At 54.9% G+C, this 139,412-nt stretch overlaps 4 protein-coding genes, 1 long non-coding RNA gene and 1 other non-coding gene across 9 annotated transcripts in view; 5 read left to right on the top strand and 1 right to left on the bottom strand.

Annotated features, from left to right (window-relative positions):
* CRHR2 (corticotropin releasing hormone receptor 2) overlaps positions 1-32,296 on the top strand; it is a 37,004-nt gene extending 4,708 nt beyond the window's left edge. The window contains exons 2-13 of one of the 2 annotated variants that reach the window (XM_029077242.2): positions 6,058-6,154; positions 12,079-12,198; positions 24,163-24,248; positions 25,009-25,115; positions 25,876-25,993; positions 27,678-27,831; positions 28,874-28,934; positions 29,035-29,107; positions 29,451-29,536; positions 29,857-29,992; positions 30,582-30,623; positions 31,192-32,296. In XM_029077242.2, coding sequence (XP_028933075.1) covers positions 6,058-6,154; positions 12,079-12,198; positions 24,163-24,248; positions 25,009-25,115; positions 25,876-25,993; positions 27,678-27,831; positions 28,874-28,934; positions 29,035-29,107; positions 29,451-29,536; positions 29,857-29,992; positions 30,582-30,623; positions 31,192-31,332 — 1,221 coding nt within the window. In that variant the 3' untranslated portion in view covers positions 31,333-32,296. Of the gene's footprint in view, positions 1-6,057; positions 6,155-11,758; positions 11,943-12,078; positions 12,199-24,162; positions 24,249-25,008; positions 25,116-25,875; positions 25,994-27,677; positions 27,832-28,873; positions 28,935-29,034; positions 29,108-29,450; positions 29,537-29,856; positions 29,993-30,581; positions 30,624-31,191 lie in introns of those variants that run through there. The other variant, XM_029077243.2, reaches the window with a different exon arrangement.
* A 6,767-nt stretch (positions 32,297-39,063) lies between these two features.
* On the top strand, positions 39,064-40,481 carry LOC114816261. The gene is made up of 2 exons (XR_003764024.2): positions 39,064-39,218; positions 40,216-40,481. It is a non-coding gene; the product is annotated as an uncharacterized LOC114816261 (long non-coding RNA).
* Positions 40,482-44,108: 3,627 nt separating this feature from the next.
* On the bottom strand, positions 44,109-55,369 carry GARS1 (glycyl-tRNA synthetase 1). The gene is made up of 17 exons (XM_029078205.1): positions 55,307-55,369; positions 52,474-52,575; positions 52,047-52,149; positions 51,810-51,951; positions 50,380-50,468; positions 49,890-49,966; positions 49,066-49,211; positions 48,822-48,971; positions 48,507-48,669; positions 47,255-47,419; positions 46,992-47,099; positions 46,063-46,208; positions 45,463-45,548; positions 45,179-45,288; positions 44,983-45,076; positions 44,529-44,719; positions 44,109-44,412 (listed from the first exon to the last, which is right to left on the bottom strand). The coding sequence occupies exons 1-17, from the start codon at positions 55,367-55,369 to the stop codon at positions 44,287-44,289; spliced, it is 2,061 nt and encodes a 686-aa protein (XP_028934038.1). The 3' UTR covers positions 44,109-44,286.
* Positions 55,370-76,688: 21,319 nt separating this feature from the next.
* On the top strand, positions 76,689-114,343 carry CTDSPL (CTD small phosphatase like). Of its 2 annotated transcripts, none has more exons than XM_029077744.2 (8): positions 76,689-76,995; positions 106,146-106,300; positions 106,905-106,937; positions 107,267-107,368; positions 108,806-108,862; positions 110,412-110,504; positions 111,302-111,487; positions 112,148-114,343. In XM_029077744.2, exons 1-8 carry the CDS (start codon positions 76,917-76,919, stop codon positions 112,271-112,273), a joined length of 831 nt encoding a protein of 276 aa, XP_028933577.1. In that variant the 5' UTR covers positions 76,689-76,916; the 3' UTR covers positions 112,274-114,343. The 2 variants fall into 2 exon arrangements, with proteins under 2 accessions (XP_028933577.1, XP_007663830.1); XM_007665640.4 differs by lacking the exon at positions 76,689-76,995 and adding an exon at positions 105,144-105,470.
* Positions 109,063-109,123, top strand: MIR26-2 (microRNA mir-26-2). Its single transcript, NR_127408.1, has one exon. It is a non-coding gene; the product is annotated as a microRNA mir-26-2 (primary transcript).
* Positions 114,344-120,217: 5,874 nt separating the features above from the next.
* On the top strand, positions 120,218-139,057 carry VILL (villin like). 2 transcript variants are annotated; one of them, XM_029078439.2, is made up of 20 exons: positions 120,218-120,318; positions 124,434-124,515; positions 124,891-124,965; positions 126,671-126,867; positions 127,820-127,931; positions 128,686-128,796; positions 129,870-130,069; positions 130,171-130,249; positions 130,524-130,622; positions 130,854-131,007; positions 131,180-131,280; positions 131,484-131,621; positions 131,713-131,871; positions 131,972-132,151; positions 132,752-132,897; positions 134,625-134,769; positions 135,940-136,128; positions 137,766-137,834; positions 137,948-138,133; positions 138,582-139,057. In XM_029078439.2, exons 2-20 carry the CDS (start codon positions 124,447-124,449, stop codon positions 138,693-138,695), a joined length of 2,523 nt encoding a protein of 840 aa, XP_028934272.1. In that variant the 5' UTR covers positions 120,218-120,318; positions 124,434-124,446; the 3' UTR covers positions 138,696-139,057. The 2 variants fall into 2 exon arrangements, with proteins under 2 accessions (XP_028934272.1, XP_028934273.1); XM_029078440.1 differs by lacking the exon at positions 120,218-120,318 and adding an exon at positions 121,235-121,343.
* Positions 139,058-139,412: the final 355 nt, after the last annotated feature.

The following is a 139,412-nucleotide window of genomic DNA, read 5'->3' as shown; positions in this document are numbered from 1 at the left end:
AGGCCACACCACCATTTTTGTCACCATGCCTGGCATCCTCACGCGCTGCGGGACACTCTGTAGTTTTGGGTTCTGAACTCTCCATTGTCTAGGGGTTCCGAGAGTGGGTCAGATGGAGGGGAATCAGGGGAATGGGCAGCACTTTGGCCCAACCCACCCCTGGCTCCTGCTGGGAGAGTAGGGAGAGCCAGGACAGCTGGAGAACTGTGTCTGTGTGGAGGGCTCGGGAGGAGGGGAGCGCGGAAGGAAGGGGGATTAGAGTTTGTTCTTTGCCACAGGGTGGGGGGAGGAGCCACTACCAGGGACCAGGGTGACCTTGGCAGGAGCCGGAAAGCCGGCCACTGGGAGAAGGAACTGGAGGTATTTCTGTTGGCTTCCCGAGGTCCCTCCAGCCAAGAGTGAGGGTCTAAATAAAGAGCAGCCGAGAGAGCAGGAGAGAGGGAGGGGAGCAGAAGGGGAGGGGGGAAGAGGGCAGTGGCAGAGGAAAAGGCGGAGGGGGGGTAGGGAGGAGAGAAGGAGAGAGCAGGAAAAGGGAGGGGGGCTGGTCAGTTCCTTCTGGACCGTAGAAAGGGGGTTGGTGTTCAGAAGGGCAATGAGCACGTGATTCCTCATGTGCTTAGTACAGTACTGGACACACAGTAAATACTCAGTAAATACCACTGACTGATTGACTGAATTCTCTCAGCATCATCTTGTACCTGTCAGAGATAGGACAGGCCTGGTCCAGACTGGCCAGAGGCTAACCCCTGGGGTGCGGCTCTGGGTCTGATGCTATTATTAGTAGTAGTGGTAATATTAGTATTGTATTTGTTAAGCTCTAAGTACCAAGCACGCAACTAAACCCTAGGGTAGAGAAAAGTTAATCAGGTTGTGCACAGTCTCTGTCGCACATAAGCTTCGCAGGAGAGAGAACAGGCTTTGAATCCGTATTTTACAGATAAGGAAACTGAGTTAGAAAAAAGTACAAGGTCACTTAGGCCAGTGGCAGACCTGGGATTAGAATGCAGATCCTCTGACTCCCAGGTTTGGGCTCTTTCCACTAGACCATGTTGCTTCTCTATTTGATGTTTACTGATCTGGAGGGAGGAAACAGACCAGTGGACCTGCCCCTTCCTTCCCAGAACTGGCCAGCGCCCACAGCCACAATTCCCACCTAAGGTACTAGTGACCTCTCATACTTAGAGAAGCAGCATGGTCTAGTGAAGCAGTGTGGCTCAGTGGAAAGAGCACGGGCTGGGGAGTCAGAAGTCATGGGTTCAAATGCCCGCTCCGCCGCTTGTCAGCTGTGTGACTTTGGGCAAGTCACTTCACTTCTCTGTGCCTCAGTTACCTCATCTGTAAAATGGGCAGTAAGACTGCGAGTCCCACGTGGGACAACCTGATCACCTTGTATCCTCTCCTGTGCTTAGAACAGTGCTTTGCACATAGTTAGCACTTAACAAATGCCATTATTATTGTTATTATCATTAGTGGATAGAGCATGAACCTGGGAGTCAGAAAGACATGGGTTCTAATCCTGGCTTCACCACTTACCTGCTGTGGGACCTTGGACAAGTCGCTTGACTTCTCTGTACCTCAGTTACCTCATCTTGAAAATGAGGATAAAGGCTGTTCATTCATTCATTCAATAGTATTTATTGAGCGCTTACTATGTGCAGAGCACTGTACTAAGCGCTTGGGATGAACAAGTCGGCAACAGATAGAGACAGTCCCTCCTGTTTGACGGGCTTACAGTCTAATGGGGCTGTGAGCCCCATGTGGGACGGGGATTGTGTATAACTTGATCAGCTTGTAACTACCCCAGCTCTTAGTACAGTGTGTGGTACATAGTAAGCACTTAATACAACAATTATTATTATTATTATTATTGTGCTATTTGTTAATAGCTTACAATGTTACAATCGGAGAAGCAGCGTGGCTCAGTGGAAAGAGCATGGGCTTTGGAGTCAGGGCTCATGAGTTCGAATCCCAGCTCTGCCACTTGTCGGCTGTGTGACTGTGGGCAAGTCACTTAACTTCTCTGTGCCTCAGTTCCCTCATCTGTAAAATGGGGATTAAGACTGTGAGTCCCACGTGGGACAACCTGATTCCCCTATGTCTACCCCAGCGCTTAGAACAGTGCTCGGCACATAGTAAGCGCTTAACAAATACCAACATTATTAATGTGCCAGGTGCTGTACTAAGCGCTGGGGTGGATACAAGCAAATTGGGTTGGACACAGTCCCTGTTCTACAGTGGGCTCGCAGTCTCAATCCCCCTTCTATAGATGAGGCAACTGAGGTACAGAGATGTTAAGTGACCTGCTCGAGATCACACAGCAGACAAGTGGTGGAGCTGGGATGAGAACACAATGCTTTCTGACTCCCAGGTTGGTGCTCTGTCCCCTTTTCCATGCTTCTAGGCCTGCCTCTGGAACTGCAGAGCTTAGAAAACACTTAGTAAATGTTATTGTTGTTGTTATTATTATTACCACCGTGAATCTAACCCAGCTGAAGGCGAGTGGGAGCGGGAAAAGGCCCCCGCGAATGCCCGGGCGGGCAGATGTGCCCTCGGGCGAGTATTCCCAGGGCTCTGCCTGCAAGGGTGAGTTAGGCGGGGGCGGGGCCGCCTCCCCGTGCGCAGGCGCGGCTCCGGGCGGTGGGGGGGGGGGTGATTTGCGGGAGCCGCTGGGAGGCACGAGCGGAGAGGCGGGTGTTTCCATGGCAACCGCAGGGCTCGCGACGGGGCGCGCGGCGATCTTAGCGCCCTTCCCCCCACCTTGCCGGCTCCGCCCCCTGCCGGCCGAGCCGGGTACAGCCACGAGCGGACGCTCTGCCCTCCCCCCTCCTCCACCCTCTGGAAACTGGACCCCACGACTGAACTTCTCCAAGTTCACTCAGTCAATCAATCGAAAAGAAGTACTTATTGAGCTCTTACTGTGTGCTGAGCACTGCACTAACTCCACTAAATTGTAATAATAATAATAATGTTGGTATTTTCAGAACACTGTTCTAAGCAATGGGGGAGATACAGGGTAATTAAGTTGTCTCACAGTCTTCATCCCCATGTTACAAATGAGGGAACTAAGGCACAAAGAAGTGAAGTGACTTGCCCACAGTCACACAGCTGCCAAGTGGCCGATCTGGATTCGAACCCATGACCTCTCACTCTCAAGCCCGTGCTCTTTCCACTGAGCCACGCTGCTTCTCAATCACTGGGTTACAGTGCTCTGCACAGAGTAAGTGTTCAGTAAATATGATCAGTCAATCAGTTGTATTAATTCATTGGATTGACTGAGGCACAGAGAAGTTAAGTGACTTACCCAACATCTAACAAAGTAGTCAGAGAAGCAGCGTGGCTCAGTGGAAAGAGCATGGTCTTGGGAGTCAGAGGTCATGGGTTCGAATCCAGATTGGCCACTTGGCAGCTGTGTGACTGTGGGCAAGTCACTTCACTTCTCTGGGCCTCAGTTACCTCATCTGTAAAATGGGGGTTAAGACTGTGAGCCTCACGTGGGACAACCTGATTATCCTGTAAATCTACCCCAGCACTTAGAACAGTGCTCTGCACATAGTGGGCGCTTAACAAATACCAACATTATTATTATTGTTATCACACACAGTCCCTCTAGACTATGAGCTTGTTGTGGGCAGGGAATGTCACTGTTCATTGCTGTATTGTACTCTCCCAAGCGCTTAGTACAGTGCTTTGCACACAGTAAGCACTCTATAAATATGACTGAATGAATGAATTGGCAGACCTGGGATTAGAACCCAAGTCCTCTGACTCCCAGCTGCAGCCTCCTTCCATTCAGCCACAAAGGGCAGGGTCAGCCCAGCTAGAAACCTCCAGGAGGTAGGTGTCCCCTTGAGAGCAGGGACTGTGGTTGTTAATTCTGGCGTGCCCTCCTAAGCGCCCAGCACATTATCCGGCACCTAGCAAGCTCTCAGTCCGTGCCAGTGATGGGGACGATGGTCAGGATGGACAGGTGTGGTTGGTGGACAGAGGGCCAGACAGGTGGAAAGTGAGACAGGATGTCAAAAACTGGAGTTTGGGACGACCAATGGGTGAACAGGAACCAGCGGAAGACCCGTGCCCAGGAGAGACTGGTAAATGTCTGCCCAGGCCGGGCAGGGTCTGAGAACTAGAACTAATAATCATAATAATCAGCCTGGTAATCACACCTTGAAGTGGTTTAATGTTTTTAATTTCCCAAAGCCTCTTCACATCGATGATCTCATTTTCTCCTCACAGCATCTCTGGGAGAGAGGGATTATTCTCCCCCTTGGATGGGCCCAGAGAGATTTAATAATAATAATTATAAGAATAATTGTGGTGTTGGTTATGTGTTTACTAGTTGCCAAGCGCTGTACTAAACCCCAGGGTTGACACACTAATCGAGTCGGACACAGTCCCTGTCCCACATGGGACTTCCAGTCTAAGGGGGAGGAGGAAAGAGGAAGGGGAATTGGTATTTAATCCTCATTTTGCAGAGAAGGAAACTGCAGCCCCGAGAGGCTTAGTGATTTACCCGAGGTCACACAGCAGGCTAGTGGCAGTATGGACTCACAACTGTGTTTCCCGACTCCAAGTCCCATGTTCTTTCCACTGTGTCCTGTTGCCTCCCTGTCCTGTGACTCATGATCTTGGGCAGAAGAACAGGGGGAAGGGCAAAGGACTCCCCCACCCCCGGAGTTGTGCAGTGGAGGAGGAATGGTTGGCTGGACGGGCCTGCGTGTGCCCCCAGGGCCGCAGGCAAACCACACAGTCTGGGAAAATGGGGCCAACGTGACATTCGGCCCCTTTCAGTTTGCGAACACCTCATGTAACCAAAGAGCAAATATTTTAAGTGGTCAGAAAACGTGGCCCAGGTCTAGCAGGGAAATACAGCCCTTCCACCTTCTGGCCACGTACTAAGAGGGACAGATCTGTGGGGTGGGGATTGGGGGAACAGTTTCACGTTGGGAAGGCTGAAAAGGGAGCATGGGGTGTAAGAGCAGGGGAAAGTGAGAAGGAGTCCCACTTGGTAGGGATCATGCTGGGCCCCAGAGGGCACCAAGACCCCTGAGTCACGGGGTCGCCAAGTTAGGCCTCCTCCCAGTGCAGCATCTGGTCAGCATCTGGTCCCCCGACCCCTTCATCTCCTCCTCTTCGGCCTCGCCTCTGAAAACCCGTCCCAGGACCCAGAGAGTCTCCTCTCAGTGTTGTGATTCCCTGCCATGCCTGGAAGATACCAGGGGTCATCGCAGGCTAAGAATCCCAATTCATCAGCAAAAATCTGGCAGTATCCCAGCAGCTTCTCCACTGCCAGGGCTGCTTCTGGCTGGCTTTGTGACCTTCAGCAAGGCACTTAACATCTCTGGGCCCCAGTCGTGGCTAAAGGGGAGAAGACTTGATAGGAAGGGGATGGGGAGAAGAGAGATGCTGGGGAATATGTGGGAAAAACTCTACCAGTCACACTCCTAAAATTGAATTTTTTTTTGCTTGTTTGCTTGTGTGCTTTTTTATGGTATTTAAGTGCTTTCTATGTGCCAGGCACTGTACTAAGCAATGGGGTAGATACAAAGAAGCAGTGTGGCTCAGTGGAAAGAGCCCGGGCTTGGGTGTCAGAGATCATGGGTTCAAATTCCAGCTCAGCCACTTAATGACTTTGGGCAAGTCACTTCACTTCTCTGGGCCTCAGTTACCCCATCTGTAAAATGGGGATTAAGACTGTGAGCCTCATCTGGGACAACCTGATCACCTTGTAGAACAGTGCTTTACACATAGTAAGCACTTAACAAATGCCATTATTATTATTATTATGAGTTAATTAGGTTGAACACAGTCTGTGTCCCACAGGGGAGTCACAGCCTCAAACCCCCATTTTACATGAGCGGTAACTGCAGACAGGTTAAGAGACTTGCCCAAGGCCACACAGCAGACAAGTGGAGGAACTGGGATTAGAAATGTTGCTACTCATTTGCTGTGTGTGAAGCGAGAATTCTGATGGAATGATTTCTGTATGTGTCTGTGTGTGTGTGTGTCTTTCTCTCTGTGTCTCTGTCTCTGTGGCTCTCCTTTCTCACGTGTCTACAGTTCCCTGGGCAGTGTGAGGCAGTGGAGGAGCTGCCCCTGCTGTCGGTGCTCCTGGAGCGGCACTGCCGAGCACTGTCCTCCCCGGCTGACGTCTCAGGTACGGCCCGGCCCCTCCCGTCATCCGGCCCAGAGACGGGCTGGGCGGCCGGCTGGGGGTTCCGCAAATGGGACGTTGGCTTTGCTGGACCCCATCTGTGCTCTGGGGTGACCGGATTCCCCTTCGGGCCTAGCAGCCTGGGATGTATGTGTGGTCACAGGATCACCACCACCGGCATCATCACCACTCCCACCATCACCAGCACCGCCGGCACCACTGTCACTGTCACTACCACCACCACCTTCACCATCGTTACTTCTACCACCAACACTGCCGCAACCACCTCTGTACTCACCCTCATCACTGTCACCACTTTCACCATCACCCCCGTCACCGCCACCCTCCCCATCACCACCGCCCCAGTCATCACCACTACCACCATCATCAATAACTACAGCATTTACAGTACTGAACACTATAGTGGGCTCCTACTGTGGGCAGAGCATAGTACTGGACACCTACTCTGTGCAGAGCACTAAACTGGGTGCTTGGGGACACAGACCCAGACCTCAAAGAGTTTACAATCTAACAGGGGTCTCTGACTGGACTGGCCCTATGCTTTTCCTGGGTCCCGGGACCCCTTCTACGGCTCCCTGTCCCACCCTCTTCTCCCCAGGGGCAGGAGAGGTTCTGGACCCCCAAAGATGGGCTGCCACTCGCACTCGCCATTCTCTTCGAGCCTGGGCTGCTTTAGAGATATTCTATTCTCTCCGGGGTCGCAACCACTCAGTAATAACACCAGTAATTTCTCCAGCCCCTCCCCTGACTCTTTTTTAAGGTGATCCGCTAGCCCCTCCCCACCTCCTGGGACTGTCCCCCCAAAGAGGAGATTTACAGGTCCCATTCAGTAGGGAAAGAGGGCTACCCTTCCCAAACTACCCACTGCCAGGAATTTGGGCCTCAGCCCTGGACAGTAACCCATGCTGCCTCTTTCAGGAGTTGGAGCTCCTCTGGCTAGGGATGTTGATAATCAATAATAATAGTAATAATAATAGTAACTGTGGTATTTGTAAAGCACTTTCTCTTTGCCGAGCACTGTACTAAAATCCAGGGTAGGTGCAATATAATTGGATCAAACACAATCCCTGTCCCACATTGGGCTCATAGCCTAAGGGAGAGGGATAATAGGTGTTTCATCCCCATTTTTTAAATGAGAAAACAGAGGCACAGGGAAGTGACTTACCCAAGGTCACCCAGCAGCCAAGTGGTGGAGCTGGGATTGGTTCTCAGATCTCCTAACTCCCCGTCACATTCTCTTTCCACTAGGCCAGGCTCCTTTCTTTTTTCAAGGGTATTTGTTAAGCACTGGCTGTGTGCCAAGCACTGTACTAAACACTAGAGTAGTTAGAACCTAATCAGGTTGAACACAGTCCATGTCCCACATGGCGCTCAAAGTTTTAATCCCCATTAAGTGACTTTAATCCCCCTAAAGTGACTTGCCCAAGATCACACAGCAGACAGTGGTGAAGCTGGGATTAGAAGCCAGGTCCTTCTGTCTTCCAGGCTCAGGCTCTATCCCTTAGGCCATGCTGCTTCTCTGCTGCAAACCAGTCCTTTGGACCCCTCTCCCCAGTCAGGGTGAGGCAAGACTGGTCTGGGCAGAGGAATCTCTCCTCCAGTATTTCTAATCTTTTCCAGAACTGCCATGTTCGCCCTCCTCCTCCATTAACTGAGTTCTTCCAGGTCTATAGAGCCCTTTTTTCCCCTCAGATCACAGAGCAGGAGAGCACAGGGGTGGAGGGGAAGGGTTAAAGCCCTAGGTAATGTCAGCACTCTCTCTCTGTTGCCAAATTGTACATTCCAAGCGCTTAGTACAGTGCTGTGCACACAATAAGCACTCAATAAATACAATTGAATGAATGAATAAATGCACTAGGGCTAGAGCATTTGCATTGGATGCGTCTAAAACCTCAACACACTTGGGAGTCAGAGGTCATGGGTTCTAATCCCTGCTCCGGCACTTGTCAGCTGTGTGACTTGGGGCAAGTCACTTAACTTCTCAGTGCCTCAGTTACCTCATCTGTAAAATGGGGATTAAGAATGTGAGTCCCACATGGGACAAACTTGTTTCTCCCCCAGCACTTAGAACAGTGCTTGGCACATAGTAAGCACTTAACAAACAAATGCCATCATTATTATGCTCCTAACCCTTTCAGAGCCACCCCAGGCAATTCTTCGGGGTGGGGATGACCCACCCATTCACAGAAGACCCATCCACAGTCCTCAAGGACCGTCCTCCCTGAGTGACTGTGGATATTTACTGAGGGTCATCCTTCCTCTGATCTCTCTCTGGGTGGCTGGGGGTCCTCCCAGATGACTGTTGACATTGTCTGAGGTGGGAGCTGGGCCTTGGCCCCCATTTACCAACAGTCCAGATTTAATGGAGTTGGGCAGAGGTGCTGGCTGTTCTGATTCTCTTTCTGTGTCTATCTCTGTCTCTCTGTCTCTGTATCTCTCTTCCTGCCCCCACACCACACACCCTCATCCGTTCTGACTTTCTGACCTTTCCCATCCTGTCTCCATCTTTGCCCAGCTTCTCTTCCACCTCTGTCTCATCACTGTCCAGCCCATCTAGAGTGTCCAGAGGGCAGAGCCGGGGCCAGGTACTCAGGGGTCCCTGCTAACCAGCTAAGCCAGACTCTAACTATGAGAAGCAGTGTGGCCTAGAGCTTAGGAAACATGGGCCTGAGAGTCAGGGGCCTTGGGTGCTAATCCTGGCTCTGCCACTTGCCTGCTGTGTGACCTTGGGCATATCATTTAACTGCTCAAGACCTCAGATTCTTAACCTATAAAAAAGGAATTAAATACCTTTACTCCCTCCTCCTTAGCCTGTGAGCCCCAAGTGGAACAGAGACTCTGTCCATCCTGATTATTTTGTTTCTAAACCAGATTAGTACAGTTCTTGGCACATAGTAATAATGTTGGTATTTGTTAAGCGCTTACTATGTGCAGAGCACTGTTCTAAGCGCTGGGGTAGATACAGGGTCATCAGGTTGTCCCACGTGAGGCTCACAGTTAATCCCCATTTGACAGATGTGGTAACTGAGGCACAGAGAAGTGAAGTGACTTGCCCATAGTCACACAGCTGACAAGTGGCAGAGCTGGGATTCAATAGTAAGTACTTGCTGCCAAAGTAATAATGACAGTGATGATCACCAATGATATCCAGGGTTTAGAACAGTGCTTGGCACATAGTAAGTGCTTAGCAAATACCATAATTATTATTATTTACTGAGTGCTTGCTGCATGCAGAGCACTGTAATAAGTGCTCAGGAGAGTTCAGTACAACAGAGCTGGGAGACATGTCCCCTGCCCACATTGAGCTTACAGTCTAAAGGGATTAGTATTAGTATTAGTATTATTATTATTAACTTCCTGTATTAGTGAATGAGTGATTGTGCTTGTGTATGTGTGTGTGTGTGTGTGTGTGTGTGTGTGTGTGTGTCTCCCATATCTCCCCATCAGACTGGCAGCCCCTTGAGGGCAGGGATGGTGTCTCCTCCTCCCAGTTCTGCATTCCCATCAAACTGGTAGCCCCTAGACTGTAAACTCGTTGTGGGTGGGGAACATATCTGCCAATTCTGCTATATTGTCTTCTCCCAAGTGTTTAGCACAGTGCTCTGCATATAGTAAGCGCTCAATAAATACCATTGTTAAGGGCAGGGAATGTGTCTCCTCCTCCCCAGGGCTCTTCTCCCACATCCAGACTGATTTCAAAAGATGAAATTCATTAAGATGTGGTTTACCCCGCCAGACCCACCAAACCCAGGGGACTCTGGTGGTCTCTGATAAATGCTGCGTGACTGGCCAAATTTAAATTAAAGCAAACTTAGGTGTCCAGGAAGAGATCTGGGGGGTGCAGGGAGGAAGAGGAAAGGAGATTAGGCTCAGATAATAATTATGGTATTTTTTAAGTGCTTCCTATGTGCTGGTTAGTGTACTCAGAAGCAGATAGAGAAGCAGGAAGGCTTAGTGGAAAGAGCCCAGGCTTGGGAATCAGAGGTCGAAGTTCTAATCCCAACTTCACCACTTGACAGTTGTGTGACTTTGGGCAAGTCACATTACTTCTCTGTGCCTTAGTGACCTCATCTGTAAAATGGGGATTTAGACTGTGAGCCCCACGTGGGACAACCTGATGACCGTGTATCTCCCCCAGCGCTTAGAAAAGTGTTTGGCACATAGTAAGCGCTTCACAAATACCAACATTATTACAAGGTAATTGGGTTGGACACAGTACCTGTCCTGCATAGGGCTTACAGTCTATCTCCCCACTTTCTGGATGAGGTAACTGAGGCCCAGAGAAGTGAAGTGCCTTGTCCAAGGTCACACAGCAGGCAAGTAACAGGGTCAGGATTAGAACCCATGTCCTTCTGACTCCCAGGCCCATGCCTTATCCACTAGGCCATGCTGCTTCTCCAACCCAGGACCCCCAGGCCTGTGGCTTTCTGTGCCCCCACCCCCACTGGTGACTGCAATGCATGGCTACAGAGGGGACCTCCCCTCCTCTCTGCCCTTCTCAGTTGAGGGAGATAGGGGAGGGATGCCCTGTCAGACAGACCTGGAGGCTATGGTGGGCAGGGAGCATGTCTACCACATCTGATGTATTATACTCTCCCAAGCGCTTAGTACGGTGTTCTGCACACAGTAAGCACTCAACAGATACCACTGATGATGATACCCCTCAAATAATCGACCGGGGTATTAATAGAACGTCCCCTAATGTAGAACACTATACTAGCATCTTAGAAGACACAACAGAAGCAAGACATGAGTTCTAATCCTGCTTTCCCACTTGCTTGCAATGTAACCTCTGAGAGTTACTTAACTTCTCCGTACCTGTTTTCTTATCTGAAAAACGGAATTAGACTCTCCCTCAGTGACCCAATACAGACCATCCAAGTGCCCTGACTCTCCCCTTCCCCTCAAGAACCCAGCCACACTCTTCAATCTCTCCTTGAAGGCAGTGCTCTGTAGACAGTAAGCACTGAATAAATACGCCTGATTGATTATTGATTGAAGGAATCTTTTGCAAGTGCCCGTTACAGGTAGGCTCCCAGTGCGGCACTCTGCGCAGAATACAACACCCGGTACCCAGTAAACGCTGGGCTGGGGATGAGGATGACACTGATAGGGAAATTTCAACAACCAGCACGGGACCCCTTCCTGCCCACCCCCTCCCTTAATTGTGTCCCCCCTCCTGTCCTCCCTGCTCCCTCCCTCTCTATTTTACCTCTCCCTCCTCCCTTCTCTCGGCTCATCCTCTCCTTTTTCCCCGGTCCCCTTCGGTCTCTCCCCTCACCCGCCCTCCCAGGCTCCGTTCATTGGTTCCCGCCGCCCTCCTCCTCCCCTCCCCGCCGGTCCCCCACCCCCCACCCCCCGGCTCTTTAAAGCCGGTCGAAAGATCCGTTCTCTGGTCCATCCTTCCCTACTCCTCCACGGGCGGCTCACGCCGAGGCCGGGAGGCCAGGGAGGCCGCGGCCCGGGGGTCGAGGCCCATCTAGGGGAGCGGAGGGGCAAGTGGGGGTGGGTGGGAGGGGGCTCCTCCTTTTCCCCCCCTCCCCATCCGGGATGGAGAAGTAGTCCGGGGTGGGAGCCGGAGGGAGCAGGGCGGCCGCGGGAGAGAGAGCCGGAGCCGGGAGGGAATCGGCCTCCCTCCCTCCCTGACCACCCCGGGCCATGGATTCCTCGCCCGCGGGGTCCGAGCTGCTGCAGGTCCTGCTCGCCCAACTGGACGTCAACTGCAGCCTGCTGCACCTGCTCGGGGACGGCGCCCTCCTGGGCCCCGACGGTAGGCGGCGCTCCCGAGCCAAGCGCCAGCGCCCCCCCGCGGCCCCGCTCTCCGCTCGACGCCTGATTTCTTTTCCCTCCTTCCTCCCTTCCCCGGGGCTCCGGGCTCAGCCGCCCGCTTTCTCCCGCTGTTCCAGACCCCGCCTGCAACGCCAGCACCGACCAGATCGGAACCTGCTGGCCCCGGACCCCGGCCGGTCAGCGCGTGGAGAGGCCGTGTCCCGAGGTCTTCAACGGCATCAAGTACATCACCACCCGTGAGTGACCCCCTCCCCCGACCCCTCCGCCTCTTGTCCCGGGACCCCTCGCCCGGCCTCTACCCTGGCCACCCTACGGGACCCCACAGGTCGCTTGGGGGCTTGGGGCGCTGACTGGGGGAAACTGGGGGTAACCGCGTCCCTCCCCGCGACAGACTAAGGGAACACCCCGGAAGACCCTGGTGTGCATGTCTGTACACACACATAAACACACATGCACACACCCCCGCGGCAGGGATAATAATAATAGTATTTTGTCAAGTGCTTACTTTGTGTAGAGCACTGTACTAAGTGCTGGGGTGGACACAATCATATCGGTCCCTGCCCCACGTGGGGTTCGCAGTCTTCATCCCCATTTTACAGATGAAGTAACTGAGGCACAGAGAAGTTGAGTGATTTAATAATGGTATTTGTTAAGCGCTTACTATGTGCAGAGCACTGTTCTAAGCGCTGGGGTAATAGATACAAGTTAATCAGATTGTCCCACGTGGGGCTCACATTTTTTAATCCCCATTTTTGCAGGTAAGGTAACTGAGGCACAGAGAAGTTAAGTGCAGAGAAGTGGCGGAGCCGGGATTAGAACCCACGACCTCTGACTCCCAAGCCCAGGCTTTTTCCATTAAGCCACACTGCTTTGCCCAAGGCCACACAGCCAAGTGGTGAAACGGGATTAGAACCCATGACTTCGTGACTCTCAGGCCTGTGCTCTGTCCTCTTTGCCACGCTGCCTCCCATGATGGGCGGGTCTAAAGTCCCATGGGCAGAAAGAGCTGGCGGTTCTGATTGCAGACCCTGAAGATCCGTGGGGATTAAATCCCATGACAGTACCCCGACCAGCATCCCCTTCCCCAGGAGAAGTGGAGCACCTCGTAGGGTGCAGTAGGGCAAGTGTCCCTAGGTGTCATGGCGTGACTGGGCCGTCACAGGCAGCTACACACAGTGTGGGGCCTGAGACAGGGGTGGCTGAGCTTGGAGAGGGCAGAGAGACGCAGGAATGCCCTGGGCCCCTGCCCTAGCCAGCACATCGCCAGCCTCCATCCTGCCCTATTACCCCGATGGTCTCTGCCCAGGTGGTCCTGGGGAGGCAGAGGGTGGGAATACATCTGTGTCTCCCCCCAGCCTGCGTCCCCAGGAGCAGCCTTGACCCACGACCCCTCCCTCCTGACCCCTTGTCTAATGTAGCATTGGCCATCACCTCCTGGCTTCCCACCACCATCCGCCATGCCCAGAGGGAATAAGAATAATAATAATTATGGTATCGGTTAAGCGTTGGGGTAGATACCAGACAATTGGGTTGGACACAGTCCCTGTCCCAAATAGGGCTCACAGTCTTAATCCCCATTTTACAGATGAGAGAACTGAGGCATGGAGAAGTGAAGAGTCTTGCTCAAGGCCACACAGCAGACAAGTGGCAGAACCGGGATTAGAACCCATGACTTTCTAATTCCCGGGCCTGGGCTCTATCCACTAGGCCATGCTGCTTCTTCAGGAAATGGTCTAGGCCCCCAACTCTGGGACCCCCCAAGAACCTCTTTAATAGGGCCAGCAAAGCAGAGTCAAGTGCTCTGTACACATAAATACAATGTATTCATGTATCGATCCTCCGCCGGGATCCCAGTGAATACTTTGTGCTCCAGGTTTAAGGTCCTGGGACCAGGCATTTCTAGGAATCCCTGTCCCTGGTGGTTCCTGGCAGGCCAGGTTACTATTATTATGGTGTTTGTTAAGCCCTTACTGTAGGTCAAGCTTGGGTAGATATAAGATAATCAGGTTAGACACAGTCCCTGTCCCACATGGAGCTCCTAGTCTAAGTAAGAGAGAAACGGGCATTGAATCCCCATTTTACAGATGAGGCACAGAGAAGTTAAAGTGACTTGCCCAATGTTACACAGACAAGTGGCAGAGTCAGGATTAGAACCCAGGTCCTCTGACTCCCAGGCCCAGACTCTTTCTACTAGGCCATGTTGCTCCTCCTCCATCAGCCAGGACTAGAGTAACTCTTCTGGGGACCCAGAATTATTACCTTGTGGGACCTCAAGATGCAAGTCTTGGTTCTAATTTCAAACAAAATGATCCCAATTCTGGCAACGAGGCTCTTAGCACTAGACTTAACTTGCCTTTTAATTAACATAAAGCCATTCCGTGGCTTCATTTCAGTTTTAAAACATGTAGAAAACAGTTTCAATTTTAAAATAGCCCATTTCTTACACCAGAACAGCAGTTATAAATACTCCAAGCCATAGATCATACTTTTTTATGTATATGATTATGGATTTATGGCTACAGCCCCTAAAGACCCTTGGTTAATTTGATGCGCGGACCAAAAGGGCAGGGGTAGGGTTAGAGACTGAATGACAAGGAGAAGAGTCAGGGATGGAAAGAGGACCTTCAGAGTTGTCGAATGGTCCATGCTGGGTCGCTGGAGGAGAGCCAGGGTTGGAGAGGGGAGAGTCAGGGTGGTCGAATGGTCCATGCTGGGTCACTGGAGAGAGAGTCAGAGATGGAGAGTGGAGAGTCGGGGGTGTTGGATGGTCCATGCTCGGGCATTGGAGGAGAGCCAGGGATGGAGAGGGGAGAGTCAGAGTTGTCAAATGATCCAGGCTGGGTCACTTTGAGAGGGGTTAGTCAGGGATGGAGAGTGGAGAATCAGGGGTGTTGGATGGTCCTTGCTTGGTGACTGGGGAGAGTCGGCATGGAAATGGGAGTCAGGGGTGTTGGATGGTCCATGGCGGGGGAGTCAGGGATGGAGAGGGGAGAGTCGGAAAGGTTGGGTGGTTTGTGCTGGGTCGCTGGGAAGAATCAGTGATGGAGAGGAAAAGTGAGAGGTGTTACATGGCCTGCCCCTAACCATAATGGTGGGGTCCAAGGCAGGGAGGGTGCTGGGCCCGCAGTTTGTCCTACCATCCTGGTGCCCCATCAGAGACGGAGCCTCAGCCTGGCCAAGCAGGGAGCTGACCAGGACCCGCCGAGTGGGAGGGGGGAACTGACCCCCAGAGTGTCGCTATTACTGTTATCACATTGCATTTAAGCCATTATTTTGTGCAAATGTTGTTCTAAACCCCGGATGAGGCTTTGTGAATGCGAATTCATATCGGATTCACAGTGGGCAGGGAGAAAGGGGCTACAGTCCCGGCCCCTGTCTGGCCGCCTAACTACCTTCCTGTCCGTCTGTTCACTCTCTCTCACCTTGCTGCCTTTGCATCGTCTCTGCATAATCTCTCATCTAACGGTATCATCGATCGCTCTGTCTATCAGCTGTATGAATATCCGTCTGGTTTATCTGTCTGTCTGTGTGCCCAGCTGTATCTCTAGAGATTTATTCATGACCTGCATATTTATCTGCCATCTCTCTTCCTACCTAATTTTGTCATCTCCGTGTCTGTTGCAGTCTTCCCATCTGTCTCTTTTTTTTAATGGTATTTATGAAGTTTATGAAGCATTTATTGGATTCCAAACACTATGCTAAGCCATGAGGTGGATACAGGAGGATCAGATCTCATATACTTCTACCCTTCTCCCCATCCCCCGGATCTAGGTCACAGAATGAGGGAGGGAGAACAGGGATTTTATCCCCATTGTACAGAGTTGGAAACAAGCCCATATATATAACAATAATAATAATAATAGTAATTGGCAGTATCTATTAGGTTCCCAATACATGTCAAGCACTTGGGAAGAGACAAGATAATGAGGTCAGAGACAACCCCTGTCTCACACAAGAAGAAGAGGCATGGTCTAATAGATAAAGCATGAGGCTTTGGAGTCAGAAGGACCTGAGTTCTAATCTCAGCTCCTCCACTTGTCTGCTGTGTTACCTACCCAAGGTCTGCTTAACAGATATCATAAAACAAAACAAAACAAAAAAAAGCTCACAGTCTAAGGGGAAAGGAGAAAAAATATTTAATCCCCATTTCACAGAGATGGAGACTAGGAGACTATTATTATTACTGTATTTGTTAAGTACTTACTATGCATCAAGCACTGGGGTAGAGGCAAGATAATCGATTCCAACAAAGTCCCTGTACCCCTCCAGAACTCACAGTCTAGGAGGGAGGAAGAAGAGGGATCTTATCCCCATTTTACAGAGGTGGAAACTGAGGCCCATAAAATAATAATTTTGCATTTAAGTGCTTACTATGTGTCACAGACTGGGGTTAGAAGCAAGATAGTCAGCTCAAACACAATTTGTGTCCCACACAAGATTCCCAGTCTAAGGAGGGAGGGAGAACAGGTATTTAATCCCCATTTTACATAAGAGGGAACTGAGAAACCGAGGATGTTAATGTAAATGACTTGCCCAGGGTCTCCCAGCAGGCAAGTGATGGAGCCGGGCTTAAGGGGCATCCTGCAGGGAAGTGGCAGGTCCGGACTAAACCGTGCTGCTTCCCTGTCTGCCTGTCTCTCTGTTTCTCTCTTTCTCCCTCTCTCTTTTCTCTCTTGTGTTTCTTGCTCATTCTGTCTCCATCCTATAAGCAAGTAAAGTTTTGGAGGAGATGTGGGGTGGGATAGGGAACCTCTAAAGGGCCCGACAGGGGACACTGACTGTGTTTGGCGGGGGAGGGGAGAAGGGTGCCAGACTCCCAGGAATTTTCTGAGTTGCTGCGAAGACCTCAACCCCAGCCCCAGCCGTTTCCTCCTCTATACAATGGGGAGAAGATTCCTCTTTTCCTCCCTCCTAGACTGTGAGTCCTGGAGGGGTACCGGGACTTTGTTGAAATTGATTTATCTTGTCTCTATCCCAGTGTTTGACATGTAGTAAGTACTTAAATACAGTAATTATTATTATTATTATTCTCTCCTCAGTTTCCATCTCTGTGCAATGGGGGTTAAATATTTTTTCTCAGCAGCAACAGCACTGGCCTCCCTTCTCCGAGGCTCACGTCCCCAAGTGCGGCTGGAGCTAGATGGGATGGGGCAAGGGGAATTGGGGGGAGCGAGCAAGGCAGTGGCATCATGTCTCTTACTCCCTCTGTCTCTTCCCTCCTTGATCTTCATGGAGGGCTTCATGTAGGCGGCTACTGCCGACATTTGGAGGCTCAGTTGGACACAGCGTCCTGGGCCGGCCGGACGGGCCGGGAGTCTGGGCTGGGGGGCAGATGAGAGCACCCCCTCCCCAAGAAGTGATGGCACGGCTCTCAGATGGCATCAGTCCTCCACCCTCCAGACAAGACGAAGCCATGGTCGACACCAACAGATCGGGGCTATATGGGAAGCAGCATGGAGTAGTGGACAGAGCCCGGGCCTGGGAATCAGAAGGTCATGAGTTCTAATGCCGGCTCAGTTACCTGCCTGCTGGGTGACCTTTGGAAGGTCACTTTACTTCTCTGTGCCTCAGTTACCTCGTCTGTAAAATGGGGATTGAGACTGAGAGCCCCTAGTGAGACAGGGACCGGGTCCAACTCGATTTGGTTGTATCCCCTCCACCCAGTGCTTAGTAAAGTGTCTGGCACATAGTAAGCCATTAACAAATACTACAATTATTATTACTTGGGACGTGGGCTCCTCGCCTCACTGCCAGGCCGGCCTGCGGCAACACCAAACAGAACCCCCCACGTCCTGCCCCCCGCCCCCGCCGCGAGCCCCGGAGGGAGTGGTGGAGTAGGATGGCTGCGACCGCACGGAGGGGTCCTGGGGGGCGGGGGGCCATGGGGAAAGGGGAACTGTCGGGGAGGGGGGTGCCAGGAGGAAGGGGGCACTCAGGGAAGCAGCGTGGTCTAATGGCAAGAGTACGGGCTTAGGAATCAGAGGCTGTGGGTTCTAATTCCGGCTCTGCCACTTGTCTGTTATGTGACGCTGTGTAAATCAGTTAACTTCTCTGTGCTTCAGTTACCTCATCTGTAAAATGGGGATTAAGAGTGTGAGCCCCATGTAGGACAATCTGATTATCCTGTATCTACCCCAGTGTTTAGAACAGTGCTTAGTAAATACTTTCATTATTATTATTATTACCCAGGGGAGGGAGGACCATGGTGGGGGAATGTCGGGGAGGAGGGGACCTTGGGGGAGGGGGGCCGTGGGGAAGGAAGAGTCATGAGGAGTGAGAGACCATGGGGGGGGGGGTCTTAGGCGAGGAGGGGGTGCGAGGAAGAGGGGATGTGGCAGGGCAAGGGTCTAGGGGAGGAGGGTTTTTCTGCACATAAGGTCAGATAACTGGTTAGACTTCCAGCCCTGCTCCTGGACTGCTGTGGAACCTTGGACAAATGGCTTACCCCAACAGGGCCATAGTTTCCCCTCCTGTTCAATGGATTTAATAGTCCCTGCCTCTCCCTGCCACCCCCTCCCCGCACTCCTCCAATACCCGCAGTGGGGATCAAGTGGAACAATGAAAGCCCAAAGCCGATACATCGCAGAAGTTTTTGAGGCTCTGAGATAACCAGACACCACCCCTTCCCCATCTTTCTTGTTCTGCAAAGCGCAGGGCCCGTTGCGCAGCCCGCAGGCTGCTCATCCTGGCCACCCCTCTGACCCCGGGCCTGCCTCCTCCAGGCCCTGGGGCCTCACCCAGGACTAACCCAAGGGGTATCCAGCTCGCCCAGGGAGAGGATCAGGGAGAAGGCCGCAGTCAGGAAGAGGTTGGCAGCACATGGTGACGCCCCAGGAGTAGGGGACCCAGGAGCGCGAGGGAGGCTGTGGAGTCCCTGCTAGCACAGTGTCCATTGGAAACACAGGCGGCCCTCTGTCTTGGGAGGGATAGTGCCCATGAGACCAGAGGCAGGGGACTGGACCCGATGCCCAGCAGCATGGCATAGTGGATAGAGCACTGGCCTAGAAGGCAGAAGGATCTGGGTTTGAATCCCAGCCTTCCATTTGTCTGTTGTGTGATCTTGTGCAAATCACTTCACTTCTAACCCCAGCTCCGCCGCTAGTCTTCTGTGTGACCGTGGGCAAGTCGCTTTGCTTCTCTGTGCCTCAATTACTTCATCTGTAAAATGGGGATTGAGACTGTGAAGCCCATGTGGGACAGGGACTGTGTTCAACCCGATTTGCTTGTATCCGCCCCAGAGTTTAGTACAGTGCTTGTACAGTTTTGTACAGTACAAATACCATAATTATTCTTACTATTATTTTCTGAGCCTCAGTTACGTGATCTGTAAAATGAGGATTGAGACTATGAGCCCCAAGTGGGACAGGGACTGTGATAGACTTGTATCTACCCCTGCATTTAGTACAGTGCCTGACATATAGTAAGCTCTTAAATACTAGTATCGGTATTATTATCAGTCAATCATGATATTTACTGAGCACCTACTGAGTACAGGGCACTCTACTAAGCATTTAGAAAAGAACAATACAGTAGAGTTGGTAGATGTAATGGAGTTCAAATGGAAGGGAGACAGACACTGAAATAAATTTCAGCTGGGAGAAATAGTAAAGTCTAAGGACAAGGACATAAGTGATCTGAGGCTGGGGTGAGTATCAAAATGCATAAGGGGTACACAGTAAGGGCATATAGTAGACGCCGAAGGGAGGACAGGGAGGGGAATTGAGGGTTCGTCAGGGAAGGGCTGGTTTCATTATGTGGGGCTCATTTATTTATTCATTCAATCATATTTATTGAGTGCTTACTGTGTGCAGAGCACTCTACTGTTTGTAAAGTACAAAACAGCAATAAAGAGAGACAGTCCCTGCCCGCAAAGGGCTCACAGTCTGGGGCCGGGGCAGGGAGATAGACCTAGCCATCAATACAAATAACAGGTATCAATATAAATATATATTTATATTTATACATTTATTCATATACACATAAGTACTATGGGGGCGAGGAGGGGGGAAGAGCAAAGGGAACGAGTCATGGTGAGACAGAAGGGAGTAGGAACTGAGGAAAAGTGGGGCTTAGTCTGGGAAGACCTCTTCGAGGAGGTGGGCCTTCAGTTAGGGCTTTGAAAGGGGGGGAGGGTGATTGGCTGGAGGATTTGAGGAAGGATGGTGTTCTGGGCCAGAGGTAGTACGTGGGCCAGGGTCGGCAGCCAGACAGGCGAGATGGAGCCCCACTGAGAAGGTTAGCGGCACCAGAGGAGCCCAGTGTATGGGCTGGGTTGGAAAAGGCGAGAATGGAGGTGAGGTAGGAGGGGTCGGGATGGAGAGCTTTAAAACCAATAGTGAAGAGTTCTGGTTTGACCAGACCTTAACCCCAACCTCGGGCCTGCTGCGATGGCCCTGAAAGCACGCGCTGAGTGTCGGCCCAGCCTCTGCCGCAAGGAGTGCTGAGCTCGATCGATGAGATGGATTCCGCTCGCCCCGGATGTCAAACTCTAAAAATAACGTGCTCATCCCCTCCTCTTCTCCTGCCCCTCCTCTCACCGTTTGTCTCCCCCTTCTCCCTCCCCCTTCTTTTCCCTTTCTCCCCCTTCCCCATCTCTTCTTCTTTCCCTTCCCCGCGGCCTCGGGTTTCTCTGGGAAGCAGGCACAGCACTGCCTCTGGGATCCCCCACCTCCACGCCCCACAGAGACCCAACCTGGCACCTGTGTTCCTCTCTGTAGGGTTCAAGTTATCATTCCCGTTTTGTGGCCTGGGATGCACCCCCTTCCTCTCCTGCAGCGGGGCGAGGACAGGGAGGGACGGGGGATCAGAAGCCAATAGGGAAGCCCCCGGAGTCTGGGAGGGTGCGATTTTGATTAGAGAGGGTGAACCCCCGGCCCATAAACACATCCCCGGATTGACCCATTAGAAGCAGCATGGCCTAGTGGCAAGAGCCCAGGCTTTGGAGCCAGAGGACTGGGTTCTACTCCCAGCTCCGCCAGTTGTCTGCTGTGCGATCTTGGGTAAGTCAGTTAACTTCTCTGTGCCTCAGTTCTCTCATCTGGAAAATGGAGATTAAGATTGTGCACCCCAATGTGCAACAGGGACAGTGTCCGACCTGATTACCTTGTATTTACCCCAGCACTTAGTACAGTGCTTTGCACATAGGAAGCACTTAACAAATACTATAATTATTATATTGTTATTAAGGGGGAGGTGTAAGGGGAGGTGCGGTTTAGGGGTACGCGGCTCAGAGCTGCAGGGATTCTGGGGCTCTGACCAGCGACAGGTGAGTGAGAGGTGTGCGAAGGAGGGACGGCGGCAGTGTCGTCCCCTGCTGCTCCGTTGTGCTTTATTGCTGTATTGTACTTTCCCAAGCACTTAGTACAGTGCTGTGCACACAGTAAGCGCTCAATAAATACGATTGAATAAATGAATGAATGTGCTGAGGAGCTGGAGCAGCGTCCGTGAGAGCGAGCCTGGAGGTAGGAGAAATGCAGGGGGCGCTGAGGCCGGCAGGGGGCGCTGGGGCGTCGGGAGCGCGCGGGGCGGTCGAGCGCCCCCGAGAGGCGGAGGCGGGAACCGCGGCGGCCCTGCCCCATTCATTCATTCAATCGTATTTATTGAGCGCCCACTGTGTGCAGAGCACTGGACTAAGCGCTTGGAAAGCCCAATTCGGCAACAGAGACAGTCCGTCCCCAACAACGGGCTGACAGTCTAGAAGATGTCCCGACGGCCGCAGAGACCCCGTTGATGGCGGCGCAGAGGTGGTCGCGCCAGGGTCGCCTCCCACCGCCCCTTCCGCCCCCTCCCCCGCTGGGCAGCTAGGACGGGCCCAGGACCTCGAATAGAAGCAGCGTGACTTAATGGAAAGAGCCCGGGCTTGGGAGTCAGAGGTCATGGGTTCGAATCCCGGCTCCGCCACCTGTCAGCTGGGTGACGTTGGGTAAGTCACTTCTCTGGGCCTCAGTGACCTCCTCTGTAAAATGGGGATAAAGACTGTGAGCCCTATGTGGGACAACCTGATGACCTTGTATCTCCCCCAGCGCTTAGAAGAGTGCATGGCACATAGTAAGCGCTTAACAAGTACCAATATTATTATTATTATTATTATTAATAGGGCCCCTCGGGGGTCCCAGGTTGGAGACCCTTGCAGTCAGAGCGCAGGCCCCCCTGGATGACCTGCATGTCGGCCTCGGCCCGCAGCAGCCCGGTCCCTTCCCCCCCGGGCATCCCTGAGCCCGGGCAATGCCAACAGACCTCTCGACCTCCCCCAACCCCTCCCCCGCCCCCAGCCCCACTAGGAGGATGGCAAATCCGTCGGGGTCCGGGATCCCCGCACCACTGCGAGCGTTGACCCCCGCAGAGGAGGAGCGGGAGAGTGGGAGTGATAAGCGCCGCTTCCGGAAATAGCAGCGGGCACGCCTGGCCCGGTGCCCGCTTGGCACCATGGAGATGCGGTTGCTAAGGGAGGGAGAAGGGGGGCACGTGGTTTCCAGGGAAAGGGGGGCGCCCCTCCTGGACCGCCCCCTCCTGAGGGCGAGGTTGCAGGGTGCGGCCTGAGAGGGTGCATCTCTGCTGGGAGGGAAGGAATGGAGCAGAGAAACTGGAGCCCAGAGAGGTTGAGTGTGCTCTCCAAGGTCACACAGCATGGATTGAACCGTGGGCTGGAGGCTGAGGGGAGCGACCAAGGGGGAAGGGAAGGAGCAGGCGGCTCCTCCCTTGGCCCGCATCGGGGCTTTGCCGCCACCTGATCGGGCCAGGTGCTTCTGGAGGGCGTTCATAGGATGACGTTCAATCGAATTTATTGAGCTCTTACTATGTGCAGAGCACTGGACTAAGCGCTTGGAATGTACAACTCGGCAACAGAGACAATCCCTGCCCAATGACGGGCTCACAGTCTAAACGGGGGACACAGCAAAGCAAAACAGGACAAAACAAAAACAAGTAGAATCGAGGGGATGTACACCTCTTTAAGAAAATAAATAGGGTAATAAATAATGTATACAAATGAGCACAGTGCTGAGGGGAGGCCAAGGGGGAGGAGCAGGAGGGGGAGCAGAGGGAAAAGGGGGCTCAATCTGGGAAGGCCTCTTGGAGGAGGTGAGCTCTCAGTAGGGCTTTGAAGAGGAAAAATATGAAACGCTTCACAAATTTGCGTGTCAAGGGAAGATGGAGAGTGTGGCTTCATGGAAACAGCACGGGCTTGAGAGTCAGAGGTTGTGGGTTCTCATCCTGTCTCTGCCAGTTGTCTGCTGTGTGACCTTGGGTAAGTCACTTAACCTCTCTGTGCCTCAGTTACCTCATCTGTAAAAATGGGGATTAAGACTGTGAACCCTGCGTGGGACAACGTGATAACCTTGTATCTACCCCGGGGTTTAGAACAGTGCCTGACACATAGTAAGCGCTTAACAAAATACCTCCATTATTATTATTAAAGTAAGCGTTTAACAAATAAACCAAAAATGAAAAAAGCAATTCCGGGTTAGCTTTGCCTCTCCGGCCCATTCCCCTGACCATCGTGGTGACTTTGTTCTGTCCCTCTTCAGTTCTGCCCTGAGCCATGGCGGTGGCCCGAGTATCAAACACTGCTCTAAGTGCTGGGTAGATACAGGTTAATTGGGCTGGACACAGTCCTTGTCCCGCATGCGGCTCATAGTCTAAGTAGGAGGGATAACAGGGAAACTGAGGCACCGAGAAGTGAAGCGGCTTTGCCTAGCAGAAGAGCGTGGCTTAGTGGAAACGACATGGGTTTGGATTTAGAGGAAGAGGGTTCTAATCCTGGTTCTGCCACTTGTCTGCTCTATGACCTCTGTGCCTCAGTTACCCCATCTGTAAAATGGGGATTGAGACTGTGAGCACCACGTGGGACATCCTGATTATCTTGTATCTACAACAGTGCTTGGCACATAGTAAGTGCCTAACAAATACCATCATTATTATTATTATTATAAATAAAATTAAGGATGTGTACATAAGTGCTGTGGGGTGTGAGGAGGGGGGATGAATAAAGGGAGCACAGTCAGGGTGACACAAAAGGGAGTGGGAGAAGAGGACTTAGAGAAGGCCACCTACTGGCTATTGGCCACTGGCCACCTTCTGCCGACCGAGCACTGAACTGAGCGCTTGGAGGACATTTGGAGAAAGTTAGACCCCAGCTTGTCCTCAGGGAGTTCCGAGCCTAACGGTGTGACGGGGATGGCAGCTTTGCGGTGTTTCCACAGGCAATGTGTACCGGGAATGTCTCGAGAACGGCACTTGGGCCCCCCGGATCAACTACTCCCTGTGCGAGCCGATCCTCAGCGATAAGGTCAGTCGCCCCCCACCCCCAGGGGTCACCCCAAGGCCAAAGGGACGGACACTGGCCTGGGGGTCGTGAGAAAGCTGGATTCAAATCCCAGTTCTGTCCCTGCCCTGCAGAGCTACCTCACTCGAGTCCCTCACCCTCTCTGGACCTCAGTTTCCTCCTCTATGCAAGGTGGAGAAGAGTGAGGCGGGGACCAGGCTTCAACCTGGATAATTCCAGGTTTTTTAAATCTTCTCCCAGGCTACACGGTCGGGGGGGGGGGGCACTCCATTGCCTGCACCCCTAACGCCAGGGCGGCTTAGTTCGGACAGACTCTTCCTGGCTGCCCCTGGAAGTTTTTCATTCATTCATTCATTCAATCGTATTTATTGAGTGCTTACTATGTGCAGAGCACTGTACTAAATGCTTGGGAAAGTACAATACAGCAATAAAGAGTGACAATCCCTGCCCACAACGAGTCTGGGGGAAGGTGGGGAGATAGACATCAGTACAAATAAACAGACATCAATATAAATAAAATGAGAGATATATAGGTAAGTGCTGTGGGGTGGGAAGAGGGGTGAAGAGCAAAGGGCGCAGGTCAGGGCGACGCAGAAGGGAGTGGGAGATTAGGAAAAATGGGTTTAGTCTAGGAAGGCCTCGTGGGGGAGATGGGCCTTCTGGCGGGTGGATGGAGGTGGAGAATATGCGGCGTTGGGAGAGGTCGTGAGCCTGGGGGTTCCCCGGACCGGCTGGGAGCCCGCAGCATCGGCTTCCTCCACAGAGGAAGTACAACGTCCACTACAAGGTCGCCCTCATCATCAATTACCTGGGCCACTGCGTGTCCGTGGGGGCTCTGATCGCCGCCTTTGCCCTGTTCCTGTGCCTGCGGTGAGTGTCTACGCTGGGTGGGACCCTGGGGGAGGCCGTGACCCCCATCCCTCGTTCCCTTGGCCCAGCCATTGCCTGCGGGAATGGGGCGGTATGAGCACCGGGCTGGGACCCCTCCAGCAAAAGTGGAGAGGGAGGGCGCCCCCCACCATTCATTCATTCATTCATTCATTCATTCATTCAATCCTATTTATTGAGTGCTTACGTGTGCAGAGCACTGTACTCCCACCCAGTCCCCCCTCCTTCCCCGCACGGGGGTGGGGCTCGGGAGGATCTCCGCGCCCTGGGAATGGAAGCGCGACTGGGGGGCTGGTCCCGGTCCAATGCTGGGCAAGGTCTATGACCCTGACCTAGCTGCAGTCCACTCCCAGCCTCGACCTCCGTCCCCACCGTCCTACCCACCCACCGACCCCCCTCGGGATGCGGCCCCACACACACGGGGACGGAGCGGGACACGCAGGCGGCAAAGGCTTCGGGACGAGCTGCGGGCCTGCAAGCCGGAGTTCAGGTCACGAGGTGTCCGTTCCTCTGAGAAGAGAAATGGGGGACACACCCCCACACCAAAGCTTACTTCTCCCTCTCCCTCCTGCAGACAAGGGGAATCTGGACCTTGATGGTGGCGGGTTCAAATCCAGCACAGAAAAGGGGGGCGGTCGCATGCCCTCCAGGTCCTTGGGGCTGGGTCAGCGGGGAGAAGGGAAATTGAGGTGGGTGAGGGACCCTGTGCTGACCCCGGCCTCACCCCCCCTTCCCCCTCCAGGAGCATCAGGTGTCTCCGCAATGTCATTCACTGGAACCTGATCACCACATTCATCCTGCGCAACGCCACGTGGTTCCTGCTGCAGCTGATCGACCACCGCGTGCACGAGAGCAACGAGGTTGGGGGGGTCTCCTCCCCCGGAGCCAGGGGTCCCCTCCCCCGGCCATCTCTACCTGATGTCCGGCCGGTGCCCCAGATTCGACATATACCCCACCCCACATCTTCCCTGCCAGCCCCAACCCCTCTCCTCTTCCCCATGTCTGTCCACAACCCCTCCGTCCTCCCTGCCCCATTTTTGAGTGGTCTGCTACTCCTCGATCAATCAATTGTATTTATTGAACTCTACGTGCAGAGCACTGTACTAAGCGCTTGGAAGAGTACAATACAGCAGAGTTGGTAGTTGGTTCCCTGCCCATATTGATCTGACAGTCTAGAAGGGGAGACTGCCGTTAGTACGCCTAAATATTTCTTGATGGTATTTGTTAAGCACTTACTTTGTGTCAGGCACTTATTTTTTGATTCACTGTCCTTCCAAGTACACATGTAGCCTGTGTCTCAATCCTTTGGGCTTCCCAGTCCCACCCCTTCCCTTCCTCAAAAATGACAAACAAACAAATGAAGGAATAAGTGGTTCAGCCAATCACCCTATGCTGGCTAGATCAGCGGGCTCACAGTCTTAAACCCCCATTTTACGATGAGGTAACTGAGGCACAGAGAAATTAAGTGATTTACTACATAGCAAACAAGTAGCGGAGCTAGGATTAGAACCCAGAAGCAGCTTGGCTCAGTGGAAAGAGCACAGCCTTGGGAGTCAGAGGTCATGGGTTCGAATCCCGGCTCTGCCACTTGTCAGCTGGGTGACTTTGGGCAAGTCACTTCACTTCCCTCATCTGTAAAATGGGGATTAAGACTGTGAGCCTCACGTGGGACAACCTGATTACCCTGTATCTATCCCAGTGCTTAGAAGAGTGCTCTGCACATAGTAAGCGCTTAACAAATACCAGCATTATTATGGGAGGCAGCGTGGCTCAGTGGAAAGAGCCTGGGCTTGGGAGTCAGAGGTGTTGGGTTCTAATCCCAGCTCTGCCGCTTGCCAGCTGTGTGACTTTGGGCAAGTCACTTAACTTTTCTGTACCTCTGTTATGTCATCTGTAAAATGGGGATTAAAACTGTGAGCCCCACGAGGGACAACCTGATCACCTTGTAACCCCCGGCGCTTAGAACAGTGATTTGTACATAGTAAGCACTTAACAAATACCACCTTTTTTTTTTGACTCCCTGGCCCATGCTCTATCCACTAGACCACGCTGCCTCCTCGCTAACCTCCCAGCCTCCAGCCTCTCCCCTCATCAGGGCACAATTCCCTGTGCACCTGGCTCATCTCCCTTCAGAGCCACTCTGTCTACCCTTTCTCACAGTCCCCAGGGTGAAGCACCCCAACCTTATCCCACAGAATCTCCTTTATGGGGGCTCCAAGGCCCACTGTCAGCCATGCCACTGGGCCCGCCACCCACTTTGCATTCACCAAAGACCCTCCTCCCATCTCCCCGGACTCAGAGACAACCCCCACGTGCCTGCAGTCATCCTCTCCCTAAGACCAGGGTCCCCTCAACACCACACACACAACCTGGCGAGGACCAGCCGAGAAGATTCGATCGCCTCTGGCCTGCTGCCTGACTTGCATGGGGCCCGTGGCTTCATTTCTCATGCCGGATGCAGGAAATCAGTGGTGTGGTGGGAAGCTAGTCTGTCTGTGGGTCTGTCTGGGTCACTGATCTCCCCATCCCCCCGTGTTCCCCCAGCTCTGGTGCTGCTGTCTCACCACCGTCTTCAACTACTTTGTGGTGACCAATTTCTTCTGGATGTTTGTGGAAGGCTGCTACCTGCACACTGCCATCGTCATGACCTACTCCACCGACAAGCTCAAGAAGTGGATTTTCCTCTTCATAGGCTGGTGTGAGTGCCACACACACATACACACACTGTTCTGGGCACTTGGGGAGGGGCAGAAGGAGGTAGAGACATGGTCTCTGCCCCCAGAGGACTGCCAGTCTGATAAGGAGACAGGAGACAGAGCAAGCGAAAGGGAGAAAGAGAGAGAGAAGCAGTGTGGCTTAGTGGAAAGATCAAGGGCTTGGGAGTCGGGAATTTATTTATGGTATTTGTTAAGTGTTGACTATGTGCCAGGAACTGTACTCTGTGCTGGGATAGATGCAAACCACCCACAGTTCACAGTCCGTATACCACACGGGGCTCCCAGTATTGGTCCCCATTTTACAGATGAGGTAGCTGAGGCACAGAGAAGTTAAATGACTTGTCCAAGGTCATGGAGCAGATGAGTAACAGAGCTGAGATTAGAACTGGGGTCCTTCTGACTCCCAGGTGCATGCTGTATCCACTAGACATCACTGCTTCTCTTGAGGGGACTTGGGTTCTAATCCTGGTTTTATTACTTGCCAGCTGTGTGATCTGGGAAAAGTCACTTAACTTCTCTGTGCTTTGGTTCCCTCATCTGTAAAATGCAGATGAAATACCAATTGTCCCTCCCCCTTAAGCTCTGAGCTTCACGTGGAACAGTACCTGGAAGAATCTGATGATCTCATAATTGCCTCAGAGCTTAGTACAGGGCTTGGCACATAGTAAATGCTTAATAAGTATTGTTATTATACTATACCTACACACAGTGCTTGGCACTGGGAGGAGGAGGAAGACAGAGAGAGGAGGAAGAATGCCCTTAGGGTCAAGTGGAGAACGAAAAATCAGACCAGACCCAGTCCCATCTCTCATGTGGCTCACAGACTGAATAAGAGGGAGAGTGGGCACCTCATCCCCATTGAATGGAGGAGGACAGTGAGAGTCAGAGAGGTTGACTGATTTACCTGAGGTCCCCCAGCAGACAGGGGACAGAGCTGTGACTCGAGCCCAGGACTCCTGACCCCGTGCCCCTGGCCAGGGTTCATCCTGGGCCCTGGGTGACTCGGGGTGCCTCTCCCTGCAGGTCTGCCGCTGCCCATCATCATAGCCTGGGCCGTCAGCAAGCGCCTCTACGAGGATGAGCAGTGAGTGCCTGGAACAGGGGCAGTCCGGAGTGGCAGGGGCCTGGACAGGAGGGGCTCCGCAAGGCACGGACCCTCCCCCTAACCCCCTCTCTCCTCGCAGGTGCTGGTTCGGGAAGGAGCCAGGGAAGTATGTCGACTACATCTACCAAGGCCCCGTCATCCTGGTTCTCCTTGTGCGTCCCTGGTCTGATCACCGGCCTTGCTGACCTCCCTCCGGTCCCAGGGCCCCACAGATGGGAACCCGTGGGCTGGGGGGGGCAACACCCCCACAGCCAGAGACCAGGAACAATGGCCCTGTTGCCCCTATAGTCAAAACCCAAGGACCCCGACCCCATTTCCCCCACCCCCCATCTGGATCCTGGGGACACCGGCTCCATTTCCCCTACAGCTGGGACTTGTGATGATCAGAATTTTCAATGCATCTTTGAGTCACCAAACCCCACTTTTCACTGTCTCCCTCCCTTTTTCTCTCTGAATCTCACTCTCTGTCACTGTCTCGCTGTTGTCTCCTCCCAGATCAATTTCATCTTTCTATTCAATATAGTGAGGATCTTGATGACGAAGCTGAGAGCTTCCACCGCGTCTGAGACTATCCAGTACCGGTCAGTTAGCCGCCCCCCCCCCTCTCCCCATTCCCCTGCCCACCCTGACTCTGAGGGCTTGATCGCTGGCCGGGCCGGTGTGCCCGGGGACCGGACCCTCTGCCCCCACCCCCTGAGGGAGGTCACGTGGCAACGGGAGCCGAGCCTACCTCTCCCTGGCCACAAGGTGCCATTTTGTAGGTGGGCCCGGCTGGCCCCTGCATGCCCCCACCCTGGGCCTCACATGTGGCAGGTGCAGTCTGTCCGCCAGACCCCATCCCAACTCCCCCTCTCCGAGGGCCCAGGCATCCCACCCCTCCAGCTTCCCCCCGCCTCAACAGGAAAGCTGTGAAGGCCACACTGGTGCTCCTGCCGCTGCTCGGCATCACCTACATGCTGTTCTTCGTCAACCCCGGCGACGATGATGTGTCTCAGATCGTCTTCATCTATTTCAATTCCTTCCTGCAGTCGTTCCAGGTGGGTTGGGGGAGCTCACTGCTGCCCACTCCCTCCCCCCATGACAGTCCCCCACCAGCACCCCAGCCTGGCCACAGGAGGGAAGGGGAAGACTATGGGCCTCAGTCCACAAGCAATCTCTGCACATGCCCCTCCAGGCTGCAGGGTCTGTGGGGCATTGCCCCTGGGGTGCTAGATCCAGGCCTGAGCATGTGCAGAGATGCCTCTGTGGCTGTACAGGCTGACAAGAGCCCGGGGAGGCTCAGTCAGAGGGATTGAGTCAGCTGGCCAGGACCTCTGCCCAGGTCTATGTGGGGTGTCCCATGACAAACACACACACACACACACTCACATCTCTCTTTCTCCATTCCTCTTCCAAACCATCTGGAAGTGCCTGGTGGGAGGAGACAGGGCGGGGACAGACCAGATCCCCACTCCCTGGTAGAAGCATTTTGGGGGGAACCCTCTGGCTGCTCTCACAAGGACATGGGGCTGGGCTTTGGTCTGGGAGCGGCAGGGATGGGGAGGAAAGGGGAAGGTCGATCCAGTCCACCGCTGCTGTGCTGACCCAGCAAACATCCCCGCTGACGTGGCTCTTGTCTTTTCCCAGGGATTCTTCGTGTCCGTCTTCTACTGCTTCCTGAATGGGGAGGTATGTGCGGGGCCTCCTTGCCACCAACCCCTCCCCACTTCCCTTTCTGGAAAGCCCACCCCTGGAGCCCAGGGCATCCACAGAGTCTGGTGGCTGGCCTCACGGAAACCAAGGACGGGGCTTATGGAAAGCAGGAGGTGGGGATCACAGAAACGAGGCAGCGGGCTCTCTACCTCCTGTGGCCTCAGCTCCTCCCTAGCCCAGATGCGTTGACAGCTGATCTGGCTCAGAGGGGCTTGGGCAGTGGATGAAATGGGACCGAATGGGTCTGGCCCCCAACCCCGCGCCTGCCCTGAGGCCAAATGCAGAGCTGACCAGGAATGAGAGGGGGAGCAGTGCTCTCAGAGACTCTGCAGCTTCCCACACCCCACCTCTTCCCCGACCTTGCCCTCCCCCACCCCCCACTCTCACCCCACTTCCCCATGCTCATCCCGATCCCCACCCTCACCTTACCCTCAGTGATCACCCCAGGCCTTAACACTCACCCCAACCCCCGTGCTCTCCCCCGACCGGAGGCTCTTCCTGTCTGTTCCCCTCCGCGGTCATCAGATCCCTCTCTCCCCTTCAGGTCCGCTCGGCAGCCCGGAAGCGCTGGCACCGCTGGCAAGACCACCACTCTCTCCGCGCCCGCGTCGCCCGGGCCACTTCCCTCCCCACGTCCCCCACCAGGATCAGCTTCCACAGCATCAAGCAGACGGCTGCCGTCTGACCAACGCTCTCCCGCCAACCATCCGACCACTCCCCTCCCAAATCTGACCGCCCCCCCCCCCGACCGTCAAATATCAACCTATTGTTCACAACACATGAGAGGACATCCACCCTGGCTTCTCCACTCTACCCTCATTCTGCCAATGGATCATGACACACCCAGGTCAGGGAAGGCCTAGAATCAAACAAGAGGGTTCCAGGGCAACTCCTGACTGAACAGGGGTGGGAAGGCCTTCAGTACCCGGGATCAGTTTCGCCGCACCCCTCCCCGGCTTCTCTGTTCCCTTTAGGGACTCGGTCCACAGAAGGCCGGCGACAGTGTGGCCACTTGGCGAGTCTGACGGAGGAGGGGGTAGGACCGGACCGGACAGTGAACCAGGCTGGAGGGGCCAGGGGTGGCTCTGCAGATCTCATGGGACAGAAAGACCCAGTTATTTCAGGGCCTCGCCAGCTCATCGAGAAGGGACCGGTCGGCTCCCAGCAGGCGGAGGTACGGTGGCGGCCAGTGGGGGCTGACCAGAAGGGGCTGACCTGTACTCGCAGGACAGCTGGGTTCCACGGATGTGCACACCCTCCAGGCAGGACTCTGGTGCCTGTCCTGAGGCAGGCAAGGGGGCACAGCCCCCAGGACCCCGTTTCAGGGGTACAAACGGCCTCTCCTCCGATGCACAAAACTGCGGGGGATTCGAGTTTGTGGAGGCAGGAAGGTCGCCAAGCTCTGTGGGGAATGTGTCCAAAGGCGACCGGTCCAGTGCTCCTAGAGGGAGAAGTGCCCTGGGCTGGACTGGGAGCTCTTGGAGGGCAGGAATCGCGACCTCTAATTCTACTGTACTTGCCTAAGAACTTAATAGAGGGCTCTGCACACAGCTGGTGCTCAATAAATACTATTGATTAATTAACTGATTGATTGATTGGTTGGACTGAGGGTTGGAATCTGGGGAAACACAGGGACTTTTCCCTGGAGGGCCTGCGAGACCGATAGGGAGGGAGGACGGACACACACACACCGTACATAATCGCACCCTGTGTTGGCCCTGGGGGAGGGTCAGTGGGAGGAGAAGGTGACACAGTTCTTGGCCTCGAGGAGCTGTCAGTCTATAGGGGAGACAGTGCCTATTTTTGCAGGATTCAAGCCTTCCCGAAAGTGTTTGGCCCGGGGCCGGTCAGTCCCGCCGCTCGGGCCCCCCAAATCCGGAACTGCGGGACAAAGGCCGCTCACTGCGACACCTGCTGGACACCCAGGGAACTGCCGCTCAGACCTGGGGAGCCCCCGAGTCCCAGTCGTAATAATAAACAATAAATAATGTTGGTATTTGTTAAGCGCTTACTATGTGCAGAGCACTGTTCTAAGCGCTGGGGGAGATACAGGTAGAGAAGCAGCAGTTGAAAGAGCACTGGCTTGGGAGTCAGAGGTCATGGGTTCGAATCCCAATTCTGCCACTTGTCAGCCGCGTGACGGTGGGCAAGTCACTTCTCTGTGCCTCAGTTCCCTCATCTGTAAAATGGGGATTAACTGTGAGCCTCATGTGGGACAACCTGATTACCCTGTATAATAATAATAATGTTGGTATTTGTTAAGCGCTTACTATGTGCCGAGCACTGTTCTAAGCGCTGGGGTAGACACAGGGGAATCAGGATGTCCCACGTGGGGCTCACAGTCTTAATCCCCATTTTACAGATGAGGTAACTGAGGCACAGAGAAGTTTAGTGACTTGCCCATGGTCACACAGCTGACAGGTGGCAGAGCTGGGATTCGAACTCATGACCTCTGCCTCCAAAGCCCATGCTCTTTCCACTGAGCCACGCTGCTTCTCAATTCAATTGTATTTATCGAGTGCATACTGTGTGCAGAACACTGTACTAAGTGCTCAAATAAATAGACACCTAGGGCCTATAGGCTTATAGGGCGGGGTGAGTGCCTACCCCCGCGCTTAGAACAGTGCTCTGCACATAGTAAGCACTTAACAAATACCAACATTATTATTATTACAGGGTAATCAGATTGTCCCACGTGAGGCTCACAGTCTTCATCCCCATTTTACAGATGAGGGAACTGAGGCACAGAACAGTTGTGAGTTGCCCACAGTTACACAGCTAAGTGTCTGAGGCGGGATTCGAACCCATGACCCTCTGACTCCCAAGCCCATGCTCTTTCCACTGAGCCACGCTCCTTTCCATAATAACAATAACCATAATAATAATTTAAAAAGTACTATGTGCAAAGCACTGTACTAAGCAAAGCAGTGAAGACAAGCAGTGCGGTCTAAGGGCCTGGGAGTCAGAAGGACCTGAGTTCTAATTCCGCTCTGCCACTTGTCTGCTGTGTGACCTTAGGCAAGTTACTTAACTTCTCTGTGCCTCAGTTCCCTCATTTGTAAAATGGGGATTAAGACTGTGAGCCCTATGTGGGGCAGGGACTGTGTCCAACCCAATTATCTGGTATCTGCCCCAGCGCTTAGAAAAGTGCCTAGCACATAGTAAGCACTTAAAATCAATTATTATCAAAGGGGTAGATACCATATAGACAGATCGGACAACGTCCCTATCCCACATGGGGATCTCAATCTAAGGTCAAGGGAGAACACGGATCTTAACCACATTTTACATATGGGGAAACTGAGGCACAGTGACTTGCCCAGTGTGACTCAACATTGGGATTAGGACTGAAATGTCAGGAGTCCCAAGCATAGGATCTTTCCACTAGGGCATACTACTTCTCAACCAGGCCGCGCTGTGTGGGCAAGGGAACCGATTTTCCTGGGGTTTCAACTTTAGGGGATGAAGGGGGTGGTGTCCTCGGGCTCCAATTAGAAGGGGCGATGGGGTCGATGCCCCCGGGTTCTCAGATCTACACCTAGCAGGCAGTTGGTACTTAGCTTGCCCACAATAAGTAGGTGGTTCGTTAACACTGTTCGTTAACACTCCCAAACTAAACCCCCACTTTTCCTCATCGCCCACTCCCTTCTGCTTCGCCCTGACTTGTTCCCTTTGCTCTTGCCCCTCCCCCCGCCCCACAGCACTTATGTATATATCCGTTATTTTATTTCTTTATATTGATGTCTGTTTATTTGTATTGATGTCTGTCTCCACCCCTCTAGACTGTGAGCTCGTTGTGGTCAGGGATTGTCACTCTTTGTTGCTCTGTTGTACTTTTCAAGCGCTTAATACAGTGCCCTGCACACAGTAAAAGCTTAATAAATGCGCTTGAATGAATTAATGAATTAACGAATGATGAGTTGGGGTGGCAGGCGACCAGTAGTATTTACGGAACCCCAGAATTATCGGGTGCGCTGCCCATGGCACCCCCAGAACAGCAGGGGATGCGGCTCTACCCCCCGGCGACAGACCATCCAGGGCAAGGCCAGGCCAGCCCGGGCTGCACACGCTGGCCCCCGAACCAGAAGGGAAACTCGGATCAATCACTCAGTCGAGATCATTTATTGAGCGGTGCAGAACACTGTACTAAGCGCTTGGATAAACAGGAGCCCAAAGCCAGAGCAGATGGAGCGCGACTCCGTTATATCGAGCAGTGGGGGGAGCAGACACAAGCAAGGGGCTTTCCAGTGGAGGCAGGAAAATCAGGCTCAGCTATGACAGCTATCAATTCGTTAGGTGCCGGGATCAATCAATCAATGGTATTTATTGAGCTATTACTATGTGCAGAACACTGTACTAAGCGCTTGGGAGAGTTTAATACAACGGAATTAGCAGACACCTTCCTGCCAACCAACTCTATTGCATTGTACACTCCCAAGCTCTTAAGCTCGTTGTGGGCTGGGACTGTGTGTATCGTTATTTTGTACTCTTTTAAAGATTAGTACAGTGCTCTACGCACGGTAAACTCTCAATACACATCAGTGGTTGACTGACTGAGCCATGCAAGCCCCTGAAAGGTGTAGGAGTTAGATCCCGGCACTCACCCCGCCCTATTTCTCCCGCACACGCACCTGCAAACCCTTCCCCCGAGCCCTGAGGCCCAGCCTCCCCCAGGTGTCTCTAATTATTCCCTCGAGGCGCCCACCCCTGTCCTTACTTAAGGCGCCTGGTTGGAGCTGCGAATTTAGGGAGAGGAGACAGAGCGAGGCCCTGTGGGTCCAGGTCAGTGGGGGCTGGTGGCCTTTCTGGCTACCTCCCCCTGGTTTTCTATTTTTTTTATTAAATGGTTGCTGTTATATTACTGTATTTGATGGTGCCGGTGGGGTTGTGGATTTGGGAGTGGGCTGGGGTTCAGAGGGTGATTGTTGGGGTGGACTCAGGGGTTGGGAGGGAGTGGGGTTGAGGTTTAATATTGATATTTCTAAAGAAACTTGGGGTATTTTGTTCAAATGTGGGGCTGAGGGAATTGATGTGGAAATATGACACTACTGTTAATGTGGGGGGCTGGGGTGGGTCTGGGATGGGGAATCGATGGCATTGTTTTTGATGTTTTCACTGTTAATTTTGCATGTTGTTGACCTGGGGGTCAGTGGGGCTGGGGCAGAGTCTGTGGAGGGGGTGGGGAGGAGATCTGACCTGCAGGCTTGCGGTGGGGAGGGGGGCGGGAGGGAGTGTGAAAGGTTGGGCTTAAATTTTGGGGAGGGTCTACTCTGGCTGGGTTGAGTGGGCTTTGGGTTATTGACGCTGGCCAGCGCTTTGGGGGAGATAGAAGACGCTTGACTTATAAGTACTTACGGCATGAAGGAGGACTTCGGGATGGTGTGCATGCTCACTGTGTTTGTGCGTGTGTGTATGGTCACGGGTGTGTGTGTATGTATGTGCGAGAGAGAGCAGCAGCGCAGTTATGCTCTCCGCCCAGCTGTGCGGGATGACACAGTGAAGAGAAGCTCCCACCTCCCGGCTGTTTTGGAACAGATGAAGTTGGGAGACCCCGAAGCTCAGCAAAATGGAGGAAACGTGTTTGGGCGGTCCTGGGGAAGCGAAACCCTGGCCAGGCTGCAGCCTAGGAGTCCGTGGCTGTAGGTGGCCCAAGCCCGCCCTTATCTCCCCCCACCGCCGTCCGAAAAAGGTCCGGAAGAGAGATACAAGCAAGCAAAAACGAAAACCGCGCAGGTGTTTTATGTTTCTAATGGCGCCAGGGTCCCATCTACCCCCACTCCTTTATACTGTAAACTCTTTTTGTAAGCAGGGATTGTGTCTCTTGTTGTATGAGAGAAGCAGCGGGGTTCAGTAGAAAGCCTGGGCTTGGGAGCCAGAGGTCATGAGTTCTAATCCCGGCTCCGCCACTTGTCAGCGGTGTGACCTTGGGCAAGTCACTTCGCTTCTCTGTGCCTCAGTTACCTCATCTGTAAAATGGGGATTAAGACTGTGAGCCCGACGTGGGACAACCTGATTACTTTGTAGCTACCCCAGCGTTTAGAACAGTGCTTGGCACATAGTAAGCACTTACATACCAGCATTATTATTATCGTTCCGCTCTCCCAAGTGCTCAGTACCCATAGTGGATAGAGCATGGTTCGGGGAGTCAGAAGGTCATGGGTTCTAATCCAGTTCCGCCACGTGTTGTGTGACTTTGGGCAAGTCATTTCACAGTGCCTCAGGTACTTCGTCTGGAAAATGGGGATGGAAAGTGTGAGTCCCAAGTGGGACAGGGACTGCGTTCAATTAATTTGCTTGCATGTACCACACTGTACGCTTAGTATAGTGCCTGTCACATAGTAAGCACTTAACAAATACCATTATTGTGTTCTGCGCTCAAAAAAATACGATTGAATCAATGACATACCCACCTCATTTCTAGTTCCTTGGAAAGTCTGTGGTGCCTTTGAGTCGAGGAGGATCCCAATATCCATATCTTGTTTCCCCCGTCTCTGCTCATCGGGCTGGTGTTTGTCGGGACAGTGCACGGGGAGGGACGTACAAGTCGCAGTATCAACCATTAACAGTTCATGAAGGACTATATTATAAGCTCCGTGTGGGCAGGGATCATGTTTATTGTGTTGCTTTCTCCCCAACATCTAGGACTGTGCTCTGCACACAAGAAGCTCTCATATCTTGGATGGGAAATCACCCGTCACTTGTCGGATCCTATGCTCCGCCTTAATCTCACTGGTACCGCGAAATAACATCTGGTCTAACAAACTCAGTGTCAAACTCTCCCTTAAACTGAGTCGAGGGGTCCAGTTCGCCCTTCTCAATGGGCAGGGCCGACTGGCCCCGAGTCCCAGCGTGGCTACGGTTAGGGCTGATGATTAGGGCTCATCATGCTTTATCGGGAGAAGGCAGCGCAGTCGCTAAATGCAGAGTGGGAAACCACAACCAGGTATGTGCTCCCAACTGGTTTCCAACACATCTTGGGCCTGAGCCTGGGCCGTGTCCGTGCGTCTGTTTCAGCCCGTGAGTCCCCCTTGGGGGCAGAGTCACAGTGTCCTTGCGTCTGTCTGAATCGGTGTCCGTGCGTCTATCTGAGCCTGTGAGCCCCCAGTGGAGGCAGGGTCACGGTGTCAATGCGTCGGTCTAAATCGGTGACCATAGATGGCAGCGATACAGTGGTCAAAGATATGTCCTGAGCCTCTGATCCGCCTGTCGCTGGGGTTAGGGTCAGTGTCTGGGTGTCTGTCTGAATTGGTAACCACAGGGGCAGAGCCACCGTGTCCATGGGTCTGAGTCTTTGCCCAAGGAGGGGATGAGGTCCCGCTATCCGTGCCGCTCTCTCAGCCTGTGAGCCCCCTTGGGGCAGGGTCATTAGGTCCGGGCAGTGGCCGGAGCCCCCTGAAGTCAGGGGCCCTGGGTCTAAAACTGAGTGTCCGAGGGCAGGGTGGGAACCATGGTCCATCTGGGAGCGCTCCCTGAGAGTGGGGGGACAGACCCTGCTCATGTGTTGTTAGAATCAGGGAGCCCACCCGGGTGGGGCAGAAAGGTGCCAATCCAACCAGCAGAGGGAAACAGGTTGGAGGACCGAGGTGGGTGGGAGGGCAGCAGCCCTCTTGGTGTCCAGGGGACCCCCGTGGCCTTTGGGGCTGTCGTCCCCCAAGATCAGGTGGACATTGTCCTTAACAACTATCCATCTCCCCCACCATGGCTCGTGGCTGCTCTTACCTGGCAGGGTTGCTGTTGCCTTCATGCAGGTAGGTCTGTAAAATGTGGGCACCCTAAAACTTGCTTGCATGTACCTGGGCACCAGCTCTGAGGTAGATACAAGCTAATCATTGCGCCGGGTGGGCAGAGACCAGAGACCACCACCCTAGAGGAACACTCAAGGGTGAGGTGCTCTGGGGGCTGGGGAGAGGAGAGGGTTGCCGGGAGCCCCCCTACAGTGCGATGCCATTTGTGTGTCCATGTCTCTGGCCTTCAGCTCTGCTTGTTCTGTCTCATGTCACTGGTTGTGAATGGCCCTGTGGTGGGGGGGGGGGGGGGAGAGGAGGGAGGAGTAGGGGGGAGTGTGGTGTTGGGAGTAGGGGAAACTTATATAATTTGGGTAATAGGTCATGGATGGTCAATGCTACTGCTGGGGAGTGTGGATAGGTGCTGCTGATCTCAAGGAACTGTCTCTGGGGCAGGGGAGGGAAAATTTTTTGTTGTTCTGGGTGGGTTTTCTTTAAGTACATTCTATGTGCCAAGCACTGCTCTAAGCACTAGGGTTCATAGAAGCTTATCAGTTTGGACACAGTCTACACCCCACATGGGGCTCACATTCTTAATTCCCATTTTACAGTTGAGATAACTGAGGCCCAGAGAAGTGAAGTGACTTACCTAAGCTCACACAACAGAAAAGTGACAGAATCAGGATTCTATCCCAGGTCCTTCTGACAGCTGACCACGTGCTCTACCCACTCGGCCATGCTGAGGTTCCCGCCGATCCACCGCGTCCTGGCTCCGGACCAGCTCCACCTCTCCGGGTCAGTGCGGGCCCTTCCTGCACCCACATCTGGAGGAGAGCAAGTGACAATGGTGAGTGCATTGAGCACTCCCGTGGGTGGAAGATGGAGAGATTCTGTCATAGTCACCTTTCTCTTTGACTCCATTTAACCAAGAGGAGGCTGTTCATCCCAAGATGAACTCAGGGGGAACATGGGGATCGGGGTCTCTAGGCCTGGTTTCACATTCAACCCATATATTCAGTCCATCATTACATTCTGTCAGTCCCACCTTCACAATATTGCTAAAATCCACCCTTTCTTCTCCATTTTACTGCTACCATGTTAATACAATCACTCATCCTATCTTGCCTGGATTACTGCATTAGCGTCCTTGCTGACCTCCCAGCCTCCTGTCTCTCCTCACTCCAGTCCATATTTAACTCTGCTGCCCGGATTACTTTTCTCCAAAAATGTTCAGGACATATCACCCTGCTCCTCAAAAAAAAAAAAAAAAAAAAACCTCCAGTGGCAGCCCATCCACCTCCACAGGAAACATAAACTCCTCACTATTGGCTTTAAAGCACCCTACCACCCGGCCCCTTCTACTTCACCTCCCTATTCTCCTACAACCCAGCCCACTCACTTTGCTCCTCTAATGCTCATCTTCTCACTATGTCTCGATCTCACCAATCTCACTGCTGACCCCTAGTCCATGTCCTGTCTCTGTCCTGCAACACCCTCCCTCCTCAAACCCGACAATTACTCTTTTCTCCCCCCGGCCCCCACCACCTTCAAAGCCATGTTGAAAACACATCTCTTCCAAGAGGCCTTCCCAGGCTAAGCCCCCTCTTCCCCTTTTCCCACTCCCTTCTGTATTACTCTGAATTGCTCACTCTCTTCTTCCCCCTTCCCAGCTCCACAGCACTTACATATATATCTGTAACATATTTGTATTGATGTGTGTTTCTCCCCCTGTAAATTGTAAGCTCACTGTGGGCAGGGAATATGCCTGCTGTTGTATTCTCACATGCATAGTACAGTGCTCCGCATACAGTAAGCGATCAATAAATAAGATTGAATGTCTACAGGGAAAGCAGCATGGACAACTGCAGTACAGCTTGCACGTGGACAGCAGGGAGCAGACGGATCCTTAGGAGCTTCGGACCAACTACACGACCGTTGGGCTGATTCCAGCCTGTGTGTTGAGAGCCCGGTGCCCTGGGCTCAACCTGTGCGCCTCCCCAGTCCTCAAGTCCTGCAATACCTGCACTCTGTCCTCTTCCTTTCCCTGACATGACGGTTTCTTTTGGCCTCCAACACTGCCATTCTCTGAAACTGTGGTTTTGGGTTTGGGCTGGCTCCTCCTGGAGAGAGAGAGGTGTGTGTGTGTGTGTGTGTGTGTGTGTATGCGTGTGTGTTTTGGGGTAGGTGGGCAGCTTGTGAGGCGGGGGCTCCCTCTGAGTAGTGTATGGTTCTGGAGCCTGGGGCAGAGGCTCTGGGCAGGAGCTTTGCCTCTTCCTGACCTGGCAGTGGAGTGTGGTGAGGCCTGGGGCCCTTGATTCTATAGACATGCCAAACTACCCCCACTGTCCGGTCTGCAGAGCTTCCTGCCCATCCCCAGCCCCTCACTCCAAACCCCTCCTATCTCAGACAGGAGCTCCAGAGGTGGGAAACAAGTAGCAGGAGCAGGGAGAGTGCCTTAAGTGTGAGTGTACACACACCCACAATCCCTCCTGGAGGAGCAGGCCGGTGGGAAATAATAAACGGACAGAGGTCTGAGAGGCCAGTGTCCACAGCAGTGTTGCCCCCAAAGGAACTGGTCTTGTCTGCTGGCAGCTGCCTCCTCTCTCCTTTCACCCCCTTTATCTTTCCTTGTGGTCTGGAGCCCAACTGGCCTTTGTCAATGATTTTGCATGTGGAATAAAAATGCTCAGTTTTCCCCAACCTTACTGTGCTGCTTGGTCCTGTGGGGCAGAGGAGGTGGAGGGCCTGTGGAGGGAGGAGTCCAAACCTGCTCAGGCTAGGACCTACAAAGATCTAGCTTGAGGCAAGTACCAGAAGCTACCTGCCCCTTTTTTTTCATTATTTTAGTTCTTAATATGTGCCAAGTGTAGTACTAAGCCCTGGGTTAGATAGAAGCTAATCAGATTGGACCCAATCCATGTCCCACTTGGATCATAGTCCTAGTCTTCATTTTACAGAGGAGGTAATGGAGGCATGGAGAAGTTGTGACTTGCCTAAGGTCCCACAGATGAGGATTAGAACCCAGGTCATCTGACTTCCAGGGCTGTCCTCTATCTAGGCCATGCTGCTTACTATGTTGTTGAGGGGGTTAGACAGCTGGAGTTGGGGGGTGGAGGGGAGGAGCCTGGGATGAGGGCCTTGCAGGAAGCATGGGTGATGGGGGTGGTAAGTAGTCTTGGTCAGTTTCACGGATGGTCTCTTGGGCAGTGGAAAAGGGCTGTTGATGAGCGATCCCTTGCCTGCTCTGTCCTCCCTAGAGCCTGGCTTGGTTGGGCCTCAAGATGCACAGAGGGAGGGTGTGACCATGACAACTATTCCCAAAAGCACTGTGAAGGAAGTGGGGGTAGGCACTGTCTGTGGAGGATGCAATGGGGGGGAGCAGGGAGGATGGACTAATAATGTTGCAGCTCCTGTCCTGAGGCTGTAGCCTTCACCCCCCAGCCTTTCTCCTCCTCCTCCTCCTCCTTTCATTATCTCTCCACCCCATCCCAGCACTACCTTCCCTTGAATTCGTTCCACTTTTCCCATGTGCTGCTATCTTTCTCCTCTCCTTCCTTATTCCCTGGAACCCCTCTCTGTACCCTTTTCCCTCATGGACTGCCTCCCCTTTCCTCTCTCCTTTTGGCTTACCACCCCCAGCTGGTAGGCATTCAGCATGACTTGGTGAAAAAAGCGCAGAGGTCAGAGGAGATGGGTTCTGCCTTAATTCAAAACCGCTTCTCCTTCAGGCTGTGAATGCCGTGGAGAAAAGACACTATGTCCATCCAGGTTTTTTGTTTAGTTTTTTTTTTTTTATGGTATTTGTTCAGCACTTGTTACATGCCAAGCACTATACTGAGGATTGGAAGATACTGAGTCCCATGTGGGACAGTTCTACTCACCATTTTACAGATGAGGTAACTGAGGCACAGAGAAGTTAAGGGACTTGCATAAGGCCACACGGTAGCTGTGGCAGAGTCAGGATTAGAACCCAGACCTTTCTGCCAGGCCTGTGCTTTACCCACTCGGCCGGTCTGCTTCTCTGGTTCAATCTCCTGTGTTTAGCACAGTGCCTGGACCATCCTAAGTGCTCAAGTATTGTGATGATGAGGTTAGGCCCACCTGTGAAGGTGTGGGCTTGCTCAGGGCCAAGAGAAAGGGTTAGTGTTGCCTTGGTCGGTGGACTGGCTTAAACGGGGCTGGGTCATGTCCCAGGACCTCAACTTGGGCCTTCAGGGCAAGGTGCTACTCTATTCCCCCCACCTCCAACAGTTCGGGTGAAGATGAAGTGCCTCGCAAATGAACACATTTCATTCCCAGAACCTGCTTTCAACACCCCATATGTCCAGGAAGAATGAGGGATGGTGTCTGCCCCAGGAACCGCCCGCCACCGCAGCCCGGTTCATCTTGCTATGGGAAGGAAGTGACACCCTCACATAATCCATTTCCTAGGCCCATCACATGTCCATTAATGAGTTAAATGAGTGGATTTCATGCACCACCTTGACCTGATGCTCGAGTAGACTTAACTGTTCTCCAACAACTCTATCAGTGCCAGAAGGAGGATAGCCACCACCCCCAGATTTGTTTCCCTGAGGTCCTTAGTTCTAATTACACCTCTGTGACTGAACTGCTGTGTAACACAGGGCAAGTCATTTCACTTTGGGCTTCCCTCTCCTCATTTGTAAAGTGGGTATATTAATACCTGTCCTTCATTCACCTGTGGGCAGCTTCTGCGACAAGTATGTGTCCAACTTTAGACAATGCTAAGTAGTATTTGGCCCACAGGAAGTGCTTAAAGGCCACCATTATTTCAGCTTTCTGAGAGACAGCTTCCAATTTCAGGGGAATGGAGTCTCTGCCCTCCCTTCTAGGCAATGAGTTGGGTAAGGGAGATGGGTCTGTCTAAGCCAGACCTTGTCTGTCCTAAGCAGCCTCTCCCCCTGAATAACACCCCATGGAGAAGCCAGAGATAGGGAAGAACTGTGTGCTGGGGTAAAGGAAAAAACACCACCCCATCCCCTGACCCTCTCCATCGACTCTCCCTTTGGTGATAGTTGTGGTTTTTAAACACTCAGCATGAGTAGAAAACTTAGGTTGTTGACAGTCCTTGATCCATGTAGGAGGGAGGTGGGGTACAAAGGCATTTTATCCCTGTTTTAGAGATGAGGAAATTGAGGCCTAATGAAGTGACTGGCTTAAGGTCAGACAACAGGCAAGGGGCAGGTGTGGTTTTTTGAACCTCATTCCTCTGATACCCAGGTTCTTCCATGCAAGCCACTGCTTCAAGACAGAGCATACAAAATGCCGGGCTGCCCACCCCATCCAGCCCTGAGGGCTCCTTCAATCTGACCCTTTTAGTACAGCTCCCTTCTCCATTTTGCCAAAACATAGTGCTTATTGGTCCTGGCCATCCCCATAGCTCTCAGGCCCACGAGGTGACTGGAGACAGGGGGGTCTCAGTGCCTCCTGGCAGTAGTGTAGGGAGAAAGAAGGCTGAAATGCCTATAATGAAGATTGGGGCACCCAAGGTCTGCCTCCTTCTTGGTGTCTGTTTCATAGCCATGAGTACCACCCTGGGCCAGGGTGGGGAGTGACCTAGCCTCCACCTATTGGGGCCAAACTGGATAAGTGCAGGCCCCCCCCTCCCGTGCGGCTGATGTGTCCCATCCTTGCCGTTGGCTGGCGCCGCTGCCCTCCACCCCCCGGCAGGCCGGACCCCCCGAGTTCCCCGTGCATCCAGGCGGGGAGACGGGGGCAGTGTCTTAGGGAAGGGCTTGTTTATTCAGTACGCCCCTCCCGTGGCCTCTCAGGGCCGGAGTGGGTGGGAGGTCAGGCAACAGGCAAGGGTCTGACCGCGGGTGGCACCATGCCGCCGACCGCCCTGGGGGTGCGGTCCAAGTTTATTCGTGTCCACGGTGAGGGGCCGACCCCCCTCAATCCTCCAGCACCTCCTTCTTGCTGGTTTCCTGCCCCTCGAAGACCGGGTAGCGTGCTTCCACGTCAGCCCAGGCCAGCCGGCCGCTGGCCAGGTCCCGGACCACATCGGGGAGCTCCGATACCTGAGTACGGAGGAGAGGGGTGGCAGGATCAGTGGGGGCACACACATTATTGCCCAGCCCCGATTCGGACTCCCCTCCCCACCGCCTCCCTTCATGCGGCAAGGTCTAAGGCCTACCTGGGCTCGCACTTGCCGCATGGAGTCGCGGTCTCGCAGCGTGGCTGTGTGCGGCTCCCTGTTGACGGTGTCGAAGTCAATGGTGATCCCGAAGGCCACCCCGATCTCGTCCGTCCGTGCATAGCGCCGGCCGATAGACCCCGACGAGTCGTCCACCTTGTGGGAGACTCCACAGCGTGTCAGGGCCGCAGCTGGGGGAGTGGGCAGCACAGTCACAACTCTGGCTGACCTTGCAACCCTCCCAGGCCACGGTCCCACCTGTCCCGTCCTTCTCTGGCATCCCCCGGGAGGAGGGCAAGCAACTGCGCAAGGGGGCCACAGTCACCAACCAACCCGATGTGCCCAATACAGCCAGTGTGGGGTGGGGGATAATTCTACAGGGTTCACCCATGGCCACCATGAGTGGCAAGATGTGGATCCACCCCCCAGGGAAACATGATGCCCGAGGACTCACAGAGCTCCTTGACAAATGGCATAAACTCCTGGTTCTGGCTCAGGGGCAGCACGGAGCACTTGAACGGGGCCACCGCTGCCGGGAAGCTGAAGAACTAGACGGATGGAAAGGGGGAGAGGGAAAGGCCCCGTGGCCCAGTTAGGGGTCACTCGTGTCCCAGGAGGTTGGAGAACAGGATGTGGAGAGAGCCACCTACCGTGCGTTGCTCATCCCCCTGCCGGATGTGGAATGTGTGCTCGAGCACCGTGTACAGGATCCGGCCCAGGCCGAAGGATGGTTCGATCACGCTCGGGACAATCTCCTCCACTGCGGGACAGGCGGGACGGCCCGTTATTGACCGGTCTCCCCCCAACCGCAGACCCACCGCTTCTATGCCACCCACAGGAAAGATCGGTGTAGAAGAAATGGGATGCCTGACCATCCCCAAAACAATTTCAGGCCCCCAACTACCCGACACTGGTGCCTGGGGGACGCTCTCACCGTGCAGGGTTTTCTGGAACCGCTTTACTCCAACCATGTCCCTGGTGACCTGGAACGTCCTTCCCTCCGTCTCAATGGTGAACTCCCTGTGCCGGCACAGTGGCACATAAGAATTACGGTACTTTTTTAATGTTAACTAGGTGCAAAGCACTATTCTAAGCACTGAGGTAGATACAAATTAATCAGTTTGGACACGGTCCTTGTCCCACATTGGGCTCACACTCTTAATCCCCATTTTTTTACATATGTGGTAACTGAGGCCCAGAGAAGTGACTTGGCCAAGACTACATAGCAGACACGTGTTAGAGGTGGGATTAGAACTCAGGTCCTTCTGGATCCCAGGCCCATGCTCTATCCATTAAGCCATGATGCTTCTATGCTGCATCCCCATGACTGGCAGGTGCAACACTTGGCCAGCACATGCAGTCAGCATGCTCCCTATCCCTTTTCCTTCCCCTCTTTGCAGACATCGGAGCAGGGGAGGAGACCGAGGCTGCAGGGACAGCGGGACGGAATGTAGCCAAAGCCACCTCTCCCGCCGCCCCCGGGGCCTCAGCCTCCCTCGCTCAAGTCTGCCGACGATCCCTGTGGGCTCCTTACCCCTCGTCAGTGAGCAGGGCCTCTAGCTGGGCCACACGGTGCTCGTCACAGGCAGCCAAGTGCTCCAGCACCAGCTTGGCGTCCTTCTTGTAGGCTTTGCCGATGGCCCCCTTGTTGGGTTCGAACTGAACCATGCTGACCGTTCTGTGCTGGCCGTTAAGGAAACCCAGAACAGGGTTGCTGCCCTCCATCCCTGAGCCGGGCTGTGCCCTCCATCAGAACCTGAGGACTCAGCTGGGGAAGGGTGTAGGCAGGGAATGTGTCTGTAGTTGTTATTAATAACAATTGTCATTATTACAGTATTTGTTAAACTCTTACTATGTGCCAGCCACTATAAGAAGTGCTGGGGTGGATATAAGCAGATCGGGTTAGACGCAGTCCCTTTCCAATGTGGGGCTCACTGTCTTGCTCCCCATTTTGCAGATGCAGTGACTGAGGCACAGAGAAGGTAAGTCTCCTGCCCAAGATCACACAGAAAAGTGGTAGCACTGGGATTAGAACTCAAGACCTCCTGACTCCCTGACTCTAAAATTTTTTTATATAGTTTTATATTGTATTCTCCCGAGCGCTTAGTACAGTGTTCTGCATGCAGTAGGTGCTCAATAAATATGAATGAATGAATGAACAATGTCCAGTTCCTCTTGGGAGTTTCCTGCTCCATCCTGTGATGGGGGACAGTCCTGCTTCCCTGCAGCCTGCGGGACCATCTGGTCCTAGGCCCCCAAGGAGACACCCAAAGGTACCTACAATCTTTATTGGGGGTGGGTCAAGGTGCCTGGGGAGAAGGCAGGCAAATGGAAGAACATCAGCCTGGCTCACTAGAATGGAGTCGCTGGGGGTCAGGGACCGAGAGCTGAGCCCAGGCCTCCAAACCCAGGCCGAGCCTCTGGTGTGGCGAGGGGCCAGGGAGGGTGGATGGGAAAGGATATAGGTTCTTTGAGGGGCTTCTCAGCCACCAGGGGGACTTTGGTGGCCTGCGCGTGGCAAGTGAGGTCATAGCAGGAGCGGTCAGCGCAGCCAACGATCTCGATCCAGCCCTGAAAGACAATGGCTGAAGCTGCAGGCGGGTCCCTCCCTGAGAGACCCCCTGCCCCCACAGGGTTAGATTTGCACCCTGGCCCCCACCCTGCCAGGATTCCAGCCAGCTGTGGCCCCTGGAGGCTGGGCACCTGGCCCACCACTGGCTGCTTACGTAGGAGGTCTTGGCTTCGGCGTCCCAGCAGTCGCAGGCATAGTGTGCCATCTCGTTGTCCATGTGTTGCCGGAAGCGCAGTTTGTCGGAGGAGATGCCCACCGTGGTCAGGTATAGGTAGATCCGGCCCAGGAAGTAGCCCAGCACGGAGTTGTTGATCACACCCTGGAAGGGAAGTGGGCAGTCAGCTCCCTCTGCCATTGTCCTGAGCCTCACGACCACCCCATGACCATCACTGCTCCCACATCACCAAGGGACTTTGGAGAAACAGCATGGTCTAGTGATAGAGCCTGGGCGTGGGAGTCAGAAGGTCCTGGATTCTAGTCCTGGCTCCACCACTTGTCTGCCATGTGACCTTGAGCAAGTCACTTAATGCCTCTGCATCTCAGTTACCTCATTTGTAAAATGAGGATTAAACGGTGAGCCCCATGTGCAACAAGGACAACCTGACTCGCTTGGACCTAACCATAGTACAATGCCTGGCACATAAAATGTCATTATTATTATTACTACTATTACTAATATTAATAAGGTCCAGGTTGAGACGAAAGTGCCCAGGAAATGGATTCTCGGGCCATAGAATGGTCCTAGATCTCACCCTCAGCCTACCAGGCATTGCACAAGCACTAGGGCCAAGGCAGAACAGCTCTAGAAGTGGAAAGAGCGGTCCCCACTCAGAGTCCTCCGGGACCATGTGGGCTAAGCCCAATGGACATTGCTGTTTCCCCAAGCATGGGCAATAGGTGTCCTTGGTTGGCTCTGTTATTACTATTAATAATAATAATGATGGTATTTGTTAAGCACTTACTACGTGTCAGGTGCTGTACTAAACTCTGGGGTGGATACGAGCAAATCAAGTTAGATACAGTCCCTGTCCCATGTGCAGCTCACAGTCTCCATCCTTATTTTACAGATGAGGTAACTGAGGTCCAGAGAAGTGAAGTGACTTGCCCAAAACCGCACAGAAGACAAGTGGTGGAGCTGGGATTAGAATCCACGACCTTCTGACTCCCAGGCCCGGCCCCCAGAGCCCAGGATTGGGAAAGCGGCAACCAGAGGGGTCACAGGCCTAGGCGAAGAAGGACTGGGAAGGTCAGGTCACAAGCCACCCAATGGGGGAAGTTCTCCAGGAGGTGTCCAAGACCAGCAGGTTCTTGGTCAGAGTTGTGGGGATCTTCCTCCCGCGGGTACATCCTGGGACCCGGCACCCCCTAGGCCGGCCCCGCCATCCATCCTCCAGCCAGGGTGTTACCTGCTCCACGGCGTCTCCGAGACGCGTCCTCTGCGCCGACTGGCCGCTGACCTGGGCCTTGGCTGAGTACAGACAAAGAGTGAGGTCGGCCACGCTGGGGAATTTGGGGTGTTGCTTGTCGCTGGGGTCTACGAAGTGCTCGATCTCGGCCATCGTGAACTCCCTGGAGACACGAGGGTAGATGATGGAAGACACGGACTGTCACCGTGGTCATCCCCGCCCCACGTTCATGCCCGCGGGTGTTGGAGGAAGGATACGGGGGGAACCAAGGTAAGTTGCCCCAGCAACACGCCGGGAGAAGGCAGCCGGCCCTACCTGACGCGGATCAGCCCTGAGCGTGGTGAGATCTCGTTGCGGAAGGAGTTTCCGATCTGGGCCGCAGCAAAGGGCAGTTTGCCCTGGTTGAATTCCAGCAGACGTTTGAAGTTGAGGAAGATGCCCTGAGCAGTCTCTGGCCGCAGGTACCTGGAGACGAGATGGAACCCGTCACTCCGGTTCCCGGTCTTCCCCTCCAGTCCCACCAACCAGCTCCCTGGCTTGCTCTGGCCATGGCACCCACCCGGGCATGCCGCCCCCGGGCCCGATGAAGGTCTTGAACATGAGGTTGAAGGCCACAGGTGGAGACAGGTCGTTGCCGGTGATGGGAGACTTGACATTGTAGTTGACAAAAAGGTCTGTCAGCTCCTGTTGTCCGTAGTTGTCCATCTGGAGAGAGAAAACGAGGGAGAGGTGGATGGGTGCGGAGATGGCAACTGCATGGCGGCAGGCCAGTGTGCCCATGTGCCACCATCCGCCCCTTCTCCCCTCATTCCCAACTTCGGCCAGGAGTGGGAGGGTTGGAAATGGGGGCTAAAAGCCTGACTAGCGACCCTCACCGAGCACAGAGTCCAATCCAGTCTTCCGCAGAGGGCAGCCCCGAAGCTGACGGGAGTGGGAAGAATCTCGGCAAGTGCCCACCCTGATCACTGTTCACACCTAGGGAGCCCAGACACCCAAGCTCTGGCCTCCCATCTCACAACCCATTGACATTGTCAATTGATGCATCATGCATCCATCGGTCCAGCAGCCGAAACTCCTCAGAGTCATCTTGGGAGCTGGGTTCAGACCCCCGGGCTCCAGACTGCCACATCCCAGTCCCCGGCTCTGGCCAGGTCCCCCCAACAGCAGTTGAAGCATCCTCGGCAGGGGGTGGGCATGGCCCAAGGCCAAGGAGTCATGCCCAAAATCCTCTGCTGGCTGAAGTCAGCCAGCGAGCGGGTGAACGGAGCCCAGAGGGCGATGCAGCAGGCAGATGGGGGCCAGGACAGCGGGCAGGCTGAGGAGCTGGCACGGTGGGTGGACAGAGTCCCAGCAGGGGGTCAGGATCACCGCCGCCGCACTCACCTGCGTTAGGACGCTCTCCATTTCGGCTTTTTTCTCAGCTGAACACTTCTTATCGGACATAAGCTTCTGTAGGTGAGCTGTGGGTGACCAAGGGGCAGGTCAGCCTGCTCTGTGAGTGTTCCCACCACCAGCTTGGCTGTCCCAGGACCTCAGGAGGGAGGGGGCTGTGCCCTTCAGTCCCCAGGACCCAGCCCCCAGCCCGGTTCCCCTCCACAGCTACTCTTGGTTGGTGGCTGTTTAACGCAGCAGACAGAACAGCCCCAACATCCAATAGGCAGCAGGATAACGGCAGCTGGGAGTCACTCAATCCTGGGGAAAGATTTTGGCCTGCCTGGGGCCACCCTCACTCTTTTCCTGTTCCCCATGGTGGGTGAAAGCTCTCCCTCCTTGCCTCGCCCATACCTTTGTTGTGGGCAGAGAATGTGTCTATCAAACTGTTATACTGCACTTTCCCAAGTAAGTGCTCAATAAACACGATCGAGTGACTGACCTTTCAGGAGGTGGTCAGCACGGAAGCACTCCCCGTTTTTCATGTCTTTTACCATGAAGTCGGCAAACTTGTCCACGTGGCCTGAGGTCCTGAGGTGAGAGGTGGGGCGTCAAAAGCTGGAGAGGTTACCCCCGGGCCCTCCCACAATCCTCTGACACTCTCCACTTCAACCCTGGCCTGACTCCTCCCTCTCCCAAGCCCTTCCCTCATTTCCACTGGGCCTCCTCCCTCCTCCGTCAATCCCCACCCGCCCCGGACTATAATGATAATAGTTGTGGCATGTTGCAGGCACTTAATATGGGCCAAGCATTATATTAAGCACTGGGATGTATTCGAGATAATCAGGTCAGACACAGTCCCTATTCCACAGGGGCCCGCGGTCTAACCAGGAAGGAGAACAGGTATTGAATCCCCGTTTTATACAGATGAGGAAACTGAAAACCCGAGAAGTGAAGTGACTTGCCCAAGATCACAGAGCAGGATAAATGAAGCAACTTGGCGTAGTGGAAAGGACCTGAGCCTGGGAGTTAGAGGATCTAGGCTTCAATCCAAACTCTACCATTTGTCTGCTGGGTAACCTTGGGCAAGTCACCTAACTTCTCTGTGCCTCAGTGATCTCATCTTTAAAAGGGGGAATAAGATGGAACGTCATGTGGGACAGGGACTGTGTCCAACCTGATAAGCTTCTATCTACCCCAGCACTTCAAATAGTACCTGGCATATAGTCAGTGCTTTACGAATACTATAAAAAAAAAACAACCCTTCTCTGTGCCTCAGTTCCCACATTTACAAACTAATGATTCAAACCCATTTTCCCTCCTACTTGGACTGTGAGCCCCATGTGGGACCTGATGATCTGTCATCTATCCCAGCTCTTAGCACAATGCTTGGCATGTAGTAGAAGCTTAGTACCATTACCTCTACTACCAATGTTGTTAGTGGAAGTACTATGTGGTAGAGGCAGGATTAGAACCCAACTCCTCTGAACCCCTTTTTTAAGATACTTGTCATGTGCTTCCTTTGTACCACACTCTGCACTGCACTGCACAGGGGTAGACACTGCACTGGGGTAGACCTAAGTTAATTGGGTTTGACAAGGGGTCACAGTGTTAATCCCTATTTTACAGATGAGGTAACGGCGGCACAGAGAAGTTGGTGACTTGCCCAAGATCACACTGCAGATGAGTGGTAGAGCTGGGATTTGAACCCAGGTCCCAAGTCGCAGGCCCAAGTTATATCCACTTGGCCACACGGCTTTTCTAATGATGTGATCAGTTCCCTGATCTGTCGGCTCTCCCGTGCCCATCTGTGTCCATCCTGGGCGGCATTTGGGGTGATTGCCTCCCCAGCGGGACCTCCAGTGGGGGGTGGAGGTGCTCGGTCTGGTGGGCCCACCCTTTTCCCCTCCCCTCGGTCGCTGCAGGTCTCACTTGAGGACGGGCTCGGGAGTTAGGGCGGTGCAGTCGATCTCCAAGATCTGCTCCTCCTGGATGAAGTGCTGTCGCCACAGCTGGATCATGTTGTTCTTCAGGGCGCAGCCCACCGGTCCCAGGTCATACAGGCCGCTGACCCCTGGGAGACACGTCGGACACACAGCCCAAACCACGTGACCCCCGGGAAGCCGAGCACCCCACCCCTCTCCCCCCGCTCGCCGGGAGCCGCCGCACCTCCATAGATGGCGAAAGCCTGGTCGTAGAAGAAGCGCCGCTTCAGGGTGTCCTCCATCTTGGCCCTGTCCACGATGTCATCCTGGGGCTGGAGAGCCAGCTCCTGGCCCGCGGGCAGAGACAACCGCGAGTCGGACTCTGTCCCCTTCTGGACCCGGCCCCGCGGTGGGCTAACGGGCTGCCCACGCTCACGAGGTTCTAACCGTGTGACACCGCCCCCCTCACCTTTCCCCAGCCCTTCCCTCACTCAAAGTCACCTGCCGCCCGCTTCCTGCACAAGGCTGTCCCCACACCCGGCCCTGCCCACCACCCAAATGGGGTCCCTAGTTGCTTGGACAGGACCCTTCGTGGCACACTGCTATCCCCCAAGGAGTCGGCATCACAGAGAGGAGATGCACCACCTTTTCCCTGGGGGGAGGAAACCCACCTTGGCCTCCAGGACCCTCTTCCGGGCCTTCAGCTCAGCCACCGCTTGGTCCAAATCTACCTTTGGGGCCTTCTCCTCCTTCAGCTTCCGCACGAGGTCTCCCTGGGGAGACAAGAGAGGTTTGGCGGGGGGGAGCTACCAGTATGGGAGGAAGGGCAGAGGCTGGGTCGGGGGGACCGTGAGAAGCAGATCCAGGGAACCCCAATGACCCCAAAGCCATCCATTAGCGTTAAAGCCCGGGTGACGTGGCCAGTCACGGGCTCCACGGGCTCTTGCGGTTCGTCTGGGTGACGATGGTCATGGGAGACTTGTGGGCTATCTCATCCCCTAACCCTGGACCCAATATCTACCCCCTCACCCCCTCCCCCTCACCCCCTGGTGACTCCTCTGACTCTGAGGGAGCCAGGGGCACAGGCTGTCTTTGTCCCCACTAGAGAGATCACTGAAAGCTAGAAAGACAGAAGCCAAGGCTGCCAGGACACTCACTTGGGCCTCCCCACTGAATGTCCAGCTGCCCCACCCCAGTGTCCTCCCTCAGCCCACCTGCCCCCTCGGGGTATGAGAGCCCTGACTCCACAACTCCATCTGTCACATCCATCCTCCTGCCTGTCCCCTCCCGGCTCCTTTTCCCTCCTGGCCGCCAGCAAGCCCCAAGCGGGCAAGGGGCTCGTCTCCTGCCTCTGGTGGGCTCTCACTGCCGGCGGCGATGGCTGGGAGGGCTGACGGGTGAGCTCAGAAGTAGCCCAGGTGAAGGGCAGAGGGGTTGGAAGCAGGTTAGGGAAGGGACATGGGGCATAAGGCAGAGCCCAGGGCACAGGGCACAGGGCACGGGGCCAGATCACTGCCAGGAATTGCATCAGGCAGCCCGGTGGGAGGAACCCATCGGCCCCGAGGAGGGAGGTGGGGGTGGCGTCGCTGGTTGGGTGAGTTGGGCTGGAGCCTGTGGTCAGGGTGGACCGGGCCTCTATTAGCCCACTTGTAGGCCAGGCGGTGGCCCTCCCCCGCGGTCGAGGAGCCCAGCCTCATCTTTCTTCTCCAAGGGGCGGGCTGCCAGAAATAAGGGCTCTCCGGGGTGGGTGTGCGGGGTAGGAAGCGGTGGCATCGACGGATGGATAAATTACGGCCGGCGGATAGTGCCTCAGTCCCCAAGGAAGGATCTTACGGCCGGCGGATAGTGCCTCAGTCCCCAAGGAAGGATCTCCAGCCGCCTCAAAGGGCCCGGTGGAAACGCTGCAACCCAACAAAGCCCAGAGAGAGAAGGATTGGGGGGGCGGCTAAGGGCAGTGGGGGGTGGGGGGAGGGATCAGGTCTGGCAGATGGGGGTGGGCCTAGGGGGATCGGGGTTCAAAGGATGGGGGGAAGGGGATGGGAGGCTCAGGTCAAGCAGATGGTGGGTGGGGTCAAGGGAATGAGAAGCAGCGTGACTCAGTGGAAAAAGCCCAGGCTTGGGAGTCTGAGGTCATGGGTTCTAATCCCCACTCCTCCCCTTTGTCAGATGTGACTTCGGGCCAGTCACATCACTTCTCTGGGCCTCAGTCTCCTCATCTGTAAAATGGGGATGGAGTCCATGAGCCCCACGTGGGACAGGGACTGTATCCAACCCGCTCTGCTTAGATCCACCCCAGCACTTAGCACAGGGCCTGGCCCAGAGTTAAGCGCTTAACAAATACCCTCATCATTATTTACTTTCCTTCTCTGGGCCTCAGGGACCTCCTCTGTCAAATGGGGATGAAGGGAAGCAGGGAAGAGGGAAGCAGTGTGACTCAGTGGCAAGAGCCCAGGCTTGGGAGTCAGAGATCATGGGTTCGAATCGCAACTCTGCCACTTGTCAGCTGTGTGACTGTGGGCAAGTCACTTCACTTCTCTCAGTTCCCTCATCTGCAAAATGGGGATTCAGACTGTGAGCCTCAAGTGGGCTCCCCCAGTGCTTAGAACAGTGCTCTGCACATAGGAAGCGCTTAGCAAATACCAGCATTATTATTCTTATGAAGATCGTGAGCCCCACGGGGGACCACCCGATGACCTTGGATCTACTCTCTCCCCACCCCTGGCGCTTAGAAGGGTGCTTGGCACATAGTAAGAGCCCAGGCTGGGGAGCCAGAGGTCATGGGTTCGAATCCCAGCTCCGCCACTTGTCAGCTGGGTGACGGTGGGCAAGTCCCTTCGCTGGTCTGGGCCTCAGTTCCCTCATCTGCAAAAGGGGGGGTGGAGACGGTGAGCCCCACGAGGGCCAACCTGATGACCTTGCATCCTCCCCCCCCCCCCCCCGGCGCTCGGAGGGGTGCCCTGCACACAGGAAGCGCTTCACAAATACCAACATTATGAGTAGAGAAGCAGCTTGGCTCGGCGGAAAGAGCCCGGGCTGGGGAGTCAGAGGTCATGGGTTCGAATCCCAGCTCCGCCACTTGTCAGCTGGGTGACGGTGGGCAAGTCCCTTCGCTGGTCTGGGCCTCAGTTCCCTCATCTGCAAAAGGGGGGGGGGGGTGGAGACGGTGAGCCCCACGAGGGCCAACCTGATGACCTTGCATCCCCCCCGGCGCTCGGAAGGGTGCTCTGCACATAGGAAGCGCTTCACAAACCACGAAGAGGGCGAGTCCCTCCCGCTGACCTTAATAATGTTGGTATTTGTTAAGCGCTTCCTATGTGCCGAGCACTGTTCTAAGCGCCGGGGGAGACACAAGGGAATCAGCTTGTCCCTGACCTTGGACCTCCCCCTGGCCCTTTAGTCAGCGCTTCGCAGGGGGCACAGTAAGCGCTTACTAAACGGTCTAACGCTAGAATCCTAAACGGCGTGACGATGGGGCGGGTGGAGGGGATGTGGCTGGGGCGGCACCTGGAGGCGCACGGCCTGGCGGAGCGGGGCCAGCAGCTCCTCGGCGGCGGCGGCGGGGTCCATGGCGCGGGTGGGGGGTGCGGGGGCGGCGCGGGAGGCGAGGAGGCGGCGCAGGAGCGGAGCGGCGGCGGTGCGGGCGGCGGCGGCGAGGGGCGGCATGGGCCGGGGGCGGCAGGACCGGCAGGACCGGCGGGAGGGCCGGGAACGGGGGGGGGCGGGGCGGGAGGCGCAGCCCACAGCATGATGAAATCGGCCGCCCGCGGGGTAAACGCAGCCCCGCCCCCGCCGCCGCACTTTCCACACGCCGCCGCCGCCGCCGCCGCCGCCGCACATTCGCCACGCTCCCCCCTCCTCCTCGCGCCGCCGCCAGGGGTCGCTGCCGCCCCGCTCTCCGCCCGCCCCGCTCCTTCGGTCACGACCCTAATAATAATAGTAATAATGATGTTGGTATTTGTTAAGCGCTTACTATGTGCCGAGCGCTGTTCTCAGCGCTGGGGGAGACATAGGGGAATCGGGTTGTCCCCCATGGGGCTCCCAGTCTTCCTCCCCATTTGACAGATGAGGGAACGGAGGCCCAGAGAAGTGAAGTGACTTGCCCACAGTCACCCAGCTGACAAGTGGCAGAGCCGGGATTCGAACCCATGACCTCTGACTCCCAAGCCCGTGCTCTTTCCACTGAGCCACGCTGCTTCGATAATGTTGGTATTTGTTAAGCGCTTACTATGTGCCGAGCACTGTTCTAAGCGCTGGGGGAGACATAGGGGAATCGGGTTGTCCCCCATGGGGCTCCCAGTCTTCCTCCCCATTTGACAGATGAGGGAACGGAGGCCCAGAGAAGTGAAGTGACTTGCCCACAGTCACACAGCTGACAAGGGGCAGAGCCGGGATTCGAACTCCTAATCAGGTCGGTATTGGCGAAGACGGGCCGAGAACAACCGTGGCCATAAATAGAGTCGAGGGGAAGGACATCTCATAAAAACAATGGCAAATAATTAGAATCAGGCTGATGGACGTAGTAAACAACATAAAGAGGGTGGTGAAGATAGTCGTTCGTTCGTTTCTAATAATAATGAAGAAGTGAGAAGAAGCAGCGTGGCTCAGTGGAAAGAGCACGGGCTTTGGAGTCAGAGGTCATGAGTTCGAATCCAGCCTCTGCCCCTTGTCAGCTGTGTGACTGTGGGCAAGTCACTTCACTTCTCTGGGCCTCAGTTACCTCATCTGTAAAATGGGGATGAAGACTGGGAGCCCCATGTGGGACAACCCGATTCCCCTATGTCTACCCCAGCGCTGAGAACAGTGCCGGGCACATAGTAAGCGCTTAACAAATACCAACATTATTATTATTATTATTATTAAGTGGCATGGCGCAGTGAAAAGAGCCCGGGCTTTGGAGGCAGGGCTCATGAGTTCGAATCCCAGCTCTGCCCCTTGTCAGCTGGGTGACTGTGGGCAAGTCACTTCACTTCTCTGGGCCTCAGTTCCTTCATCTGTAAAATGGGGATGAAGACTGGGAGCCCCACGTGGGACAACCTGATTCCCCTGTGTTTGACCTTGGGCAAGTCACTTAACTTCTCTGTGCCTCAGTTACCTCATCTGTAAAATGGGGATTAAGATTGTGAGTCTCATGTGGGACAACCTGATGACCCTGTATCTCCCCCAGCGCTTAGAACAGTGCTCTGCACATAGTAAGCGCTTAACGAATGCCAACATTATTATTACCCCAGCGCTTAGAACAGTGCTCTGCACATAGTAAGCGCTTAACAAATACCAACATTATTATTGTTATTAATGTTGGTATTTGTTAAGCGCTTAATAATGTTGATATTTGTTAAGCGCTTACTATGTGCAGAGCACTGTTCTAAGCGCTGGGGTAGACACAGGGGAATAAGAGCTACTCTGTACTATGTGCCGAGCACTGTTCTAAGCGCTGGGGGTCGTCAGGTGGTTCCCCCCGTGAGGCTCCCAGGCTTCATCCCCATTTGACCGATGAGGGAACTGAGGCCCAGAGAAGTGAAGTGACTCACCGTCACACAGCTGACAAGGGGCAGAGCTGGGATTCGAACTCGTGACCTCTGACTCCCAAGCCCGGGCTTTTTCCACTGAGCCACGCTCTTCTCGCCCTCATCATTATCATTAATTCATAATAATAATAATCTTGGTATTTGTTAAGCTTACTACGTGCAGAGCACTGTTCTAAGCGCTGGGGGAGATACAGGGGTCATCAGGTTGTCCCCCCGTGAGGCTCCCAGTCTTCATCCCCATTTTACCGATGAGGGAACTGAGGCACAGAGAAGTGAAGTGACTTGCCCACAGTCACACAGCTGACAAGTGGCAGAGCCAGGATTTGAACCCATGACCTCTGACTCCCAAGCCCGGGCTCTTTCCACTGAGCCATGCTGCTGATACTATATTAACATCATACAGTAGTATAATTATATAATAATAATAATAATAATAATAATAATGTAGTATTATGGTATATACTATATAATAATATAGTAGTATATAATGTAGTAATAGTAATATAGTATAGTAGTGTATATACTGTGTAATAATAATTACATAATATATGCTACTGTATGATGTTACATATATTACAGCATATAATCAATCTATCATTATACAATATATTTCATAATATATAATTATATAATATATAAATATACTGATATATTTAAATCTATAATATACTTCATAATATATTGTATTATGATATATTATGTGCTGGGTTATATGCAACATCATACAGTACTGTATATTATATACTACTGTATTGTGTGTTGTATTATATATAATACCATACAGCATTATATATTAATATATTATATAACAGCATTATAATAGTATAATATATCTAATAATGTATTATACAATATTACAGCATATTGTATATTACATAATACATTATATTTTATCATAGTGTAATGTTATTATGATGTTATATTAAGACAAAGTGTGATATAATCATATTACTGGCATTTGTTAAGCACTTACTATGTGCCAAGCACTGTTCTGAGCCCTGGAGTAAGTACAAGGTCATCAGGTTGTCCCACGTGGGGCTTACAGTCTTCATCCCCATTTGGCAGAGGAGGTCACTGAAGCCCAGAGAACTTAAGTGACTTGCCCAAAGTCACACAACAGACAAGTGGCAGAGCCGGGATGAGAACCCACTTCCTCTGGCTCCCAAGCCTGGGCTCTTTCCACTAAGCCATGCTGCCTTTCTCCACACATAAGTGCTGTGCGGCTGGGTGGGAGATGAATAAAGGCAAGGAAGGGAAAGGTGAGGGAGAAGAGGAAACGAGGACACTGTCAGGGAAGATGTCTTAGAGGAGATGTGCCTTTGGTAAGACTTTGAAGTGGGGGAGAGTCATTGTCTGTGGGATTTGAGGAGGGAAGGTGTTCCAGACCAGAGGCAGGACAGGGGCGAGGGCTCGGTGGCCAGACAGGTGAGATGGAGGTACCGTGATGAGGTGGGCATTAGAGGAGCGAAGCCTGTGGGCTGGGTTGCAGTAGGCCAGTAGCAAGGTGATGTAGAAAGGTAGGTCAGTTGGTCCTGCAAGAGAAGCTGTGAGTCCAAAGGGCAAGAACCTGCTCCTGGGAGTCAGGAGACCCGAATACTAAATCCCCGCTATTTCCCTTGCTTGCCGTCTGACCTTAGGCAAGTCATTTCACTTCTTGGTTCCTCGATGTCCTCTTCTGTAAAATGGGAATTTGGTACTCCTTCTTCCTTCTACTTGTACTGAAAACCCCATCTACATCAAATACTACTCACGGCTCTTCCTCCTGCCTGTTGTTTGACCTTGGTCAAATCACTTGGCTTACGTATAAATCTTTAAATTATATATTATAAATTACTTATTCATATTAATGTCTTTTTCTCTTCTAGACTGTTGGCTCATTTTGGGCAGAGAACGTCTGCTAATTCTGTTGAATTGTATTCTCCCAAGCACTCAGTACAGTGCTCTGCACATAGAAAGCACTCAGTAAATACCATTGATTGATTGATTGATTAACTTCCTGGTGCCTCAGTGTCCTCACCAGTTCATCCACCTATTTGGACTGTGAATCCCATCTACATCAGGTACTAATCCCAGCTCTGCCCCTTGCCTGCTGTTTGACCTTGAGTGAATCACTTTGCTTACGTATATGTCTTTAAATTATATATTATAAATTACTTATTTATTCCTAATAATGTCTTTTTCTCTTCTAGACTGTTGGCTCATTATGGGCAGAAAATATGCCTGCTAGTTCTGTTGTATTGTACTCGCCCGAGCATTTAGTACAGTGCTGTGCACATAGAAAGCGCTCAGTAAATGCCGTGGATTGATTGATTCACTTCTTGGCGCCTCAGTGTCCTCACCTGTTCGTCCACCTATTTGGACTGTGAATCCCATTTACATCAGGTACTAATCCCAGCTCTGCCCCTTGCCTGCTGTTTGATCTTGGGCAAGTCGCTTCACTTCCTGATGCCTCAGCGTCGTCATCTGTAAAATGAGAATTCAATACCTGTTCTTCCTCCTACTTGGACTGTGAACATCTTCCACATCAGGGACTGTGTCTAACCTGATTGTCATGTATCTCCCCAGGTGCTTAATAGGATGCTTGGCACATAATAAGCACTTTAACAAATACCCCTATTATTATCACTATTATTGTTATTGCCATTATTATCATTACTAACAGGGAGGTAGAGCAGGGGTCATATTCCCCTTGAATAGAGGAGGAGACTCCGCTGCCTTCCTAAAATGTCTTTCCCCTGCGTCTTCCCAAACCATGACTCTCCCTCCTTCAAAAGGTGGGAGATGTTGGATGGTCCATGCTGGGTTACTGGGAGCGAGTCAAGAATGGAGAGGGGGAGAGTCAAGGGTGTTGGTTGGTCCATGCTGGGGGGAGAGTAAGGGATGGAGGGGAGGGAGAGTCAGGGGTTTTGGATGGTGCACTCTGGATCCCTGGTGCGAGTCAGGAGTGTCGGATGGTCAGTGCCTAACCATTAAGGTGGGTGTCTGGTAAGGTGACAGCCACAAGAATCCTTCTAGTATCCTGGTAGCCCTGAGGCCAACAGAGCTCTGAGCTGGGAGCATTGGCGGACTGGTTGGGACTGGCACTCAGGGGCCGAGAAGGCAGGGAACTGGCATCACTCTCCCCACCCACTCGGATCTGACAGCAGGGTAGACCTCTGTGATAATAATAATAATGTTGGTATTTGTTAAGCACTTACTATGTGCAGAGCACTGTTCTAAGCGCTGGGGTAGATACAGGGTCATCAGGTTGTCCCACGTGAGGCTCACAGTCTTAATCCCCATTTTACAGATGAAGTAACTGAGGCACAGAGAAGTGAAGTGACTTGCCCACAGTCACACAGCTGACAAGTGGCAGAGCAGGATTCGAACCCATGACCTCTGACTCCCAAGCCCGTGCTCTTTCCACTGGGCCACGCTGCTTCCTGAGTTCTGGACTCCCCTTCTGGGCATCCCCTCTCCCTCTTACCCTCTCTCCATCTATCTCTTCCTCTGTAATAACAGCAATGATAATAAATGATATTTATTGAGCACTTGCTAGGTACAGAGCTCTGTCCAAAGCATTTGGGAGAGCACGATACTACAGCGTTGCCAGATGCGTTCCCTGCCCACAGTGAGTTTACTAGCGTATTGGTTAAGCGCTTACAGTTTGCTAAATTTTGGGAGAGATACAGGATACTCAGGTCAGACACAATCCTACCTCACATGGGGCTCACAGGCTAAGGATGATGGAGAACAGCTATTTAATCCCCATTTTACTGATGAGGAAATTGAGGCCCCTAGAAGTTAAAGTTACACAGCAGGCAAGAGGTGGGTCTGGGATTAAAATGCAATCTTGGATTCTCCCTCCCTGCTCTCCTTCCTCCGTCGGATCCCCTTCTCCCCCTCTCTCCCCTCCCCTCCTTCCACTGCCCCTCCCAACTGATGCTGTTTTGGTCCCTGGGCACAGACCACCACCACCACCCCCCCCGCCCAGAAACGATGTGGGGGCAGTGGGCCAGCAATCAGACATTCATTCATTTGATTGTATTTATTGAGCGCTTACTATGTGCAGAGCACTGTACTAAGCACCTGAGACAGTACAATACAACAATAAACAGACTCAATAAGCAGAGACCTGTCCCACCCTCCCGGGCCTTGCATCCTGCGCTCACCCCTTCCACACGCCCTGTAACTGAAGGTCGGGGGCTGGGGGTTGGCTGGTGACCGGGGGCTGGGGGCTAGCTGGAGGCTGGCTGGGGGCTTGCCTGGGGGTTGGTGCCTGTGACCCACTTTGCCTGATCTTGACTGTGAGCTCTAGACTGTGAGCTCGTTGTGGGCAGGGATCGTCACTCTTTATTGCTGTGGTGTACTTTCCCAAGCACCTAGTACAGTGCTGTGCACACAATAAGAGCTTAATAAATACGACTGAACTGGATTGAATTGACATGGCGACGACGGTGACATTGGGCCAGCGCTAGATGGCAGGGCCTACACTCCTCCTGTCCAGCCAACACCGAAACACTTTCCTCTTTCTCTCTCCCTTCCCTCTCCCGTCGCCCCTTAACAGGGCCTCTCCTTTCACGGTCACTCCTTTTCCTTCTCCTCCTCCCCTTTCTCCTCCTCCTTCACTCCCTCTCCTTCCTCCTCCTCTTCTACTTTTCTTTCCCCCTTCTTTCCCCTCCTCCTTCCCCTCCCTCAGGCCCCCAGTATTTATGTACATATCCATAAATTATTTACTTATATTACAGTCTGCCTCCCCCTCTCCTTTCCCTCATTCTTTCCCTCCCTCAGCCCCACAGCACTTGTGTACATATCCGTAATTTATTTATTTATATTACAGTCTGTCTCCCCCTCTACACTGTTAGCTCATTGTGGGCCGGGAACGTGCCTACCAACTCTGTTATGTCCTACTCTCCCATGTGCTTAGTCCAGTGCTCTGCACCCAGTAAGCATTGAATAAATACAGTTGATTGACTGATATATAACTGGGGTATCTGTGAAGCGTTTACTCAGTGCCAAGCACCGTACTGAACATTATTCCCTTCTATATCACCCTGACATGCTCCCTTTATTCATGCCCCTCCCAGCCCCACAGCACTTATGTACATATCCGTCATTTATTTATTTATAGTAATGTCTGTCTCTCCCTCTAGACTGTAAGCTCGTTGTGGGCAGGGAATGTGTCTGTTTATCGTTGTGTTGCATTCTCCCAGGTGTTTAGTACAGTGCTCTGGGCACATGAAGCGCTCGATAAATGTGATTGACAGATTGGCTGATAATAAATGCAGAGTGGGCACAGCCTCTCCCCAATCCATGGGCCCCCTCCTCTGCCAGTTTTCATTTTCAGTGTGGTTAGGAATTAGTCAGTCAATCGTATTTACTGAGTACTGTATGCAGAACACTGTCCTAAGCACTTGGGAGAATTCAAAACAGGAATGAACACGTCTTCCCAAATGTCAGAGCGGGACAGGGCTGGTAGGGAGTAGAGAGACAGGGCAGGCTGGAAGACCCACCCACTTATGGATCTTTTCCTCCTCCGGGCCCCTCCAAACCTGGCAGGAAACCTAGGTGGGTGTTGCTCTGCCCCTGGGTAATAATAATCACAATAATAATAACCGCTGTGGTATCTGTTAAGTGCTTACTATGTGCCAGGCACCATACTAAGCGCTGGGGTGGATACAAGCAAATCAGAATGGACACAGTCCCTGTCCCACATGGGGCTCACAGTCTTAATCCCCATTTTTTACAGGTGAGGTAACTGCAGCACAGAGAAGCAAAGTGACTTCCTCAAGACTACATAGCAGACAAGTGGCAGAGTGAGGATTAGAACCCATGATCTTCTGATTCCCAGGCTTGGGCTCTATCCACTAGGCATGCTGCCTCTGGTCAAGAGAGGCCAGGGGAACCCCACGGGAGCCTGAGAGCCAGATGTCCGGCCTGCCGGATGGAGGGAGCCCACGTACTGGTCCTGAGGCGGGGAGAGGGGAGCATGGTCAGTCAGTGCGGCTAAGGAGCTGGGGACCCTGATTCTTATGGTCAGGGTGTGGTGCCCCGGGCCACCTATTTCAGTGGCCTTGGTCACCCAGTGCTTCCAGGGGACAGCTGGAGGTCGGGGTGAGCCCTGCCCTTCTCAGACTTGGCCCTGCCCATGCTGGGCCTGTTTATTTATGGCTGTTGGCCATTCAGCCCGGACTGCCCAATGGTCTCCCCCAGCAGTAGGATGGGGGGGGCAAGGGCCGAGGGGGGCCGGCAAGGGTTCGAAAAGGCCCCAAAATCTGAAAAAAAAAATCAGGATGCAGAGGAGGCCGCCGGGGTGGGGTCTGCCCCGACTCGGGGGAGCTTTGAAGTAGTCGCCTCTCCCAAAGCGGGCGGGAAGGGGGGCATCACGCGGAGGCCGGGGACTGCCCCGAATGACCTGGTGGGGTGGGCCGGCTGAGGGAGGGGTTCCCCGGGGCTCCCCGCCCCCGCATTCCTTCCCTCTGACCTCAGCACCGGGCGCGGGGGCTGCTGAACTCAGCTCGCTCCGGCCCAAGGCGGGTGGCGGGCCGAAGGAGGGCGGCGGGCGACTTGCTCAGGAATGGGGACCCCCGTCCACCCCAGCCCTCCCCTACAACAGGGTCAGCAAATGTCTCCTTCAGGTCTCCTCTGCCTGCGGGGAGATGGCCATAATAATAATAATGATGGTATTTAAGCGCTTACTATGGGCCAAGCACTGTTCTAGGCACTGGGATAGATATAAGGTAATCAGGTTGTCCCACGTGGGGCTCACGCTTTTAATCCCCATTTTGCAGATGACGTAATTGAGGCACAGAGAAGTGAAGTGACTTGCCCAAGGTCACACAGCAGACATATGGCGGAACTGGGATTAGAACCCACCTCCTCTGACTCCCACGCCAGCGCCCTTTCCACTAAGCCACACTGCGCTTCCAGGTTCCCCAGACCTTGGGTAAGCCACTTAACTTCTCTGTGCCCCAGTTCCCTCATCTGTAAAATGGGGATTAAGACTGTGAGCCCATGTGGGACAACCTGCTTACCTTGTAACTACCCCAGAGTTAGAACAGTGCTTGGTTCCCAGGAAGCGCTTAACAAATACCACCATCATCATTATTATTATTATTAATCCAAAGTCTGGATGGCCAGGGGGAAGGCTCGATCATCCGGGGGTGGGCCCTCTGCCTGAGAGTTGGTCATCAAGCCTCTTTGCTGTAGACTGTAAGCTCATAGTGCGGAGGGAAATGTATCTGTTTACTGTTGTATTTTACTCTCCCAAGCACTTAGTACAGTACTCTGCACACAGTAAGAACTCAGTAAATATGATTGACTGACTTTGCTCCTTCCTTCCTAATCTTCTCCACTCTCCTGCACCCTGTTTGTCCTCACCCCTGTCTCTCTCCCTTCCCTCCACCCTAGCCCCAATCATGTTTTTTGAGCACTTACTGAGTGCAGAGCACTGTACTAAGCACTTAGGAGAGTACAGTATAACAATAAACAGACACATTCCCTGCCCATAAGGAGCTCATAGTATCCCAAGGGTTGATAGGGCTCTCCAACCAAAATGGGGATATGGATTACCTACAGTCTTCAATTACCCGATCCTTGTGGCCTCCACTGCCCTGGATAGCAGAGAGTGGACAGAACATAAGAACGAAAACCATCCCTGGGGCTGTTTCTCTTGCTCTTCCACCCACCGAACCTTCTCCCTGCCCGAAGACCCTCTCACCCCAGAGAGCTGCCTTGTGCTTTGACCCTCCCCTCGCCCCCCCAGCCACCACCCCTCCCCCAGAGCATCTGGCGTCCCCACGCCACCTCAGCTGAGGCCGCTGACCGTCCGGCTGGCCGCAGGCACAGCCAAAGCTTGGAACATCTCTGGGCAGAGGCCCAGCCAGCTGGAGGGGTGGGCAGGGTCACAGGTCAGTTGAAATCCATGCAGCGTTATGTTCATCTGTCTCGTGTGTGTGTGTGTGTGTGTGTGTGCGCGCACAAGGGGTGTGTGTCTGGATATGTGTGTGTGCATGAGGGTGTGTATGTCTGGGAATGGTGCGTGTGCATGTGTGAGTGTTCCCAAGCATTTCTCTTTCTTTATTTGAAAAAGCTACAGTGAATAATTGTGGTGTTTGTTAAGTGCTTAACTGTGTGCCAGGCACTGTATTAAGCATAGGGGTGGATTCAGGCAAGTGGGGTTGGACACGGTCCCTGTCCTACGTGGGACTCACAGTTTTAATCTCCATTTTACAGATGAGGTAACTGAGGCACAGAGACTTGCCCACAGACACACAGCAGACAAGTGGAGAAGCTGGGTTTAGAACCCATCACCTTCTGACTCCCAGGCCCGGTCGCTATCCACTATGCCAATAAAAAGTGGAGGAACTGGTGGGGTGGGAGAGGAGAGAAGGGGGAAAAGGAGGGGGAAGGGGAAAGGGGCAGCAGGGGCATAGGGTGCCTGAGTGTGTGTCCCTAAGAATGTGACAATGTATCACTAGGTCAGTGTCCCTGTCTCTGTGACCCTATGTCATAATTTGTCCCTATGTGTGTGTCCCCCTGAGTGACGGTGTCTCTAAAGATGTGTGTCCTTGTGTGATTGTGAATGACCGTGGGTCCCTAAGTGTGGATGTCCCTGTGTATGTGTGCCCCTAAATATTTGTGTCCTTTATTCATGTGACTGTGAGTAGCTGTGGGTCCCTAAGTATGGTTATCTGTGTGTGTGCGTGTTTCTCCTTAAATGTGGCTTAGTGGATAGAGTACAGCCTTGGAAGTCAAAAGGACCTGGGTTCTAATCCTAGCTCCTGCACATGTCTGCTCTGTGACCTTGAACAAGTCACTTAACTTCTCTGGGCCTCAGTTCCCTCATCTGAAAATGGGAATTAAGAGCATGAGCCCCATGTGAGACAACCTGATTACCTTGTAGCTACCCCAGCTCTTAAAAGAGTACCTGGCATATAGTAAGCGCTTAGCAAATACCATAATTTATTTGTTTTTTTAATTTAGGTGTGTAACTGTGTCCCTAAGTGGGTAACCTGGGCGGGTGGGGGGATTGGGTATATCCCAAAGTGTGGGTCTGTGAGGGGCTGTGGGATGAGGCAGGTCCTTAATGCGAGTGGCAAAGTAAAGAGAGACAGAGATTGGCAGAGAAACAGAGAGAGAGTGTGTGTGTTTGCGTGTCTATGTGTATGTGTCTCCGTTCGTCGGAGAGGCTGGACGGGAAAGGGTAGAGCAGACAAGTCCTCTGCCCGCCCCCTTGCCCGCCCCCTGTCCGCCCCACCCCCCGGTTCAGCCAATTGCGGGGCGGAGAAAGGGGGGAGGTTTGGGGGGAGGGGACTGATTGCTACAATAGTGGGCGTTTTGACACCGCCCCCTCTCCACCCTCCTGCCCCCCCCCCCCGCTTTCCCCTTCTGCCACCCCCCTCCTCCCTTTCCCCTTCTCCCACCCCTCCGCTCCCTTTCGCCTTCTCCCAGCCCCCCTGCTCCCTTTCCCCTCCTCCCACACTCCTCTCCCCTTCTCCTCCTCTTCTCCCTCTCCCCCCCAAACGTCCTTTTAGGGTGGGGGTGTTGGAGGGAGTCTTTATAAGTGAAGAAGGGAGGGGCGTGGGAGGAATCGTCCCGCTCCCAACCGTCTGCCCCACAAACTGGGCCTTTCTCAAGCCTTCAACTCCGAGTCACTCCGGTCTTGTCCCACCCAGTGGCACAGTCCTGTTCTTGGGGTTTGGGGGCACCCATCTTGCTCTAAACCCCTCCCCCCCTTTCTGGTCCCTTCTGTTGAGTCGGGCAGGGGTCGGGGGTTCCCCCGTGCAGCTGCCTGGAACGGGAATCGACAGACTTGCCCTGGGCCCAGCGAGCCCGCGGGTATGGGGTCCCCTGCTCCCAGGGAAGGGACTCCTGACTGCTCTTGGCTATGCTCTCTGTGCCTCCCTAATCCTCCCCAGGTGGAAATGACAATCTGGAATATCGCTGGGGGATCCGGCACAGCCGGGGTGACGGGCAGGGCCCCCACTGCCAGCTGAGGGGTCCATGGCACCCAGGGTCTTAGCTACGGGTGCATTTATGCCCTAGGTCCCAGCTGTGGGTGCAGTGGTATCCCAGGGTCCCAGCTGAATTCTCTATCCCTCCTCCACCGTCTGCATCCCAAAACCTAGACGTCCCCCACTCCCCTCAAGATATGAAGCCTGTGGCCGAAATAACCCTTCTCACCAGAGAACTACCCCCAGATAACGCCTCCTCCAAGAGAAGGTGGGTACAACCCTCTCCTGCCCCTTCTCCCTTATCCCTCTTCCCCTGGCCCCTGCTGTCTGGGAGCTGGTTGGTGATGGAACAGGGAGAGGGTCCAGGGCCTGCAGAGGAATGGCAAGGAGGGAGGCTAGATTACAGAATTGAGAGTAGGGGTTCAGACTATGGTGTCCTTAGGTTGATGGGTTGCTGGGACCCCCCCAAAACCCAGTTGTTTGCCTTTTGGCACCATGGGGATGGGGTTGGGGGGGGTGGATGGATGGGCCAGTTGAGACCCTTGGGCTAGAACCTAATAATAATTATTATAATAACAATAGTGATGTTTGTTAGAGAAGTAGCATGGTATAGTGGAGAGAGCACAGGCCTAAGAGTTAGAAGGTCATGGGTTCTAATCCAGACTCCGCCGCTTGTCTGCTTTGTGACCTTGGGCAAGTCACTTCACTTCTCTGTGCCTCAGTTATCTTATCTGTAAAATGGGGATTGAGACTGGGATCCCCACATGGGACAGAGACTGCATCCAACCCGATTTGCTTGTATCCACCCCAGGATTTAGTACAGTGCCTAGCATATAGTATGTACTTAACAAATACCACTATTATTGTTGTTATTATTATTTAAGCCCTTGCTTAATAATAGCAAGCACTGAAGTAGATACAATTCAATCAGACACGACCCCTGTCCCACATGGGTCTCACAGTCCAATGAGGAGATCGAACAGGTATTGAATCCCCATTTTACAGGTGAGGAATCTGAGTCCCAGAGGTTAAGTGACTTTCCCAAGGTCGTACAGCAGGCAAGTGGCAGAGTCAGGATTAGAACCCAGGGTTTCTGACTCCACTAGGCCACCTTGCTTCAAGACCTGCCAGTGCCAGACAAATCACTCTTCAGCCTCGGGCCCTAACTGCTTTTTTTGTCCCTTACATGGAAAGAGATAGAGAAAATGAGTGTAGTTGAGAGAGAGCGTGCACTGTCTCCCCCATCAGACTGGCAGCCCTTTAAGGGTAGGGACCATGTCCCCTCCTCCTCTCTTTGCCCCTCTCCAGGCACCCAGCACCTAGCACAGCGTGTGTGTATATTTGTTTGTGTGTCCTGTCTGCTGTGTCAATAATAATAATAATGGTGGTATTTGTTAAGCGCTTACTATGTGCCGAGCACTGTTCTAAGCGCTGGGGTAGACAGCCCAATGGTGTCCTCATTAGACTGGCAGCCCCTTAAGGGCAGGGACTGTGTCTCCTCCTCCTCCTCCCTCTTCCCCTTCCCCAGCCCAGGGGGACATGGTGGAAGTTGTTTTCTGGGAATATGCATTGCCTGAATGTCTGGGAGAAACAGTGAGATTGTCTCTTGTCTCTCTTTTTGTCTATTGCTTGTCTTCATGTCCCCGGTCCAGGAGAGCTCAGCAGAGGGGGACCCCATTTGAGGGGCAAGGGACCAGGGGCCAGTTGGTGAGGGGAAGGGGGAAGCTGCCTCCCTCAGGGTCATCGATGAGTTTTCCAGTATACGGGGTCTCCCTGATGGTGGATCACGGGCTCTGGGACTGAGGCCAAGCTGCCCGAGGGCCCCCATGTCCCCGACTTGGAATATTTTTAGCTATGAGCCACACTTGCGGGTGATAAATTTTTATTACCGGAGTGATCTGTGTGTTCCCCTCTCCCTGCCCCCACTCCATGGTCTCGATGACGGAAGGCGCTTCCAAGGACGGGGAGGTGAGCGGGGCCGGGTGCCCTATTGGCCGAATTGGACAGACGGATTCAAAGCCTACAGGTTGACATTTCCAGAGGGGCAAAGCGAGGAGGGGGACCAGAATAAAGAAGAATCGAAAGTTCTTAAAGACCCAGGAAGGGATGGGGACAGGGCACTGACTGTAACTGCAAGGATGGGTGAGGGCTCACCTGTCAATCGATCGGATATTGACTGATTGCCCCCCCCCCGCCACACACACACACACACACACACACAAACACATACATACACTATACTGGACCTGGAACAGAGGGAGGAGGAGATAGGGTCTCTGCTTGTTGTGGGCAGGGAACAGGTCTCTGAACTCTGTTATATTCTACTCTGCCAAGTGCTTAGTATGGTGCTCTGCACACAGTATGCACTCAAAAAATACAATTGATTGATTGATTGAGGGCTCATCCATCTGTTGAGGAGATAGGTACACATGCATACACAGCCACACACACATACACATTGTTTTGGGTGCTGGGGGTGGGGCAGTGGGAGGAGGAGGAGACATGGTCCCTGCCTTCAAGGGGTTGCTAGTCTGATGGAACACACAAACACACTCATATAGGAGTAGTAAAGCACCAGGGATAATGCCTGCTCCCTAAGAGCCCAGCCAACAGTCACACACAGTCACCGACCCTCTAGACTGTAAGCTTGCTGTGTGCAAAGAACGTGTCTCTTATATTGTTATATTGTATTCTCCCAAGCGTTTAGAACAGTGCTCTGGACTCAGTAAGCGCTCAATAAATACTACTGACTGACTGACTGACACCATCACAGAGAAAGAGGGTCTCAGAGACAGTTTCCGAGAAAGACCCACTCTCGGGACAAGAGATCCAGCCTGAGGGAGAGACAATGCTGAAGGGAATGGAGTTGATTCGAGGGACCAGGGCCTGGAAAGTCTTCCTGGAGGAGGCTTGCAATGTTAGCATCCTGGAGGAAGGCAGGCACAAGGCTCAGAGAAGAGAAGGGGGGAGGGCATTCCAGTCTGGGGGAACTGAGTGGGTGATGACTCACCCAGCCTGACAAGCTCATGTTTGGGCGCTGGAGAAAGCGGGATGGGGGTGGGGGTAGGGGGTTCATCCCGGGAGGAACTCAGGCCAGCAGGGGCATAGAAAGATCCCCCTGGCTCCTCCCAGACCCTTGGGTGGGTTGCCCCTTGCCCCCCTACATCCCCCTTACATCCCCCCCACATGACCCCCACCCCCAACTGTCCAAGACCGTTTTCTTTGGCGCTGCTTTCAGGGAGAAGGAGGAGGAGGAGGAGGCCCCAGGAAGTGGGAGGGCTGTGGGGGGAATGTTGGAGGGAGGGAGGAATGGCAGGAGGGCCAGGGGAGGGGAGTGGTTGTGCCAGCCCCTGGGCTGCGGTTGATTTTAATCACAGAGGCAACCGCCCCAGCCCCCGCAACTCGCCTGGGACCCGGGTTAATTAACTTGCAGAGCGCCTCCCCTGGGGTCCCTCATCCCCATCCCGCCTGGAAAGGGCCACCCGAGAGCCCAAGCCTGGCCACAGCTACTCTGACCTCCCTCTTCTCGTCTGCTGCCTCCTGAACCCGGCTGCCGGGGGTCAGCCCCGAGCGGGCAGCCAAAGGGGGCCGGTGAGAGGAGTGGAGAGGCGGGCCTCCCAAAGGTCTGCCCCACACCCCTGCTTCCCCACCATCGATCAACTAATCAGCGAATTTCATTGATCGAGTGCTTGTGATGTGCCCAGCGCTGCGCTAACTCTAGGTATGATCCCTACCCTGGAGAAACTTACAGGGGATTGAGTGTAGAGCGCTGAACTGGACACCCACTGTATGCAGAGTGCTGCACTGACCACTTGCTGTATGCAGAGCAGGTTACTGGCTGTCTGCTAGGTCAATCAGTCATATTTACTGAGCGCTTACTGTGTGCAGAGTATTGTACTAAGCATTTGGGAGAGTACAGTGCAACAGAGCAGGTTCATGGGTGCCTGTGAGTACATGCCTGCAAGTGCAAATATATGCATGTGTATGGGTGTAAAAGTGCGCATACAGTGTGTGTGTGTGTGTGTGTGTGTGAAAGTGTGTTTATGTACGTGCATATATGTACATGTCTGTGTGTGTCTTGCTCCCAAATACAACTCTAGGTATTTCCATATCAGGAAACAAGTGAAAGATGTGTTTAGGGAGGCGGTGTGGCCTGATGGGGAAAGCCCAGGGCTGGGAGTTGATGGACCCTAGCCTGCTGAGTGACCTCGGGCAAGTTGCTTACCCTCTCTGGACCTCAGTTTCCTCTGAACAATGGAGAAAAGAGCCCTGTTCTCCCTCCCGCTCAGACCATGAGCCTCTCCAGGGACTGGGGCTGTGTAAGATCTGATTCTCCTGTATAGCTGCCCCAGCACTCAGCACAGTGCTTGACCCAGAGTGAGTGCTGAATCCATGCCATCATTAATCCGTGCCATCAATATTAATGTGATTATAACGATGATGATGATGATGATGATGATTATCACATAGATTCAGTCAAACGTCCCCTACTGGCTGCGGACTTTTCTGGAGGGGTCAGAGTGTGAACTCAGGGCAGCGAAGTTCGGTCAATCGATTAATCAATAAATGGTGTGCAGAAACCTCTGCTTGGCTTCTTCCGGAAGGAACTGGGTATTGGACATTCCTCCAACACCCATTCTGGTATCAGGAATAAACCCTGCAACACTCCTGACTCTCCCCTCTCTAGTCCTGACTTTCGCCCAGCAAAGGCCATCCAACAAGCCTGAGTCTTCCCTCTCCATCCCTGACTCTCCCCCCAGTGACCTAACACAGACTACCCAACCCCTGATTCTCCCCTCTCCTTTCCTGATTCTCCACCATTTCATGGATTTACCCCAAACCCCTCTGTTCATGGGTGAAGGGAGGGGGTGCAGACCACAGAGGCTGGATTCACCCATGAAAGTTTGCCAGACCCTGGCCAGAAAAAAAGGGCTTGGTACACTATTGATTGATCCAGTTTAAGCCAGGGAAAGAAACTTGGTAAGCAACTTGGGCCAGAGGGGAGACAGCAGGCTGGATGAGGCAAAGCTCAGTACTCTGGAGGTGGAAGGCCCCACCCCGACCCCCGGTATGTGGTGGGCCAGGAAGCCTCCCCCTCTTCCCTTTTCTCATCCAAGGTGAGAGGCAGGTCCACCCCAGGTGAATGGGGAAACTGATTCCATTCAGTGCACATTCCCCTCCCTGTCCTTGTTCTTTGCCCTGAGGCTGCTCAGCACCTGCCCCTTCCCCAGGCCCTGCAGAGCACTCCACAGGACCCCCCTACACAGCACTCAACAGGACCCCAAGGAACCCCAAACTACAGCTGGGGTGTGGCAACCCTTGTGCCCCACTGAACATTAAGCACATTTCTGATTTTTGTGCAAATTCTCACCCCTGTCCTGACCTTGTCCAGGCACCATAGTCCAGAAAATGCAGGGTTCTGGACTTGGAGGTTTAAGTGCTTGCAGTCAGTGCAGGATCTTCAAGACTATAATAATAATAATAATGATAATAATGGTATTTGTTAAACTCTCACTATATGCCAAGCACTGTTCTGAGAGCTGGGGTAGATGTAAGGTTCTCAGGTTAGACACAGTCCCTGTCCCACATGGGGCTCACAGTCTTAATCCTCATTTTACAGATGAGGGAACTGAGGCCCCGAGAAGTTAAGTGGCTTGTCCAAGGTCACACAGTAGGCAAGTGGCAGGGTGTGGATTAGAACCCAGGTCCTTCTGACGCCCAGGCCCATGCTCTATCTCCTACGCCATGGTCTGGAGAGCGTCAGTGGAATTGGGGCTGGCCAGCAGTTTTCCATGGCCCAAGGATCACAGCAGAAGAGACTGTGGTTGGACACCAAACTAGACTCCTTGATTCAGGGAGGGAGACCCCAGAAAAGGGGCTGCCCCTGTAATTTACGTGGAAGCAGGTGGCTGGCCCAGATGACCTCTTGACGCCCTTCTGCCCAGCAGGGACACTCAGGAATTCACATGGCTTAGTCGGAGGGGGTGGTTTCCGATTTGAAGTGGAAGAGGAACAGCACGCGATGGAGGAAAAGGGAGGGTCCCTGGAGACAGGCCCACCGAGGACATACACTGCCATCTCTGCTGATGCACGGGACACTCTGTGTCCGTCCGTCTTCCGGCCGGACAGGAAACCGCCCTCCCCCCCCCCCCCCGCAACCAAGGGCAGGTTTGCTCCTGTCCCATCTCCCCGCCGGACAGGGAGCCAGTTAGGGCAGGGAGCGGGGGGGATTAGCTAGACACCTCTGCACTGAGGCAGAAAGCCAGAGAGACTTCTGGATATGGGTGCCGCCCTTCTGCCTCCTCAATTGCCCGCAGCTGTGTGTGGGCCCTGCAGGAGGGATCCAGGGAGAGAGAGCCGGAGTCGAGAGACAGAGAGGATAAAAGATGATTGGGGACTTCCGGTCGTGTCTCATCGTTCTCTCTTGAGAAGAGGCTGGGTGCCACCGGGGAATGTCTGTAGTCTGCAAGTGTGGGAGTGCATGTGAGTATATAAGCATGTTTACATGTGGGCGCAAGTCTGTGCGTGCACGAAAGGGAGCGCAGACTGGACTGAAATTTGAGCGCCGGCCCCATCGGGCCTCCAGTGACAGATGTTGCGGTGTCAGTCTCTAAGTGGCTCTTTAAAGCCACATCCTCCAAGAAGCCCTCCTTGACTGAAGTGCTTAGTATAATATTCTGCACATAGTGAGCACTCAATAAATACCACTGATGGATTGAGTGGCCGAAGTCCTCCCTCACCTTCCCACACATGACCCCCTCTTCAGTCTCCACAGCCTTCAGGGACTCTTCTCTTTATGGATTATAGATATATTCTTAGCTAGTCTCCCTCTTTGAGTACTAATTTATTTATAAACTCGCCTCTTCCTGTCCGCCAAATTAGTATTCGACCATCTGTGTCCTCTTGTGTCCCCTCTTCAGGAGGGCAGTGGCCACATTGCCCCCCGGGGAATTGGCCTGTACGTCCAGTGCACCCAGTACCCCCTTCTTGATTTAGGCTCCCCTTCCCTCTAGGAATCGGGCAAAGGTCCTTTCCCCGCCCCACTCCCTTTGGGCCTGAATTTTGACTTCCAGCGGGGCATTTGTTTTTGTTTGTTTGCAAAGTGAACAGTCTGATAGGTATCCAACTGTGCTCCTTCCAAGCCCAGGCCTGGGGCTTCTACGAGGTGACCACTGGCTGCCTGGAGAGTTGTGATGGTATCTGTTAAGCACTTACTGTGTGCCAAGCACTGCGCTAAGCACTGGGGTGGATACAAGCCAACACGGTCCCTGTCCCTCATGGAGTTTATAGTCCTCAATCCCCCTTTTACAGAGAAGCAGCATGGGGTAGTGGGTAGAGCACAGGCCTGGGAGTCAGAAGGTCATGGGTTCTGATCCTGGCCATGCCACTTGTCTGCTATGTGACCTTGGGCAAGTCACTTCACTGCTCTGTGCCTCAGTTTCCTCATCTGTAAAATGTGGATTGAGACTGTGAGCCCCATGTGGGACAGGGACTGTGTCCAACCCAATTTGCCCGTCCCCACCCCAGCGCTTAGTACAGTGCTTGGCACAAAGTAAGTGCTTAATAAATACCATAATTATTATTATAATTATGAGGCAACTGAGGCCCCAAGAAGTGAAGTGACTTGCCCACGGTCACACAGCAGACATGGGACAGAGTTAGGACTAGAACCATGGCATTCTGCCTCAGCTGGGGAGCAGCAACTGTAGTGGTGGGTTCTAATCTCAGCCCTGCCACTTATCAGCAGTGTGACTTTGGGCAAGTCACTTAACTTCTCTGTGCCTCACTTACCTCATCTGCAAAATGGGGATTAAGACTGAGAGTCCCATGTGGGACAACCTGATTCCCTTCTATAAAGAAGCAGCGTAGCTCAGTGGAAAGAGCATGGGCTTGGGAGTTAGAGGTCATGGGTTCTAATCCTGACTCCGCCACTTGCCAGTTGGGTGACTTTGGGCAAGTCACTTCACTTCTCTATGCCTGTTTGCTCATCTGTAAAATGGGGATGAAGACTGTGAGCCCCACGCGGGACAACCTGATCACCTTGTATCCTCCCCAGCGCTTAGAACAGTGCTTTGCACCTAGTAAGCGCTTAACAAATACCAGAATTATTATTCCCCTCCCCTACCCCTCCCACCCTCTGCTCTTCCCCATTCCCCTCAGCATACTTGTGCTCACTTGTCCATATTATTTATTACCCTATTGATTTTGTTAATGAGGCCTACATCTCCTTGATTCTGTTTATCTCGATGATGTTGTCTTGTTTTTGTTTGGTCCTGTTTTGCTTTGCTGTCTGTCTCCCCTGTTTAGACTGGGAGCCCGTCATTGGGCAGGGATGGTCTCCATCTGTTGCCCAACTGTACCTTCCAAGCGCTTAGTGCAGTGCTCTGCACATAGTAAGCAGCGTGGCTCAGTGGAAAAAGCCTGGGCTTGGGAGTCAGAGGTCATGGGTTCGAATCCCGGTCCTGCCACTTGTCAGCTGGGTGACTGTGGGCGAGTCACTTCACTTCTCTGGGCCTCAGTGACCTCATCTGTAAAATGGGGATGAAGACTGGGAGCCTCACCTGGGACCACCTGATGACCCTGTATCTCCCCCAGCGCTTAGAACAGTGCTCTGCACATAGTAAGCGCTTAACAAATCCCAACATTATTATTATAGTAAGGGCTCAATAGATATTATGGAGCGAATGAATAAATAAAGACCATTTATTATTATCATTAGGCTGGGCGCCCGGTCCGGTCCGGCCCGGCCCATTCGGCCCCAAGCCGCAGCATCGGGGCCCGACGCGGGGGGGCGCTCTTGGGGGCCGGAAGTCCTCCGGGCGGGGGGGGGGGGGAGGGTCCCTGGCCGTCTCGCGCCCCCCCTAGGGCGGAGTTCCATAGTCCCTAAGCCCCGCCCACAAGACCCAAGCCCCGCCCATACGTTCGAATCCCCGCCCACGCGCTCGAAGCCCCGCCCACAGACTCGAAGCCCCGCTCATAGGCCCGATGCCCCACCCACGCGCCCGAAGCCCCGCCCACGCGCTCTCAGCCCCGCCCATAGACCCGAAGCCACACCCACGCGCTCGAAGCCCCGCCCACGCGCTCGAAGCCCCGCCCACAGACCCGAAGCTCCACTCGTGGGCCCGAAGCCCCGCCCCTGCCCTCTCAGCCCCGCCCACATACTGGAAACCCCGCCCAGACGTTCGAATCCCCGCCCACGCGCTGGAGGCCCCGCCCACCTGCCCGAAGCCACACCCCCCGGGTGGGGGCCCCGCTCATTGGCCCGAAGCCCCGCCCCCTTCCCCCCCTCCCCCCTGGGGCGGGAGCTCCTCCGCCCCTCCCCCTCCCCTGTTGACGAGGCTCCTCCGGCGGCGCCGCCTCCATGTTGGAAAGCTCCCCGAGGGCGGGGACGGGGAAGGGGCCCGGGGCCGGGGAGGCGGGGGAGGGGCGGCCTGAGGCGGCCTGAGGCGGCGGGAACGGGCCTCTCCCCGCCGCCCCCTCCGCCCCGTTAGCCAGGAGGGAAGAGGACTGAGCGCGGTCCCTCCCTCGGCCCGGCCCGGCCTTCATGGTGACGACGACGCCGAGGAGGAGGAGGAGGAGGAGGAGCGGCGGCGGCGGCGGCGGCGGCGGCGGCGGCGGCGTCTCCTCGGGCCCGGGCAGCCGCCCGCCGGGTCCATGGACACCCCGTCCGTTATCACCCAGGTGACCAACCCCAAGGAGGACGACGCCCTGCCCCCCGGAGCCCCCGAGAAAGGTAAGCGCTGCCTCCTCCTCCTCCTCCTCGCCGAGTGACAGTCCTTCCCCTCCCCCCGCCCGTGTGACCCCACAAGCCGTGCTTGGGGAGGGGGGCAGGGACCGTCCCTGCCCCGCCCCCCTCCCGGCAGAGGTGGCTCCCCGAGCCGAGCTGGGGGTCGGTGAGCCCGGCATCGGGCAGGGCTGGTCTCTCCCTCTTGCCGACTTGCCCCCTCCAAGCGCTTAGGACAGTGCCCCGCACACAGGAGGCGCTCAATAAATACGATTGAATGAATGCCCATCCCCCACCCCGCACGAGGAGGGGCGGGGGTCTCCAGCCTGGAGGAGGGGGGCTGCAGCCGGGACCCCCAGAGGGAAAGACCCCTGGAGCTCACCCCGCCCCCCACTTTTCACCTTCTGGGGCCGCGCAGTGTGTTGCACCCCCTCCAAGCCCCGACCTTTGACCCTCAGGTGAGCCCATCATTGGGCAGTTGCCGAATGGTGCCCCCCCCCAAGCGCTTAGTACAGTGCTCCTCACCTAGTAAGCGCTCAATAAATGCTACTCAATGCCCCCCACACACACAGCTGGGGCAGCCCCTGGACCCCCGAAATGACCTCTCCCCGAGCGAAGAGGTGAAGGGAGTTCGGGGGGCACGTTGGGAGTTGTGCAAAACGAGCGGTGCGGACATCGTGAGACGCCGTTGCGTGACCGCGTCGAGAGTGGGCCGGTGGGATGGGCGTTGTGGGGCACGGTGGTACGGGGGGACTCGCGGAGAGCCACCGGGAGTTGTTTGGACACAGTCCTTAATCCTTCGAGACACCCCCTGCCCCGGCAGGCCCGACTTTTGCCTGGGCCAGGCTGAAGCATCCCGGTCCCCGGCGTGGCCGCCCGGTGCCCGTCGGGGCGACGGTTGTCCGCGTTCCCTCCAGGATGGGACCCAGTCTTTTCCCTCTCTCCCCACTCTACCCTTATTGAACTCCCAGCCCCCACCGAGGTCCGAAACGAGGCCGTGAAACGAAGCCGTGAACTGGTTACCCCCTCCTGCCCCGCCGCTCCCCCCCGCTCCCCCCGAATTCAACCCCTCTTCCGTCCCCGTTTTTCCCCCCGCCCCGGCCACACCTCCGATGACAACCGGCGGGGTCCCCGACGCCTCGCGAAGGACCGCGGCCAAGCCGTCAGCGGACACCCCTGGCCTTTGATGGACACCCAGGCGGCTGCTGGCGGTCACCCTATCACCCTCGTCCCGGGGGAAGACCGGCGGGACCGTGTGAAAAGCCTAGATAGTGGGCACTTCCCCCTCCGCCCCCCCACCCAGTTTCCTCCAGCCTGACGCCCGTCGTCCACCTCCTGTCGCGGCCCACGGAGAGCTCGGACTGCCTGGCCCCCTGAGCTTCCCCCCAGCTCCCCGGGATCTTCCTAGGCGATGGCGGGGTTAGGCCTCCCGCTCCCCCTTCGCACGCTCCGTGCCCTCGTCTGCCTGCGGGAAGAGAACGGTTCGCAATGTACAGTAAACACTGTTCCCTAGCTCCCGCCCCACCACGTTTCTGCTGCCCAAGCGCAGCCCGGTTTCCGGTGTGTTTCCGATGGAAAACGTTGGCAGACGCTGCTCTCACGACCCTTTGCTCCTGCCAGGGGCGTGCGCGCTTGTGTGCATGAGTGTGTGCGCGTGCATGTGTGTGTGCGTGTGTGTGTGTGTGTGTGTGTGATGCGTCCGCGGGCCTCCCCTCTGCAGGGTCCCACCCACGCCGAACCGTGCAGCCCTGTTGGGGCCTGTCGGCGAGACGTGAGCGAAGCGTGCTCAGGAGGCAGACACGCGGTGCGGACGGAGAGGCGGGCGGGGAAGCCTGGCTTGGAGGGCCCTGAGAGATGGGTAGTCGGGGAAGGAGGGGAGAGAGCCCCGGGCCGGAGGGATCTTTCCCAAGGATCTTAGGTCCTGAGCCACCCCAGTCCGATTCCGGAGGCAGGTGGGCCTGTTTTCGAGTTGTACCTTCCCACCGATCCCTCCCATATCTCTCTGGAGCAGCTGATTTCCACCCATTTCTTCCTGGCAGCCCCGCACCCGACACCACCATTTCTGGGTCCTTTTCTTACCTTAGGCTTTCCCTCCGCTGGGAAAATAGTCAGCAATTGCCTTTTCCCCAGGCTGGTTTTGTACCTCCAAGTGTTGAGTTAATTATTAAATCTTCTCCGCCACAAGTACGGTTGAGAGAAACTCCTCACTCTAGGCCTGGGGGAAAGAGCACGTGGTAGGGGGCAAGAGAAGCAGCGTGGCTCAGTGGAAAGAGCTTGGGCTTCGGAGTCAGAGGTCATGGGTTTGACTCCCGGATCTGCCACCTGTCAGCTGTGTGACTGTGGGCAAGTCACTTAACTTCTCTGGGCCTCAGTTACCTCATCTGTAAAATGGGGATTAACCGTGAGCCTCGCGTGGGACAAACTGGTGACCCTGTATCTCCCCCAGTGCTTAGAACAGTGCTCTGCACATAGTAAGCGCTTAACAAATACCAACATTATTATTAAGATAGGAGACCCCAGGGTTCGAGTCCCTTCCTCCACTACCTGGCTACTGTGTGACTTGGGCCAAGTCGCTTTACTTCTTTGGCTCCCAGTTGTGGCATCTGTGAAATGGGGGTAATGCCCTTTCTCCTTCTTGGCCCATGATCTCCATGTGGGGCAGGGACCATGTGTGAGCTCATGCTCCAGTTTCCAGTCCTGCAGTCAGCACATGGCTTGGACTCGAGTTAGAGCGGAACCCGTACCGTCACGCCTGATGACTTGGTGCAGGTCTCTCGTTCACTCTCTCAAGATCGTGCCACAATTCATAATTCCTTGTCACACGCATCACCTGAGCTGTGAGTCCAAATTATCTCAAAGCGGTGCAGACATCAATCATGCCGACACAGCAGGGGACTCTGGGCTCACACCCTCCCTCCTGCTTAGAACTCCCTCCCTCTTCATTTCTGACATACCACCACCTTCCCCATCTTCAGAGCCCTCTTAAAATCCTGTCTCCTTCAGGAAACCTTCCCTGACTGACCTCTCACACACACCCCTCCCCCTTATCTTCCCTCCCTTCTGCCTTGCTCACGCACTTGGGTCCATAGCACTGTATATATTTTTAAATTCTGTTGTTTCCCTTTCCAGTAATTTAATGTCTCTGTAAGTTGTAAGCTCCTTGAGGGCAGTGGAAGTGTCTACAAGTATCACTGTAGTCTTCCCAGTGCTTAGGACAGTGCTCTGCCACAATAAGTGCTCAGTCAATGGTACTAATCGCTTGGGGGAGAGTACAATACAGTAGAGTTGGTAGACATGATCCCCGCCTTCAAGGAGCTTGCAGACTCAGGGGGAGACAAACAGTGGAATAAATCACGTGTAGGGATAGCAGTAAGGTGTCGGGACATGTACATAGGCGCTGTAGAGCTGGGGGGAAGGGTGAGTAACAAACTGCTTAAGGGGTTACCAACCTAAATGTGGTATGGTGGGAGTGGTGGCGAATAGGATGGGGAAATGAAGGGTTGTCAGGGAAAGCATTTTGGAGGAGAGGTGATTTTAGGAGAAGGTGGGAGATAGTGGCATATACGACGGGGGAGGGAGTTTCAAGCCAGACGCAGGATGTGGGTGAGGGGTCGGCGATGAGATAGACGAGCTGGAGGTACAGTGAGTAGGATGGAATTAGAGGAGCGAAGTGGGAGAAGAGCAAGGCTAAGTAGGCGGAGGAGAGTTCGGCTAGAGAGGGACATCCTTCACTGATAGACTCCCGGAAGGGACAGACAGCATTTGTGTGTGGCCCAGTGTGGCCGGGGCCGTCGATCTCAAGTTAGCCTTTCTATTGCCAGACGCCACCGGAGGCGAACCCGACCGACCACTGCGACGTCTCCCTCAACAAGAAAGGGTCGCTCCGCTCTGCACGTTTCGGGCAGAGTTGCATTTCCATCGAGGGCAAGGCGATCGGCCTGCCTTACGTCTTGGTCTCTGTGAGACTGGGAGCCCTCGGAAGGCCTGGGTCTCACAGTCTGTGTGAGGATTTCTGGGTGAGGGAATTGAAAACAGGTGTCCCGGGAGGCCTCCTTATTTCTGGAACCCACAGCCAAATGTCTCTCGCACAGGTGATGTCTTATGGTTTCCTCTCAGTCTGGTCTCTGCACAGCTTTGTCAAGAGAAGTTTAGGTGAAGTCAGGTGTTAGTGTTGTGCTTGCTTAAAGATAATAACAGTAACATAATAATATGATATTTGGCCTCACTCTGTGCTAAGGTAGATACAGAATAATCAGATTAGGCTCAGTCCCCATCCTACATGGGGCTCACAGTTTTATAGATGAGGAAAGGGAGGCATAGAGATGATAGTAAGCGCTCAATAAATACTATTGAGTGAATGAATAAGTAGTTTGGTTAAGGTCACCAAGCAGGCCAGTGACAGAGCTGGGACTAGACCCCGGATCTCCTGAGTCCCAGAGCTGGGCTTCTTTGCCCGAACAGTTTGGTTCATTCAGTCCTTTTCTTCAGGTGGGTCAGAACGGCATTTAGCCTGAAAGTGCCTGGGGCTGGCACATGCCCTCTCTCACCACTGTGGCCCGAGGCGGACGCTCCCAGAAGCTCCGACGGTGCAGACGGCCGACGCTTGCCCGTGTCCCCTTTGGCATCTCTGTGGCCCCAGGAGTGGGCAGCCCCAGCCCCTGGCATCCCCACCCCACGTTAGGGGAGCTGACTTCAGAGGAGCGATAACCTGTGCAGAACAAGGGCTGGGGAAGGGGGACGGTTTCCCTCCTCCTGGAAACAGGTTTCCCCCTTCTCGATCAGACAGAGAGGTTTTGTCAGCGGCGGACGTTTGGGTTTGTGCAATAATCGAATTGGACTGGGCAGAAGTATGGGGCGAAGTGCAGGCTGAATCCTCTTCCTCGTGTCTGCGGCCAGTTGGCACTCAGAAGTTCCCGTGCTGGCCCCTCTGCTCCGGATGGAAGCCGGGGCCAAACCGGTCTGTGGAGCCCCGGCTTCAGTCACACCATCGGCAGCGGGTATCAAGCAGAGCACTTGGGACAGGGCAAAACAGTCGCACTATAAGCTCGTTGTGGGAAGGGAATGTGTCTGTTATATTATTTTGTACTTTTCCCAAGCTCAGAGTACAGTGCCCAATACACAGTAAGCACTCAATAAATACGATGGCTTGATTGTTTGTTAGTAGATGTGATCCCTGCCCTTGAGGAGCTGACACTCAGTGTGTAGAGCACTGTGCTGAGAGCTTGGGAGAGTACAGGAGAGTGTGTAGACACGATCTCTGCCCTTGAGAACCTGACATTCTTCTGTATGTAGAGCACTGTACTGTGTGCTTGAAGAGTATAGTAGAGATAGTGGACACGATCCCTGCCCTCGGGGAGCTGACAGTTTACTGTGTGCACAAGGCAGTACTGAGGGCTTGGGAAGGTACAAAAGAATTAGTAGATGTGATTCCTGCCCCCGAGGAGCTTACCGTCTGGCTGGGGAAACAAGCATGGAAATAAATAATGGGCAAAAGGAAGCAGTAGCGTGCAAAGGAATACTCTTCTATGTATTCTTTCCCAGCACTTAGTACAGTGCTGTGCACATAGTAATTGCTGAATAAATACGGTTCCTACAAAAATAGGAGCATAAGTGCTATGGTGGGTGAGTGGTTAGAAGGAGAGGGGGCGAGTAATCGGGTAGGTGATACGGAAGCCCTGAAGCGGCAGCCAGGGTGGAATAAAGTGGGGAGAAGTGAGAAAAATCCGGGAAGTCTTCCTGGAGGAGATGTGATTTCAGAAGGGTCTTGTAGATGGGAGAGTGGTGATCACCAGTTGTAAAGGGGGAGGGAGCTAAGGGCAGGAGAATGGGCATGAGCAGGAGGTCAGTGGCGAGAGGGATGAGAGCGAGACCCAGGGAGTAGCTGGTCTTGAGAGGAGCAGAACATGTGGGCTGGGGTGAAGCTAGGGTTAGTAGCGGGGCGAGAACTGACAGGTTGGAGGGATTCCTTCCAGGGAGGTGGAGAGCCGGGGGTACCACCGCGGCCCCGTCCGCACCAAGGATCGGGGGTTCTGCTTTTAGGCCCTAGGTCTCCATTCAACGGCCTCCCAATAAGTTCCAGCGTGGTCGTTTCCATTCCTACCTGAGTTTGATGACCCCCCCCCCCCCGCCTGGTCCTCATGCCCTGTTGGGAGAGGGGTAAAATAATAAAGATAATAATTAGGGTACTTGTTAAGCGCTTACTATGTGAGAAGCACTGTTCTAAGCACAGGTATAGATAGAGGTTAATCGGGGTGGACACATTCCCTGTTCCACATGGGGCTCACAGTCTTAGTTCCCAATTTACAGATGAAGTAACGGAGGCTTAGTAGGGTGCTTGATACGTAGTAAGTGTCAAACAGATGTCACGGTGATGAAGACGATTTCTGGGCACCGGGTGATGGCCGGATCACCCTCTCTGGGTGCCGGGTGGCGGGATCAATCCCTCACCCTCTCTGGGCCTCAGCCCCCCCGCCGGGGAATGGGGATGACACCTCTGGCCTCTGCTCGCCAGCGTGCCGGGGGCCTGACTGTGAGTATGTGAGGGATCATGGAGTGTGCGAGCCAAATGGACCAATCGATCGACGGGGTGTTGGGTTCAATTCTCAGACGAGTCCCGAGTGGCGAGGGGTGGGAGAAGGGTGGCAAGAGGCTCGGCTTGAGTTGGGAGGGATAAGAGCAGGTTATGATGGGGGGCCTGGGTTGGGGCCTTTTTCAGTATCATCACTTCTAACTCTGTGGAACTCTCCCAAGTGTTTAGTACAGTGCTCGGCACAGAGTAAGCACTCAGTAAATACGATGACGGACAGGGATCGTATCTACCGACTCTACTGTATTGTGCTCTCCCAAGCTCTGAGTACAGTGCCTCGTTCAGAGTAAGTACTCAATAAATAGCATGGGTTGATTGATTGATGGATTGACTGTGGGAGGGGTGTCCTCCCAGCCTCCCACAGAGCTTGCATGCACACCTGGTTACTTCAGCATTCACTCCCTCCTCTTTCCTCCTGTCTCTGAATGATTTCATCACCCGTCTCCCACCGTAGACTGGAAACTCCTAGAGAACAGGGATTGAGTCCACTAATTCTGGCATCCTCTCCCAAGTGCTCAGTACAGTGCTCTGCACCCAGTAGGCACCAAGTCCCCAGGATTGATTGTGGCGTGGGGGGGGGGGGGGGAATTCGGCCCTCCCGACCGGAATAGGCCCCTGGGAAGCAGCGTGACTCAGTGGAAAGAGCACAGGTTTAGGAGTCAGAGGTCATGGGTTCTAATCCCAGTCCGCCAACTGTCAGCTGTGTGACTTCGGGCAAGTCACTTGACTTCTCGGTGCCTCAGTTAGCTCATCTGTAAAATGGGGATTAAGACTGTGCGCCTCAGGCGGGACAACCTGATTACGCTGAATCTACCCCAGCGCTTAGAATAGTGCTCGGCACATAGTAAGGGCTTAACAAATACCAGCATTATTATTATTATTGTTATCCCCCGGGTTCAGCCTGGTGTCAGGGGTGGCAGACTGACCCCCGGTCCACTTCCTGTCACTGATGTCACGGTGAGCGTATGGCTGGCAAGAGGCAGTGCCCACCTGTGTCCTTCCTTCCTAGACCCAAGATGTTTCAGGAGCCCGGCCGAGTGACCGGGAAATGGCAACCTGAGTTCCAAAAGGCCTCCTCTGAAATCCGGAAGAGGCTTTTACTGTTATTGTGGGATGACGGGAGATGATGCGGCTCCAGCTGCTCGGCTGGGTTTCCTGTGGAATCCTCTCCCCACCCCGTTTCTCCCCCACTCTCAAAATTGCCACTTCAGCACTACCTCCTTGCCTCGATGTTTGGTCACTTGCTCCCTCCTCATCCCCGTTCCATTCAGGTCCTTATCCGTACGCCCTGTCGCTTCACCCTATCGGTAATTTGTTCTGTCGACTAGTGGGATTAATCAGTGGTGTTTATTGAGCGCTTAGTGCGGCGCTTGAGTTTCGGTCTCTCTAGACTCTAAACTCATTGTAGGCAGGGAATGTCTCTGTTTATTGTTATTTTGTACTCTCCCAACCACTTAGTACAGTGCTGTTCACACAGCTCTCAATAAATACAATTGAAATACGATCGAAAAAATGCTCTTTCCCGATAGATTGTAAGCTCCTCGAGGGTGGGGATGATGTCTGCTTATGCTATCGAGCTCTCCAAAGCGCTCAGTACGGTGCTCTGCATGGAATAAGAGCTCAGTAAGTAGCCCTGATTGACTGATTGATGGCTGAGTGTTGGGATTGATCCTGGACCACCAGATGGGTCTCAGTCCTTGTCCTCCCTGAGGCTCCCAGGCTCAAGAAGTAGGGAGAGCCACTGTCATTCAGAAAAAGGTAGCAAAGAGATCTTCTTGCTTGATATTGAAGTCTTAATAAACATTTCAAACATCCTTCTCCAGAATCATTCCTGGCTTGTCCTCCCCAACATTTGAATTTCAATAAATTTGCAGGAATAACTCTCTAAAAATAGCTCAGAGTGAATAGCAAATGTTCTAGCTGAGACCCCCCTTTTCAACAAGATCCCTGCTTTTTAGAAGATCAATCTGGATACATTTTTAATGCTTCTTTAAAATATAGATTTGGCAAATATTTTTTGGTCCCTGAAATCACATTACATAAGCGACTGAGTTCCTAGCAGCTGCCGACAGCCCTACGCGGGAATATGGTATTTTTTCTGAGGACGGAAGGGTTGAGAATTCCATGAAATAGGAGTCGTCGTTGCGGACCCGGCCTGCCGCCCCTGGCTTTGGCGTGGCAGGTTCAGGATTGAAAGGCTGCTTTTGTGCTGGGACTTGCCAGAGGGGCCTCTTGCAAACTCACCGGAGAGGTCCGGGTATCGGAGCTCTCCAATTCGAAGGGAGATGTTGATGACCGGTTATGGCTCGCATTCACGAGAAGCAGCGTAGCCTAGTGAATAGAACCCAGGCCTGGGATTCTGAAGGATCTGGGTTCTAATCCCAGCTCCACCACTCGTCGGCCGTGTGACCTTGAGCAAGTCACTTCACTCCTCTGTGCCTCAGTCCCCTCATTTGGAAAATGGGGATTAAGACTGAGCCCAAGGTGGGACGGGGACGGTGTCCAAACCGATTAGCTCGTATCTACCCCAGTGATTAGTACAGTAGCCTGGAACATAGTAAGCACTTGACAAATATCAGTTTGAAAAAAAGAGCTCTGAAGATGCGGGCTGGAGTCTGGCTCTCCGGGCTTTAGACTCTTTGCCTTGTCCAACTGGCAGCGTTGGCCAGCGGGGCTCGCCGGTGACCTTTCTACCCGAGGAGCGGCTGGTCGCTTAAGGTGGCCCGCTCCGGTTGCCGCCGCAGTTATGCCGTTAACATCCCCGTCGGGCCCGAATCCCGGGATTGGCGTGCCGTCCCCTGGACTCGGACACCTCGTTCACTTTGGGGGGAGCTGGTCCAAAATCAGGTCTGGATGTGGCCAGCAGGCCCTTTCCCATGGTGGGGCTGTGGGATGCCCTCAATCAGTGGAATTTATTGAGCACTTGCTGTGCACAGAGCACTGCGCTAAGTGCTTTGGAGAGTATGATGGTCGACTTGCCTGCCCTCCAAGAGCTTATTGACTATTATATGCAGAGTGATGTACTGAGCTCTTGGAAGAGTCCAGTAGACAATCCCTGCCTTCGAGGAGCTTCCTGTCTCCTCTGTTCAGAGCGCTGTACTGAGCGCTTGGGGGAGTCCAGTAGAGTTAGTAGGTATGTTCCCTGCCCTCAAGGAATTGACAGTCTTATCTGTCAGTCAGTCGTATTTATTGAGTGCTTAGTGTATGCAGAACACTGTACTCAGAGCTTGGGAGGGAGCGCTGTAGTGAGCTCTTGGGAAAAATGCAACAGAACTGATAGACGAGAGGTCATGGATTCTAATCCCAGTTCCGCCACCTGTCAGCTGCGTGACTTTGGGCAAGTCACTTAACTTCTCGGGGCCTCAGTTGCCTCATCTATAAAATGGGGATGAAGACTGTGAGCCTCACATGGGACAACCTGATTACCCTGTTTCTCCCCCAGCGCTTAGAACAGTGCTCGGCACATAGTAAGCACTTAACAAATACCAACATTATTAGTAGTAGTAGTAGAAAAAATCCCAGCCCTTGAGGAGCTTACCATTTAGTGGGTGGGGGCTACGGCGGCCTTCAGTCCGCTGGGGTCTGCAGGGGCAATTGGTGCCAGGTTCTGGCAAGGTTTGCCAGGTTGTGAGAGGCCAAGCAGTGGCAAGTACCAGATGCCCCCCAACCTCCTGGCTGCAGTCGAGCAGTGGCTTTTCTGGCCACTCCTTGCGGGTGGAGGGGTGGCCGAGGACCAGGGTCAGCAAGGGCTCAGTTCTCTACCGAGACTAGAAGCATGTTGTGGTCAGGGAACGTGTCTACCGCTTCTCTCCTCCACTTCAAAACCTTCTTAAAGGCACAGCTCCAAGAAACTTTCTTCAACTAAGCCCTTCTTTCCTTTTCTCCCATTACCTTCTCCTTCACCTTCCCCCGGCTTGTTCCCTTTATTCTTCCCCCCTTCCCAGCCCCACAGCACCTGTGTACATATCTTTAATTTATTTACTTGGATTGCCGGTACCTTCCTCTAGACTGTAAGCTCATTATGGGCAGGGAGCGTGTCTGTTTATTGTTATTTGTACTCTCCCACGTGCTTAGTACAGTGCTCTACCCACAGTAAACGCTCAACAAATAAGATTGACTTACTGACCTCTGTTATACTGTACTCTCCCAAATGTTTGCAGTACTCTTCAAACAGTAAGCGCTCAGTAAATAGCATTGATTGATGGTCACCAAGAACCGACCCCAAACCCCTCTCTCTGGGCAAAGCCGCCAGGGCCCACGTGTCTTCTGGAGTGTGCGCAGTGGATGGGGGGGAATCAGACAGCCGGGCCACGGCAGTCCTCTAGACTTGTGGGCAGGGAATATTGTTCTGTTGTACTCTCCCAAACACTTAGTTCAGTGCTCTGCACACAGTAAGCACTCAGAAAATACAAGTGACTGGCTGGCAGCAAAATGGGGCCTGGCCCTTGAGCGCGGGTTCCAGCCGGGGTTGGGTGGCATCATGCGGAAGGGGAGGGGTTGTGTTGAGAAGCCATGGATGGACCAGTTAGTTTGTGAGAGGACTGAGTTTCCTCCCCAGGCTGAATCCTTCCAGATCCATCGACAAGTAGTATTTATTGAGTGTTTACTATGCGTGGAGCACTGTATTGAGTACAGTATTTAGCAGACAAGATCCCTGCCCTCAAGGAGTTTACAGTCTAGCGGAAGAAACGGACGTTAAAATGAGCAACAGGGTATGAAGGGAAGAACTCGAGCTTCTAGGTGGGGAGAACCCAAGAGTTTAGGTGACGCAGAAGTGCTGGAGTGTCAGTGGGAGGGAAAACAGGATGTGGAGATGAGAGATTAATCAAGGAAGGTATCCTGGAGGAGACGTGATCTCAGAACGGCTTTGAAGGTGGGGAGAGGGGTGGACTGCTGGATGTGAAGAGGGAGGGAGCTGCAGACCGAAGGGAGGGTGTGAGGTGGAGAAGCAACATGGGAAGTGGACAGAGCTCAGCCCTAGGAGTCAGAAGGTCATGGGTTCTAATCCTGGCTCTGCGTGACCTTGGGCAAGTTGTTTCATTTCTCTGGGCATCAGTTACCTCATCTGTAAAATGAGGATTGAGACTGCGAGTACCATGTGGGACAGGGTCTGTGTCCAACCTGATTTGCTTGTATCCAGTGCCTAGCATATAGTAAGCATTTAACGAATACGACGATTATTTATTGAGGCGAGAGAGACTAGAAGGAGGTACAGAGTGCAAATTGGCTTGACCGGAGCCAAGCGTGCAAGCCGAGGTGTAGTGGGAGAGGAGCGATAAACCTATTTCTAATATGCATGCTGTACTCAGTGTGTGCACTGTGCTGTGCCGTGTAATCAATCAATCAGTGGTACTAAGTGAGGACTTCCTGTGTGCAGAACGCTGTAGTAAGTGCTTGGGAAAGTACTAAACAATGGGGTTTAGTAGCCTCAAACAGAAACTCAACAAACAGAAACAGAAACTCCTTTACGATCGACTTTAAAGCCCTCAATCCCTTTGCCCCCTCCTACCTCACCTCGCTACTCTCCTAGTACAACCTAGCCCACATATTTCGCTCCTCAAATGCTAACCGACTCACTGTACCTCGATCTCCTCTATCTCAGTGCCGGCCTCTCGTCCTGCCTCTGACCCGGAACGCTCTCCCTCTTCATATCTGACAGACAGTTCCTCTCCCTGCCCTTCAAAACCATATTGAAGGCACATCTCCTCCAAGAAGCCTTCCCTGACTAAGCCCTCTTTTGCTTTTCATCCACTCCTTTCTGCATCACTCTAACTTATTCCCTCCTCCCAGCACTTATGTCCCTATCTGTAGTTTGTTGATTTATATTTATGTCTTTCTCGCCCCTCTAGACTGTAAGCTCGTGGTGGGCAGGGAATGTGTCTGCTATGTTGTTATATTGTACTCTCCCAGGTGCTCAGTACAGTGCTCTGCACACCACTCAAGAAATATGATTGATCGATGGGTTTGGTAGACAATATCTCTGCCCTCGAGGAGGTTACGGTCAAGTGGCTAGTGCTTGGGATCATCGAATGGAATTAGAGACACTGCCCTGCCCTTGTGGATGTTAGAGTTTCAGTTTCTTCTTTCTCTGGGCCTTGAGTGCGAGAGGCACCTGTTTTTTCCCCGTGTGTTTGGGCCTCCGGAAAGGTCTGCACTTCAGCCTGCAAACTGGAATGCCTCAGGGAGGGTTTCCCTGAAAGAAAGCATTCATTATCACTGTTATGCATAAAAGAGGCGTTTCTTGGAGAAGCAGCATGGCTCAGTGGAAAGAGCCCGGGCTTGGGAGGCAGAGGTCATGGGTTCTAATCCTGACTCCGCCGCTTGTCCGCTCTGTGACCTTGGGCAAGTCACTTCACTTCTCTGTGCCTCAGTGACCTCATCTGTCAAATGGGGATGAAGACTTTGAGCCCTACGTGGGACAACTTGATTGCCTTGTATCTCCCCCAGTGCTTAGAACAGTGCTCGGCACATAGTAAGCGCCTAACAAATACCAACATTATTATTATTTAAGCAGCATGGTGTAGAGGATAGAGCACAGGCCTGGGAGCCTGGAGGTCATGGGTTCTAATCCAGACCCTGCCACATGTCTGCTGTGTGACCTTGGGCAAATGACTTCAGTACTCTGGGCCTCAGTGACCTCATCTGTAAAATGGGGATGGAGACTGTGAGCTCCTTTGGGACAGGGACTGTGTCCAACCCGATCTGCTTGTATCCACCCCAGCACCCAGCACAGTGCATGGCACATAGCGCTTAACCTATAGAATTATCATTATTATTATTTTGCTCTGGCTGTGCGTGCCGAGCCTCGGGGGAGATACGCGGCAATCACTATGGACAGTTCATTCAATATTCATTCAGTGGTATTTACTGAGCGCTTCCTATGTGCAGAGCACTGTACTGAGCGCTTGGAAGGTACAGATGGGCAACAGATAGAGACCATCCCTGCCCAATAACGGGCTGACAGTCTAAACAGGGGCTCCGTCCCTGCCCTGAGTTGTAATAATAATAATAATGTTGGTATTTGTAAAGTGTTTACTATGTGCAGAGCACTGTTCTAAGTGCTGGGATAGATACAGGGTAATCAGGTTGCCCCACGTGGGGCTCACAGTCTTCATCCCCATTTTACAGATGAGGTCACTGAGGCCCAGAGAAGTGAAGTGACTTGCCCACAGTCACACAGCTGGTGAGTGGCGGAGCCGGAATTCGAACCCATGACCCCTGACGCCCCAGCTCGGGGGAAGCCGCCAAAGCCTCGAGGGGTTTGACGTTTTGCCCCAGGTCACCCAGCGGGCGGGGCGGGGTGGAACTGGCCCCGACCCCGAGTGTCGTGAGTCCCAGTCCCCTGGGCTCCCCCGAGCCCCCGCTGCCAGCCGCCCACCTGCAACAACAACCCCGCCGGCCGCCTCCTCCCAGAGGAGCCCGGGCTTGGCAGTCAGAGGTCGTGGGTTCGAATCCCCGCTCTGCCCCTTGTCAGCTGGGTGACTGTGGGCAAGTCACTTCACTTCTCTGGGCCTCAGTGACCTCATCTGTCAAATGGGGATGAAGACCTTGAGCCTCCCGGGGGACCACCCGATGACCCTGTATCTCTCCCAGCGCCCAGAACAGTGTTTTGCATATAGTAAGTGCCTAACAAATACCAACATTACTATTATTATTTCCTCAGGCCCCGGTCAGACACCGGCCAGGCCTCTGGGTGGGCCGTGGTGGAGGTGGGCTGAGGCGGCAGGAGGTGGGGCTGGATGGGGGCGGGGTCACAGGGGCCCCTTGTGCCCCGCCTCCAGGGGGTCCCCTTTTCGCCCCAACCCCGGGGCGTCCCCTCTCTCGCCCTGCCTCCAGAGGGCTCCCTCTAGTGCCCCGCCCCCGGGGGGGGTCCTCTCTCACCTCGCCCCCAGGGCGTCCCTCTTTCACCCCGCCCCCAGGGGGGTCCCGAGCCCTCGAGCGGCCTCCTCCTCCTCCGCGGGTTTGGGGTTTTGGGTCGGGTGTGCCCCTGCGCTCAAGGCAGCCCCATGGCACAGTGCACCCCCCCCTTCATGGTCCCCTCCCTCTTCTCCCCTCCCCACTCCGTGGCTCCCTAGTGCTTCCCGAGACCCCTTTCTTATTCGTTCATTCATTCAGTCCTATTTACTGAGCTCTTACTGTGTGCAGAGCACTGTACTAAGCGCTGGGAAGGTACAGTTCAGCAACAGATAGAGACAGTCCCTACCCAGCAACGGGCTCACAGTCCAGGAGTTAAGGAAACTTACTCTGTGCCACGCACTGTACTAAGCACTGGGGTGGATTCAAGCAAATCGAATGGACCCAGTCCCTGTCCCACGTAGGGTTCACAGTCTCAATCACCATTTTACTGATGAGGTAACTGAGGCACAGAGAAGTAAAGCCACTTGCTCAAGGTCACACAGCAAAGTGGTGGAAACAGGACTAGAACCCATGACCTTCTGATTCCCAGGCCTGTTCTCTGTCCACCACACCATGATGCTCAGGACCCTCTGTCTCCCCTCTACCCGTGGCTCCCCGAGACCGTCTCCTGTCAGCTTTTGGCCTCCTGGGACCCCCCCCCCCCCCCAGCCTGGAAATCCTCGGATTCGAAGATAGAGGTACAGCGGCATGACCTGTGGAGAGCAGAGGTTCCTAGGGTGGAGCAAACCCAGGAAGGACAAGGTGGAAGCTGAGAAAGAAGGCTTGCATCCACCCCCCTACCTTCCGCAGCCGGAGTCGCTTGCACCCCGAGGGGACTGCCAGCCATGGGGCGGCGGGTGAGGGGCGAGGGCGATCTTTATCTTACTCTACTGGGCTCTCCCAAGCACTTAGTACAGTGCTCTCCTTAGATCAAGTGTTCAATAAATGCCACTGATGGATTTAAAACCATAGCAAAGTAATTGCTCACTTCTCTCTCCAGGGATCGAGGGTAGGCGTGAAGTGAGACTGCAGGGCTTGGGAAGGAGGGAGGAAGCAGCTTGCTCGTCTTGAGGCTGCTCTTCTCTCCCCATTCTCTGCGAGCAAGCGTAAACTGGAGACCCAGGGCCGCCTCCACCACCATTCGCGAGTTGACTGGGCACCTGTCCAGGGAGGATTTCTTTGGCCGTCTGTGGCCGCGGTAAACAGAAGGCAGGGGCACCAGCCGGTTCATCCAGGCCGGCCCCGGTCAGCCGTGGTGGACGCCCACACAGAGCTGAGCGGGCGGGGTCAGCCGAGGCAACCTTCACTTCCTGCCTCGGAGTGGAAGCAAAAGCATCCATCAGCGGGAGAGGCGACCGAAGCCCAGAATGTCCGGTTGAGGCCGGTGGCGACGGGCGACTGAGCGGACTTGCGGCTTTCCGGGTGGTCCCAAGCGGCACTGTCCTGGGACCCCCGGCAGATGAGTGTCGAGCTGGGGGGTGGCCGGGGTCAGCTTGGGAACTGAAGTCGCGTGGCAGGCAGTCTGGGCTGGGAGCCTGTGGGGCAGTGGGAATTGAGGGAGCAGCTTCCCCTTATTGGGGAAGTTTGCGAAATGACCAGGCCCTTCAGCTGGCTCCTGGGTTGAGAGCCGGAGTGCAGTTCCTGGTGTCCATCCTTTCCCGACAGACGGACAGGATTCTTGTCTCAGTCTCAGAAGCTCTCCCCAGCCCTTTCCGCCTCCCCTTTATTTCTAGCCAAGGGTCACTGTTCCCTCTAGTTTTCGCTCTGACCCCTGAGTGTGACCTTTGACTCTTCAGTGAGTTGGGGCCATAGTGATGATGTCCAGTTTCCTGTTAAGGATCGGGATGGAGTTGGGGGGTATGTGCGGAGGCCTTGTCTTCAACTCGGGCCAATCCCGTGCTCACCTTGCTGGGCAAATGTGATGCGTGCCTTGAAGTAGTAGCCGAGGTCAATTCCGATTCTCGGATGTTTTTGAGTTCCCATCCTCCCCCCTTCCCCCTGCGGGGGTTCCCTCCTCGTCCTCCCGTCTGCTCCCACCAGTCGTCACCCAACCGTGCCTCCCCGGCCTCTCCATTAGACTGGGAGCCTGTGGAGGGCAGGGGCCGCTGCTGGGCTCTAACACGTGTTGCAGATGGTGCTGTGCGCACAGTAGACACTTAATCCGTAGGGCTGGTCGACGGCGGTGGGGAGGGATGGCTGGGTGGACTGGGAGAAGTGTCTCATGCTAACTGTGCATGGGTGGGCCGAAGGGCCGATGGGGAGGCGTTTTTGGCCACTTCATGCTCACATGGAGAGTGGGACCCTGTGTCTGTCCCTGGGCCCCAGGCAGGTCTGCCAACATTGAAACCAACATTGTGAAGAGTGGGGTCTAGTGTATAGAGCCTAGGCCTCAGAGAGACCTGGTTTATAATCCCGGCTCCATCACTCGTCTGTTATGTGACCTTAGGCAAGTCACTTCAGTTCTCTGGGCCTCAGTTACCTCATCTGGAAAATGGGGATTAAGACCATGGGCCCCATGTCGGACATGGACTGTGTCCCAACATTTCTAGCTTGTATTTAACCCAGTGCTCAGTACAGCATCTGGCACATAGTAAGCGCTTAACCAATACAGTTAAAAAACAAAGACAAAAAACCCTTTCTTATTGGCCCTTGTCTCAGCCCTGACCTTTTCAGCCAAGTTAAGCCCCTGATGGAGGGGCCCCCTGGCAGCCCAGGGCAACCTATAGGGCCAGGGCAGCCCAGGGCACCTGAGGCAGCCAGTCCAGGTTGGCCTGGCCTTGGGGGGAGGACGCGGTAGCGAGCCCCTCAGATGTCCTGGTCATCCCCTCGAGGTCAGGCGGGGCGAGGGGCTGGGCCACCGGGGCCGGAAGAGGGGGCCGAACTCCCCCAGTTCCTTCGAGCCCCCAGGGACCGGTATCGGTGGCTTCTCCAGTAAGCGGGGGGAGCCAAGGTGGGGAGCTGCCGCTGGAGTGTTGCTAGGAGACGCTCCACGTTTCCGGGCACAGATCTTCCAGCGCGGAGGGTGGCCGCCCGCCCACATGGCACGCGGCACCCGGAAACGGCTGAGGCGGCAGCGGTGGCTCCGTGATGTGCATTTTCCAGGCTCCTCGTGGTGGAGAGAGGGGTCGGGGCTGTGGCACGGAGGGGCGTCGGTCATCATGGCTCTGCCATCTCTGTCAGCGGTAATAATAATAATAATAATAATGTTGGTATTTGTTAAGCGCTTACTATGTGCAGAGCACTGTTCTAAGCGCTGGGGTAGACACAGGGGAATCGGGTCGTCCCACGTAGGGCTCACAGTCTTAATCCCCATTTTACAGATGAGGGAACTGAGGCCCAGAGAAGTGAAGTGACTTGCCCACAGTCACACAGCCGACAAGTGGCAGAGCTGGGATTCGAACTCATGAGCCCTGACTCCAAAGCCCGTGCTCTTTCCACTGCGCCACGCTGCCAGGCCGGCCCAGACCTCCCGGCGCTACCCTCCCTTCTTCCTTGCTCTGCCCCCACGGGGTGCAGGTGGAGCGGAAGTCAAGGTGGCCAAGGCGTACCCCTCCCCCGCCAGCGGTGGACGGAGCCGGCAGGTCGGCTGGAGGCTTCCCTCCTGTTGACATCCGCCCCCGATCTCAGGGGGCCTCAGAGCCATCCTCTTGGACGCCAGCCCCGGAATCAGTCCATCTGGGCTAGGTACCGGGCACCGCCTCCGGGCAGAGCTCTATACCAGGTATTCGGGAGAGGACAGTACAAGCGGAACCAACCCCTTCTCGCCTGCTGTCTGGTAGCATTCGGTCCAATGTGGACTGGCTCAGATATGTGAAGGAGCTGCTGGAGGAGGGCGGAGGGGTGCCAGCAGGGCTCGAGACCCCCCCCCCCAGTAGCGCCAACAGGCCGGCCCACCTCAGTCCTAACCTCCACCACATCCCCTCCCGAATGAGGTTCCTGAGGTGGGGCTGGGGCTTGGGTGCTGGAGCCTGCCAGGGGATTTCCCACCACTTTCTGGTCCCTGAGCTGTGTAGTTGAAATCTGAGCGTCTGCTCAGAGGGCACACAACTGAGTTAGGGGTGTTGGGTGGTCCATACTGGGTCACCGGGGAGAATCAGTGGTGTTGGATAGTCTGTACTGGCTCACTGGGAAGAATCAGGGCAGTTGGATGGAACGTGCTGGGTCACTGGGGGAGAGTCAGGGCTGGAGTCGGGACTGTTGGATGGATGGTGTATGTTAGGTCACTGGGGGGTAGTCAGATGTTGAATGGTCTGTACTGGGTTACTGGGGTGTGGGCTTGGGCGCCCAGGAGCTCTCCAAGTCTCGGTCCACATTCACAGGACCTGGGGACTGGCCCTGACCACCCCCAGCAGAGATGACTCAGTCGTCAGCCCCCGACTGGACGTCAGCGGATGACGGCCGGTGCTCACCCAGGACTCCTGGCTGGCCTGTGAAATCTTCCCCAGGAGTCAGGGAGGAACTTTCTGGGAGCTAGTGCCCAGTTCCAGCATCTTCACGGGGTCATCACAGCCTATCTTCTCCTCTTCTTGTCTGACCAAAGGCAGCTCACATTCATGGGGCTACCCACACACCCATCTTGCCTGAAGACAGGTTCCACCTGGCCCTGGACCCCCTTTAGAGAAGCAACGTGACCTAGTGGAAAGAGCCCAGGGCTGGGAATCACAGGACTTGGGTTCTAATCCTGGCTTTTCCCCTACATGCACCCGTGCAAATGCATAACACAATCTCACACACACAGTCACACACACATCCCCCGAGTGATGGAGCCCCATGTAACTGCCTAGGGAACTGTCAGCAGTCCTCCTAGCCCCTACCACCCCAGTTCTTGAGCGCCAACTACACAATTAGTGTGCTCAATCACCTGGACCTCTTCTGAACATCCCCACCTTCTCTCCTTCCTCCTGTCAGTGTTTGCCTCCCCACTTTACCCTCATACCCCTCCCCACTCCCCTACCCAAGCTCTTTAATACAGTCCTCTGCACTTAGTGGACTCTAACCTCCTGGAGGGCAGGGATCCTGTCTATTGTACTATCCCAAGTACTAAATACAGGGCACTATATACTGGGGACTTTCCTCGAGGGCAGGGAAGGGATCTTTATTGCACTCTCCCAAGTGCTCAGTGCTCTGCCCACCACAGAGATTCAGTAAATGATAATTCCCACAGTAATTATGGTATTTAAGTGCTTAATATGTGTTAAGCACTTATCTAAACTCTGGTTTAGATAAAAGTTAATCAGGTCAGACATATTCCCTGTCCCACATGGGGCTCACGGTCTAAAAAGTAGGAGGGAGAACAGGTACCGAATCCCCATTTTACAGATAAGGGAACTGAGGCACGGGGAAGCAAATGACTTGCCCAGGGTCATGCAGCAAGTAATTGGTGGGGGCCTAGATCATTCAATCGTATTTATAGAGCACTTACTGTTTGCAGAGCACTGTACTAAGCACTTGGAATGTGCAGTTCGGCAACAGATGAGAATCAGGTCCTCCCGTTTCCTGGCCCCATGCACTCGCTCGCTCGCTCTCACACACACACGCACACACATACTCGTTGTTAGGGAGGGACTGTCTCTGTCTCTTGCCGAATTGTACTTTCCAAGCGCTTAGTACAGTGCTCAGCACACGGTAAGCGCTCAGTAAATACGATTGAATGTACACCTGGCTCCCCCAAGCCCCCCCCACCGCCCATGGTTGGGTTACAAAGTTGTCGACCTTTGCATTTGTTGATGACACTGCCCCCAGCCTTTGTTATGCTGCATGTGTGCCCTCCCCCCACACCACACACAAACACAAACCCCCCAACATTTCACCACCGCTGGCCCCATCCCCACCAGGGTCACAAAAACAGCTTGGCCGCCCAGCCTGGCTTTGTGAACAGAAAGCCCAGGCGGTCTCCCTGCGGAGACCAGTCTTCCCCGCTCTCGGGTGCATCGGTATTTATGAGCGTGGCATCTGTTGACAAAATGGCTCGTATTTGTAAAGCTCATTATCGACATTAATTAGGTTAAAATCCTCAGGAGTGCGACTGGTTCTCAGGAGCCGGGGCCTCCGCGGGAAACCCCAGCGAGAGGCAGACGTGTCTGTCCCTGAGAGAACCAGGCGACGCCGACGAGGTTTGGGGTCCAGTCCGGGGGTCCCCAATCTGCCGTTGCTCTTTAAGAAGTTTCCCTTTTTATTTCTTTAGTAGCTGAACCCCGGGAACAATGTGCTGGGTCTGATTTTAAGGTGGAATTGACCCCTTCAGGTGGCAGCATGGCCTGGTGGAACTGGGAGTCGGGAATCTGGGAAGCAGCGTGGCCCAGTGGATAAAGCACAGGCCTGGGAGTCAGAAGGACCTGGGTTCTAATTCCAGCTCTGCCACTTGTCTGCTGTGTGGCCTGGGGCAAGTCACTTCACTTCTCTGGGCCTCAGTTACCTCATCTGTCAAATGGGGTTTAAGATTGTGAGCCCCATAAATAAATAGTGGTATTTGTTAAGCGCTTACTATGTGCAAAGCACTGTTCTAAGCGCTGGAGGATACAAGGTGATCAGGTTGTCCCACGTGGGGTTCACAGTTTTCACCCCCATTTTACAGATGAGGGAACTGAGGCACAGAGAAGTTAAGTGACTTGCCCAAAGTCACATGGGGCAGGGACTGTGTCCAACCGTATTACCTTGTATCTACCCCAACGCTTACAACAGGGCCTGGCATATAGTAAGTGCTTAACAATAATAATTACCACTAAAAAATACCACCATTATTATTATCATTATTATTAGTCCTGTATCTGCCACTTGTCTGCTGGATGACCCTGGACAAGGCTATTTAACTGCCTTGTGCCGTGGTTACCTCTTTTATAAAATGGTGATACAGTACCTTATCCCCTCTCACTTGTAGACTCCGAGCTCATTCTGGGACTGTCGATGATCTGATTATCTTATATCTACCGTATTGCGGGCCACTTATTAAGCACTTAATACATGCCGTTATCACCATCCTTAAGCTCAGAGATAATGGGATAAGCCCTTGTCTGCCTGGTCTGTCCGGAGACAGGGGGTTGGCCTCCCTCCCTCCCTCCCACCCAGAGGGTTTAGGGATTTTTTAAAAGAGATATATGGGGCTTGGTCTCTTCTCAATGGTCTGAGAAAGTGAGCAGAATCACTAGGGTGTTTTGGGAAGTTGCAGAAGCTCTCCTGGCTAGTTGGAGTTTGTGGGCCCCTTGCAGCTGTGCACCCCGCCTCTCCATCTTCGGAAACGGAGCCCGGACCGTGTCTCCCAGAAACGGGCCTGGCTTTGTTGTAAGGAATATTTCCTGGTTCACTTGTATCAATCAGTAAATCAATGAACAGTATTTAGCGCTCACTGTGTGCGGAGCACTGCTAGGACTTGGATAAGTACACTACGACCCTACCCCCAAGGAGCTTACAGTCTACAGGGGAGACAGACGTTTATGTGAATTAAGGCTGTGGACATCAACTGCTGTGGGGCTGAGAGTGGGGTGTCGCTAATCCCCGTTGCCTTTCAGTTCGGAAGCCTTTCCACCTCCGTGATCTAAGTCCCCCAGCTAAGTGCTGGGGTAGGTGGAGTACCTCCAGGTGCCACCGATTACCCTGCCAAACCAGTGAATGGCTTCAGGCCCAGTCCTTGACCCCCACGGGGCCCCCGCAGGCTACTAGAGAGGAAGAGCAGGTATCTCATCCTCTTAGGATAGCGGAGGAAACCGAGGTCCAGAGAGGGAGAGCATCTTGGCCGAGGGCACTCAGCCGTTCAAGGGCTGAGCTGGGATTAGGGTTGGGGGTCTCATGCCTCCTACCCTCGCACTCCGCCTGCTGAACCACGCACTGTGCCCTGGCCTGTGGGCCTCTCTCGGTGGCCCCCGCGGTGGCCTGTGGAGTTCTGGCTTGGTAAACGCCAACCTCCCCTCTCTGGTGGTGCTCCCCCTCCAGAACCCAGGAGCCCCATTAATCTTGGCTCTCCCACATGTCTGCTGCGTGACTTGAGGCAAGTCACTTCACTTCTCTGGGCCTCAGTTACCTCATCTGTAACAGAGGGATTAAGAATGTGAACCCCATGTGGAACAGGGATTCTGTCCATCCTGATTAATTTGTATCTCTCCCAGCGCTTAGAACAGTGTTTGGCATAGAATAAGCGCTTAATAATTATTATTTTTACCCCCGGGGAAGCCGGTGGTGCCCGGTCCTTCCAGGGCCAGGGGCACCAAGGGCTCCACTCCAGCGCCCTGGGGCCGGAGGAGGGGTGCTGATCCAAGGGGCAAGAGTGTCCCGGCAGTCCCGGAGAGGGTTGTTCCCGCCGAGCTGGGCGGGGGCCTCACTCTGCTCCCAACAGGAAGCCTGGGTCTCAGCAGGCCGCCATGTGGCTGGGAAGCTCCTGCAGTCAGCCTTCGCCTATTTTTTTGAACTGGAAGAAAGGTTTGTTTGTGGGCCGCTCTCTGGGGCGGGAAAGGAATGTTACGTATGCCCAGCCTGCACAGAATTTCCTGTCCCAGCCTCGTTCCAAACCGCCGTCCCGGGAGGAATTCCAGACAGACAGTCAGGCCCTCCTGGAGCAGCAAAGAATGATGCATTCATCTCAGGGTCGCAGCATGGAGGAAACCTGCAGCCGGGGCGGGGGCGGGACATGGGAAGGGAAGGAACCTGTGGCAGGCGTACATGGGGAGGAGGGGGAGGTGTGTGGGGGGCGAGCACCAGCCAGAGAGGGACCGCTCAAGCATTTCTCCCAGGGGCCTTCCAGCAGGGCCAGGAACAGAAATCAGTCAGTCAATCACTCATATGTACTGAGCACTTACTATCAATACTTCCATGGTATTTATTGAGTGCTTACTGTGTATAAAGACCTGTACTAAGCGCTTGGGAGAGTAGAGTACAGTTGAGTTGGTAGGCATGATCCTTGCCCACAAGGATCTTGCCGTCCAGGGCGGAGACGGTCATAGAAATAATCATAAAGATGGGAAAATGGCAAGGTATAAGGACCGGTACATAAGTGCTGTGGGGCTGAGAGGGGAGGATGCTTTTCCAGGCTCTTGGCTGTGGGGGAAATCCCCAAGGAGACCCGTGCCCCCTGAAGAGCTTTCATGGGGAAATAATAACAATGATTCGGGTATTTGTTAAGCACTTAGTATGTGCCAAGCTCTGCTTTAAGCCCTGGAGTGGATGCAAGGTAGGTCAGACACAGTCCCTGTCCCATCAGGGACTAACTGACTCAGAGGGAAAACAGGTTTTGAATTCCCATTTTACAGATGAGAAAACTGACACCCAGAGAAGTGAAGTGAATTGCCCAAGGTCATATAGGAAGTGATAGGTCCAGGATTAGAACCCAGGTTCCCATATTCTCAGGCCCGGGCTCTTTCTGCAAGGCCACGCTGCTTCCTAAAGCCTCGTTGGGGTGTGTGACTGCACGCTGCTGCCTGCAACATCTGCAGTTCATTCATTCATTCAATCGTATTTCTTGAGCGCTCACTGTTGGCACTGGTGCACCCGCCACCCAGCACTGCGACTGACGCGTCGTTCAGCACTGCGACTCCCACGGCCTGCTCGGCTCATTATTTGTCATCTGTCTCCCCCTCTAGACTCTAAGCCTAATATGGGCAGGGGACGTGTCTGTTATTTCTGTTGTATTGTACTCTCCCTACGCTTAGAACAGTGCTCAGAACATAGTAAGTGCTCAGTAAATACCACTGATTGATTGAGGAGGCTTAGGGGGATGGGCAGCTGGACTGGACGTATTCGGGGCAGCATCCATGGTTCCTAGGAAGCCCAACTGGAGGGTTCCGGCTGAGGGAGGGAACGGGAAGCTGTCCTTGGGGGAGCAGGCCCTCAGCACCCTCCCTCGCCCTGGGGTGAGTAAGGGATGCCCACTTCACCAATCAATGGTATTTATTGAGCGCTTACTGTCTGCGGAGCACTGTACTAACTGGTTGGGAAAGTACAACAGAATTCATAGACGTGATCCCTGACCACAGACCTTAAAATAGGTAACGGATAGGAAGCCAGCATAAGCAGGGGGAGAGAGTACTGACCCCCTTTAGGCTCCTCTTGCCCCTCATTTGTGAGATAATAATAATGTTGGTATTTGTTAAGTGCTTACTATGTGCAGAGCACTGTTCTAAGTGCTGGGGTAGATACAGGGTAATCACGTCATCCCAAGTGAGGCTCACAGTTAATCCCCATTTTACAGATGAGGTAACCAAGGCACAGAGAAGTGAAGTGACTTGCCCACAGTCACACAGCTGACAAGTGGCAGAGCCAGGAGTCGAACCCATGACCTCCGACTCCGAAGCCCAGGCTCTTTCCACTGAGCCACGCTGCTTCCCCAAGATCCAGTATGACATAGCCTGGGAGTCAGAAGGTCATGGGTTCTAATCCTGTCTACGCCACTTGTCTACTCTGTGACCATGGGCAAGTCACCTCACTTCTTCGTGCCGCAGTTCCCTCATCTGTAAAATGGGGATCGAGACCGTGAGCACCATATGGGACAGGGACCGTGTCCGACCCGATTTGCTTCTACCCTCGCCAGCGCTTAGGGAAGCAGCATGGCTCAGTGGAAAGAGCCCGGGCTTGGGAGTCAGAGGTCATGGGTTCGAATCCTGGCTCGGCAACTTGTCAGCTGTGTGACTGTGGGCAAGTCACTTAACTCCTCTGTGCCTCAGTTACCTCATCTGTAAAATGGGGATTAACTGTGAGCCTCTCGTGGGACAACCTGATTACCCTGTATCTACCCCAGCGCGTAGAACAGTGCTCTGCACAGAGTAAGTGCTTAACAAATACCAACATTATTATTATTACAGTGCTGGGCACAAAGTAAGCACTTAACAAATACCACAGTTATTATTATTATTATCCAGGTGTGGGGGGAATGTTTGGATGTTTGAATTGAGGGATTTGAGTCCCTCAGTTTGAGTGAAGCAGCATGGCTCAGTGCAAAGAGCCCGGGCTTAGGACTCAGAGGTCATGGGTTCTGATCCCGCCTCCGCCGCTTGTCAGCTGTGTGACTTTGAACCAGTCACTTCACTTCTCTGAGCCTCAGTGACCTCATCTGGCAAATGGGGATGAAGACTGTGAGCCCCGCGTGGGACAACCTGATCACCTTGTATTCCCCCAGCGCTTGGAACAGCGCATGGCACCTAGTAAGCGCTTAACAAATACCATCATCATCAAGACAGCCACCGAGACCGGTCAGAGTTTGCGTTCGATAAGTACAATTGATTGATTTGGGGATGAGCTGAAGCTTCAAACCAGCGCGGGGCTTGGGAGGATGTTTCGACGGAGCAAATTGGGTAAATTTGCCCTTCGATACAGCGAGGGCAGCGCCGCCTAGTGGAGAGAGGGAGGCTCTGCGAGTGGGAGCCCCGAGTTCATGTCCCGGGTCTGTCCCAGGTCTGTCCCCGGTCTGTCCCCGGTCTGTCCCCGGTCTGCCCCCGGTCTGCCCCCGGTCTTTTCCCGGTCTGCCGGCTCACTCTGGACAGGAACTTCATTCTCTCTGTGCCTCGGTGTCTCCCATTTCCACCTTGGATCTAGGGTTCCTTCTCTGCCTCCCTCCCAGGCTATGAGCCCCGCGGGGGCGGCGGCCCGATGGATCCGTTTCGGCCACAGGACTCAGCCCCAAGAGGATCATCATCCGGTGTTGAAGTCCCCTTTGTGGAGTTCAGAGATCCTCGGGTTTACCCGTGCAGGAAACATAGTTCTTTGGGGAGGGGCCCCAGCGATTGGGAATTGGGCGGGGGACCCAGCCATCGGAAATATTCACAGAGGCCTTGTTTTCAGTGTTTAGGGGAAGGAGGTTTATATTCTCCCCCAAAAGCCAGGGAAAGTTGAGGATTTTTATGATATTTTATTCATTCAATCGTATTTATTGAGCGCTTACTGTGTGCAGAGCATTGCACTAAGCGCTTGGAATGTACAGTTCGTCAACAGACAGAGACAATCACTGCCCAACAACGAGCTCATAATCTGTTAAGCGCTTGAGTGCCAGGCACTGTATTAAGCACTGGGTTAAATACAAGCTCACCTTGGTGAAAATAGTCCATGTCCCACATGGGGCTCACAGTCTGAATCCCCATTTTTCAGTTGAGGTAACTGAGGTGTAGAGAGGGTACGCGACCTGCCCAAGGTCACGAAACAGAGAAATGGTGGAGCCGGGATTGGAACCCTGCTTTTTCTGACTCACAGACCCATGGTCTTTCTACTATTATCTACTGCTTCCCTGGAATTGAGGCCCAGAGAACTTTGTGTGACACTTGTTCTGTAAGTGTATGGGCTCAGTGCTCACTCTCATTGGGAGAGTCCTTGTTGTCTGGGGGCCAGGATCAGTCAGTGGTATTTATTGAGCACCTTCTAGATGCAGAGCACTGTAATAAGTGCTTGAGAATGTCATTTAATAGCATTGAACTGGGGGAGTCAGTGCTGAAAAGATACTTCTACCCTCACTTCCTGGCTTTCCTGGTTATTCCGGGAGGTCATTATGGAGATGATAATGAAAAAAGATGGTATTTGTTAAGAAGTTACTGTGTGCTAAGCACCGTATTAAGGGCTGGGGTAGATATAAGACAACCAGTTTGAACACAGTCCCATTGTCACAGGTGACTCTCAGTCTAAAGGAGAGGGAGAATGGGAATTGAATCCCCATTTTATGGATGAGGAAACTAAGGCAAAGACAAGTGATTTGTCCAAGGGCCCATAGCAGGCACCTGTCAGAGCTGGGGTCAGAACCCAGGTCCCATGACTCCCAGACCTGCAGTCTCTCCTCCAGGCCATGCTGCCCCTTGAAGCAGGTCAGTAGAAAGTAGCTGAGTGACCCATCTTCCTCTCTGCTGGCACTGAGGTGATGGTGCACCCTGAGGACCATCCTGGGCAGCGGGTCCCCGTAGGCTGGGGGTACTGGCCCAGTATTGGGCCCTGACACGGGGTGGGAGGGATTGACCCCCCGATCCACAGGTGCTCTATGGGCTGGGGACTGTGAATGGCCTGGCAGCCAGCCAACAGAGTGATGTCCCTGGGGCCTGGCCCTGCTGATGGCCATGTCCAGCTGGCCAGGGGAAGCCACTGACCCTCCTGGTGGCAGGACCGTGAGCGGGATGGGCCCAGGCTGGCCCTGGTACTGCTCACTTCCATCTAACCACCGGCCTAGAGGAGAGGAGAGTCAGGGGTGTCAGGTGGTCCACCCATGATCCCAAGGGCAGGTGTCCAGGAGACTGACCAGCACGTATGCCCTCCCAGCATCCCCCCGGTGCCCATGTGGAAACAGAGTGCTGGGCCCGACAGTCTGTCAGTCTCACTCGATAATAATAGTAATAATGGTACTCGTTAAGCGCTTACTATGTGCCAAGCACTGTTCTAAGCATTAGGATAGATACGAGTTAGTGGGATCGGACACAGTCCCTGTCCCACGTGAGGCTCACATTTTTAATCCCCGTTTTACAGATGAGGTAACTGAGGCCCAGAGAAGTGAAGTGACTTGCCCAAGGTCACGCAGCAGACGTGGCGGAACAGGATTAGAACCCAGATCCTTCTGGCTCCCAGGCCTATGTCCACTAAGCCACAACTGCCTCTCAACACCCAGGGGAACATTGCTCACAGTTGCACAGGTCGGTCCCCCCAGGCCGAAGATGGGAACCTGTTTTGGCTCACCCGCATCACAGCACATGCACAATCCGCGAAACCCAAACTTGTCTCCCTGCAGGGCTCCCCTAGCCACCTTTCTGGTCAGACGTCACCGTTCTGGGCATCGGGTGCCTTGGCTGGGCTAGTTGGCCCCAGCCTGGACCTGGCCAGCAGGCCCGAAGCAAAAGGGAGGAGAGCGGTGTGGCCAGAGCAACCAGGCAGCCAGTCAGTGGTCTGGCTGAAAGTCCACGGCGAGAGGAGTGCTGCACTGAGACTTGGGGGAGCGAAGGAGGAGCCGGCCCTACCGGGTTCCCCTCAGGCCCCCCACCCCCGGGGGTGGGGTCATTCCGTCTCACCGGGTTTTAGAGGCGACAACTGGAGGAACACCAGGAGGTCCCCTGGAGCAGTGAGTCGTGGGCACGAGAGCACGGGCGGGCAGGCAGGGGTTGGTGGGTGTCCGTGACTGACCCGTGCAGCTGGGCCCGGTCTGCCTGCGGAGGAGCGATTTGCCCTGGCTGTGCGGGGTGGTTACTTCCGGAGACTAAAATGACCAGGAGTGGGACCAGGCTAGAGGGTGGAGACGGGCTGTAGGGGCGGGACCAAGATGGGAGGTGGAGTTGGATTGGAGGGGAGGGCCAGGGCCACAGCTCTAGACGGGGACGGTCCCAAGGCCAGCTGGAATGTCCTCCTGGCCTTTGAGAGTCTGTCCCATCTCCCCCAGAGAGGACGGTCAGGTCAGGACAGGATCTGCCCATTCCCCTAGAGAGCCCGGCCATCCCACGTTGTCCATAAAGGGGTGCTCTACACTCCGGCTGCCATTCCTGCCCTCTCGGAAAAAGCGAGGGCCACCGGTCCGGGGTCTGCTTTCCCCGTGGCCGGAGTCGGCTGCCCTCCTCTCCCTGATCCTCCACCAGCCTCCCTGGGCAGAGTAGGGAGGCAGGCCCAGGGCTGGAGCATCCTGAATCCACAGAAGTCCCTCTGATCCTGCAGGAATTGAAGGGAACCGCCCGTGGGTTTGGGCCCTATCAGGGGGTCGGGAGACACTGGCCTTCTCTGACTTGATACATGCTTGCCCCCGCAGTGCCCCAGTGCAGCATCAGCTCGAAGAAGCAGCGGCGACGAAGCATCTTCAGTTCCTTATTCTGCTGTTTCCGCCACTACCGTGCCGAAACCCCCTCGGCCCACAATGCCAGTGTGCTGCCGCCACTGGTGGAGGAGAATGGAGGCCTGCAGAAGGTTGGTAGACCTGATCCCTGCTTTCAAGGAGCTTCCAGTCTGTCCTCTCGGGGAGATGGGTGTTAAAATAAATCAGAGCTAGGGGAAACCCGCAATATGAGGCTATGTGCGTGAGGGCCGACTCCGCCTCTAACTCATTGAATGATTAGAAGAGGACAAAGAGACTGAACCCCATATGCCCAGGGTCTCTTTTGGGGAGGGGCGTAGGGAGACAGCCCTCCACCGCCAGCGGGCTCAGACCATCGAGTGCCGTCCTCGGGCATCAAGTCCTTGATGCGGGTGCAGCCCTGTGTGGGCGTGAGGGAGGTGTAAGCCCCCCCCCCCCGCCCCGGCCCCCGCAAGGAGCGGCCAGACTTCGGACAAATGTTTCCTCCTCTGCGCCCCCTCCCTCCCCGCCCCTTCTTCCTCCTCGCCAACCCCGGCTCCCTCGTCGTACGCTGACGCAGGCTCCAGGGCCCCGCTGCGAGCCTGGTGACCCGGCCTCCGAGGTGGACGGTGGCTGTCCTTGGCCGCGTGCGGGCGTGGGCGTGGACCACGGAGTTAGAGAGGTCAGAAGCCTGAGCCGTCTCCGATGCCCGTGATGGTTTTTCTTCTCTTTCCACAGAGAGATCGGATGCAGGTCATCCCCATCCCCAGCGTACGTATTTCTCTGCTCTATCAGGGTGCCCCCGTCGCCCGCAGTGAGCCGGGGAGCTGGGCCAACGGTTGTTAGCTTCTGGATCGGGGGGTGGCCGGGTGGGCCGCCGCAGTGCGGTTTGGGGGCAGAGGTTGGGGACGGCAGAGCCAGGACCATCCCCAGGTGACTTGGGAGCATTTTTCCATGCCTTTTCCCTCTCACCACCTGAGAGCTCGAAACCAAATGTCCCCCGGCGAACCGTGGTCAGCGGGCTCGGGCTGGAGACCTGGACCGCGGCAGCCAGCCGTGTGGGCGCTTCACCTCTGGCTTCTTCTGGTTTCTTCCTCCAGCCGCCAGCTAATTTCCTGCTCCCTGAGCTGACCCTGCCAGACTACGGGAAGAAGTGTGTGGTCATTGACTTAGACGAGACGCTAGTGCACAGCTCTTTCAAGGTAATGACGGAAAGCCCGGTCCTGCTCTCGGCGATGTCGCTGTGTTTGACTCTGGGAAGCGGCGGTCAGTCATTCGATCTAGCTCGTTCATTGTGTGCCTACTGCTAGCAGAGTGGTGCTCTAAATGCTTGGGAGAAAACAGACATAATAATGTAACGATAATAGTGGTATTTAATAAGTGCTAATTTTGTGCCAGATGCTGGGGCAGACACAAGCAAATCAAGTTGGACACAGTCCCTGTCCCACATGAACTCACGGTCTTAATCCCCACTTTATAGAAGAGGTAACCGTGGCCCAGAGAAGTGAAATGATCTACTTAAGGTTACACAACAGACAAGTGGTGGAACCCAGGTCCTTCTCACTCCCAGGCCTCTGCTCTGTCCATTAGGCCATGCTGCTTCTCAATCCCTGCCCTCAAGGAGTTTGCAGGGAGTTTGCAGCCTTCTAGGTGCTGAACACCATAGTAAGCATTGGAGGGAGCACAACAGAATCAGTAGACACTGTTCCTCCCCTTGAGTGTACAATCTACTGTGTGCACATCACCCTGCGGGACCCTTGGGAGAGTTCCACAGAATTAGAGGCATGATCTCTGCCTTCAAGGAGTTTGCAGTCTACTAGATGCCGAGTGCTGTACAAAGCACTGAGGAGAGTAGAAAAGATACAGTAGACACTGTCCCTACCTTGGGTACAGAATTTACTGGTACGCGGAGTACTTGCAGGGCCCTTTGGGGAATACCATAGCGTTAGAGACCACGATCCCATCCCTCACGGAGCTCACGGTCTACTGTGTTTGCAGAGCACTGTATAGAGAGCTGGGGGGTGGGGGGAGTACAGCACAGTGAGTAGACACAGTCCCTGACCTCAAGGAGGTTATCGTGTCAATGAGTACTATATTAGGCTCTCAGGGGAGTGCATTGGAGTTAGAAAACATGGTCCCTGCCTTCAAGGAGCTTTCAGTCTAGCAGGGGTGGTAGGCACTGGGATAATTTACAGGTAAGAGGAAGCTGGAGAGCGGGTTAGGTCCCAGGGTGTGGAAGGTCCACCCTGAAGGGCGTGAGGGGTGAGCGGCCCACCAGAGCTTGGTGGCCCGAAGGGTTAAAAGGGCAGCGGGTGGTGGCTAATGGGAGGGATAATAATAATGTTGGTATTTGTTAAGCGCTTACTATGTGCAGAGCACTGTTCTAAGTGCTGGGGTAGATCAGGGTCATCAGGTTGTCCCACGTGAGGCTCACAGTCTTAACCCCCATTTTACAGATGAGGTAACTGAGGCACAGAGAAGTGAAGTGACTTGCCCACAGTCATACAGCTGACAAGTGGCAGAGCTGGGATTCGAACCCATGACCTCTGACTCCCAAGCCTGGGCTCTTTCCACTGAGCCACGCTGCTTCTCTAATGGAGCTCGGCTTCGAAAACACTGTTTTCCTTCTTGTTCCCTAGCCCATCAGCAACGCTGACTTCATCGTGCCGGTGGAGATCGACGGCACGGTCCATCAGGTGAGCCCCAGCGCCCGCACTTCAGGTCGGCCAGTGCCGAAACCAGCCTTTACCAAAGTGCTCCTCACACCTGCCGCCTTCTGCCAACTGGGACAGGGTGCACTTCGCTGTGGAGAAGGAGACCAAACCGGCAGTCGGACCCAGGCCTTTCCCAGCTCAAGTCAGGCCCGGCGCCGGCGGGCACCTGGGCTGCGACCTGGTTCAAGTAATCCAGGATAGGCTGTGTGCGCTCAGATTGGCCTGTTCTCGGTTACTTGCCCCAGGGGGCGGCCACAGCAACTCGGCCCAGGGAGCCTGGGACTCCCACCCAGTTCCCCTCTGCTCAAGAAAGTCAGAGGCCGAGAGCATGGGGGTTACCGACCCGAACGGCAGATCTGGGGCCCGTCGGGGCTTCTGTCTCGCCCCAAACCGCGGGGTTCCGAATGGAGCCAATGGGTCGGTGGGCACTGCTCTAAATGAAAAACAACCATTAGAAGAACTTGCTTTGTATATCGGCAAGGCCTAGGGGGTGAAATCGAAAACTGGGAATCAGGAGACCCAGGTTCTAGTCCCGACTCTGCCTCTAGCCTGCTGGGTGACCTAAGGCAAGTCACTTAACCTCTCTGGGCCTCTGTTTCCTCTCCTCTGGACAATGAGGATGAGATCCCTGCTCTCCCTCCCTTGCACCCTGGGAGCCCCATGGGGACAGGGGCTGAGTCCGGTCTTATTCACCATACCCACCCAGGGCTTTCCCATGGAAAGCCCATTAAGTGCCATCAGCACTGCAGATTTGCCAGGGTGAAAGGGTCCTGTTTCAGGGAAGCTCCCCCAGCTGCCATTTCTGAAAACCAGACTGTTCTAACTCGGGGAGCAATGGCCTCTGGGGCTCCACAGGGCAGGGTCCTTGGTCTGGCCCGGTTCACCATCCCCATCAGCCTCTGCTAGCGTAGCTCAGTCCCATTCACCCCCAGGCTCCGACACTCTCTCACCTCAGGCCTTTACAGGCCTGGGGGCAGGTGGGGGCTGACTGGAGGTTGGAGAGGCCCTGGTCGCAATGCCCTGTGACCAGGGCCCCAGCAGCTTGGATGGGCAGTTCCCCCACCCCGAAAATGGCCGTCAGATTCAGGGGAAAATAGCTGTCCCCAAGTCCTACAGACCATTGTTCGGGTCCAAGCTCATAATAATAACAATAATAGTAATAATCATAGTATTGATAATAATTGTGGTATTTGTCAAACATTTACTATGTGTGCCAGGCACCGTACATAGCGCTAGGGATTGATACAAGGAAATAGGGTTGGACCCAATCTCTGTCCCATTTGGGGCTCACAGTCTCAATCCATTTTCCAGATGAGAGAACTGAGGCCCAGACAAGGGAAATGACTTGCCCAGAGTCACACAGCAGACAAGTGGCGGAGCCAGGATTGGAGCCCACAGTCTTCTGATTCCCAGGCCTGTGCTCTAACCACAGCACCATGCTGCTTCTGGTCAGGGGACCCAGGGCTTCGCAGTCATGGACCCGCCCACACCCACTACATCCACCAATTGCTGTCGACTTGTCTCATTTCAGGTATATGTGCTCAAGCGGCCCCATGTGGACGAGTTTCTGCAGAGGATGGGACAGCTTTTTGAGTGTGTGCTCTTCACCGCCAGTCTGGCTAAGGTTGGTCGTGTGCGGGGGCTGGGGGCAGGGGGTGGTGGCTCTGGCACCCTAGGTAGGGGGGTTGGGGACTAGGATTCTTGCTGGGGATGGGGCATGACAGGTGTCCTGTATACCCCCCTCCACCAATGACACTTAGTTGGTGCCTCCCTTATCCCTCCCCTCCTCTCCCGCTCCAGCGTGGGACCGGTGCCACTCTGCTTGAGTGTGGGTGGGGTGGGTTTCCATGGCAACCATGTCCCATATGGCCTTGGCTTAGTGCGGCGCCGGCAGGCGCAGGCGAGGCCGCGTGCCTCCGTGGGAGGCGGCCACACTGCCACGGTCACAGTGGGACCCGGCTCGGCTGTCCGGGAAGGCCGTTCCTCTTGGATGGAGAGCCGGGGGGGTCACTGTCTCCCCAGAGTCCACCCTTGGACGCAACCAGTGACTACGGGGATGATGGGGAGTACCCTCTATGGGGAGTCGGGACCCTGGGGGAGCCTTGACCGGCAGCTTTCTGCGGTGCCTCGAAGCTCCCAGCTTGCGTTGGCACACGCTGATTTCAAATCCCAGCGTTCGTGGGGCACTTGAGCGTGTGTGCCACGGGAACCCATCGATAAAAGTGGCTCTGGGCTCCCTGGACGCTCCATCAGGCAACAGAGCCTTGGGCCTTTCCCACCTTATGTCTGCCGAGAGCATTGGGGTGAAAGGGCTGGCGGCTGGCGGGGGGTGCTTTGGGGCCATAGGGGTGGCCCACCCAAGCCTGATGACGCCATGCCGTTTGCTCCCTCCGGCCGTGGGCGGCTGGCCGGTGGCTGCAGTACGCCGACCCGGTGGCTGACCTGCTGGACCGCTGGGGGGTGTTCCGGGCCCGCCTCTTCCGGGAGTCCTGTGTCTTCCACCGGGGGAACTACGTCAAGGACCTGAGCCGCCTGGGGCGGGAGCTGAGCAAGGTGATCATCGTCGACAATTCGCCTGCGTCTTACATCTTCCACCCTGAGAACGCAGTGAGTGCTCGGGGCAGGGCAGGGGGGTGGAGGGCACGGGCCTGACCTCGGACCCTGAACTCTGAGGAGGAGCTGCACTTAGCCATCGTGAAGGTGAGGGGACTGTGGGAATTCCCGGGCTGGCCGGAGGGTGCTCAGATCCTGCCCCCGGTCCCTGCCCCTCTCCCCGTCCCTTCACCCCCCTTTCCTTTCCACCTCCCCCAGTGCAGCGTGCGCAGTAAGACATTCTGCACCCAGTAAGTACCCAGTATAAACTGCACACAGGTGCCCGGTACGGCATTCTGCACCCAGCTTGTACCCCGGATAATGCTTTGCAACCAGTAGGCACCCTGCACACTGCTCCGTTCACAGTTGGCACTTGGTACAGTGCTTAGCACACAGTAGGTGCCCTGCAGAGCGCTCTCCACACTGCAAACACCCAGTACAGCACTCTGCTCCCGGGCACTCGCTACAAACTGATGATGATGAGGACGCACCCTCCTCCCCGCCCCAGCAGTCAGAAGCTCCCAGGAGGGACTGGGCCCAGACAAGAAGAAGGAGGAGGAGGAGGCGTTTGGTCTTCCACGGTCGCCACTGCCCGGCCAGCGGGCCCCAAGCCTTCCCCGGCCGGGCCCCAGCGCCCCGCTGATCATTCCTGACGCGTTCCCTTCCCTGCCGCAGGTCCCCGTGCAGTCGTGGTTTGACGACATGACGGACACAGAGCTTCTGGACCTCCTCCCCTTCTTCGAGGGGCTGAGCCGGGAGGAGGAGGTATACGGGACCCTGCACAAGCTGGGCGGCAGGTAGCTCGTTGCCGCGGTCGCCAACGCCCTCTCCCCCCGGCCCGTGCCGACGCCTCTGCCCTCCTGGGCCACCGGGATGAAGATAGAGTTCTCTGTCTCCCGGAGGGACTCTCGGAATGGATCGGACGTATCTGCCGAGCGGACTCCTCGCACCATCCTCGGCCCGCCTCCTCCCGTGGGAAAGGCCAGGCTAGGTGGTGGCGTGTGCTTGTGTCTGAAAGGGGCCACGCCTGTCCCCCCTTCCCCACTATGCAGACGTTTTTAACCCTGCCCCTCCTGCGCTTAGAGCAGTTGACCTGTCTCTGGACTCTTTTCCTATCAAATGAAGTGCCTTTTTGAATGTTATTTTAAGATAAAAGTTCATTTTTGTACACTGCATCTTTCCAGGCATCTCTTAGTCTTTGTTGTGCAGATGCTCAAAAAAGGAGGAAAGGGGAATTCTGCAGAGCCCTGAGATGGCTGGGAAGGGAAGCCAATACTTGTGTCCAAAAGCCAAGATCTGGAAGCGGGGAGTCCCCAAGGCAGGTGATGGAGGCTCCTGGCTCGGCCCTCCTCCCCGCTCCGGCCCGGCCCGGGGAACGGGCCGGGCCTGCGCCCGTCGGGGCCCTTTGAGACAGGCGGGATCGATCGGATAGAGGTATTTATTGAGCACTTGCTGTGTGTGGAGCACTGGACTAAGTGCTTGGGTGAGTAGTTCAGTAGCCTTGGTAGAAACGATCCCTGCCCTCAAGGAGCTGTCAGGGATGAAGGCAGGTTGGTCTCCTACCCCTAGTCTTCCCCCAGAAAAAGGGGTTTGCACGTGCCTACTCAAGCCCCCTGCCCGGGCGCCAGCACTCGAGCGCCCCGTGACCAGGGCGGGGGCCGGGAACACAATCTAGTCACTGATGAGAAAGGTCTGTCCAGTCAAAAACCTTCTGGGTAGCCAGGCCCACTGGGCCCCAGGGTTAGGTCTTATGGGCAGGCAGAGTCCCCAAACACCCATGCTCCCCGTGACTGCCACTGCCAGTTAAGGGGCAGGATCGTGACCTCTCACAGGGCCATGGGAGCGGGGAAGGAAATGACTCCTCTCAGTACCCTTCTCCCTTCACTGGAGGTAGGCGACCAATCTGCCTCCATGCCTGTACCCGGCGCCGTTGCGGAGAACTGTCCCTCGTCGCTGGGCTCCAGGCGGCTAATCCGGATAGCGTGGCCACTGCCCAGATGGCCTCGGGTCGGCCTCCAGAAGGCGCCACCCTGGTGCCAAAAGACATGCCCCCTGCTGGAGATGGGGCCATCCCGACAGCCGAGCTCGGAACCGCTGGGAATAAGTGCTGGAAACCCGGAGCAGAGAGGCCCGCTCAGGTGGGGCACTCCCTCACCCCAAGTCCCAGTGTCTCCAGAGGAACGGATCCAACCCGGGATCGCCTGGCATGGCCGGGCTGATTAAGGGCCTCGTGCCGGAAGGCTGTGGAGGCCCCCAGCGACAACATGGCTGTAACTACCGCGAGCACCTGTGAGCACCAGAGACCAAAAGTCGTCGTTGCCTTAACCGTTTGTGGATGAATGTTTCTTACCGGGTGGGGTCCCGGCATCTCCGTGGAGGGGGTCATCACCACCGTAGCTCCCATGGGCGGCCAGGTGAGCTTGGGAGCGCCGGACAGCCAGATGACCCGCTGGAGGGATCTCGGGTGGAAGCCACCGCCTGCTGATGGAAAGCCTGGAGCCGGCACACGCAACGAGTGGAGCGGGCCTGGATCCCGCAAGCTGGGAGCGTCTGAAGTCCCTATGAACTACCGGCAGGGAAACGCCGGCGGGGCCTCCCCAATCTGGGAACACCAGCGTGGTCTTGCCTATCCGGGAACGTCGGTGGGGCCTCGCTGGTCGGCGTGCCTTGTCCACCCTGCCCATCCTCACCCTTCCGAGGCCCGTCGGCGCTGAGCCGCTCTGGCTGGCCATCGCGGCTTGTCCGCGAATGAAGCAATACGGCTCTCTCAGGGCCAGGAGAATCAGTAGGATCTTTGTAAGAAGAGAAATGACAATAGTGAATACGGGTATTTTCATTGTAACTTTTATTAAATCGCTCGTTTGAAAACACTGCAGGAATGGCGATACTTGTTTGGGACGAGCGCCTGCCGTCTCTCGATTGGTTGTACTGAACTGGCTCTGTATTGCGCCCCAGAAGCCACCAGCCCCCTCTGCTCTGCTTTCCGTTCTGTGTCTAGCTCACAGGCGATGCCCTGGGTCGTTGTCTCCCCTAATCAGCTGGTAATGTGAGCAGAGCACCGGGCAGAACGCCCACGGGGTGGGGATGCTGTGGGTAGGACCGCAGTCCCCCCGAGTGCTTGGTCCATCCAGCGTGGAAGCCAGGACTGGGGTGAACATATACTCCTGGGGTGCTTGGCTGCCATGTTGGGTCCCGCATCATTGCCAGAACTGCAGGTTTCTGTGTGGATCACCCAGTCTGGGCAGTGGGGAAGGCAGGATGTGTGTGTGTGTGTCTCCATGTCCGTCCAGCGTGTCCCGGTCATTTGGTCTGCACTCAGAACTGTTTCCTGTCCATGACTCCTCTGGCAATACGGGGAAGAGCCCTGGGGTTGGGGGTGAGGTCAGACAGAGGCTCCCATTCTGTCCAAAACAATAGTTACCGTAATAATTTTCGTATTTATTAAGCACGTACCATATGCCGGGCACTGTATTAAGCACTGGGGTGGATACAAGCAAATCATGTGGGACACAGTCCCTTGTCCCATGCGGGGCTCACAGTCTCAGTCCCCAATTTACAGATGAGGGAACTGAGGCCCAGAGAACTTAAGTGACTTGCCCAAAGTCACACAGCAGACAAGTGGCAGAGTCAGAATTAGAACCCATGACCTGATTCCCAAGTTCTTTGGAAGCAGTCCTTCTCCATAACGGCAGTGACTTGGAACTCTTGGGTTGTAGATACTTGTGTGTCTCCATTGTGGATGTGGATCGAGTGGATACTCCTCGTGGCCAGGGAAAATGTCATTTTTATTGTTCTGTACTTCCCAACCACCAAGTACTGCGCCAAGTGGGCTCTTGGTACATGCTGTAGTTGCCCCTACTGCTGTTCCCTCCCCTTCCCTGCAATTCCCTCCTTTTGGCTTGCATAGGAGCCCCTTTCCCTTCTTCCTCCTCATTCTCCCTCCCCTCTCCTCTCTGTCTTTCCCAATCAATCTTATTTATTGAGTGCCTCACTGTGTCCAAAGCATTGTACTAAGTGCTTGGGGAAGAGTACAATATAAGAGTGCGTAGGAATATTCCCTGCCCCAAATGAGCTTACAGTCTAGAGGGGGAGACAGTAGTATAAAGAAACGAATTACGGATATGTACATAAGTGCCGGGGGGCTGAGGGGGGCGAATAACCGATGCAAGTCCAAGCGCAACCGTGACATAGACGGGAGTGGGAGAAGAGGAAACGAGAGCTTAGTCAGAGAAGCCCTCTAGGAGAAGATGTGTCTTCCTCTTCCTCTGCATCCCTTTCGGTCCCCAAGCAATCCAGCCTGGACCGTAGCAGAGCATGACAGGAGCTCAAGGAATCTTTGGGGCCCATGTCGTCTCTTTCATCGTCGTTAAAGAATGAATGGATCCTGTTGATTGGATGGAGCCTCATGGGGAGAGGCAGATGCCTTGGGATAGAGACCATAGATCGGGTGGCCTGTCCGTCCCTTCTCGATCCCTGACTCTCTCCCACTGACCCGGCATGAAACATCCTACAACCCTGCTTCTCCCATCTCCTTCCCTGGCTCCCTCGGCGACCCAGACCGGACCCTCCGACACCCGTTACTCTCCCCTCTCTGTCCCTGACTCTCCCCGAGTGACCCAGCAGAAGCCACCCCACACCCCCGACTCTCCCCTGCCTCTCCCTGATTCTCTGTCCAGCCGAGAAAGACTGAGCCAGATTGAGTCGGGGCGCTGGGCGAAAGGCGGTGCTATTCCCTTTCTGGCCCACCAGGTGGCGGTGGCGTCCTTGGGGCCGGGCTGGGGCAAAACCCGGCACTGACGATGGGTCAGTCAGTCCTATTTATTGAGCGCCTACTGTGTGCAGAGCACTGTACTAAGCCCTTGGAAAGTACAATCTGGCAACAGAGACAATCCCTACCCAACAACGGGCTGAAATAATAATAATGTTGGTATTTGTTAAGTGCTTACTATGTGCAGAGCACTGTTCTATGTGCAGAGCACTGGGGGAGATACAGGGTCATCAGGTTGTCCCACGGGAGGCTCACAGTCTTAATCCCCATTTTACAGATGAGGTAACTGAGGTACAGAGAAGTTAAGTGACTTGCCCACAGTCACACAGCTGCCAAGTGGTGGAGCTGGGATTCGAACCCATGACCTATGACTCCCAAGCCTGGGCTCTTTCCACTGAGCCATGCTGCTTCTCGAAGTCTAGAAGGGGGAGGCAGACAACACAACAAAACAAGTAGACAGGCATCAATACCATCAAAAGAGCTAAATTGTAATGTTGGTATTTGTTAAGTGCTGACTATGTGCCAACCACTGTTCTAAGCGCTGGGGTAGATACAAGGTAATGAGGTTGTCCCACCTGGGGCCCACAGTCTTCACCCCCATTTAACAGATGAGGGAACTGAGGCACAGAGCAGTTAAGTGACTTGCCCATGGTCACACAGCTGACAGGCGGCGGAGTCGGGATTAGAACCCATGATTCTGACTCCCAAGCTCGGGTTCTTTCCACTGAGTCATGCAGGTATTCAATAGAACCATAGATAAATAGATAATAGAATAGATTTAATAGAACCATAGATAAGTGCATTTCATTAATAAAATAGAGCAATAAGTGACTTGCCCAAGGTCACAGAGCAGGGAAGTGGTGGAGCTGGGATTAGAATGCAGGTATATTTATATTTTGGTATTTGTTAAGTGCTTACTATGTGCCGAGCACTGTTCTAAGCGCTGGGGTAGACACAGGGGAATGAGGTTGTCCCACGTGGGGCTCACAGTCTTAATCCCCATTTTACAGATGAGGGAACTGAGGCACAGAGAAGTTAAGTGACTTGCCCACAGTCACACAGCTGACAAGTGGCAGAGCTGGGATTCGAACTCATGAACCCTGACTCCAAAGCCCGTGCTCTTTCCACTGAGCCACGCTGCTTCACACTTTACCCAGTGTGACTGAAGACACTGACCCCATCTGTACCGCCAGTCTATTATTTTATTGGGCCATTTTTTTCCAGCTGCTGCTGTTTTCAGGAATCAATCCTATTAAGCACTTACTGTGTGCAGAACACTGTACTAAGAGCTTGGGTCTCCCTGACCCGACCATTTAGCAGGGAGTAGGGGTGGAGGCGAGTGGGGGGAGGTCCTTTCGGGTGGGCTGAACTATTGTGGAGCAGAGGGACGGGCGGTGGGGGTGTTTGGGTGCCGCCCTCCCCTAGGGTCTCCGGTTAGTCCAGAACCTACCCAGGACGGTGGGGATGACACGGGGAACCTGGTTCTGGTCCAGACTGCTGTGGGACTTTAGATCAGTCACTAGCCCCCTTGAGGCCTCAGTCTCCCCGTGGGGAGCAGCATGGCCTAGTGGCGAGAGCACTGGCTTGGGAGTCAGAGGACTTGGGTTCTAATCCCGACTCCGACACATGCCTGCTGTGTGACCTTGGACAAGTCACGACTTCTCTGTGTCTCAGTTACCTCATCTGTAAAATGGGGATTGAGACTATGAGCCTCAAGTTGGACAATCTGATTACCTGGTACCTGCCATGTAATAACCATAATTATTATTATCACACGGATCTCCCGCCATTGACCGGAGGGTCCATGAGATTCTGGGGGAGGGGAGAGAAAGGATCTTCGGTTGTCTGGCCGGAGTCTGCTGGACAGATGACCGCCTCTGTCTCCGGGCCAAGGTTTGGAACAGGGGTCTCCACTGGGGAACCCCCAGTTAAATTCCTGCCTCGCCCATTCCCTCACCGACGCTGAGTATCCTTCCTGCCACCCCACCATCCGTTCCAGTGCTTCTCTAGCTGTGGAGGAGTGGGTTCGCAGGGAAGATTCACAGGGCCGGGCAGTGCGGGACACCGGACACTGCCGGTAGATTCCGGTTCTTTGCCCGCCATCGGTCACCCCAAGGAGGATCACAAACTGAAGCCGCTTCCGGAAAGTCACAGTGGAAAGAGGGATTGAGGTTAGACCCGCGGGACCCGCGCCGAGGCAGGGGGATGGGCCATTTGACCTCTCTAGGCTGCGGTGGCCTTCGTGGGAGTTGGTGCTCACCGGCCCAACTGGGGTGCATCCCACCATGCCCCTGACCTTGACTCCAGCCTGCTCCTCTGAGATTTTCCACGCGGACTCCACTTCCAGATTGGAAATGCGGGGGCCGGCTCTGGACCGGACTGGGCCGGGCCTGGGCCGAGTGGTGGTGGGACTATGACCGAGATTGTGACCCCGAGCTCAAAATTCTCTTCATCCTTGCCGCATCGTTCCCCGGTTTAAACGGTCTTCTGGCCCTATTACCTGCTTTTTCCCTTTCCCTGCTCACCCAGCTTCTGTTTCCCCCCCGGCAGCCGGGCGTGGAGGAGGAATGGGGCTGTCGCCCCTGGGATCCCAGCTCCCCTCGGGTCCCCGGGCAGGACCGACAGAGCCCGAGTGGCTGGAAAGATCCCGAACGGGGAGTCTGTGCGTGCCGTCCTTCCCTCACCCCCGCGTGAAGTTATCAGTTCACTCCCTAAACCCTCCCCGGCGCTCCTCAGTGTCCGCAGCACTCCCGCTCCTCTTCTTCCTCCTCCTCCTCCTGCTCTTCCTTCTCCTCCTGGTCCCCCACCCTCTCCGGCTCCTGCGGCGGCCCCGGGCCGCGGGGGGAGACCAGGGCGCTGGCCCTGCCACCGCACACCCCGTCCCCGACCTCGGGAGCTGCAACAGTTGCGGAACCGGTTTTCAGCCATTCGGGCTGCAGGGCCATTGTTTCAGGGCAAGGAGGGCTAGGGGGAGGGGAAATCCGTCCGGCTGGCCCCCCTCCCTCCCGGGGGACCTCTCGCCTGACGGACACTCAGCCCTTCGCCCCTTTCTCCGAAGTCTGGGCAAGGACCACTCGGCAATCGTCCGGTTGCCCAGGGACGGACACTAATCGATGCTCCGCGAGGGTGGAATCGGGAAACTGGCCCCGAGCGCTCAGTTCCGGCCAGTCCAGTCCGGGGCTCTGTCTCCCACGGGGAGGTCAGTACTCTGCGAGGAACGGGGTGCTGGTCGATCTTCTGCCCACCCATCCTCATGATTAAGGATGGACATCTCCAACTCTCCTCCAGTGATCCAACACGGACCACCCAACACCCCTGACTCTCCTTTCTCCGCCTCTGTCTCTCCCCGGTGACCCAGCATGGGCTATCCAACACCCTTGATTCTCCCCTCCCCATCCCTGATTCTCCCCCAGTGACCTAGAATTGGCCATCCAACACCCCCGATTGTCCCCGCTCCATCTCTGACTCTCCCCCAGTGACCCAGCACGGACCACCAAACATCCCTATCTCTCCTCTCCACCCCTGACTCTGTCAGTGACCCAGCATGAACCTTCCGACTGCCCTGACTCTCCCCTCTCCGTCCCTGACTCCTAATAACTAATAATGATGACGATGATAGTATTTGTTGAGCGGTATAGGCCAGGCGCTGTGCTAAGCATTGAGGTAGATTCAAGATAATGAGAGGTCACTTTCCCTACAGTGACCCAGCCCGAACCATCCAACACCCTTTCCTCTCTCTATCCCTGACTCCCCCAGCGACCCAGCAGTGACCAGCCGACACCCCGATGACTCTCCCCTCTCCATCTCGGACATTCTCCACCCCTCGTGGAACAACCCAGAGGCTTGTCCGTGGGTCTCCCCAAGCCCCCGCAGTCCACTGGTGTTTCCGGCTGCACAGCTGTCTGCAGAAACGGAGTCTCACAAGGAAATGCCTGTTTGTTGGTTCTGGACCTTTCTCCCTCCAACCGCAATTCCAGGAGGTTCACCTCGTCCCCCCTCAGCCCGCGTCTGCCCGCACAACGAGTCTTCACCCCGCACTTTGCTCCCGTGCGAACCCTGCCTTGCACTCCGAAACCAGGTGACGGGGGCAAGGTACCGAAGGTGTAGGGAAGGGGGCGGCGGAAAGGGGCAGTTCTCTCAGGAGCGGGTGGGCCAGACCTGGGAGGTCAGCGTGATCTAGAAGGCCAGGGGCCCGGGGAGGGGCTGGACCACTGCCAAATAATTGGTTGTGGGGGGTGGGGGGGAGTTCTCCAACTAGTGAATTGAATTGCGGCGGGGTTCTCACCTATCCATCTACCCTAGTCCCCCTCCCGCCTGGGGCTGGAGGAGTTGTGGGGGGCGTGTTACATGATCCCCTGAACCTGCTTTTCTAGTCGGGCTGATCTCTCCTTCCTCCCCGCTACCCCCGTCTCCGACTTTGCCCCACCTCCGGCCTTTCCCCCTACTTCCCTCCACTCTTCTCTCCCTCCTTCCCGCTTTGAGGTGGACAGAGCTGGTTACATACATGCACATGCTCGGGACACACACCTGCAGTCACATATATGCACTCACACACACACACACACACACATGCACTTGCACTTCCAGGCAGACTGGCAGACAGACAGATCCATCCAGGTCTGGGCGGGTGTGGGAGAGTGATGGCTGCCATCAGTAGGGACAGGTGGGAGCAATCCAGAAAGGCTCCCTGGAGGAGGTGGGATTGAGGGAGCTGAACCTTCCAGTGGGGACGGGAGTGACCCCCGGCTCCTACCCCCGCCCCCGCTCCGGCGCTTGTGGTCAGTCGCTGGGGTGTGTCCCCCTCTGCCCGCCGGAGCTGGGCTGGGGTCTCGGCCGCCCCCATCCCCCCAGGGCGGATGTCAGCTGAACCCCGGGCCCGGATCCTCACCGGGAGCACCTTTAGGGGTGACTGGGGAGGGGCGGGAGGCGACGGGGCTGGGTGTGCCCGGAGGGGGGCGGGGGGCGGTGTCGGGTTTCAGGGGCCGGACCGGGCGGGACAGGGGGCGGAGGGAGGTGTCGGCCCGGGTGGACAAGGCCGTGGGATCGGGGCGGCCGGAGGAACGGACCCTCGGACAGCTGGACCTCCGTGCCCTTGGCGTGCAGGTAAGCGTTCCGGCTCTCATCCCCCCACCAACCCGGCCCTCCCAGATCCCATCCGCTCGCCCGGATTTGGGGATGGGGAACAAGCCGAACTGCTGGGGGAAAGGGGTGGGCGTTCTGCGGCAGGGGCGTAATAATAATAATTATGGTATTTGTTAAGCGCTTACTATGTGCCAAGCACTGAGCTAAGCGCTGGGGACAAGCAAATCGGATTGGACGCAGTCCTTGTCCCATTTGGGGCTCACAGACTCACTCCCCATTTTACAGATGAGGTAACTGAGGCACAAAGAAGTGACTTGCCCAAGGTCACACAGCAGACAAGTGGCGGAGCCGTGATTAGAACCCATGATCTTCTGACTCCCAGACCCGTTTTCTATCCACTACGTGCGAACCAGAAGTGATTGACATGGGAGATGAGGGTGGGGGGCGAGGGGCAGAGCTTCGGAGACCCCTCCGGCCGCTCGGAGGGGAGAGGCAGATAGAGGCCGAGGATCTCCCAGGCTTCGGCAGCTCTGTCCGTCGTCTGTCTAACCTCTTCGTCTCTGCATCTTTTTCTCCATTTGAGTCCGAGACTGCCTCTCTGTCTCCGTGCCTCTTTGTCTCTCCGTCTCTGGGTCTGTGTCTGTCTCTTTACCTCTCCAAACCATCATATGCAGTAATGTCGTGGATTTCTTCGGGAAACGGTAACCTGGGCAGCGCCAACTCTCACTTTAACGACTCTCGGGAGCCCGTGGATGCGCATTTGTTCATCTGAAAATTCGTTGTATTGAAACTTCCCCTCATAAACTGGCGACCGCGGGGGCTTTGGACAAATAGTCTTCGAACGGAAAAGTTTGCTATCGTGGGTTCTTGCCCTTCCCTCCCCCGCTTGCCATTCCCCTCCATCCCAAAGCCCCAAGGGGCTCTCCCTGCCTCCCCAGATCCAATCCCTGTCCCTCCGGGACAGCGACTGTGTTCGCTGGCTCGGCATTGGGGAGGGGTCTGATGGGGTTGGATTGGAGGGTTCCGAGACCTGGTCCACCCCGCCTGGCGCGGACAGGTGACGTACACACCTGTGTGTCCATGACAATCGCTGCCGGGAGCTGGGAGGTGGGGAGGGGGGGAAGGGTGGAGGCGGATCCCGGAAGGGGCAGAAGAATCAGTCGCTTCCTACCCTCGCTGGACCCCCGAGACCCCAGCCCCCGCTCAACGCCCCAGCCCAGTACTCTTGCAGCACCCCCTCGGGCCCACCCTCTTCAGCACTGGTTCTTATTGCAGGACAGAAAAGGGGGTGGGATGCCCCACTGAAGGCCGACCCTCCCCCTTGTTCTTCTCCCTCCTATGTGCCCTTCCCACGGCCTCCTTGAAGTTCCCCACAGAAACTTTATGCTCCCGCAGCCTCTGCCTTGCCCTCCTCTCCTTTCCGCCTACCCCCGGAAAAAGGGTCCTGCAGGGCGAGCCTGAGGGTGGGGGTTCTTCTCCAAGGGACAGAGACTGGGGAGGTTGAGAAAATAGCAAGGAGGAGCCGAAAGCCAGGGGAGGCTATGGGAAGGCCGTCTGCCCCCCCCCCACCAAGGCCCAGCCCCCCACTCACCATTCAGCAGGATGAGACCTTCTCCTCTATCACCCAGTCTCAGGGAAGACCCATGTCTCCGGCACAGTCTCCCCCATAGTTGGAGAAATCCCAGCTCCTCTCTTCCTCCCTAGTCGTCTGACCTGAATCTGCCTCTTCTAAGACCCTGCAGTCTCAGGGCACCTCCTCGCCGTCCTGGCCGAGGGAACCCAGGTGCCACCAGCTTTTCTTGGACCCTCTGGTGGAAGCGGGGAGGTCGAGAGTTTGGGCTGCCTAGGGGTTAAGGACATTGTCTGGAGATGGAGCAGAGGCTGGGGCAGGGACAGTGGCTGGGCACGGGCTTGGGGCAACGACAGGGCCTGGGGCTGAGGCTGGGGTAAGGAAAGGACTGATCTTAAGGCAGAGACAAGGGTCAAATTTGAGGTAGCGGGCAGGTTGGTCAGAAAGGCTGGAAGCTACCTTGATCATTCAGTCACTGGATCCTTCTTGAGGCCAAGGTGGGGATTTGGGGTTCGGCTTCCTTTGTGATAGGGAGAGTCCCCTCGGAGTAAGGGACCCAGTTTCCCTACCTGCCCCCGCCCCACAGTCAGGGTTATCTGGCTCAGATACTGCCTTCCCTAGGAACCCCCTCCCTCCCTCCCTCCCTGAAACTCAAGTGGCTCAGTCAGGAGGGTTTTTTTTACATAAATCAGGCTTTCCCCAACTTCTCTCCCCTGGCAGGGCATGGGGCTGCCTTCTGCAACTGCCCCAGAGGCAGAAATCATGGCGGGTGGTGGTGGTCACTGACTGTGATGACCAAGTCAGCTAGCTGGGGAACAAGAGTCCAAGATGGCGATTTGGACATTCTGACTGAAGCTTCGGGGACCTTAAGGCAGGAGATTGGACAGAATGACCCCTGGAGGTACCTCACAGCTCAAGGCATCCACAATTGCTTATTCCACTATTCCCTGGAATTGGCTCCTGCCCAGACTCTGTGTATGCCTGCTGATCCAGAGAGCTGGGAGGCCTTTCCCAGGGGTTCAAGACGAGTCCATTTAGCTCCAATCGGGCAGCGGGTGGGCCTGGGACATCTCAGATGGACTCCCTCTGTCCCAGTCAGTGCAAGTGAACCAAAGAGGAAACAGCTGGCCTGGGGCAGTCATTCCCCTGCTAGGGCCCAGGCTCCCAACATTCCCTGCTCCTTGTTATCCTCCACCCCAGGGCCAGTGTGCCCGTAGCTCATCCCAAACTGTAGATAATCCAGGCCTACGTGTCCAGTGCCAAGCTTGCTCCAGAGCTGCACAGCAGGGGGGAAACTCCCCAGCCCGGTTGGTGTTTCCCAGTTCCTGGCGGCCGGTGGTTGAGGGAGCGTGGGAGCGTGGGACCATGGGTAGGAGGTGTGCCTGGAGCCTTAGTAGTGCAAGGCCACTCAGGCACAGAGGCGATTGAAGATCATTTGGTTGCAGGACTGGTTCATCCTTTCAGGGAACCAGAATCCCAGTGAGGATCACTCTCCTCCTCCCCTAACCCTCTGGGTGTCCTTCCCCTCCTCCACCACACAGCTCGGCCTGCAAGATGGCGGACCCCGACATTGGCCTTCCGAATATCGAAGAGAAGCCTGGACTGCAGATATGGACCATCGAGGTGAGGGGGATTGGGTGGCTGAGGAGGGGAAAGGGGAAAATGCGATACAAGTGCAAGGAAGAGTCACCTTGTCCAACTCCCTGTCTTCAGGCAAGACCACAGACTGACTTTAGCTTGTCCTGACCCCATCAGGGTCCTAGGCTGGAAAATGAGACATGGTCCCTGACCTCAAGGGGCTGCTAGTCTGATGGAGAAACATCACACACACACACACACACACACACACACCGCTGGAGGAGGGGGAAGAAGAGGAGAAACGACTCCTCCTCCTTGCCCTCGAGGAGCAGTCTGGTGGCCGACAGAACACACACTCGTACCCACAGCCCCTTCCCCCTGCTCAGACTCTCTGCTCTCCCATTCCCCATTTCCCTTTAGAAAATGAAGATGGTTCCCATCCCTGAGAAGTCCTATGGGAGCTTCTACGAGGGAGACTGCTACATCATTCTCCACGTGAGTGTCTGTGTCGCCTGTACCACCGCCCACTCCCCCCGGGAACGGGGTCGGGGGAGACTCTGGTTCCGCTCAGGTGGGGGAGAAGTGCAGGGAGGGAAGGGGAAGCTGAGACACACCTTGGCACTTTCCAAGCATGTGGATGAACAGGCTTGGGAGGGCGGGCCTTGAGGTGTGAGGGGAGGGTCTGGGCGTGTGTGGGTGTGACCAGGAGTGTCTAGGGGAGTGTCTCCTGATCAGTATTGAGGAACTGCAGGTAGGCAAGACAGACAGATGCGGAGACAGGTACCCAGGGGCTCTGGCTCCCCAGACCAAGGGTTAAAACTGGATCATGACAGATCACCACTCTCCCCACCTTCAGAGCCCACTTAAAACACATCTCCTTCAAGAAGCCTGCCCCCACTAAGCCTTCATTTCCTCTACTCCCTCTCCTTTCTGCATTGCACTTGTTCTTGGATCTGTCCTCTTTAAGTACCTGATATCCTCCTCACCCACAGCCCCAGAGCACTTGTGTCCATATCCGTAATTTATTTGATTGTCTGTCTTCCCCTCTCTAGACTGTAAACCCAAAGAACATGCCAACGAACTCTGTGCAGTGTAGTCTCCCAAGCGCTTAGTTCAGTGCCCTGCACATAATCAGCTCTTGAAAAAAACATTGATTGATTGATTGATCAAGGCTAGGCCTGTCGGTTTAAGCTCAGCTCTCAGGTTAGCGGAGTTGCAGTTCTCGGCTCACAGGCCTTTAAGATTTCCAGCGAGAAATCCTAGCCCAGAGGAAGCCAAGACAGACAGGTAGGCCCGGGAACCCCGAGAAAGAGTGGCCGATTGGAAGACCCACCGCGCCCTTGAGCTTAAACAAACAGCCATCCACCACGGACTGTTTTGGGAAGAAGCCAGCAATGGGCCTCTTTCTGGATTCATTGTTTTCCGTCCTCCTTGGGCTTTTGTGCACCGGTGTGGTCTGTGGCTTTAAATCCTTTCTGATCCCTCTTGGTGGCCCTCCCCAGTGACATAGTTCCAGCGGTTGCTGCGGGGGTGACTATCCGCTCAGGTAGTCTCTGTCGTGAGTTCCCCGCTCCCACCCGCCCCCAGCTCAGATCTGCCCAGGAGGGCGTGTGTTTAGTAATAGCCCCGAGAGCACTAATAGCAATAGTATTAAGCACTTTCTGTGGCCAGAACTCTGTACTAAGGGCTGGGAAAGATTACTGAGGTGGGAATTAGATGCTATCTCTGTCCCTCGGGGGGGCTCACAATCTAAAAATAAGTTGGGGGAGGGGGTTAGTGACAGACACACAGGGAGAGGTGTTGGGTGGGCAAGGGGTAATCCTAGAGGATTGGGCAACCAAGGCTCCCTCTCTGCCTGCCTGCTTATACCCTCCACCCTTGCAACTGCCCTCCCCGACCCCGCACCAGGTACTGCTGGGTCAGCAAGGATGAGGAGACGGGCCTTTATGCAAGTGACAGGCAAATGACATGCAAATGCTTCCTAGTCCTGGGAGCCCTTGAGGAAAGGGGGCTGGGCAAGGGGAAGGGGAGTTGGGGGTGCTGGAAGGATGGACTGGGGCTGGGGGGATGGGGGTGGGGCTGGGGACCGGGGATGGAGGTAGGGATGGGGTTGGCTGGCTGGGGATGGGAGCCAGGTCGCTCTGTCGACTTGCCCCCGCCATCCCCCCGCCCCTCACCCTTGCCGCCGCTGTCGCCCCAGAACAAGCAGACCTCCAGGGGCACCTCCAGGAACATCCACTACTGGATCGGAAAGGATTCGTCCCAGGATGAGCAGGGGGCAGCGGCCATCTACACCACGCAGCTGGACGATGTCCTGGGGGGCTGCCCCGTGCAGCATCGCGAGGTGCAGGGATACGAGTCCGAGGTCTTCAAGAGTTATTTCAAGAAAGCCGTCATGTAAGTCTCCGCGGGGCGTGGGGCCGCAGCGAGGGGTGGGGCAGGGACATCCCCCACCACCGCACCCCATCCCGGCTGCCGCCCCGCTCCCCACCATCCGCACGCACCTTCTCCAAGTCCCCCCGTTCTGTAAACCTGCCACCCTCTCCACTCGGTAGGATTACAACACCCCAAGCCTGGTGTCTGACCGCTCCCTTCGAAAGCCTCCTCCCCCCATTGCCCTCACAAGCTCTGGTGCTGCCTCCTCTCCCGGCCCGGCCCTCTCCTACCAACCCGGGGCGCGGGGGGGGGGCGGGGTGGGACACACGGGGACACACCGAGATGCCTGCGTTGTCTTTTTTATGATATTTGTTAAGCGCTTACTATGTGTCAGGCACTGTATTAAACTCAGGGGTAGAGGCAAGCAAATCAGGTGAGACACAGTCCCTGTCTCACATGGGGTTCACAATCTTAACCCCCATTTTACAGATAATAATAATAATAATATTGTTGGTACTTGTTTAGCGCTTACTATGTACAGAGCACTGTTCTAAGCGCTGGGGTAGATACAGGGTAATCAGGTTGTCCCACGTGAGGCTCACAGTCTTAATCCCCATTTTACAGATGCGGTAACTGAGGCACAGAGAAATTAAGTGACTTGCCCACAGTCATACAGATAAGATAAATGAGGCACAGAGAAGTGACTTACCCAAGGTCGCACAGCATACAAGTGGCAAAGCTGGGATTAGAACCCGAGTCCTCTGACTCCCAGACCCCACCCCCCAGCTCTTTCCACTAGGCCATATTATGTGGAACTCACCAGCTGCTATCCTGCCTGCCTTCAAAAGACTATAGAGTTGACTGGACAGTCCAGTCCATGAGTGGGGAGGCGGGAAGAGGGCGAGGTGACTGATCTTGGAGTCACCCCGGCCCTGGAGATGGTCTGACTCTGCTCCCGCCCCCTTCCCCACAGCTACAAGAAGGGAGCCCACTCCTTGGTGTTCAAGAATGTCGAGCTCGAATCCATGTTCAACATGAAGCGCCTTCTGCACATCAAGGGCAAGAAGCACGTGTCCGCCACGGAGGTGAAGTGGGGTGGCACGCTGACCTCTGCCCATACCCGGGTGGGGGAAGAGAGGGAGGAAGGGGGGCAGTCTCCAACCTGACCCATTTTCGGGGAAAGAGGGAGAGAGGTTTGACGGCCTGACCCATCTCTGGGGAGTGCGTGCTGATCTGACCTATCTCCTGTCCTGAGAGGTGCACTGGTCTCCCCCACTTCCAGACCAGGGGCTGGTCTGACATTTCCAGGGAGATGGTGGGAAGGAGGGGCTCTGGTCTGATCCATTTCTGGGGTGAGGGGAGCAGTGTTGGTCTCCTGGGTGAGGGGTTCTGATCCCATCCATTTTCGGGTGTGGGGGTGGAGCGGAGCGCTCATCTGACCATCTCCAGGGTGGCGAGGAGAGAGGGCTTCTGGTCCGCCCCACTTCTGGGGGTAGGGGCCGATTAGGATCTCCCCCTCGTATCCCTTCCTGGGAAGGCTGCTGATGGCCCTGCCGCCCCTGCCCGGTTAGCCCCCAGCGGCCTGCCGAGGGGAAGGAGGGGGCCTTCCGTGTCAGTCAGTAAATTGTATTTATTGAGCGCTTCCTGTGTGCAGAGCGTTGTACTAAGCGCTTGGGAGAGTACAATATAACAATGTAACAGACACATTCCCTGTCCACCACGAATTTCAGCCGTAGCCTCGACGAGGGGGAGGGGCTAGAGACCAGGCATACAAGCCCACCCCGAGGTGCCCCGCCTCCGCCCCCCGAACTCTCTCTTCACCCCCCACCCACCCCACAGATGGAACTCAGCTGGAACAGCTTCAACAAGGGAGGCGTCTTCCTGCTGGATCTGGGAAAGCTGCTGATTCAGTGGAACGGGCCCCAGAGCAACGTGGCCGAGAAATCCAAGGTCGCCCCGCCCCACGGGGCACTCCAGCCAGGGGCGGGGGGCGGAGAGGGGCCTCTGGGGCTCCCCGGGGTTTCCATGGCAACGAGGGGGCCGATCCGTGCATCCCATGCCCTGTGAGGACCACACCGGGGAAAACAGCTCAGGCTGCAGGGAGGACTCCCCAGCTCTCGGGAATGGGGCTGCCGGGGATGGACACCCTAGAAAGGACGGACCCTGTCCGCTCAGAGGCAGGAAGCTGGATAAGACCGTCTCCGTAGGCCCCGCCCGGCTCGGGGCGGACATGGCTAAAGGTAGAAGATGCAACAGAACTTGAGGAGTGGTGGGGCCTGAGGCCCCTGTGCAGCCCCTGGACTTGCCCATTACCTGGGGTTTGGGTGCTTCCCGACTCTCCCAATATCTCCTGGCATTCTCAAGGTGCACGGGAGAACCGTCACGATCTCACCCATGCTAGGAAGCAGGCTGGAGATATAGCATAATAAATGTAGGTTAGACCTAAAAGGGAACTTCCCAGCGATTAGAGTGGGAGACCAAGGAATAGGGCCCGGGGGCTAATTAGCCTCCGGCTCCGGGGCCCCTGACCACAGGAGAATAATAATAATGTTGGTATTTGGCAAGGGCTTACTATGTGCCGAGCACTGTTCTAAGCCCTGGGGGAGATACAGGGTAATCAGGTTGTCCCACGTGAGGCTCACAGTTAATCCCCATTTTGAAGATGAGGGAACTGAGGCACAGAGAAGTTAAGTGACTTGCCCACAGAAGGCCACAGGGTTGGGGGGGTGGGCAGAGGCCCTGTCTGGAGGCAGGGGAATGGCCAAAGTGAACCCTCAGGGTCCCATCCAGCTTTGGGGTTCCGTGACGTTACTTGGCCTGAGTTCAGATTCGGGGTTCTGGGTTTCGGCTCCAGGCCTCGGTTCTGGCTCAGACCTCTGACTCTGGGCTTCGGGTTCCAACTCGGGGATTTGGATTCCGGCTTCCGGGTTCCGGCTCTGGGATGGAGCTCGGAGCTGTGAGGCTCCGGCATCCCGTTCCGCGTCCTGACTCGGGTTTGTCTCCCGGGGTCGGGGGGGGGACAGGGCCTGGCCCTGGCGCGGAGCATCCGAGACGGGGAGCGGAGCGGCCGCGCGCAGATCAGCGTGGTGAACGACGAGGCGATCTCCCGCGAGCTGATGCTCATTATGGAGACGGTGCTCGGCCCGCGGCCCCGCCAGCTGCGCGAAGCCGTCCTGGCCCCGCAGGTCGACCTGATGCAGAAGGGGAACGTCCGGCTCTACCGGTGAGGCGGGGGGAATCCGGCCGGGGGGCGCGGGGGTCCGGGCCGCCTCGAGACCCCTCTCCCCCTCGCGCTGACCCTGCCCCGGGCTCCCCCCTACACAGCGTCTACGAGAAGGGCGAGAATCTGGTCGTGCAAGAACTCGCCATGAGGCCGCTCACGCAGGACCTGCTGCATCACGAGGTGGGGCGGCGGGCCGGGCTGGTGCTTGTCTGAGAAAGGACGCGGGAGTCCACGTGTACGTGAGGCTGCTTGGGTGCGTGTGCGAGTGAGTGGGTGTCTCGGATCTGCGCGCACACACAAGCTCATGCGCGGGCGCACACACACACACAGACACACAGACAAGCACACAGACACATTCATGCGAGCGATCTGGGCACTTGGGGGGTGCGGAACAGCCCGGAGAAGGAGCCGGGTGGCGAACAGAACCCAGCGGCCCACTCCCCCTCCATTCCAGGACTGCCACATTCTGGATCAGGGAGGCTTCAAGATCTACGTGTGGCGGGGACGGGCGTCTAGTCCGATGGAGAAGAGGGCTGCGTTCAGCAGGGCCGTGGTCAGTCCCGCCGGGCACGGGGAAACCCTTTCTGGGGAGGGGGACGCTTCACCCGCTCCACCCCACTCCCACCACGCCTAGCCAGGTCTGGCCGAGCTGAGGGGTCATTTTGGAAACCTTTCCCGTCCTCCCTGGAGCTCCCCCTATCCCGGGGCTTCGTCGCCCCTCCCGCCCTCCTCCGCGGTGTGCTCCTAGAGACCCCATCGTTCCCCCGCCCCCCACCCCCGCCAGGGTTTTATCCAGGCCAAGGGCTACTCCGCCAGCACCAACGTGGAGGTGGTGAACGACGGGGCCGAGTCGGCCACGTTCAAGCAGCTGTTCCAACGGTGGACGGACAGGGACGAGACCCAGACCCCGAGCAGAGCCTACAGCCAGGGCCGGATCGGTGAGCGCCCCACCCCACCCCCGGCGACGACCCCCGGCCCGCGCCCTCCCCAAAGGGGTTCAGATTCCAGTGCCCGTCGGTCCGCTGGGGCCTGGCATTCACCAGGGCCTGGACAGTCAGTTTTGGGGGGCTGGGGCTCGCAGGGTCATCCTGATTCTGCCTTCGTCTGTAGCCAAGGTGGAACCGGTGAAGTTTGACGCCTCGCAGCTGCACGCTCACCCGGAGCTGGCGGCCGAGCAGAGGATGGTGGATGATGGATCCGGCACCGTGGAGGTGCGAGGCGGAGGCTGAGGGAGGGGGAGGCCCGCGAGGCGGAGACCGAGTGGGAGGGGAATGGGGCGGGAGCTGAGAGTAGGAGCGCGGGGCGAGAAATGACATCCCCGCCCTCGCACCGCGACCCCGGGGATCCCCCAGGCCCCAGGTGGAGCCGGGCTCGAAGTGGGGGCTCGTGTTGACGCCCGGTGCCCCCCGACCAGGTGTGGCGGTTGGAGGACCTGCATCTGAAGCCGGTGGAGGCCAGGACGTACGGGCAGTTCTACGACGGCTATTGCTACCTGGTCCTGTACACCTACCGGAAATCCGGCCACCCCTGCTACATCCTCTACTCCTGGCAGGTCCGGGTGGGGCAGGGCCCGGGAGGCGGCGGGTGCTCCTCGAGGGTCCCGAGGGTCCCGCACCTACCCAACCTTCCCTCCCGCCGTCCAGGGCCGACACGCCAGCGGGGACGAGATCACCGCCTTGGCCGTGGAAGCGGCCGAGCTGGACCGCAGGTTTCAGGAGGAGCCGGTCCACGTGCGGATCACCGTGGGCAAGGAGCCGCGCCACTTCCTGGCCATCTTCGGAGGGCGACTCATCTTGTACAAGGTCCACCCCTTTCCGGGCATCCCCCATCCTCCGCCAGCCCTTGACCCCCGACGGGCCTCTGACCCGCCACCCCGGCTCCCACCCCGCGTTGTTTGTGCAGGGAAGGGCGAGCCGGGACGGGAAGAAGGGGCTGGAGCCGGCGACCCGGCTGTTCCAGGTGCGCACTACGGATAATGGCCACAGCAGGACCATGGAGGTGCCCGCCCGGGCCTCGGCCCTCAATTCCAGTGACGTCTACATACTTGAGGCTGGACAAGTGTGCTATCTGTGGTGTGGGAAGGTGCGGTCCTGGGCGCCTAGATGTGTGTGTGCGTGTGTGCGTGTGTGTGTGTGTGTGTGTGTTGTCTTCCCATCGTTCTGGCAGCCCCCTCGAGGGCGGGGATCCTGACTCATTCTCCCTCTGCCCAGCTCCCAACATGAGAGAGAATGTGTTGTCTTTCCATCGGACTGGAAGCCCCCAAGAGCAGGAATCATGTCTCCTTCTCCCTCTATTCTGCTTCCGACACGAGTGAGTGTGAGTGTGTGTGTGTGTATGTTGTCTTCCCATCGGACCGGCAACCCACCGAGGGCAGGGATTGTGTCTCTTGCTCCCTCTGTCTAGCTCCCAACGAGAGAGTGCGTTAAAGAGTTTTCTACCCATTAGATTGGCAGCCTCCCGGGGGCAGGGTTCGAGTGTCCATCTCCTTTTGTCCAGCTCTCAACACGAGAGAGACTGTTCCCTGTCTTCTTCATCAGACTGGCAGTCCTCTCCTTCCCCACGCCCGAGGGCAGGTCTCTCCCTCCCTCAGACCCTTGTCCAGAGTCCTACAGGGAAGAGCAGGGAGAGGATGAAATAAGGCCTCCCTTCCCTCTGACCCCCATGTCGTCGCCCTCCGGCTAGGGCTGCAGTGGAGACGAACGGGAAACGGCCAAGGTCGTGGCCGAAACCCTGTGTCAGCTGGATAAACTGACCATGCTGGAGGGCCAGGAGCCGTCGTACTTCTGGGAGGTCCTGGGCGGCCGAGCCCCCTACGCCAGCGACAAGCGGTAGGAGGGTGGGCGGTCGGGGGAGGGCGAGGCCCGGGCGAGGGACGCGGTAGGCGGGTGGTCCAGGGAGGGCGAGGCCTGGGCGAGGGACAGGAGAGCCGGTGGCCTGGCCGGGCACGGAGTTGCCGTTCTCCTTTGTGGCGATCCTCGGGACTGTGGCAGGACCAAAGCGGAAACGAGTTTTGTTTTTTCTTTATGGTATTTGTTGGGAGCTTACTATGTGCCTGGCACTGTACTAAGCCCTGGAGTATACACGGGCTAATCAGGTTGGACACAGTCCCTGTCCTACTCGGGCCTCACAGTTTTAATCCCCATTTTACACATGAAGAAACTGAGGAACAGAGAAATGAAGTCACTTGTCTAAGGTCACACAGCAGACGAGTGGCAGAGCTGGATTTAGAACCCAGGTCTTTCTGACTCCTAGTCCCGTGCTCTATCCACTATGCCACGCTGTGGCTCTCTTGACCTTCCCCTCCCTCCCGTTAGAACGGTCTTCTAGTCCTTCCGTCGGTCTGTAATGCATGAATGAATCCATCAGTGTTATTTATTGAGCACTTATTTGCGTGCAGTGCACCGCACTAAGCGCTTGGGAAAGTACAGCATGATACCGTTAATAGAAGTGATCGCTGCCCACAAGGAGCTTACAGTCTATATCCCCTAACCTCCACTCTGGGCTTCCCATATCTCCCCTCTGCTCCCCCCCCCCCCCATTAGAGGCTTTCGTGCCCTCAGGAAGTAGGGTCTTTCATCTCCCCTCCCACTCCGGTTTATCCAAAACAGGCCACTCCCCTTTACACCCCAGACGTCAACTAGTCCTGGCCCCCACCCTGTACTCCCACATGTCTCCAGGGAAAGTGGGCAAGAGCAGAGTGGAGAACCAAAACAACAGTTATTAGAGTAAAGCAAAGCAGGAACGTGCCTTCCTATTAAATAAGTCCAAGAGGAATTTCAGGACCACCCCCCCCCAAAAAAAATAAATCGATCAATGATAGATTGTGGACCTGGAATTCAGAAGGACCTGGGTTCTAAATCCTGGCTCTGTCACTTGTCTGCTAGGTGAACTTGGGCAAGTCACTTAACTTCTCTGTGCCTCAGTTACCTCAGTTGTAAAATGGGGATTTTTTAATGGTATTTGTTAACTCTTACTATGTGGCAGGCACTGTACTAGGCTCTGGGGTAGATACAAGTTCATCATGTTGGACACTGTCCCTGTCCCACATGGGGTTCACAGTCTTGATCCCGATTTTTAGGTATTAAGACTGAGTCTCATGTGGGATATGGACTATGTTCAACCTGACTAGATTGTATCTACCCTAGTGCCCAGTACAGTGTCTGACACATAGTAAACACTCAAATACCATTTTTACATTTTAAAATGGTAATTATTGAGTACTTACTATGTGCAGAGCACAGTAGTAGGTACTTGGGAGACTACAGTACAACAGAATTAGTGGACCCGCTCCCTGCCCATAATAAATTTATAGTCTAGAGGATTGTGGACTCAAAAGTCAACAGATTCATCTAATCCTCTCTGGCCCTGTCGAGCTTCAGGGGTCTCTGTAAGGGGTTCATATTGCATGACCTCCCCATATTTCCCCCATGGTGCCACAACAATCTCTAGTGGAAGTCCACTGGGATGGGGCCAGAGCAGGTTTAGGCGAGGAGGGGGGTTCCAGGGCTGGAGTCCGAGCTGAGCCGTGGTCTCCCCTCCTGGCCCTGTGGTCCAGGGTCCAGGAACTCAAGGTCCAGTACCAACCCCGCCTGTTCGAGTGCTCCAATCAAACCGGCCGGTTCATCATGACCGAGATGGTGGACTTCTGCCAAGATGATCTGGACGAGGGAGATGTCATGCTGCTGGACACCTGGGAGGAGGTGAGGATTGAGTTTGGACCCGCCCGGGGAAGGGCAGGCTAGTCCCGTGGCTGGGGAGGGGATTGGAGGGTGCAGCCGCCCCCCTCCCCGTCCCACCCCTGAATCCAAAGTGAAGGGACTAGGGTCTGGGCCCCACAATTCCAAATAATTCAGAAGCAAAGAATAGAATAGAGAAAGAATAGGGAAGCAGCATAGTCTAGTGGTTAGAGCACGGGTCTGGGAATCAGAAGGACCTGGGTTCTAATTACGGCTCTGTTACTTGTCTGCTGGGTGACCTTGGACAGGTCACTTCACTTCTCTGTGACTCGGTTAACTCATCTGTAAAATGGGGATTAAGACGTGAGCCCCATGTTGGTATCTAATCTGATTATCTTGTATTTATCTTAGGGTTTAGTACAGTGCCCGGCACATAGTAAGCGCATAACAAATGCCATAGAAAAGAAGAATTGTTTGTCTTCTCGATTCTGGCTATAGCGTCAGGAAGGAATGTGTGCAGTTTCAACACTTCCTGCAAGCTAGGGGAGATTTCACAGTTACCGTCACCAGGATTTACGGGGTGCATGTGGTTTGCAGCAATATACTGTACATTCGCTATATGTAGAGCACTGTATTGGGTGCTTATGGTGTGCAAAGTAATGTACTGATTGGTTGCCGTATGCAGAGCACTGTTCTGGGTGCCTGCTGTGTGTACTGTGTTGGACCACGGTCCTCCTGTGTGTGTTGCACTCTACTGGGTGCTTACTGTGCGTCGAGTACTGTCCTGGGTGCTTACTGTGTGCAGTGCGCTGTCCTGGGTGCGCTGTCCTTGCTGCTTGCTGTGTGTGCCACTGCTTGGGATCACACAAAAGAAGTATAAAACGCAGGTAAGGCAATCCACAAACTGTGAAGGAGAAAGAAGACTGAAAGGGATGAATACATACTGATGGTATGAGTGAGAAAAGAATTGTTCTCTTGCGAATTTTACGGCCAGTGAAATAAGTAACAGCCAAGACAGACCAATCCCTGAGTGTCCAGGTGGAGGTGGGTGAGCAGCTGAGGCCCAGAAGGTGGGGAACAATTTGGCGGGGGAACGGGGCGGAGGGGCTTGTCAGGAGGCTTGGAAGGAGGGTGGGCCGGGGGAGTGGATCCGGGCTGGTGGTTGATTTCGCCGCCCCTTTACCCCCACACTAGATTTTCCTGTGGATTGGGAAAGCCTCCAATACCTACGAGCGGAATGAGTCACTGACCTCGGCTCAGGAATACCTGAAGACCCACCCAGCGGGCCGCGACCCCGCCATCCCCATCATCACGGTCAAACAAGGCCACGAGCCCCTCACCTTCTCTGGCTGGTTCAATGCCTGGGACCCTTACAAGTGGCGTGTGAGTCCTGGGGAGGGGGAGGGGGGCGCTACGGCGAGGGGCGGGCCCAGGGCAGACTTGCACATCCTTCCATCTTTAAACCAAGGTACAAGCCCCACACTCCTCACACCTGAAATGTCGAAATGCTCTCCTTTGTCTCCCTCTTTCGCTCCAACCAGGCCCTCTTAAAGTCCCGTTTCTCCACCAGGCTACCTTTTGAGTAGATTACTCTCTCTTTGGTGGTTCCAGGCCACCCGCACCCTTCCTCTTCCTCCTCTCCCTCCACTCTTCCTTCCTCCTCCTTCTCCTCCTCTTCATCCCCCTCTGCCCAACAGTTGTGGTGAGATGGCTTTGTCCAGGGCTGAGTTTACCCAACTGGTGGGTCACTAACAAGGGGGAAAGTGATTGCCCTGATGGCGGAGTAGGAGGAGAAGGAGGAGATAGCCAATGAATCTTTCAGTTCTGTCTTTACTAGGGAAGATATCGAATAATTTTTTCTTAATGATATTTGTTAAGCTCTTACTATGTGCCAGGCGCTATGCTAGTGCTGGGATAGATACAAGGTAATCAGGTTGGAGAGAGTACCTGTCTCATATAGGGCTCACAGAATTAATCCCCACTTTATAGATGAGGTAACTGAGGCAGAGACAAGTTAAGTAACTTGCTCAAAGTAATACAGTACACGACTGGTGGAGTAAGGATTAGAACCCAGGTCCTCTGACTTCCAGGCCCGTGCTCTTTCCACTAGTTCATGCTGCTTCTCCAGGAATGCCACCTTCATTAGATTGAAAGATCCTTAAGGGCAGGGCCTGTTTGTGTTGGTCTTTTGTTACCTTCCCAAGCGCTTAGTAGACACCCACAGAAGGTGCTCAATAAATACCACTGATTGTCTGAGAGGTCCTCACGCCCAATTTTTTTTGTGTGTGTGGCAGAGAGGTCAGGGAGGCCTGGATCAGGATGTGGTGTCCACACAGGATATTTTAGACCAAACTGGTAGAGTTAGCAAGGTTGGTTGTCCTAGCCACCTCTCTCCTCCCAGGTCCACTGAGAGTTTTGTTGGAACGCTAAGGGGGGAGTTTCCAACTGGCAAGTGTGTGTAACCTACCATTACCAATGAGAAGCAGCTTGGCTTAATAGAAAGAGCATGGCTTTGGGAGTCAGAGGTCATGGGTTCTAATCCTGGGTTTGCCACTTGTCAACTGCGTGACTTTGGGCAAGTCAGTTAACTCCTCTCTGCCTCACCTACCTCATCTGTAAAATGGGGATTAAGATTTGAGCCCCATGTGGGACAACCTGATTACTTTGTATTTATCCCAGTGCTTAGAACAGTGCTTGGTACAGAGTAAGCGCTTAACAAATACCATTTTTATTATTATTATTATTAATAATAATAATGACCACTGTGGTGAAGGGTTATCAGAGGGTCTGTGGTCACTGGAGGAGAATCAGAAATGGAGAGGAGAGTCACGGTTTTTGGATATTCCATGCTGGGTCGCTGGGGGATAGTCAGGGAGGGAGAGGAGTCAGGAATGTTGGTTGGTTCATTCCTGACCAGGAGGAGATCCAGCACGGTGTCCTGGGCTGGGCAGGCCGGAGGGTGAGTTGGGGGCATACCTCGGAAGATGATTCTCCCATGTCCTCTCTCTCATTCTGGCTAGGAAATCAAGTCATTCGAGGAGACAAAAAGCAGCCTGGGGGACTTGTTGGCTATCTCTGAGATGACTATGGTGAGTGGGTTCAGCCTGGACTTGTCCTCATCAGATGCTCTATGCCCTGGTCCATCCTGCATGATAGGGACAGTTCATCCCCCGGGCCTTAACCCCCTCCCCTCCATGTCCAGGGCCGCGGGGGTGGCGGCGGCAGTTGTGGTGGCTGCGGGGGCAGCAGCAGCGACAGCAGCAACGGCAGCTATTTCAGCGGCAACAGTAACTGCGACTTGGTGCCCTGTGGCTCCTTCCTCCGCGAGGACTTGGTGAACAAGTCGGTGGAGGAGCTGCCCGAGGGCGTGGACCCGACCCGCAAGGAGGTGAGCGTCCACTGCCCCCCTTTCCCGTCCTCCTTCCTTCCTCTTCTTTCCTTCTTTCCCCACCCTCCTTTTCTGTTCCCCACTCCCAGGTCTCACTCAGTCAAGCAATCACTGGTATTTATTGAGCTCTTACTGTATGCAGAGCACTGTACTGAGCACAGGGAGAGTACAGTGGAATTAGTAGGCTCAATCCCTGCCCTCAAGGAGCTGACAGTCTACTGTGTGCAGAGCACTGTACCGAGCTCTTGGGAGAGAGTATAATAGAGTAGGTAGACACGATCCCTGCTTTCAAAGAGTTTCCAATTCTTTCCCCCTCTCCCATTCCCCCGGGCCCCTCTGTAAGGTTGGGGTGGGGTGGGGTGGTGACAGCCTCCTGCTCCCCCCCGTCACAGGTAGGGGTTGCACCCAGCTCACATTGCCCCCGATCCCATCCCATATCTCCCCCTAGTTCTACCTCTCCAACACGGACTTCCTCATGGTGTTCGGCAAATCCAAGAACGAATTTTACCAGATGCCGCTATGGAAGCAGCAGATCGAGAAGAAACAGTTGGGGTTCTTTTGAAGAGGGTCTCTCTCTGTCCCGTGGTCTGACCCCTAAGTGTTGTTTGGGGAGGGGTTCTCTGCCCACAGAGCCCCGCCCCCAGCCCATCTGCCACACCTCTTGCCCTTGCTTTGTCCTGCTGTCCCCCTACCTCCAACCTGAGCAAGCAGCCCAGACCCCCAGGGGTGGGGAGCAGGGCTGGGGCCCCATTTCCTTGACCTAGGCCCATTGGCAGTGGCTCAAGGCCAGTGCTGTTGCTGTTATGTCTGCCCCACCTCCGTGGAGCCCTGGATCACCAGGTCTGTCTCCACCCTGCCCCCACACTACCCCACCTCCTGCGCCCCCCATTGCAACCCCCTCAATAAAGCTGCTTTTCTCACCCATGTTTAGCCAAGTCTGAGGGCAAAACTGGGGCCTCCCAGGTTCATAAGCAGGGGATGGGGTGGGATTGGGTTGGGTTGGGAGGATTTGGCAGGGAGAGGTAAAGCTGTGGGGGTGGGACCTGTTGTCCTCCTTCTGGTTGTGTACGGTCGGGGGTTGGATTCAAGGTACCCCAGGTGTTTTCCTCCTGATGGATGGATCTTGCCCTGAAGGCCTGGATCTGAGATGGGAAGAGGTCTGTGGGTGGGGGACTGCAACACCCTCTGCTCAGGAGACATTTGAGCACAAGAACTGGAGTATCAGTGATCAGCCCCGGCTGGACTGAGGGAGGGGGAGGGATGAAATGACCTTGGTGAC

The sequence above is a fragment of the Ornithorhynchus anatinus genome, chromosome 13, assembly GCF_004115215.2.
Source record: "Ornithorhynchus anatinus isolate Pmale09 chromosome 13, mOrnAna1.pri.v4, whole genome shotgun sequence".
Classification (NCBI taxonomy): Eukaryota; Metazoa; Chordata; class Mammalia; order Monotremata; family Ornithorhynchidae; genus Ornithorhynchus; species Ornithorhynchus anatinus.
This window is presented reverse-complemented; position numbering and strand designations above follow the sequence as displayed.

Coding starts and splice junctions, on each gene's coding strand:
- GARS1 (XM_029078205.1), bottom strand. CDS start 55,369: ATGGACCCCGCCGCCGCCGCCGAGGAGCTGCTGGCCCCGCTCCGCCAG. Junction 50,469..51,809: donor ACTCCCGAGCCCGTCCTCAA/GTGAGACCTGCA, acceptor CTCTCACCTCAG/GACCTCAGGCCACGTGGACA. Junction 45,549..46,062: donor GCCCTGCTCACTGACGAGGG/GTAAGGAGCCCA, acceptor GTGCCGGCACAG/GGAGTTCACCATTGAGACGG.
- CTDSPL (XM_029077744.2), top strand. CDS start 76,917: ATGGACACCCCGTCCGTTATCACCCAGGTGACCAACCCCAAGGAGGAC. Junction 106,301..106,904: donor AGAATGGAGGCCTGCAGAAG/GTTGGTAGACCT, acceptor CTCTTTCCACAG/AGAGATCGGATGCAGGTCAT. Junction 111,488..112,147: donor TCTTCCACCCTGAGAACGCA/GTGAGTGCTCGG, acceptor TCCCTGCCGCAG/GTCCCCGTGCAGTCGTGGTT.
- VILL (XM_029078439.2), top strand. CDS start 124,447: ATGGCGGACCCCGACATTGGCCTTCCGAATATCGAAGAGAAGCCTGGA. Junction 131,008..131,179: donor CTACAGCCAGGGCCGGATCG/GTGAGCGCCCCA, acceptor CTTCGTCTGTAG/CCAAGGTGGAACCGGTGAAG. Junction 136,129..137,765: donor GGGACCCTTACAAGTGGCGT/GTGAGTCCTGGG, acceptor CATTCTGGCTAG/GAAATCAAGTCATTCGAGGA.